The sequence below is a fragment of the Protopterus annectens genome, chromosome 4.part0, assembly GCF_019279795.1.
Source record: "Protopterus annectens isolate FY-2018-M chromosome 4.part0, PAN1.0, whole genome shotgun sequence".
Lineage (NCBI taxonomy): Eukaryota > Metazoa > Chordata > Ceratodontiformes > Protopteridae > Protopterus > Protopterus annectens.
In genome coordinates this window covers 1,187,060,531-1,187,204,709 of record NC_056733.1, presented here as the reverse complement: position 1 = coordinate 1,187,204,709, position 144,179 = coordinate 1,187,060,531, and positions in this window count along the sequence as shown.

The window sequence follows — 144,179 nt, the reverse complement described above, 5'->3', positions numbered from 1 at the left end:
ATATATATATATATATATATATATATATATATATATATATGGATCTACCTGACAACACCGACACACCACAACACTGACACCGCATAACCGACAGTTCACAAACACGAAACCTCACATGCCCGACACACCATAATCCCGACAATCAACAAACAAAACAAATCCCCTGTCCAAAAAGCACACACACAACACAAGCACACCTAAAACCTTACAAACCCACACTAAACCTCACATACACAACTACCTACAACCTTAACCCAAACCCTAACCCTAAGGTCCGCCACTATCGCACACTCACCTAACCCGTGCCCTAACCCTAACTCACTTAACCCGCCCCTAACCCAAAGACTATCACTATCACACACTTAACGAACCTGCGCCCTAACCCTAACTCACTTAACCCACCCCTAACCCAAAGACTGTCACTATCGCACACTCACCTAACACACGCCCTAACCCTAACTCACTTAACCCTCCCCTAACCCAAAGACTATCACTATCGCACACTTACCTAACCCGCGCCCTAACCCTAATTCACTTAACCCACCCCTATCCCTAGAGACCGTCAATATCGCACACTTACCTCACTCGCACCCTAATGTCCGTCACTATCGCATACTTACACAGCCTTTTCCCATGTCGGTGTTCTCAGCATCGGGGTTTTCATCCGTCGGTCTTCTCAGTTTTCGATCTTCTGGCGTCCGTGTTCTCATTGTCGGCATTCTAAGCTTTCGACGTTGTCAGGTAGACCCATATATATATATATATATATATATATACATATATATATATATATATATATATATATATATTGTACACATCATTTTTATTATTATTTAGTATATTTTAGTACATAAAAATATTCCTCAAAAAATTCTCTAAAAATACTTTTACAGATTGTGTAGCTGCTTACTTAAATTCAACATACTCTTAACAGAACAATAGTAAAGTCCTTGTTTTCTGATTGCATTTAATTTCAACTGCCAGCATGGTTCTTTTTTCTCCAACACACCACTGATGTGCCCTACATGCTCATCCATCTTTACGCCACCCACAATGATAAATTTAAAACCAGAATGTCTGGGGTATTCTAATAAGTGTTTGGATAAGGTGTTCCTCTGGCATTTACATCTGATGTCAGAAAGATGACCTGAAATCCTCTTTTTCAGTTTATTCATAGTCTTACCCACAGAAAATGCAGGTCAGCCATTACACTTGGCCCTATATACAACTTTTTCAGTATTACAGTTACCACCTGAGAAGATTTTACTATCTTTTTAAGATAGGGGCACTCAAATGAGTCGCATTTCATCAAGTATTCACCGAAAGTGCAATTAGGAGGCCTACAGATTTTAGTGATCATGTCATCCTGTTCCTTATTTTTCTTTTCTACATAGCTACGTATGCTTCTGCTCTTTTTATACACAAAAGTAGGGTGATTTCTGAAAACCCTTAGAAGCTGCTGATTTTCAGTGAAGATGGTCCAGTTCTCTTTAATAATGACTTTAATTGGGTTTACTATCAAAATGGAACTGTGAATATCATCAAGCCAACTGCTCAGAATGTTGATTTTTTTCAGAAGGAAAAAAAATCGACATTCGACACATAATGGACCACTCACCATCCAGAAAAAACACCGGGAAAAAACATGCACATGTCTACTGTTTTGCATGGGGCAAGCCTCATTGCAACCCCCATGTGAGGGGTTGCACCCCCCCCACCAAACCCCCTGCTAATTATATATTGTAACTACAAGATCACACTACAGTGAGGAAAAGGGTAATTTTCCAATACTGCACTGTAATGCGATCCAGTTCAAAACACTGATGCTCAAACTGAGAACGCAAGTTACATGTCAACGTTCTGGAGTTGACAAAATTTACATTCTCAGCTTTTGCCTTTTTGCATCCTGACCTTCGACCTTGTGACAACTGGTAAGGTGTGTTTCTTTATTTTGATAGTAAACCCTTTAATTGTATGGAAATCCTAGGTGTAAGTTAGAATGCAACTGCCCTTACTTTTTTCTTCTTTTGGGTTAGGGTGTCCTCATTGCATAATTCTGCCAAAAGGCCTATTCCACATAAGGCCATTGTTAGTTTTAGAATCTCTAATGGGATCCAGGATCACATGGAACATGTTTGATTCATATCTTCTTGTTAAGAATCATTTTCAAGATCATTCATATTTTTGAGAAAAGGGGACATTAAAAAATAATTTTCTCAATCATTCATATTTTTAAGGAAAGGGGCCAAATCTGTGGTAATGAATGCTAATCTGTAGCTTTGTGATTTTATTACATTGTGCCCAGTTTTTACTGGATGCATTCTATCTCTGTGAAGTAAGTAGTACACTTTAATTTTGTTTCCTGTATAAACTGCTAAATAATTTTCCTCTGCCATTGTCAATACTGACAGCCATATCAAAGAATTGCACTGACTCTGTCCATTTAGTGTTCATGCCATGAAACTAGATGTGGAAACACAAACAAAATGAAGGCACTGTCTAAGAAAAGGACCCCCCCACATTGCACTGCAATATTGGTCTCTCAGTTCTTGTAGACAAACATATTAACTACATTACATAAATAAATAACAAATGTCTTATATATCATGCACATCTTTAGAATGACAATGCACATTCAGAGTTTCCAGTACTTGTATTAATGTGGACACCTATTTGCATATAGTTTGTAAATCTATCTCTTAAAGTACACCTGCACATTGGAAACATAACCACCAAATACTACACATTGCACACTCACCAATCTGGTAACATGCAGAACGTTAATATCTTTACAGTTGTACGTGGCTAGGTATCCATTTAATGCAAGTCTCCTCCCAACATCCACTACTGATGTCATCCACTATAAGTTGTCCTGCAGCCTTATAAAAGTCAGACATCTGCTGTGGTGCTTGTGTAAAGTACTGAGTTCTGTAGCCTGTGTATTTTGATAGGTAAGGGTTCTGTTTTTACTGCAATCAACTGGGAGGTGTGTGTATGTACCTATGTATTCAGAGGAGCATTAGAGTGTATCCTACAGTTACCACTCCAATTCCATGGTTTTCCAATATTTTGGAAAAATCAGCAATTTCATGGAGGCCTACCAACATCCACTGCTAATATCATCCACTTTAAGTTGACCTGCAGCCTTGTAAACGTCATAGTTGTGCCATGGTGAATGCATAAAATATAGATTTCTGTAGTGTGTGTATTTAGATAGGCAGGGTTTCTGTTCTTACTGCAGTCAGCTGGGGTGTGTGCACGTGTGTGTGTGTGTGTGTGTGTGTGTGTGTGTGTGTGTGTGTGTGTGTGTGTGTGTGTGTGTGTGTGTGTGTGTGTGTGTGTGTGTGCTTGTGTGTGTGTGTGTTTGTGCACTTGCTTGACAGTAGAGTGATCATTTTACAGCAGCATGTGGATCCTTCCTATTACCATTTTCTCCTCAGCAGACACTGCTGATGTCACCAACTATAAATATTGTCTGACACTATCCAAGTTAGACTTGAGCTGTGGCACTTTCCTTAAATTCAGAGTTCTGTAGCCTGTGTACTTAGGCAAAGCTTTTGTTCTGACTGCAGTCAGCTGGGGTATGTGTGTGTTTGTGCACTTGATAGACATTAGAGAGAGCATTTTACACCAGTATGTGGGACACTGCTATTACCATTTTCCTGTCACTAGACTCTGCTGATGTCATCAGCTATAGCTGATTTACAGATGTGTAGTATTCCCATAAGGGCAGGGTTAGAGAGTGGCCTGTAGGCCAGGGACAAGTCACCTTTTCCAATACTATACAGATTACAGTGGCAGAGCTTTTAATCTATCCACATATGTCATGGTATGGTCTGTAGGCCCTGTATTTTCTTGGTGAAAAACCTTTGTTGTCTATCCAGCTGCTGCATGTGTTTGGTGAGATACATGCAAAAGGGAGTATTATACTCTATTAATGATCTGATGCAGTTCATGTACAGTGCTGTTATACCATCCTCAGATCCAGATATGATGGGCTGACATATGAAGTGCACAAGATAGCCTTTCCATACCTCTGTAGATGTTTGGCAAAGTTCAGATTCCTATCTATGTGTGTTCTCAGGTCTTGCACCATTGGGTTACAGCATAGTGGGAGTGTTGTCAATGCTGCTATCAGCAGGGAATTCCACTTTGTAGAAAGCAACAATAATGACAATTTTTTGTGTTTATTTGTTAACCGCTTGGCTTTGGCACCAATCATTTGTTTATGTTAGCCCTGCCTGTAGTATGTTAACAACATTTATGGACTCAATGATCACACCCAATAGGCAAGAATAAACAAACTTGCCAAACTAAAGGCCATATACTTTAGTTAGGATTGCTGAAAAATAGATTCCAAACAGTAAAGGGCTGAGCACAGATGCTTGGGGTATGCCAATGGTGACAGCTCTACTGGTAGAGGTTGCTTCATCAACTTTCATAGTATGTGCTCTGTCAGTGAGCCAGTTGGTTAACTATCTAGTGATGTAAGGGTTAATCCTCAGCTGGGAGAATTTCTCAATAATATCTGAGTGGGGGATTGTGTCCAAACCCTAGGCAGATGAAACTAGGCTGTGTGCACTGCCTTACCTTCATCCAAGCCTGTCACACAGAATCAATGGGCTGTGACAACATCACCGATCTCCTATAGCATGACTCAGAACATACACCTACCTGACACAGTTGGATACACACTTCAATACACCCGCCAGATGGACTATATTCCTGTAGAAGGGTGTACATCAACATCCATACATCTGAGTTTGGGGGTAACAACATCTAATGCATGCATGTATAGACACCTTCTGACTCTCCTCATCTGTGAGGCAGACCCAAATATCATCATGGACCTTTTCTAAATAGACACTAGTAATATCCTGGCTGTGTGCAACAGACATGTGTCACTTGTTAATGTTACATCCATGTCTGTTACATCTGTTAGATGTCCTCAAAGAGGTCATCAAGGGCATGCACGATGACAACACTATCATCCTGTGGAATGTGACCAGACCAAGTGATTTGACACAAATCCACACTGAGGTATTCACTCAACACTGTTAGATGTGGCAATAAACACCTAGATTACCAAGTGAGTAGACCACTGCATCACATATGTGGCATCTAAATATATGTTGAAATGTGTGAAGTGACCTATATCTTGGGTTCAGTGATCAGGTCTATACATCAGGGCTGTCTACTAGGCCTTCTCTGTGCAGACTTTAGGTCACAGACATCAAGAATGGCACACACATCATGTGTCCAAACAGCTTTTTGGATGATTACAGACTGTGGGCAATCACTTACTCCAAGTGTGATATTAGTAGAGTGCAGACAATATCAACACAGACTAAAGATTGTTGTCACAGCCATGATAACAAAAGCATAGAGGGGTTAATTACATTATGAAAACAAATGCACATCTCAGGGATAATATAGACATTGCACCCTATAAGCAGACCAATCGGTATGTGACCTGTGTCCTGGGGTAGATAGAATGTGGAACATCCACTAGTATGTGGCCACAGTGGTGACTACTCCCTTGTATGTAATTCAACTACTGAGCATCTGCAGGACATCCACATCAAAGGGCATAATACCTCCATAGGTCACAGTCTTCATCACACCAATAATTGAGTACAATGCATCCTTCTTCATGTACCTCCATACACATCTTCCAGTGATGTGTAACTGAAGTGTACCACCTCTGCCACAGGAAGCTGCCACACATCTTATTGGCCATACTTTGGTATTCTTTTTGTTGAATAGATGTTACTGTCTGATGGTGTGGAGCCCCCATCAAGGTGATATACCAGATGCATGTTTGATACCTGTTCTGGTAATGTGCACAGTACATACATATCTGTTTGACAAAATTGATGGCATGGGTTATATTTGTGACAATGTGGATTGTGCCACATATATATGTGCCATGCAGACCAGCCAACTAGCCTGTATTGTTCATAATGTCACATACAGGTATAGCAGTGTCCTTCCTAACACCTCCAGCTGATGTTATAGTGTCAGGAGGGTGTGCTTGATTACCCTCATAGATTTCTGACATGTCATAATAGTTATACAACCGTGTTCATCAAGAACCATCTATGATCACTCAGAATCACATATGTTATGCCAGAGATATAGGATTACTTGTTGTATAATTCTGATATCCATGATTGTGCATGCTTCTTTTACTGTTGTCTACGAGCTTGTAGCTGTATCCCACTTGTTGGAGATCTCTGTCGATGTTACAGTCATATTCAGGCAAATCAGTTTGCACAGCTATACGATATACACCCAAACCAACTGTATATAACATCCTGATAGCTGTCCTCTCTATTGTTCATGTTAGGATGCTTATATCACAAAGATATCTTTTTAATTTTTTGTCACCTTGACTGACAATCACACAATATACATTTTCACTGTGCACTCTGTACTGTACCAGGTTGATATGTGATTAGTGTTCCTGCTACAGCTGTCCTACAGCTGTCTTTCATTTACATGCCCTCATCTGCTGTATATTGTGATTTTCATCTGTTCTCTTTCTCTGTGTTCATTCCTATAGTTCATGTGTGTGTGTCCCTATTCAATACTCACACTTCCCCTGGCTGTTTATTTTAAATGGCAGTCCATGTACCCTTAGAGTTCATTTACACAACTTTTGTACAGAATGCCTGGAACAGGATTCCACAATACTCCGTATTGTATACACTGTCCTGTAATGTGTTTTGACCATATTCATTGCTATATGATAAACCCTGGTAACCATTGTGGCATTCCGTGCAATTCTGCTAACCTTGAATGCTCTACAGTGCACAAGTTTGCTATCTGTGTTGCTTTACACAGTTTCCTGGCTGGCAAAGCTGTTGCCAGCCACAAAACCATTCTTGTTTATGTTTAAAAATGTGCATAGCATGAATGTGCAATCACCACTGCTGATCACTTTGCAAAATTGTAAACTCCATGTAGGCTTTGCGTGAAGCCTACACAGAGATTATTGAATCCTACTGCCACTGTTAGATTTAGTAACATGTCAAGCTCATATATTTTTTTTCTTTTTATATTTTTCTTTCTTCAGTATTTTCCAATCAACATTAGAAAATGTCCGACCTCTACTTCAGTGCCCTAATTGGAGCATGAATGCTCTCCAGCAGGACATTAATATACAGGTAATGCCTGCTGAAACACATGTCTGCCTCTTCATGACAGCATATTAAACTACAGTGGAGCTTGAACAGAAAAAAGCTAATGGCTGCCATTATTTTATGCTCACTAAGCCGCTCTTTTGCTGTTTAGCAAGTGTAAAATTAAAAGAAACATAAGCAAGAAAAAAATGTGCATGAGAGTGTGTGTGTGTGTGTGTGTGTGTGTGTGTGTGTGTGTGTGTGTGTGTGTGTGTGTGTGTGTGTGTGTGTGTGTGTGTGTGTCTTTATGTCTGTATGTATGTATACGTGTGTTTATGTTTTTGTCTGCATGTATGAGTGTCTGTGCTTGCGTGTGTGAATGTGGAAGTGTGTTTCTGTGGGTGTGTGTGAAGAGTGAGAGCAATCGACCACTGACAACAGCAGCAGTGAAGAGGTTTGCACCTCTTGACCTTCAAGATATCTTCATAAAGCCTAAAATAAAGGGGAAAGAAAGGCTCAATAATAGAAACAATTTTTAAATATTGCTTTTATAAAATTAGAAAATTGCTTGAATAACAGGATTCATGTTAGCATGCATTTTCTGAAGGAAATAAAGTCTGAAACTCAAACGTATGTCATTATTTAATGACTTCAGTCTCCAATGATTGCCAACAAATTACATATTTTATAAGTAAGGGACAAAAAAATGAAGTCAATTATCTGAATTTGTTTTGAAAATGTTATATTTTGGATCTAAAATACTTCCTCCATATATATGCACATGTAGTATATACATATACTACAACAAGTTTGAAACATTAGGTGGAGGTACTAGTTTACATCACAAATATATAAAAAAGTATAGTAATTAAAAAATTGTTTGTTTGTGTCTTTTGGCTTTTCCTGGTTAGGGGTCACCACAGCGGAACTCCGGTCCGCTAATGATTGGCAGTTGATTTTTTACATACCGGCTTGCCAGGCCTGACGCACAACCTTCAACGAAGGTACGCCCATTCACGCATGTCTCCACACAGAAGACGCTCTAGCTGAGAGTTGGACCGGTCACCGTCTTACTGTGAGGCGACAACACTACCGCAGCACCACCACCGTGGATAGTAATTAAAAAATAAAAAGGTAAAATAAAATTTTACAGACAGCCCATTCTGTAACCACAACAATGCCTTTAAGGGTGAGCATTATTTACACAGCAACATACACCTTATCAGCATTATTGTTTATGTTATGCTGTGACCAAATTGTCAGAGTGTCTTCTGCAAAGACCCTGTCCCAGGAGTCTAATCTAAGCAACCCTTAGTCTTTTTTATTTACCCTAAATTTGCCATACTCATGCCAGTCTGAAAATTTCACCCCCACCTATAATAACAACCTGATGCTGGATGCATTTTAGTGGATGGAGAGATCCAAGCTAAAGCTTGTAGTTTTGCTTAGTGAGGTGTGTGCCCATGGCTCTTAATGTTGTTTGTTGTTTCTGTGAGTCTTATTGTGAAATACTGTTTGGTGATCTAAGCTGCCTTTTCACACCATGATCAACAATTTGTTGTCAGCCCCTCAATTTCTTTGTTTCCAGATTGACCCTCCAGACATTGTTTGCTAATGCATCAAATATTTTCTGGTCACAGTCAGGAATTTGTCCATATGCATTCTAGAGCTTGTCCTTGAAAGGAAGTTTTTTTATAATCAGTGCTAAATGATCACTTTAGCTTTTTCAATAAATAGAAGGAAATGCTTGCAAACAATAAGTACTTAGCAAACAGAGTAAAACTCAATATACTAATTATCCACAATATTCAAATGTTGAAAACTCATCAGTTAAGGCACTATATATATAAATATCTAATCATTTCAACATTGTGTTATGGCAACAGACAAAAAATAACTATACCAAACAGCATAGCCTAAACAGTAAAAGAAACTACATTAAACAGCATAGCTTAAACATTAACAAAAAATACACCAAACAGCATAGCTTAAACATTAAATAATCAACTCAAATATCTGGCTCTTCATTAGTCAGAAGCTAATTTGCATAATAAAACTACTTATATTAAAGACATGCTTTCAAGTAAACATTTCAAAAAGAACATATAGTAATTCCAACAATAGAAATATAACTCCATTGTCCCAAACAGCCAATGAGTTGTCAGATCATAACTGTTATTTGCAAACAATTAAAACAGCATAGATATGAATACTCTACTTATATATTTTTGGTGGTAACCATCTTATAGTTTCATAGGTGATTACTAGGCTAATGACCTCTAGGAGCCTTTTGTTAAGCCTAGTCATGATTCCCAACTGTATGTTGTAGGTTGATAACATAGGATTGTTTTATGTGGTATATGTAGGCTTGGGCATGGGTGGTCAAGCATTTACAGGCTACCTCTATTTATTAGAGACATAAGTGCCACACAAGGTACATTTACGATTCCCCATTCACTAGTCCAATTCATGCTTGAATTGGTTTAGGGATGAGCTCTGATTGACATGGATGGGAAGTCTGTCCAGAGAAGTGGTAGTCTCTGAGATACATACCTGTCCTTCCAGCATGACCTTTTAATGTGAGGCTTAGGTTCCTAGATTGGGTAATTCTGATGCTATTTGCTTTGTGAATATGTAAAAAGTCCATCAGTGTAGCATCAGAGGATGCTTTCTAGGCAAGGCATAAATCACCTCTAAGCAGCCTGCAAGATATTGAGTACAGGTACAGGACTTTGAGGTGGTCTGTGTAGATAGGTGATTTATTCCCTGTATTCTTCTTGAAATGAACCTCTGTGTACACTCCAGTCTTTGCATATGCCTGGTCAGGTACATACAAAAGGTGGCATTTGACTCAATGACTGTCCTGATGAGGACAAAGTACGGTGAAAAATGACATCCTTTGACCCACATGCCATACCTTGCTTATAAGTTGTGCAACATAGAATGACTTCCTTACCACCTTAGACATATTATGATCAAAGGTCAGGTACTGTCTATACAGGTTCATAGGTTAGTACTAGGCTATCTGCCTAAGGGCATTTATAAGCCTAGCCAGAATGTGTTGGCTTTTGCCACTCCCTTAGATTAGTTCCCTGTGCCTCTGTCCAGCAGCGCCATAAGTTCCCTGTGTCTCTGTCCAGCAGAGCCATCAGTTCCCTGTGCCACTGTTCAGCAGAGCCATTAGTTCCCTGCGCCACTGTCCAGCAGAGCCAGTGCAGTGATCCCCGAGGTAAATTTTCTGTTTTCCATCCACCTGTCAGGGTTTCACTTGAAGCGTGTTAGTGAGAGGCTCTGCCTGATGTATATGGAATCCTGTTCCAAAGCATGGGGAGTCTCTGGGATAGGAATCTATCCCTCCAGCATGTCCTATTTATCATTGTGGTGAGGTTTATATCTCTAGAGTGTGTGGCTCTCTGGGATTTGTTTTTTTTAGGTGAAGCATGTCCATCAATTTTGGGTTGGCCATGGCCTTGTATGTCAGGCAGAGATCACCTCTGAGTAAGCAGTATGCAACTGAGTACAGCTGGAGTTTTTTGAGTCGGGCTGCATAGGGCATCTGTTTGAGGCCTGTAATCCTCTTGGTGAGGTACTTTTGTGGCCTTTCCAGCTGTTGCAGGTGTCTTGTAAGGTACATCCCAAATGAGGTGTTGTATTCTATGATGGGTCTAATGAGTGATGAGTAGAGAGGCACAATAACCTCTTTTGTTCTAGATGCGAACCCTTTTGTGATTAGGTGGGCCATATAGAAGGATTTTCTGACCACCTTGGCAATATGATTATCAAAGGAGAGATTACTATCTACTTGGGTCCCCAGATCCCTTATTACATTTCTGTATTTAGGGGACTACCACCTGTGTGGTAGTTCACAGGTATTTTGTTTTTTCCAAGGGGGATGACTATGCACTTTTTGGCATTTAGCTTGAGGCCATGATTTTGACACCAGGTATCCGTCTCAGTGAGACCCATCTGAAGGGTGTCTGTATCAGCCGGAGAATCATTTATGGCCCCTAGTTTGCAGTCATCTGTGAACTTGGTCAGCCATAGTCCTCCTATGCTTGCCTGTACCTGTGAGAAGTATATACCAAACAGGAGGGGTCCTGGGATTGAGCCCTGGGGAACGCCACTTTTAACCGATTTAGAGTCAGACATAGAGCCTGCAACTCTCACCATGTGGATTCTATCCATGAGTCAGTTGGCAACCCATCTCGTGACATAGGGGTTTATGTTCAAGCTGGTGAGCTTGTCTATAATACTAGAATGGGGAATGGTGTCGAAAGCATTTGCGAGGTCTAGATAGGCTGTGTGGACCTCCTTTCCCTCATCTAATGCCTTGGCAACCATCTCAATGAAGTCCACCAGGTTTAGAAGGCATGATCTACCCTTAACAAAACCAAATTGGGTAGAGTCCAAGGTTTGGAGGTTCCCAGTGTGTCTGTTAATGAGTTCCATGATGATGCATTCCATAGCCTTGCAGACCAGGCTAGTCAGGCTTATAGGGTGATAGTTCCTGGGGTCCGTTGTGGCTCCACCTTTGTGGAGCATGATAACTGTTGCTATGCACCACTCTATGGGTATGTAACCTGTAGAGAGGCTGAGTTTGAACAGTGTGTTTAGGTGAGGGGTTAGTTCATTTTGGAGCTCATGTAAGACACAGCCTGGGACCCCGTCCGGTCCCATTGAAGCTGTGTTTTTGGCTTTGGATAGGGCTTTTTTAACCTGTGCATCGGTGATTGATGGGGCCCTGCATTCTTCTGGTATGCTTATGGGCCCTTTAGGGGGTGAGAGGGGGGTGAAGTCTGCACTAAACATGTCTGCCAGAATGTTTGCAATATCAGTCGGTTCAGTGTATTTTGTGCCATTCTGCACTAACTCGGAGCAGATCTGAGAGTTTCCACTTAGGTTCTTGACATAGCTAAACAATGCTTTGTGGTTATCTTTGGAGTCATTGGCAATTTTTCTTTCGAAACTAGCCTTGGATGATTTAATGAGGGATTGTAGTTTCTTGCTGATACTGATCAGGGATGTCTTTCCTTCTTGGAAATTTACTCTTTTCTGTACTAGTTTCCTCCTTCTGTTGTATAGCTTGTTTATGGCAGGGGTCCACCAGACTGGTTTCCTTTTCTTGGAGGAGTGAGTCTTGGTTTTACTTGGGATAGCACGATCCATGCATTCCTGCAGATGCTCATAGAGTGCCTTTGTAAAGGTTTCAGCAGCTTGGACAGCATTGTCCTTTAGCATGGGGGCTGTGAACCTTTCCACCTTGGTCTTAAGTAACGTGAAGTTTGCTTTTGAAAAGTTTTTCATGGTGGTTTCCTTGATTGGGGGTGGGGGCGGAATGTGGATATCCAGAGTGATTAGTCTATGATCTGATCTAACCAGCGAGGGGTTGACCTCCAGTGTGGAACACCGGTCGCCCATGTTGGTGATGACCAAGTCCAATATGTTGTTCCCTCTGGTGGGGGTGTTGACCAGTTGATCCAGGGTGTTCGAGTTTATAAATTCTAGGAAGCATTGGGCAAGGGAATTAGTACTTGAGTAGTTCTCCCAGTTTATGTTTGGATAATTGAAATCACCCAGTATTAAGGTGTTTGGTAGGACCTTCATATTTCCCAGTGTCGCCAGAAATGCAGAATGGGGGTCCTGGGCCATGGTGGGTGATCTGTAGCAAGCTACAATTTGGATTGCAGTTTTGCCCATTGTTAGTTGCACATGGATGATCTCTGATGCATTGAGCTGTGCCACTAACCTGGAGGTGTGGGTATCCTTGATGAATATGGATACACCCCCGCCTTTTGTGCTTCGGTCCTGGTTCTGTGGCCGAAAGGTATGGTATGAGTTATAGCCTAGTAGTGCTGGGGTGCTCTCAGGACCCTTAAACTAGGTTTCTGTTACTGCACAGATGTCAATGTCGATGTTCTCCACACTGAGGAGTGCCTCGAGTGCGTGCATTTTGAGGTTTAGACTTCTGGCGTTGAGTAGCATTACCCTCAGTTTTTGATTACTTGTGCTATTTATGGTGGTGGGTTTGGCTTTTGAGCCTTGCCTAAAAAAGGCAATATGGGGGCGGCAAGAGTCTTGGCCAGTATTCGAAAGCCTAAGGGTGACATGTGCAAGCCATCTCTTGAGAAGCAACGTGGCTTGTTGAGCATGTCATCCTAGGCGGATAGATACTGAATCCCCTTTGAATGACACCAGAAACTTAGCCAATTGTTGAAATGTATCATTTTTTCTTTATACTGTGGCATCATTCTTGGTGAGGGCAGGATGCTACTCAGGGTCAGGGTCATACCAGCCTGGGCTACATGGTCAGAGAGCTCTTCCATGTCTCTTTTCATGTAGTCCAGGGAGGTACATCTCAGGTCATTTGCACCAACATGGATAATGACAGAGTTGTATTTGTACTTGTTCTGGAATGACCTGAGTGCTTGTGTTATGTGCCGGATTCTGGCACCTGAAAGGCAGTTAACTGTAACCTTCTCCTTGTCCAGCCTAGTTATTGGGACATCAGTATGCCTGACTATAGAGTCACCTATTAATAGTGTGTTGGGTATGGTATTTTGCGTTAAAGGCTGTGATTGCATGGCACACTGATTATGTGAAGTATGTGTTTCATGGTTGGTGATGGGGTGTGGTGGTTGCTTGGATGTCTGCTTTGGAGGTCTCTGTTGCTTTTGCAGATTTTTATTTAGAGCCTCCGAGTATGTTTTCATGTATTCATGTGTGTTATTTGCCGGTGTTGGTTTATTAGGTCTATGTGAGACTGGTGGTGTGCTGCAAGTATTACCCTTCTCCTTTTAACTATCAGTTCCAGTCTTGGGTTGAGAGAGCTTTGCTTCCAGTTTGGCTGTATAATTGCATCTCTCGCATATATTAGTGTTTGGTGGTAGGAGGAGAGGGTTGTCTGTTTTCATGAGGCAGTTGCAACATTGCCTCAAAATGCCCAGATTCACCAGTTGGACTGGAGAGTACACCGGAAACTGCCCTTTGGACATGCCTGAATAGGTAGAGTAAGCTGTTTTTCTGATTGGCTGGTGGGGACTAATAGAGAGAGAGCCTTGTCCTTCTGGACAGTATAGGGGGGTCTAGTGCTAGGGTTAATTAGTGCTTGCTATGAGTTTTAAGCAAGTGCTTGACTGTGAAATGAATGGTTTGAGTGCTAAAGTTGAAGGTTTGTCTAGTTCCAAGGGAAAAATTGAAGAGTAGACTTCGTGGAGACGAGAATAGTTTAACTTTAGCTAAATGGTGCTGCTCGGTGCACAAAACTGCACAAATGTGGTTTTTATAGCAGGGAAGTGAAAGAGAGAGAGAGAGATTAGCTCAAAATGGCTGATAAACTACTAACTTCTGGGCTGAAACCACTCTTCCAGGGACAGATAGGCTGCTCAAAGCTCACCTCTCTCACAGGTGAACAGAGAAACTTTCTTCTATCCAAGTAAGATATGGGCAACACAGAAACTTGTAACTCAGCCCTTGCTGAGTGGAATACAAGTGTAAAAACTGTGCAAATGAGGTTTTTATAGCAGGTGACCCAGGTCCCTGACTACTGGATCTACTCTTAGAGGTGTATTGTCAGTGTGGTAATTTCAAGGCGTAGGCATATTACCAAACATTACTATTATGCATTTTTTTGGCAATGAGTTGTAGACTGTGGCTATAGCAGCTTTTATTTGTCTGTGTCTGGCTTTCTTGGAGGGTATGAACCTATCTGTGCCATCAGGGATTCTATAACTGCACCCAGATTGTAATAATTTGCAAGCCTGGTCAGTAAGAGGCCCTTAACATTTGCCTTGACCTTAGAGAAATAGATGCCAAGAAAGACTGGCATCAAATCAGAATCCCTGAGTGACTCTTCTAGTAACTGGCCTTTTTTGTGGACTTACCAGTCTTGACTTCTTTTGCCCTAAATGTGAACTAGCTGGCTGTCTAAAGGGTGACATAGGAGATTATACTTAATTTCCTGAACTTGACAAAGAAGCCGGAGTGAGATATTTGTTTGAATGCTTTGGTTAGGTCAAGGTAGGCAGTATGCAATGTTTTTCTCTTGCCCATTACTTTGGTAACCTTCTTGAAGATGTCCATCATGTTGAGAAGGCATGACCTGCACTTGATGAAACCAAACTAGGTTGGATCCAATGACTGAAGGTTTCCTTTGCCATTGTTTATTATTACATAATAATTATTTCCACAGGCTTGCATATGAAACTAGTCAGACGTATGGATCTGTAGTTACCCAGATCTGTAGATGCCCTGAACTTATGCATAACTGCCATCCCTCTGCATAAGTTCAGGGCATCTACAGATCTGTAGTTACCCAGATCTGTAGATGCCCTGAACTTATGCAGAGGGATGGCAGTTATGATTCTATATTTACCTAGCATGAAGCATGTCTGGAGGCTAAATAGTGATTCTACTAGTCATGATTGGATGTGTGTCATGCCATTAAGCATGCAACCTTGGATATTATTGGTGCTCACTGACATAGTGTTTTTGACCTTGGAGAGGGCATTGAAATCCTGATCCCTAGTATTAGTTGTGGTTGTTATGGGTAAAGGCTATTTCTCGAGGGGTATCTTTGGGTGCAGAGTTGGGTAAAATTGGAGCTGAATTTGTTGGCCAGTAGACTTGCTATATCTTCCAGCTCAGTATAGTTGGCTCCATTTACAACTAGTTGGGTACACTGTTGTGTATTGCCTTCGAGGTTGTGGACATAGCTAAAGAAAGCTTTGTGATTTTCCTTGGCTTAAAAAGCTATTTTCACTTCAAATTTAGCATTGAAAGTCTTGATTAGTCCACTAAGTTGCTTGCTTAGATTGAAGAGGGATATTTTACCTTGCTTGGCATTGATTTTTGCCATGACTTTTTTTATTTGATTATTCAGACTATTGATGCTAGGATTCCACCGGGGTGGATTTTTTTGTTTGTCATGCGGTTTTTCCATGTAGGTACATCTGATTTAATGCCGCTGGTAATGAGATTGTACATGGTCTGTGAGAACAATTCTTTATAGGCAGCAGTGTTCTCTGGGTTTAGGATGTTTGGAATTTTGCCAGCATGTCACTTAATTAATTAATTAATTTATTTATTTATTTATTTTATTTTATATTTGTTGACTGGGATAGTCCGACTGGATACATGTCCATTTTCAGCAAGGCTGGGGAGAAAAGCTCCAAACACAACATACAGAAAAAATAATACAGGAAAAATAATAATGTCAATACATGTTGCAAACAGTTTACAGTCTCTGTTCAGTCAAGCAAGTTATACATTCGATCATTATTAAACTTATATGATTATCTAAACTAACAATTATGTCACAGCTTGTATGTAGTATAAAGTACTGTTTGGCACACAATTATAGAAAAAAAGCTAGTCAGGATTAGAACAAGGACATAACCAGTGTGTCTTAAAATGTTGTCTGAGACCTTTTTTGAATTGAGTTAGTGAAGATACTAGAGTAAGGTCAGCTGGAAGGGAATTCCAAGTTTTGCCAACAGAGTTGGCAAACAGGGAGTCCCCAGCTGAATTATTGGTTTTGAATGTTTGAACCAGAAGTCTGTTAGATGAGCAAAGTGGGCTGAGGTTACTGTAGGGGCTAATAATGTTTTTAAGCACAGTCGTATTTTCAGATTGGTTGAGTACTTTATATGCCACTATAAGCTGGGTGTGTTGAAGTAGGCTATGTATTTCAAGCCACCCTGGAAGATTTCAGTTATGACAGTGGTGTGCTGTGCCTGTGGCAAATCTAGCAATGTGGTTATAATAATTAGAGAGCTTGTTAAGGTTGGATTTGTTCAGATTGGTGAATAAAGAGGAGGCATAGAGAAAGGTAGAGAGCAGATGGGAATGGCCAATAGCAGTTCTAGCAAGTGGAATAAGAAAAGGTTTAATCTTATAAAGGGAGTCAAGTTTTTTATTAATGGATATGATAGTTTGGTTGACATGCATATCAAATTAATAAAAGGAAGTTTTCTGTAGAACAATTCCCAAATGAGCTAGAGTATTTTTATTTCAAAGGAGACAGATTTTAGGTCTGACCTGACCAGTGAGGACATTACACTGGGGTCTTGCATATCTATGGTTGTGTATGACTTCCAGTTTATAGTGGGGTGGTTAAGGTTACTTATAAATATGGTGTTGGGTTGAACTGGAAGTGTCTCCATTGCATATAAGCAAAAGCCATGTTTTTTTTCTGGGGTCATAGAGGGGGACCTTTAGCTTACAAAGATATGGCATGGGACTTTGCCTACACTAATTTAGACACAGAGAAACTCATGCACATCACGCTGTTTGATGATTACTGAGGAGAGCTTGTTTCATGAAAATTGAAGCACCTCCACCTTTTTCTTCCTGCATAGAAAATGGTCATATGGAAGGCATTATAGCCCTGCACTGCCAGTGCATTCTCTGTGGCTCTAAATCATGTCTAAGTAACATTCTCCATGGTAGGAAAGCCTTCAGGGAGTAGAGTTTCTTGTTTAGACTCCTGGTAATGAGCAGTAACATCTTCAGATATTCTTGGGTTGGTTTCACAATGTTGGAACATCTAACAGTTTGGCAGTGCCTAAAAAAGGCATTATGGGGTAGATGAGGTTTTAGCCAACATTTGAAAGCCCAGAGGGAGATGTGCAGAATATCCATGGCAAAGTAGCATGATACATTGATATATTCCCAAGCTAACAAATATTATATCCCCTTCAAATGACACCCATGTCTAAGCCAGTTATTAAAGACAATTATTTTCTGTTCATATTGTGGTATCTTCCACAAAGAAGGTAGAATGCTGTTCAATGCTAGGCCCATACTGGCTTGGGACACATAGTCTGAGAGCTCCACCATGTTTCTCTCTCTCTATATAGTCTAAGGGAGGTATATTTCAGGTAATTTACACCCACGTGAAACAAGTCTGACTCATACTGGTATTGTGGTTCAATAACCTAAGTGTTTGCATGACCTGGAAAATCACAGCCGCTGATAGGCAATGGTCCATGACTCTTTTCTTACTCAGCTTGGTGAGTATGACATCTATGATTCTCACAATGGATTCTCTTATGAACAAAACAGTGGGTTATGTGGTGGCATGCCTTATGGACTTAGAAGTTGAGACAATGTGAGATGTGGCCATATGTGTCATGGTGGGTATTATTTTGTTAGAGAGCTTTTGAGATTGCTGAGGATACTCCTTCTGAGTGTGTAGTGTCTGGGAGGTGTTTGTGGTTCAGAAAAATTACATTTAAGAGCATCAGCATATGCAGGTCTATTTGTCTGATGCATAGTGTGTGTGGGGGATGTTGAGTGTTTGACATACTGTTCACTATAATAAGTGATAAGTGCTTGCATTTGAGAACCTTGAATCCAGTGACACTTTATTAAGAATTAGGTGCGCCACAGTAAACATGAGATAATTGCTACAGTACGTAAGGATGCCTATATACAGCAAGCTGGCTACAGAGCGAGTGGGAGACAAGATATCCATTGTTACAGATCCTTATTATGTGATCTACAAGAGGATGGTACAAGAGGGCAGATGGCTTTAGATGCACTAAAGTGCAACAATGGGAAACACATACGAACACTAACATGCAGGCACAGAAATTCCTGGAATTTATCAATGCAAATGCTCTGGAATAGCTGGTTTACAGTCCCACTAGGGGCTCAAATATCCTTGACATAGTACTCAAAAACATGGCAAAACATTGCCAGCATAATGTCTTCATTGGCAAGATTGGATCAAAAATCAGTTTCTTTTGAAATAAATGTAATAGTAGTACCCCCCACAAACCCTAAAGCCCTAAACAAATTTCCAAAGGCAAATTACCTTCTATTAAGTGATAGCATAGGTAATTTCAAAGCTCCCCCTAACCCAGAGAAATGCAGAAGTTTACACGAAGGCCCTGTACAACCACTTAAACAACTGCATAGAAACAGCAGCACCTAACCAAACTAAACCCAGGGCTAACCAGGAAAACAAACCACCCTGGTAGTTTCCTGGCATAAATAGACTATACAAGAGAAGGAAGAAATTCCTGTCTAGAAGTAAGTGGAGACGTGCACAACAGAGAAAAAAAAAGTCCTCTTTCATCTAAACAGGCAAATAAGAGAACTAGTCAAGTCTTCAAAGCTAAATACAAGACTAAAATAGTCTCACAAGAAAAGTATAAACACAAAGCCTTTTTAGTTATGTCAAAAATCTTAAAGTAAACACTCAATAATGTGCTAAGTTGGCTGTAGATGGTAGTACCTTTACTCAGCCAGAAGAAATAGCAAACCTGTTAGTGGATAAATGCAGTTCAATATCCCCTCCGCATCACTTTCTGTCAATTCCCTTAAAATACCCCTACCATTCCTTTGCCTGTTATCACAAAAGAACAGATCTTCACTGCACTCTCTAAATCTAGAAACATGGCATCAGGTCCCTGACAGAAACTGTGCCTATTAAATAGCTTGAAACTCTATTTAACCCATCTCCAGAGTAGCTTTACCCCACTAGACTGGAAGACAGCAACAGTCATTCCTCTGCACAAGGGGGACCATCAGCTGACCCAGGAAACTTCTAACCCATAAGTCTGACTTGTCTCATATGAAATGCTATGGAAAAGATAATCATGGACATGATTAACTATGACATAGGAAATCCCCAGAATCTAGGCCAACCCAGTTTGGCTTTGTCAAGTGAAAGTCCAGCCTGCTCAGATTTTTAGCTTTAGCTTTATTTAGATTTAGCTTTAGTGCTAAGCTAACTGCCCTTGCGAGCCATTTTAAGCATAGTCAATTATCCCTTGTGAGACTCAGACCTTGCACCTTGTGTTTGTAAGGCAAACACCTTAACCATTGGGCCACCCTCCCAACCAAGTCTGGTGGAATTCTTTGAGAAGGGCACCAAGGCCATGGATGAGGGTAAGACAGTGCATACCTCCTACCTTGCCCTAACCAAGGCATTTGACACAATAGCCCACTCAGGTATTACAGATAAGCTCACAACATCAGGTATAAACCTCTATGTCACTAGATTAATACCCAAATGGCTCATGGATAGGACATGTGTTGTTAGAGAGGGGGAATACACATCCAGCAAGAGGCCAGTCACCAGTGGAGGACCACAGGGCTCAGTGCTGGGCCCACTCCTGTTTGTGAAATACTGCTCAGATTTCAAGGCAAAGGTAGAAGACCAAGTTTGCTGATGACTGCAAGTTGGGAGCAACACTGACTCCCCAAATAATGCTCATATCCCACAGAAAAGTCTGATGAAGACTAATGATTGGTGTGAATGCCATGGCCTCAAATTAAATGTAGAAAAGTGCATAATAATACCCTTTGGAAATCAAATACCCCTGCAAATGACAGCATTGATAGCACACCTAAGAATGAACTGAGTGGTGAAAGATCTGGGAACCTAGAGAGATAGTAATCTGAACTTTGACCACCTTGTGTCCACGTTGGTAGGGAAATCCTTCTATGTGTCTCAGCTTATAAGTAAGGGCATGGCATCCAGATCTAAGAATGTCATAGTACCACTGTACTCAACCCTCATCAGACCAAAAATTGAGTACAGTGCACCTTTTGGTATGTACCTTACCAGGCACCTAAAAAGGAGTGTCCTCAGAGGTTTCTCCCCAAAAAATACAGGGTATAACCATGTCATATGTGGACCGATTAAAAGCCCTATAATTGCATTCAGTTGGGTTATCTGTGCATGACCTGCAAGGCAGTGTCTGACTCAGCCCTGATGGAAATGTTGTATATTAGCAAAACTAACTGCATGAGGGCTACCTGCTCCAAAGATCTAAACCTGATTTGTGACATGGATATATCATGCTGTAGAGACAGATGTGTATCCCAGAGATTGCCCCTCCTCTGAAATAGGCTTTCCATTCACATGAAGCAGAGCCCTTCCCCTGACCATCTTCAAGTGCAATCTGGACCGCTGGATGAGAAATTGCACATTCATGCCTGGGATGGTGCCCATGTCCTTTATGGACAGAGGAAGTCTGTAAAAATAGTGAAAACCCTGCTTGTGACCTTTGTTATCTTACCCCTAGGGATAGAAAATTGGGTAAAATCTGGCTAAGCTTGTAAGGGCTCTTGAGCCATTAGCTTAGATATCTCCTATGAACCTATGAGGGGTTTACAACTGGCTAGCTTGGTTGTTGTAAGAGTAAAGACTATAATGAGGTCTATCTAAGACTAAACTTTGGCAGTGCTCCTCAATTTGCAAACTAGTTACTCTTTGCACAATGGATTACTGAGGAAATATCAGGGATAGTTTTATATGGAATATTTAAATTTTTGGTGGCTGTGTATATACCGAGGACTGCTAACCACCGCAAAGACATTATACAGGCAGAAAAAAAACAACAAAAAAAAAACAGATAGCCTTCTGGCCACTAGAAAACACACAGTCTGAGAGCTCAGACAGTGATCCCCAGATCAGAAGAGACCTAGCTACCTTCAGGTGCTACTAGAGGGCAGAACAAAGACTTCTTAATATAAAAAACACTCTCAGTGGAACAAAAAATAACCAAGTTATAACTGAAAAAACAAACTAAAATGCAGGAACACATAGTAAACAACTGTGGCAATAATCCAAGGCATTAAAAGTTAGAACATAGAGCAAGAGAGCAAGACCACAGCAAACAATGCACCGATAGTAAAGCCACACTAGTAATTTTCAAGATGAAGTGAAATTTACTAATCTAGTTTAAATATTCAGAATCTGGAAAAATTTGGATTCAGCATAACAATCAAATGCAGTGGTAAAAACAATTCATTAGTTTGGTTTAAAAGTGCAAAATATGTTTTAAAAGCACAGATATAATGGCATCAGTGGTGCATAAAAGCATATTTATCTAAAAGGGAACAGCTTAGGATTCAGAACAAAACATCTTCAGTCAATGGTGAGATTGACATTTGACTGGAAGCTCTCAAATAATAAGCCAAGCACCAGGCAAATGCCACAACTTTGTATGGGCAGTGAAAAACAACAAACTCACAAGCTAGCCCTCTGTCCATTAGAAAACATATTTTTTTTAGATATCAGACAGTGCAGACCAAAGACTTTTTAATGTGAAAACTCAGTCTAGGGTGTCCAAATGCAGAAAGTGACCAAGTTACAACTAAAAAAAAACAAAAAAGAGGAGCACAAACACATATTAAACAGCTAATAATCCAAAGCACTAAAACATAGAGCAGAAAACAATTCCACAGCAAATAATGCACAGGTAGTAAAATAGCTCTAGCAATTTACACATTAAAGTGCAATTCAGCAATGTGGATGAAATATTTAGATCTGGAGGCATCTGGATTCAGCACCTTTGTCAAATGCAGTGATAAAAGCAATAATTCTTAAATGCAGTTTAGAAATTCAAAAGCCCTCTAAAACGCACAGTTCTAACAGGAGCTCTAGTTGATAGGGAATACTCTGTATGGCAATACAGAGTGTGAATCAGCACTTTAAAATACTTGAATAGCAGTGAATGGGTCAGGATTTGTCAAAAAGGCTCTGTAATCAATGTTATGGTCACTGAGCAAGTGATAGCTCTGAGAAGTTTATTCCATGAGGTTTCTTTTGCAATGTGAATTTCCCTGCTATCCAGTTAATTTGCTGTCATGACACCCCATGTTATAATGATGTTTGTCTTCCACATTTATACTGTAGATCCCGTGGCAAGCAATAACAATGAAACAACTGAGTTTCATTGAATTTAGTTCATCCTAAATTTTTTTTCATATCCCAAAACATGAACATTCTGGAAGCAATTTTAATTAGTTTATGCAATACCATTAGTCTATTTATATACATGTTCAGACTTTAATCTAATTCCTCCCTAAAAGAAGTTAAACTGCTGCATGACTAATGACTCCATTACCCAGTCTCTATATCTCCAGCAGTTGATATCTACAATCAAAAATATCCTTTTCAGACTTTCAAGGCTACAAAAATGTTTATAAGAACACTTTCATACAAATATTCTGAAATATCCTCTACTCTGTATCATGTTTATGTAACAAATCCTGTTCCAAGTCATCTCACTGCCTCTTCTTCTTGGAATGTACACCTTTCTGGCATAAGCTTCCCCAGCTTCCTTATTTAACATTTCCAAGCACTCACGCACCATCCTTACCAATCCTTTTATTGATGGGCTACCTCCCCCATTGCACTGATAATAAAGACACTAAGTTAGCTCCATTTCTATAGAGGAATAAAGTAGTGACTATGACTTTGATTTATATGAACTAAGTTTATGTGATAGCTTGAGTGTATGTCAAAGATATCAGGGAGACAAAGGAATACCAGGCCTTTGCCTACTAATCTTTTTCAGGTAAAGGAAGAAGGATGATAAGCTGGTAGATATAGGACACTTCTACATAGCTCCAGTAGAGAATAGAGCTTTAAAGGTCAGAGGTCAATGGACTGGGTAAGTTGATGGTCCAGGGATGGCTGCTAACCTGGCGCCTATTGTAAGGTTGATCTGAAGGCCATGTTATATTACTAGCCTAGCCTATCTAAGGCAATGTTAGCATATACAGAGAGAGACTGCACTTGTACAAACCAGCATCAGGGAGTTGTGATGATGGCTTTCCATGCTCACTCACCTCCTATGTGTGAGTCATGTGACTGAAATGGGATCTGCTATTGTGTCAAGCTCAGAGAGGTGCCTGAATGAGCAAACAACACAGGGCCCTCATATTAAAGGACTATAGGGTCAGGGGAGCTATGCTATAGCAGACTACCCCACAAAGTAGAGATGATTAAACTTTTTGGGAAAATGCACTAACAGTGATATGGTATCCACCATCAGTTGTGTTACTGAATATGTCATACAATAGCAGGTAAACTTTCATCCTCAACTGTAGTATATTTTTAGCCGATACCTTTTTGGACCTAAACCTAAGTATCTCACAACTACTGCCAAACTGCGACTGGCCCTATTAATTTATTCCTGTCCTCCTTTTTCTATGGTTTCTTAAACCAACTTCTGCAGAGATTCCCAATTTACTCTCATCAGTAATTATTAAACAAAGGTTGACCAGGGGTGTATTGTCTGCCTTACTAATAAATTATGTAACGTTATCAGAATCTGTTTCAGGACATAAGAAACATCTGCCCTTAATGCCAAATGCATCTAGGGTTGCCACCTTTTCAAATGTCCAAAGTGGGACATTTTTTATAGAATCATAAAATATTGCAGTACAAATCATACCCATAGCCGGTGCAAAGGACGGAACTTCACTTTTTTGCCAAAATAAAAGATTATTCTTGTAGCATTTGAGTTGCTTATGCTAGTTTATATAACATTTACGTGTTTCAGATCCAAGATAACTGTTTTATGAAACTATTACAGAAAGCTTGGGAAATATTTTTGTGCTAAAATCTCAGAACATTTGCCATTTTTTAATTTTTTTTCACAGGACACAACTGCCCAAAGAGAGGCTGTCCCTCACAAAGAGGGACAGGTGGTAACCCTAGATGCATCCAGAAAGAATATCAGTCAAACCTCACATTTCTTGTACTACAACACAATAACATTTTCCACTATTATCGGAGTGCCTTCTATGTGGAGTCTGCATGTCCTCCATGCGGTCGAGTGGCGTTCGAAAGACATGCGTGAATGGGCGTACCTTCGTTAAAGGTTGGGCATCGGGCTGGTGCCTCGGCAGCATAAAAATCGACTGCCAATCATTAGCAGACTGGAGTTTCACTGTGGCGACCCCTAACCGGGAAAAGCCAAAAGAAGAATCGTAGACTTTAATACACAACAGATATATTTAGTTATGTAGCCTCATAATATATTTTGTTATACAGCCTTATAATTCAAATTTTAATTTCAGACATTCCAGCTTCCATCTTTCCTTGGAAGTGTCAGTTTAGCCCATGACACTTTACGTTTTTCCCATACTAGGTATAATCTTGCATCATATGTTTGACCAATTTCAAAACTTTGTACAATATAGGTTCACAGTGTCATAAGTAAGTACTAGGCTAGTTGCCCTTGTGGGCCATTTTAAGCCTAGACAGTTTCCCTTTTAGTGCTCATAATAACCTATTACATTTAGGTATAGACTGGCCTTACCCATCCCATGGTCAATAATTATATATTACCCCTAATGAGAATAATTACTCCTAATGTGAATAACTGGGATCATACTACAGATAATTACGGGAGACCCAAGCATGGGATACGGCATTTAGGAGTGGCCTCTGTCCATTAGTAGTACAGGGGGCAATCCAGGGATAACTTTTCTGTTTCCCATCCATCTATCTCAGTTGTGCTTGAATATGGACAGGGATGATTTTTTTTTAAAATATGGATGGGGAGTCTGTTCCACAGCAGCTGGAAAGGCTTTTCCTATTTCAAGAATAGTACAAAAACATACAATGTTTCCATTCAGTAATCCAACTCCATACCTGTCATTTTCCATTTGTGGAAAGTTGCATTTCAACCACATTTTTAACTCATATGCCGTTCAGAATGATTATTCTAATGCGTTCCTTGAACAAATTCCTACACAGTTTATAGATGTAGTCATCATTACTCCTCTAGTTTTGTGATTGTTTACTTTACAGCATTAAAATATACTAGAAGTATACATCATCTAGAATAAGCCCACTCTTTCATGTTTGGGCCCATCATATACATTAGCATATCATCTGACAATAATGAAATTATTTCCTCTTGACTTATGATATGCCTTTCAGATCACCTGTGATCTGTGGTTTCAAATATAGCTCAGATAAGACAGGATATCTTTGCAGAGTATATTTATACAAATTAGAAGGCTGATATTGGCTATGAATTTAGCATCTAGATGCTATACTGATATCTAGTATTACAATAACAGATTATTTTGGAAATCTGCATTACAGAAGCACATGATATAAATAATACTACTTCCCCTGTCAAAAGAACTGCACCAAAGCTCAAAATCATCTGCAGTGCTGTCTATGGTCTACTATTGTGCAATATTCACCCAAAATGTAGTTATCAAAATATTATCAAATGTCTGCCTTCCTTTCATTGATCCACACTGATTATTGCCAGCTAAACGTGGAATATATATCCCCCTCACACACATATACACTATATACAGTATGTATCTGATGGAATACAGACAAATTTTATCAAAAACTGCATTCCTCTGTGCAGATATATAGCGAAGTAATACCCTCCGTTGTGTGTGCAACATGGGGTCCCCTTCAGCTTTCCTGCCTATATGGTTACCAACCATGTGGATTCAGGGCTGTCGGTATGGTGAAGATGCAAATGAGGTCAAAAATCATTAGAATTGTTGAATCCAAAAAAACTGTAACCATGAAGGGATGTTCACTTTGTATAAGTACTTCCACAGTGTTCGTGTTCAATGGATAGCAACAATGAATGATGACATCAGGGGTGTGCGTCAAGTTACATTTACAGAGGTGTACATGTAGCTCTGTGAAGTGTAAAAGTGCATGTAAGCAGTGCACCTTTTTCCAAGTTCTGTTTCATCCTTTTATTTGTTTGTTAAAATGTGTCATCTTTGTCTGCTTTAACTTAAAATTAAGTTTTTTAATTTTTGTCATTGTTTGCACAATACAGGCTTAACATGACCATGGGAAACAGAGGAATGAATGGCAGGTTTCTCAGTGTTTTTCATATAATTATTCCTGTGGCAGCACATGTAAGTGTAGGGCTAGAGTATAGAAGATCCCGAGTTGTAGTATAGGGTCTGCAAACTTTCCATCACTTTTTGAGCCACATGTATGCACAATATCACAGGAATGAAGAAAAGTAATAACAAGATTGCATGTCTTTACATATTTAAGCATTGGTGCATACATGGCACATAGGTGCACATTATGCAATATATTCAGTAAAGCAGCAGATGTTTTTCATAGGTACTAATTACAGCATAAGCAGGTGATTTTCAGTACAGTGGGGCTATTCAACAAGCTATAAAGCATCAATGTAGCCTCCATTCTGTTTTATCCTGAATACGTCAATACCATGGTAGTAGAAACAAGGACATTTTATCCCTGAAATAAAATTGTGTCAACTGCTGCATTTGCAAGGTAAGTCCTGAACCTAGAATGTATTCTGTAATAAATTTATGGCATATCCTTGTATTTCTTAACTTGGTGTAGTTATCAAATAGTGATGGATTTGTACAGAAAGTAAATGAACATGTGATAGCAGACACTTATTTTACTTATATGTGTCCATTACTAAGTTTTTTTATGTCTTATTCTTCCCATTTTTAATTGCACTTATTGTATGATGCACCACATAGAGCAAACAGTGAAAACAGGGAATAAATTTCAGGTCTGGCTGTGTTTATCTGGTTTGCACAAAGTGTGGTGGACCACCTAGGAAGCAGACAGCCCAAAGAAGAAACTGGATGGATTTAATAAATGCCATTAGCCATTGTGTAAAACTGGCCTGGAGTACAAATGGTACTGAGTTCTAGTACGGAGTGTCAAACATTTGTTTTACTGCTGTGACATTGCAGTTTACAGCAGTGAAGTGCAACATATACAACTGTTTCCTCAGCGTTCTTGTGGCAACAGATGTAAGTATGGGACTGCCATACACATGATTCTGGTTTTGCATAAAGTATATCCCATACAATACTACTTTTACTGATGGCGTCATCTATGTATTATCATATTTATCATCTACTGTACGACTGTAAATATACTGTGTACTGTAGTCCTATAAATGTATTCATGCTATCTAGACCAGCATGTTCATAGGTTCAAAGGTTCATAGGTAGGTACTAGGCTATTGGCCCTAGGGCCTATATAAGCCTAGCCAAATGGTACCCTGGCTTTTGCCACCGAAGAAAATTATTTTCCTGTGCCCCTGTCAAGCAGAGCCACAGAAGTGATCCCAAGGGTGAATTTCTTATCTCCCATCCAATCATCGAGATTTTTCTTGAAGAGTGCTAATGAGGAGCTTTGCTTGATATAGATAGGTAGTTTGTTCCAGAGTATGGGAAATCTCTGGGACAGGAATCTATCCCTCCAGCATGTTCTGTTTATTGTGGTGACAAGGTTTAGGTCCCTATGGCGTGTAGCTCGGAGGGATTGAGTTTTCTTTAGGTGGAGCATGTCCAACAGCTCTGGGTGTGACATAGCTTTGTATGAAAAAACAAATACCACGGCCGGACTGCAGAGAAACGTTTTAAGATACTTTAATTTAAATGCTTGAAAATAAGAATAACGTTTTTCGTCCTGTTTACATACAGGACTTCTTCAGAAAAATCACACAGTTAAAAATTTTTTAAAGTGTAGTATTTATACAATGTTTATAAAAAGCGCGCAAAATTTTTTATTGACGCCTATCTTCTTAAAGGAATATATATGCATACATAATGACAAAAAGAAAGAGAGACTGGACAACTTCAATTTACGCTGACAACTTTACAAATCCCTTAATATGTATATATATATATATATATATATATATATATATATATATATATATATGCATGTGTATATATATATATATATATATATATATATATATATATATATATATATATATATATATATATATATATATATATATATATATAAAACATAACCAAAATTCAAATGCCTATGATTTAATGTTTCCAATATTCTAAGAGTGTGAAATACACGAAAAATTAATTAAATATTTAGATAAATGTATGTGCAAATATATGTATAGATCTGTATGTGTTATGCATATCGAAAAATGTACTAGATCTATTAAAATTTATTAAAATTTATATATGTGTTGTATATGAACATACTACATATGTTTTGTGTTATATATACACATATACACACACCTCCACACACACACACTCACACAAACACACCCACACACACGCACACACACACACACACACACACACACAAAACGCACACACCCACACAAGCGCGACCTCCACCTCACTTTATACACAATATATGAAAATATGTGAATATATCATCTATTTTATAAAATGTGAGATGTAAATTATTAAATAATAAATTGTAAATAATATACAATAATTATAATATGCAATAAAAATATATACTGATTGTGCCTTTGAATGTTTGTATGTGCACAATCTAAACTTGCATTTCAAGAAACTTATAGAATGCTTAAAAGTTCTGTATTGACAATTCATCAAATATTTAACATTCAATGTTTGATAACACATTAAAATAAAAAACGTTATATTTATATATATATTAATAAATTAAATAAAAATACATAAATTTGATAAATTTAATAAATATAATATTGATATTGATATTAATATCCATAATTTAATGAATTAATAATTCAATGATTCCATAACTTTTATATTTTATAAAATTTTATATTTTATAAAATATTTATGTAAAGAACTATTTATATGAACAATTATTAATTATTATATGAAAAATTATGTTTTATTATTATTAAAAATCTCTTTATATGTTATGACCTATCTTTCTAAACTTCTCAACCTCAACAGACACATTATTGAACATTTATCATTTAAACCTGGGTTCACAAAGGCATTCAATCTAAGTTGCCAAATCAGTTCCATTTTCTCCAATAATAGGGTAGATGGCCCTCCTCTATCATCTTGTTGGATTTGCTGAATTATCTTGAATTTGAATTTATGTTGTGGATGTATTATAATATGCATTGCCAAAGCATTGTCCTCCCTTTTATGTGTTATGCTTCTTAGGTGTTCAGATATTCTGTCCCTTAATCTTCTATCTGTTTTACCTATATAAAAGGAGGGACATGCTAAACTACTTCTCTGGTATTACAATTGAAACTGTCCTTTAGGAATTGATGACTATGTTGATACCTTCATCTGTTATATAACAATAGGGACAGCAACCACATTGTTTCATACCTATATTTCTATTAATACATTTTCTTTTTCTTTGAAAAATTTCCTTATAACTAATACCCTTTCTCCAAATCACCTTTGGTGTAAAATTGAAAATGATGCTTAAATCCATTTCATCATTTAATAAGGACCAATTTTTGAAAATGATTTCTTTTATATCCAGATAGTTGGATGAAAAACTCATAATACATGCTAAGTTGAATTCAGTTTGAAAACCTGGTCAACATCCAACTCGCTTATATTCACTTCTTTATTGAAGGAATCTACCTTGGTATTAAGTATTGGTTCATAAATACCATTCTTTCTTTTTAATGTTACTTCTTGAATTAAATCATCTATCAATTGGATAGGATAAGCTCTATTGAGAAACATTTCCTTTAAGACCATGCATTCTTTTTGAAAATTCTCATCAATGGATATCATTCTTGCAGCCCTTACTAACTGACCTTTTAAAACCGAACGTTTTTGGTGAAATGGGTGGGCACTAGAAAAATGTAAAAATTTATTTGAATATGTTGGCTTCCTATATAATCAGCATTATTTTTTGATACCTCAACATCCAGAAAGACCATAACATTATCATTGGACGAATGGGATAATTCTAAAAATTCAGTTGTATTATTCATCATATGAATCAATTCTATTGCTTCACTTGACGACCCTTCTATGATCATAAAAATGTCGTCAATAAACCTACCAAAATTTAACAATATCTTTGAACAATCTATTTATAAAGATATATGTGGTCTCCCAATGCCAAACACCATGTTGGCATAACTAGAACCCATTTCTGTTTATAATATTGTTTGTTGAATGATATGAAGTTATAAGACAAAATTATATCCAACAACTCCTGAACCAGGGTTGTCTCTGCCTGGGGTGCATTCAGTTTACCCATTCTAGAGATTACCCATTCAATACCTGTTTGTTGGGGGATACAAGTATATAAGTCCTTTATGTCCATTGTTATAAAACTATACTGTTGTGAATAAGAAAATTTATTCAAACTGGCCTTTAAAATCCATGATTCTTGTATTACATATTTCTTTAAGATTGAATCTACAAGTTTTGCACATGAATAAGTTGACGAATTTCTACCATCGACTATAGGTCTAAATGGTGGATTATGAAGACTCTTATGTATTTTTAGGCACTCCAAATATGTATGGTGTTCGAGGGACCAGAATAGTTAAATAATTGAAAGTGTGCAAGTCTGTTCTAGCCTCTATGAACAACTCATTGAGAAATCCTTTTATGAACTGGTTCACCTTATTATATTCATTAAGTGATGCTTTTACATACGCTTCACTTTCCAATATGTTCATAATGCGACTTTCATAATCTGGTAAATCCATGAAGAATCAGGATTCATAATCCTGATATTAGTTATTGATGCCATTAAGCTTACCCTTACCTAACCTCCTTAAATCCAATTCACAAACCTTCTCAAAAATAAAGAGAGCATTTTGTAAGGGAGGATTATAAACACTAGGTACTCTAAACCCAGAATTTTGTGGTACTTGATTTCCCAATAACATTTTCAAATTTAATTTTCTAACAAATAGTTTCAAATCACAAATTGTTTTAGCTAAATCCATCTTAGATGATGGAACAAAGGTTAGACCCTTTGATAGGGTTTCTGCCATATGATTTGAGACCTGAAAAGAAGAATAATTATATATAGTGAAATCCCCTTTTCGATTTTTTACCAATATGGGGACCAAGCATTGGTTTGATTCTTTGGTCATCTTCTGTTGTTTCGGTTCTTCCTCTTGTTCCATTGTTTTTTCTGATTGGGTTTCTGAAAACCCTGATTATTGTTCAATTTAGCTATATTGCTTGAAGGCCCTGCTTCTAAATTGTTCCGTTCCTTTAGTCTTTCACTTCGTCTTACTTGATCATTAACCAATTGGTCCTTATTTGCTTGTTGTTGACAAAAGTCAGAAGATTGATCTTGATTACTAGCTGACACAATATTGTGCCTAGCATTTATCTCCTGATTATTGGAATTGGTCTGATTTACCATAGGCCTCAATCTTGTCTGTGATGTTGGAGGTGAAGGATATGCTCTACCTTCATTATATTGTAGCCTATCCCTGTCCAATTTTTTAATTTTTGTGTACCTCATCTTCTCAATGTGCTTTTCAATGCTTTGAAAACACCTTAGATAGTCATATTTGTATTGAGTAAAATCATTATGTTGTCTTATGGTGCCATCTATATGTTCGATATTTTCTCCCAGTTCTTTGGCTTGTATGGTATAATGTTTCATCATAATTTCCATCAACTGTATGCCTTGTTGATTGAAGGCCTTTATAAGGTCTTTATGAAATTCAGAACCAGTGACCAAACCAGTAGGATATTAAGCCTTTAGGAACTATATTTGCTTTAATACATTCTTGAAAGTACTCTATCTCAAGATTAAGTTTCTTGTATTTTAGCATGCTACTATCCAAATTATCCAATAGATTAGGCTATCATTTTGTTCCATTCCTGCTTCACTATTTGAATGTCCCGATGTATTTAAGCCCACTGGTGTTATTAACCAATCTTTTAAGTTTGGAATTTGTGTTCCTATAGGTGATATGTTAGTAATCATTTGATTTTGTGTACCCATTCTCTCTGTCACTGGTATATTATTCCCCACATTTATATTTGCCTCATTTCGTGGAGCGGTCATACTGTTGTTATTATCATTAGCATTTGATGTTAAAGATGTCGCCACACATGGTATCTGTAGCCCTTGCCCTATATTAGGCGTATTGAGAACATTCAAAAAAGCATTAGATGCATTGAGAGCATTAGCCCCCATTACAGTACCTGTTTGTATTATGTGTCCTTGATTTCCAAACAAGTTCCCCTCGTGTGTTAGTTTTGTTGTCTCTCAACACATCTACATCCCTCGCTGTCCATTTGGAATGTAAGAAATTGCGTCCAGTCTCTATGCGTCATTGTCTCTACCTTCTGAGATAATAGAGCTATGAGTTTAATTTGTTCATTCCGTCATTTTCGGCTTCCATTTTAGTAGCTAAAAAATTTTTTGCGTCCTGCAAAGTGTCCTCAGCCATGTTCACCCAAACAAACTTCAAAAAACGATATTATGTCCAAACAGATGAAAAAACAAATACCACGGCCAGACTGCAGAGAAACGTTTTAAGATACTTTAATTTAAACGCTTGAAAATAAGAATAACGTTTTTCATCCTGTTTACATACAGGACTTCTTCAATGATGAAATGGATTTAAGCACCATTTTCAATTTTACACCAAAGGTGATTTGGAGAAAGGGTATTAGTTATAAGGAAATTTTTCAAAGAAAAAGAAAATGTATTAATAGAAATATAGGTATGAAACAATGTGGTTGCTGTCCCTATTGTTATATAATAGATGAAGGTATCAACATAGTCATCAATTCCTATACGATTCGGTTAAAGGACAGTTTCAATTGTAATACCAGAGGAGTAGTTTATGTTACAAAGTGCCAAGCATGTCCCTCCTTTTATATAGGTAAAACAGATAGAAGATTAAGGGACAGAATATCTGAACACCTAAGAAGCATAACACATAAAAGGGAGGACAATGCTTTGCAATCCATATTATAATGCATCCACAACATAAATTCAAATTCAAGATAATTCAGCAAATCCAACAAGATGATAGAGGAGGGCCATCTACCCTATTATTGGAGAAAATGGAACTGATTTGGCAACTTAGATTGAATGCCTTTGTGAACCCAGGTTTAAATGCTAAATGTTCAATAATGTGGCTGTTGAGGTTGAGAAGTTTAGAAAGATAGGTCATAACATATAAAGAGCTTTTTAATAATAATAAAACATAATTTTTCATATAATAATTAATAATTATTCATATAAATAGTTCTTTACATAAATATTTTATAAAATATAAAATTTTATAAAATATAAAAGTTATGGAATCATTGAATTATTAATTCATTAAATTATGGATATTAATATCAATATTAATATTATATTTATTAAATTTATCAAATTTATGTATTTTTATTTAATTTATTAATATATATATATAAATATAAAGTTTTTTATTTTAATGTGTTATCAAACATTGAATGTTAAATATTTGATGAATTGTCAATACAGAACTTTTAAGCATTCTGTAAGTTTCTTGAAATGCAAGTTTAGATTGTGCACATACAAACATTCAAAGGCACAATCAGTATATATTTTTATTGCATATTATAATTATTTTATATTATTTACAATTTATTATTTAATAATTTACATCTCACATTTTATAAAATACATGATATATTCACATATTTTCATATATTGTGTATAAAGTGAGGTGGATGGGTGTGTGTGTGTGTGTGTGTTTGTGTGTGTGTACGTGTGTGTGGTTGTGTTTGTGTGAGTGTGAGTGTGTGTGTGGGGGTGTGGGTGTGTGTGTATATGTGTATATATAACACAAAACATATGTAGCATGTTCATATACAACACATATATAAATTTTAATACATTTTAATAGATCTAGTACATTTTTCGATATGCATGACACATACAGATCTATACATATATTTGCACATAAATTTATCTAAATATTTAATTTTTCATGTATTTCACACTCTTAGAATATTGGAAACATTAAATCATAGGCATTTGAATGTTGGTTATGTTATATATATATATTTTCCCCTATCTAAATAGAATATATATGTATGTGTGTATATATATACACATGCATATATATATATATATATATATATATACATATTAAGGGATTTGTAAAGTTGTCAGCGTAAATTGAAGTTGTCCAGTCTCTCTTTCTTTTTGTCATTATGTATGCATATATATTCCTTTAAGAAGATAAGCATCAATAAAAAATTTTGCACGCTTTTTATAAACATTGTATAAATACTACACTTTAAAAATTTTTAACTGTGATTTTTCTGAAGAAGTCCTGTATGTAAACAGGACGAAAAACGTTATTCTTATTTTCAAGCGTTTAAATTAAAGTATCTTAAAACGTTTCTCTGCAGTCCGGCCGTGGTATTTGTTTTTTCATCTGTTTGGACATAATATCGTTTTTTGAAACATAGCTTTGTATGTTAGGCAGAGATCACCTCTGAGTAGGTGATATGTGACAGAGTAAAGCTAGAGATTTTTGAGACAGTCTGCATAGGGCATCTGTTTGAAGCTGGTAATCCTCTTTGTGAGGTATTTCTGTGGCCTTTCCAGTTGTTGTAGATGTCTTGTGAGGTATATACCAAAATAATGGGTCTAATGAGTGATGAATAGAGGGGAACAATGACCTCTTTTTTCCTGGATGAGAAACCTTTTGTGATGAGGTGTGCCACATGGAAGTTTTGACTACTGTGGCAATGTGATTATCAAAGGAGAGACTACTGTCCACCTGTGTCCCAAGGTCTCTTATCACACTTTCGGTGTTAAGTAGACTACCGCCTATGTTGTAGTTCATGAGTACAGAGTTTTTACCAAAAGGGATGACAATGCCCTTTTTTGCATTAAGCTTGAAGCCATGGCTTTGACACCAGGTATCTGTCTCAATGAGGCCCTTTTGTAGGATGTCCACATCATTAGGAGTTTTGATTATGGAACCTAGTTTGCAGTCATCTGCGAACTTTGTTAGCCAATGACCTTCTGTGTTAGCCTGTACTTCAGAGAAGTAGATATCAAAAAGGAGAGGACCTAGGACTGAACCCTGTGGTAGTCCACTTGTCACTGGTCTGAAGTTGGATTTAGAGTCTGCTACTTTCACAGTGTGGGTTCTGTCAGTGAGCCAGTTGGCAACCCATCTTGTGACATAGGTATTTATACCTAGTTTAGTGAGTTTATCTATAATTCCAGAGTGGGGGATGGTGTCAAAAGCCTTGGCAAGATCTAGATAGGCTGTGTGAACCACCTTACCCTCATCTATGGGTTTGGTGACCACTTCAAAGAAGTATATCAGGTTTAGGAGACATGATCTGCCTTTTACAAACTCCAACTGGGTAGGGTCCAGAGTTTGGAGATTATCAATGTCATTGTTTAGAAGTGCCATGATGACATGTTCCATAGCCTTGCAGACCAGGCTTGTCAGGCTAATGGGGCAGTAGTTCCTGGGTTCCATGGTGGCTCCCCCTTTGTGGAGTGGAATAACTGTTGCTGTGCTCCATTCAGTTGGCACAAAGCCTGAGGTGAGTCTATGATTGAACTTCTTTAACTTTTGCAAAAAACACATACATAACTGCGTATACATCCAATTGTTTGCCACTGCTGCATTCTGCTTGTCAGCCATTAGCAATGTGGCTCACAACTGTGCACTGCTTACCTATGCGCAAACAGGTGTAACTTGCATGCATGCATACTTTGTTAACCATCAAGCAAATCAGCTACTCAGCACTATGGAACTGTATATATAAAATGCTTTCTTATTCGTGTCTACTGTCCATTTCCTTTGTATGGCATAAAACTACATGTGGAGACATTGCAAACTAAGGGCATATTCTAAGTATACATCAAATATTCAAAGTACATCCATGTCTTGCACCCCCCCCCCCAACAATCAGTGCAACCCTGAGGTCTCAGTATTTTTTTGCACACATATCTACACTACAAAGTGTAATATATAATGTTGTGAGCTCCCGCATGGACAGGGCCAGTCAGTTTTGATGAAAACCTTGCTCTGATAAACTCAAACATCCAACTATGTTCAATAATGGTACTTGTGTTTTTAAACAGCTAAGCTTCTACACACCCTAGTGCTGTTAGGCTACTGGGTTCATATGAACCTATGAATCTATGTGCCTATGCAGACCTCCCAAATGGTTGGCCTTTACATGACCTGCTGATGTCATCTACTATAAGTTCACCTATAGCATTTGTGTATCCTGCTGTTACAGCCCCAATCCCATAAACTTACAGTATTTTGATACTTGCACCTGCTTATAGATCCATTTAAGGCAGACCTCCCAACTTCTTCTCTTCAATATGCACTGCTGATTTCATCCACTATAACTTGACCTGCAGCCATGTAGTACTGTGTGCAGTACTTGGTGTACTTAGACCAGTAGGGGTTTTGTTCTCACTGCAGTCAACTTGTTTTGTGTGTGTGTGTGTGTGTGTGTGTGTGTGTGTGTGTGTGTGTGTGTGTGTGTGTGTGTGTGTGTGTGTGTGTGTGCACTCAGCAGAGTAGACATGCTATCCTACAATTACTTCTCCAGTGGCATTGCTTGTCAGTATTTTGATACTTGTACCTGATCCATTTCACGCAGGCTTCCCAATCTCTTCTCTCCAACATTCACTGCTGATGTCATCCACTGTAAGTTGACCTGCAGCCATGTAAAAATCAGACTTATGCCATGGCGCTTGCTTAAAGTTCTGTATTCTGTAGTCTGTGCACTTAGGGAGGGGTTCTGTTCTCACTGCCATCAACTGTGTGTGTGAGCTGTTACTTGACATTACAAAAATATAAAAAACATTTTACATCAGTGCGTTGGATACTGTTATTACCATATGCTCAATAGACAATGCTGATTTCATTAGCTATATCAGATTATTGCATATGCAGTCATCCCACCAGGGCATGATCAGACAGTGGCCTGGAGCCCAGGCAGATGTCACCTCATCCAATACCAGACAGATTACAGTGACATGTCTTTTAATCTATCCACATAATTCATAACATGGTTGGTAGCACCTGTGTTATCTTGATGAAAAAGTCCTATGGTCTGTACAGCTGCTGCATGTGTCTGGTGAGGTTCATGCAAAAGAGAGCATTATACAGTATTACATTTCTGATGAGATTTGACTACAGTGCTATCATACAATCCTGAGATCTGAATGTGATGGTGTGACTTGTGATGTGCACCATATGTATATACTAGAAAATCATTAAAGAGAAAAGTTAGAAAGTAATGAGATAAATTGCAGTTTTTGACTTCACAACCCTTACAAGAGAATATACTAGAAAGTAGTGACATGATGATGGTATCCACTGTATAACTTGGCAAGGCAAATATAAGTAACAGGTACAATTATCAGTTCAACAACACAAATGCAGATATACTAAGCACTAATGTAGCTATGTACCCTGTGCATCAGACAGAAAGCTTTTGTATCCGTGAATCCAAAAGAGTGAAAACAGGGATATGGCACAGTTATTATCACTTGCACATGATGTTGTGTGGGGGAACAGGAGGCCTAGGCTGACACAAAAGGTCAGTGAGTGTGTGTGAGTAAGAAAGGGAAGCAGGCAGGCTGAACGATGTAACTGTCGTGTCTATGTCTGTAGAGGTCCTCCATGTGAAAGTGGTGCATGAGAGTTTGCATGCACACAGCCAAGCTAAGTGCTAGCTCTATGTCTTGGTATGTTGGACAGGTGTAATCCCTGCATGGTAGAGTTAGCAGTTCATTGTTATCACCTCTGATAATAAAAACTGGCTTTGCCAGGAGTTGCAATGGTACCTCCACACCTAAGATCAGATGCAGTGCTGCTACCTGAACATGACTGAGGCCTGCTGGACATGCTCCCTTCATGGGAATGCCCCGGACCACAGCCCCATAGCTTGCCACATTTGGGTGTGGACAGCACACTTACTGATAGACCAGTGGATATTCTGTCACTACGGGAGCATGATCGGGCATGGTCACACTGGCTATCAACAGATGTTGTGGCTGACCTACGCCCATAAGGACACCATTACTCTCCCAGTAGACATTCCATCACAGACACTGCTTGTTCCACAACAGACACCCCTCAGTCCATCACAGACACCCCTTGTTCTAAAGTGTCATTCATCTGATCCAGTGAATTGGCAACACAATGGAGACAGTCATGCATGTCAGCCTGTGCTACATTTACAACTCTGAGCATTTGTCTGGAGTGTCTTTATGAACATACCTGTGTCTCCATGATGGTCCTAAACATATGCTGAGTGACATGGGATGAGACACCTGCACAAGATGGAGGAGGGACAGCAAGCCCTCTCTGAGCAACCCTGTCAACGCTTCTGCATGGCACCTCACCCAGATTTTCGCTATAGCCATAGTCAACAGGCACTGAAGCCACAGTAGGCACACTTCCCTGATCAATGTTCTTGCCCTCTACCTATTCAATATATGTGGGCTCAGTGGACTGGGTGGGCCAAGGCCTACTGGCTGTGTCTGGGGAAAATGAAAGGGTGGCTAGATGTCAACCTCTGTGACAGATTTTCCCTTTGCACCCCCTGGCTCTGCCTTAGTTTCACCACCACCATCATCAGTGTCTGCTGAGACACTGACATTAGGTGGCATAGGGTCCACACTCCCACTGTTATGATCACATGTGATAAAAAGGAAGAAACACAGGCATACATTAATACCTGCACTACTATGTTGCAATATATTCTAAATAACTAACAGTGCTGACTATTACAGACAGTACAGCAATGCACACAACAGGCCTAAAATGACACATTATGATATTTCTTTAAATTGATCTGCAGTACTGATATACATTTATTTGACTTTCCATCTGCAGGAGCCATATACTAATGAATTTCAGATAGTCCTGAAATAAGTTAAGCAAGAGATAAGGGCAACATCATCACATATAACAGTAAGACAAGGGGTAATATATGTACTCCTCTATATCTCCATTAACTGTACATTCAACAAGAAAGTGGCTGACAATTCCAAACTAAACTTATAACTGTAGCAATCTTCAATCCCCCCAAAAAACAGACCTGACACAGGAGTAACTTTTATTTCAATTGTTTTACTATACAACAGTATTGAACTGGTCCTATAACAAACTTGGGACTCAGAAGGAGTGGTGCCCACATCAAGGACATGCTGTGGTCCCCTCTGCTGTGAGTTCTCATGTTGGAGGATATTCATCAGGAACTGTTCATTGGCGATAAGAGGTGGTTCTGTAACAGGCCCTTCCCCTGTTACCCTTTGGTCTCAGACAACTGCAGCTGCTCACCTCCTTGCAGTGGTAATCATGTCAGTGGCCCTGTGGTGAACCTGTTGGCTGCCCACAGAACTGATGTTGTCAACAACGTGCTGACATACTGTTTGCCTGTATTGCATATTGGGCCGCCCCCTTCCCAACAGAAATGCCCTATGTTGATGGACAGTGTCAACAATGATATTGTTTTCCACTTCACTGAATGGGAGTCTCTGCCTCACTGACATTGATTGTGTCCTAAAACACAACAGAATGATAATAAACATAAGTATCACACAACTAGAAAGTAACTGTTTCCAGATAAAAGAGTAAAGGTAGGCAGTCAGTAGTACCCACTGGAAAAACATAAAACATACTACAGATGTAAAATACTAGCAACAAGCAGGATGCAAAACAGTGAGAATGGCAAGAGCAACATATCCTTGTATGTGCCATAGCAGTAACTTAACTTTGCTGCCCCAAAAGAACAGTCCATTCTAGTTTGTGACATAGCAGTAACTCTTCTTTGCTCCCCTTAGCCACAAAAGGACTGGTAAATTAACCAATTTGTTAATAAAACATCTTTGAAATGCTAAAAGGGCTTTCAAAGGACCTGTCCCTGAAACATCTGTGCATATTTATCACACAGCATTCTATTGTCATGTATTGTCAATCATGTGCACCTTTGAAATGGCTTGACAAACATAGTCCTGCCATCAGTACACTTCTAATTAATGTATACAGATAAACGTGTAAAAGCTTTTGCTTCACATTATTCATTAATATATTCCAGCATACGCTTTATGTAGGTAACAAAATGGGGCTTTATGTAGGTAATAAAACTCCTGAAGTTCAATGCTCCTCTATAAAGATAACTTTGGAAGAAATTTGCTTTTGTAAAGTCACACCGACATGTAGCAAGTGTCCTTACCATCAGTTTGGCTAGCTACCATTTGCCTTTTTATAATGGATTGCATTATTAATGGATTGCATTGGTCTAACCCAGTGTTTCAGAGATGTTAATTGCAACATAAGTAGCTGAATTGCAAGCTAATCAATCAATCTGTTGGAGCTATTCAATAAGTTATAAAGCAGCCATGTAGACTCCATGCTGTTTTTTCTGGTGGATTTCAAAAGTAGTGGAGTACAGACACAGAAAGTCTACACAGACAGAATGTTAGGAGCTGTTGCTACTTAATTCAATTTTTATGTTCTACAGGCTTCAGGTAATGCTGCTACTGCTGCCAATAGGCCTAGGCCAAGATGGAGAAGAGTTTTCAGGCCACATTTCATTTATCACAACATACACGACATGGACTTTGCAGAGTGCTACAGGGTGGATAAGGGCCCATTACAGGAACTCTGCGACCTCTGCCAACCTCAACTAACAGACAAGGCGTTTATCTCCCCATGTATTGGCTGTGTACTGTTTGCATCAAAATCAGCCGTGAACTAATATTGTGGCAACTGCTGCATTTACAAGGTAAGTCTTGAACATGTACTGCATTGTATAATAATAATAATATTATGACTTGCATTTCATCACTTGGTACAGTAAGTAAAAGGTTGGAAATTTGAACAGAAATTAATGTAACATGTGACAGCAGAGAGTTATTTGACGTGTATATCTCCATTAGCAAGTAGTAGGCCTCAAGCATCAAAGATTCACACATTGATACCTCTTCAAAGTACTTATGATCACTGCATGCCCTCAGTCTAGCACCATACATTTGTATTGGAAAATTGTAACAGAGAGAAGTTAGAAAGTAATGAGACACATTGCAGTTTCGGACTTCACAACCCTCACAAGATCAAACAGACAGGATCCAAAACAAAGAAAGTAACAAGAGCAACATATCATTTTTTGTGCCATACAGTAGCTCAGCCTGGGTCCACCATCCTCTCAAAAGAACAGTGTACCCTTGCATGTGCCATAACAGGGAGTCACATTTGCTCCCCCAGAAGAGCAGTTTATGCTTTTTTGTGCCATCCAACCTGCCCTTCATTTGATGGCAACTGCATATCATAGTATTCCCAGTTAATATTCTAACACATTTTAAGGTAAATGATATAGACTGGCTTACACATTGCATGTCTCTGAGTACTGGTTAGATAACTGATGAATGTCCAGGAAACACAGAAAGGTAAGACAGAGCTGTATATTTGCAAGGAATAATCATAATAGGTTGTGTGATCACTAAGTGTACTATATCCAAATATATTAAACATAATAAATTTACAGATAGTTGATAGTGTATATTCAGTTGAATTTGGTTGTGTAAGGGGTTACTTCATTTCTTTGCTGCAAAGCTGTTTGTCAGACAAAGATGGATAAGGTACCCATCCTCATTTCTGAATCTGCATTGTAGTGATGGTTGAGATCCACACCTATGTAGACATATCTCATGTGTACTAACATTTTCTACTGTGTATGTCATAGATTGATTTTCCTCATTTCAAGTCTTTCTTAAATTTTTTTTATGGGCCACTGTTTGTAAGATATACAGCTTAGCACATACATGTTTGGTTAGGCTCATCTGGTTTCCATGTAGAGAGACAGTTCTCAAACTGGTTGAATGGGGCCCCAGGTAGCAGACAGGACACAAACAGCCACAAACATAAACTGGATGCATTGAATTAAGACTGTTCACCATCACACACATATGTTGCCTCACAGTGCACACCCTCAAGCACCATGTTTGCATGATGATAAGCAATGCACAGCACTTTGAAATGCTGCAAAACCACAGTGTGCACTCTCAGTAAGCGTGAATCCTGAAAATGGTGGTAAAACATCATTCTACATTGGTCTCGATCTCTGGTATGCATGTCAGGTGTTTGTGGTGAGGTTTTGAGAGTCTATGCTGAAAGATGGGGTGTCCAGAAGTCCAAAGTTTTTGTTGGACTCCTAGTGAATGAACATGGGCTCAAGCTTTTGCAGAGGGGCTATAGTGGCTCGGATTACAAGTCAGAGACATGGAATAGTCATGCTCGGGCTTTGACCAGTGCTACCGGTATCCCACTCACTGGTGAACAGTGTAAGAATCACTACAGAAACCTCCAGATGAGAAATAGGGATACTTTAGAACATTGGATTGAGGAATGTAGGACTAGGGGCACCCCACAGTTGACAAAGTATCACTTACAGAGACTACTTGTAAGAGTTAAAATCTGGATATAGCCAGGATTGGTATTTATAACAGTATTATGTTCTGTTTTTTCCACAGCTGTGGCAGACTGAGAACTGAATGCATGAACCCATACTGCTAGATTGACATGGATGTCAGAAACATGTGGTATATATGCATCCAAAAAGTACTGTTATTTTTTTGCATTAAAAGTAAAGACACCTTTTATGGGTTTATTATACAGTTGTATCAAACTGAGCATTCATCTCTGAACTGTAACAGGAACGTATGCATGTATTAGTCTGTAAGCCAAAGCAACTGTTCAGTATTACAGAATAGTCAGACATTGTGGGTTCAAAAACCACACTTCCCAAATATACAATACTGTTGAGGTTTCATCAATATTGCAATGTAACATCTTAGCTCTAAAGCAGTTGCACCAGTGGTCTTCTATAAACTGTAATCAGCATAATTGGAACAAACATATGTGCAATATATATATATATATATATATATATATATATATATATATATATACAAACATCAAGGATTGCTTGTTGAAATCTGTAGTATAGTGTGCATCTGTTATGAACTGGGTAGTCTTAGCAGTGAAGAAGTTATTGATTAGGAGTTTGGAGTGTTAAAAGTAAAGGTAATGGAATAGAGTCAAATAATTATATCAAAGCATTGTATGTCACATGTGACATTGCTAATGTTCTCCCTTGTTTTTCTGTCACACCAACCCTTATCTTCTCTTTTTTTTTGTTTGTTTTAATTTTTCTATTTTTTTTTTTTGCTTTTTTTCCCATAGCACGGTGAGGTAGGTGTGCATCAAAGGATCGACCTGCCCCCACCCCACTGACTACGGCACCAAAGTCCAGCACATCTGGGACACAACCTGGTACCACCCCCTCTGCTGCCCCTCTGCACTGCCTGGCTCCTAAGGTAGTTCTGCCCCAGAATGGGCCAGAGGTTCCCTCCAGGAGCAGTGGCAGAGATAGTGATTTTATTACCTGCATTGAACTGCCAGGGTTGGTGCATAGGTTTGTGTGCCACACAGTTGGTACACTCTTATGCAGGATGGAGACACTGCTATCCATTATTGTACTGAATAACATGAGGAGACACAGATATCAGACACTGCAGCCATTGGTGTAGTGAGGTGACAGTGATGACACTCCACTGGGTGATGACTTGATTCTCACTGTCACCCAGCTTGACGTCCATGGGTTTGGAATGTCCCCATCCTCACCCCAACCATGGTGTTCACCCACCTCTTGTGTCCTTCACCATCCCTTTGTCTTATCATATGTGCCCAGTCTGTCTGTGATTGCTTCCTCAGCTACCCAACCTACCTGACCCAGACATACCTACGTCTCTTCACCAGCATTCCTCACTCTCTCTCAAAAAAAGGGGGGCACGTGTCCCAAAAAAAAAATGTCCCATACATACCTTTACATTTTGCACACATGTCATCTTGACACACTTGATTTGGTCCAATCTGATATACTACATGGTTGTGTTGTGGCCAGCCCTCCCTCTGGGGTTGAAACTGCTAATTCAGCTAATATCCTACATATCTGAACATTTTTTATTGTTGAAGAAATGGATAGCTATGGGTCTTTCCTGCACATTCCTGTCCTCCTTTCACTTTATACTTCCCCCTACTTGCTACCCATTTCACCACTTTGCTATCTTTCTATTTCCATTACGCGATGGTGTGCATCATGCACTAATGTGAGGCTATGGAAAAAAGCAGTTATAAGTGTTATATACAGCTGTATTGGGCACCAGTACTATCTAGCCATATTTTAGAGACTCCATACCAACTATCACACTTTAAAATTTGGATTTGCATGTAAAAGTATTTGAAAGTGTTACATACACCTGGATTTGAACCTAGTAGAGCGTCTTCTGCGTGGAGACATGTGTGAATGGGCGTACCTTCGTTGAAGGTTGTGCGTCAGGCCTGGCAAGCCGGTACATAAAAATCAACTGCCAATCATTAGTGGACCAGAGTTCCGCTGTGGTGACCCCTAACTGGGAAAAGCCGAAAGACACAAACAAACCATATGACCCAAAAAATGAATGGATCAGTGAATTAACATATGGTGCTACAGACTCTTGCATAGAAAGTGTATTTTACAGATTGAATATCAAATGGCAGACTTAACTGCTGTTGCAAACACCTAGTACTTAACTGACTCTCTGGCTGCAGGTATTAATTCACTTAATACAGTAAAACATTCCTTTTGGGGCCAGATTGTACTGGTTCTCAATACAGATGTAGCTAATACATTTAACTACTTTTGTATTAGCATTGCTTAATGATGTTGCGCATTGTGCACCATCCCTCACTAATGCTTTATAAAACTTAATTGGTATCATGCAATAATGCTTTATAAATCATTACTGGGGATTATGCAATAATGCTTCATACAAAATTAATGGGGACATTGGTGATACAGGGAGCAAGCAGGGGAGAGTAAAAAGGGAAATCCTTTCTAAACTGTGTCAGTTAGTATTGATTGTATAACATGCATCTCCTACCTAACTGATCTGTGGCAGCTCATGTTAATACATAGTTGTTGGTGGAAGAGGTTACTGGGTTTGAATATAGGTGTAAGTAGTAATTTTAAAAGTATGTATGATACTTTGAATGTATTTACTTATATCACTGAAATTCACCATTGCTTTACATAGAAAAGAACTGGGAAAGACAGGAAAGTGATGAAATGGGAAGCAAGCAGGGGGAAATGCAAAGTAAAGGAGGGCAGGAATGTGCAGGCGGGATATAGGAAAAAAACATAGCTATCCATTTCTTCAACAATAAAACATGGTAATATATGCAAAATATTAGTTGAATTTAGGCTGTCACACCTAGAGATGGGTGACCACAACACAATCATGTAGTATAGCAAATTGGACCAAATGACGGGTGTCAAGAAGACATGTGTGAAATGGAGAGCTATGTATGGGACAATTTTTTTATTTTGTTTATTGGGAAGAGGTGCCCTTTTTTATGCAGTGAGAGAGGAATGTTGGAGAAGCGACACAGGTATGTCTGTGTCAGGTAAGTTGAAGACAAGACACATGGAGTGCAAATGACAGACAAGGTGGGTGAACACCATAGTAGGGGAGAGGGTGGAGAAATTAACATCCCATGCACGTAAACCTGGGTGACAGCGAGAATCGAGTCCTTACACAGTGGCTGTCATCACTGTCACCTCACTGTACCACTGCCTGCAGTGCCTGATGTCTGCATTTCTTATGAGTATTCTAAACCAGGATGGAGAGCATAAGCTCCATCTGGCATAGGAGTGCACATAAAATGCTGCACGCAATCCTACACACCATCCCTGGAAGTTCTTCTCGGGTGATAAAGTCACCACCTCTGCCACTGCTCCCAGAGGTAGTCACAGGTCTGTCCTCTGGGGTAGAACATCCTGAGGGGCTAGTTAGTACAGGGGCAGCAGAGGGAGTTCTGCCAGGTCATGTACCAGACATGCTGTTCAGAAGAGATGTATCTGGTGGAGTGCAGGCAGGAAGATCCCATGGGATAGGCCTACCCTGCTGTGCTGTGGAGGTAAAAAAAGAGAGAGAAGATAAGGGTTAGGGTAAGAGAGAAAAAAAAAGAGCATTAGTGACTTCATATTTGACATACAAAGCACTGGTACAATTATTTGACTCTATTCTATTACCTTTACTTTTAACACTACAAACTCCTAAAAAAATTCTGTATTGCTTTTAAGACTACCCAGCTCATAACAGAGGTATACTATAGTACATATTGCATCCAACAATCCTTGATGTGATATTGCACATATATGTGTTCCAATTATACTGATTACATTTTACAGCAGGACATTTGTGCCACTGGTATAGAGGTCTGAAATTACATTTAATAATGATGAAAACCAAACAGTATTGTATATTTGGGAAGTGTGATTTTTGAACCCACAACCACTGACTACTTTCTAATACTGTACTGTACTGTTATTTTTTCCTAAAGACTACTGCATGCATACTTTCTTTTTTCAGTTTAGAGATGCATGTGCAATGTTATTTGTGAATATGGAACAGTTGCTTTGTACTACAGACTAAGGCATGCATACTTTCCTTTACCCTTGAAATATGCATGCTCAATTTGATAGAACTGTATTAAATACCAACTAACTTGTTCTTAACATTTAATGATACTAAATTACTATTAAAAGTATTATTATTATGAATATTATTATTGAATTCCTATTTAGAATAGTTCTGTTCTGATGCATACATACCACATGCTTCTTGCATCCTTAACAAATGAGCAAGATGGGACCTCACAATAGAGGCTTGCTCCGTGGCAGCTGTGAAAAAACAGAACAGGACAGACTACCATTATGAATACCAGTCTTGACTATATTCTGCTCTTAACTCTTATGATTAGTCACTGTAATTGATACATACACATCTGTGGGGTGTCTCCCATACTAAATTCCCCATTCCAATGGTCAAGGATGTCCCACTTTCTCCTCCAGAGGTCATCAAAATTATGTTGGCATTGCTTAGCCATACAGGGATAACTGTAGCACTGGTCAAAGCCCTGGTAATACTATTCCAGGCTTCAGACTTGTATTCTGAGCCTGAATAGTCCCACTGCAGCAACTAGGGCCCATGTTCCTTAACAAGGAGTCCAATAAAGACTCTGGACTGCTGAACACCCACCTCTGTGCTCAGAAGTGCACTTCTTCACCAGCAACACCAGAACATGTCTACCATACCTCAAGCTCAATGTAGAATGAACATTTCCCACCAATTGCATTTTGTATCCTGATGTTTTCCCATCAGCTGTATGTATCACACTTACTGAGAGTGTGCAGATTTGGACTTTTCAACATTTGAAAAAGTTGTGCATCACTTAGCATCACTCAGACACAGTAGTCGACAGTGAGCACTGGCAGGCAACATGTTTACTCGATGGAAAGTGATGTGCAACAGTGGCAAGCAATGCAGTTTCAAAGTTATTTAGTATACAGGCATTTGAGTAAATGTACTGGTCAAATGGACCATGTCTATAGTTGTCCTACACTTACACCTCTTGCCACAAGAAGGTTGAGAAAACAGTTGTGTATGTTGCAGTTCATTGCTATAATCTGCAATATCACAACAGTAAAACATTTGCACACATCATACTAGAACCCCAGACCATCTGCACTCCACACCTACACTTAACACTTGCTGCCACAGGATTAGTGACATGATATTCCCTATCTTAATATTCATTGTAAAATTCTCAATGTTAATTGCAGCACAACACCGCTTACTATCTTTTTGCAAAGATCAATAGTATTAACTGAATGCATCCGGTTTATGCTTGTGGCTATCTCGGTCCTGTCTGCAACATGAGTAGTCCATTTGTGCAGTTTGTGTGCTGCCACCATTCACTCAAACCAGGTGAGCACAGGCAAAGACGTTTGTGCTAAGTGGCGCATTGCACAAACACTGGCCCCAAAAATTTTTTTTAAAAAATGGAGATGTAGTTGAAATGAGGTAAACATTTATGGCAGTGCCCCAAACAAATTTTAATGAAGAAAACTCAGGTAAGGGAAAAACACTTTTCATGCTGTCCAACAACCTGCTTTCATGGTCAGCAACCTTACAAGGAAATGCTATCTGCATCATGCCTCCCAACTGTCCATATTTTTGCAGAATGTCCAGATGTTTGCATGATATTTTTGGACTGTTCCTTGTAAAATTTGTGGTTTTCTGTTAAATCACTGAAGATTGAAGTCTATACATAAAGACATAGATTTGAGTTTAGTACGTTATATCTTTCAGGAAATGCATGCGAACACAAGTCCTATTATTCTAGCTATTTTCTAAGTTTATAAGAACAATATTGTAAATCTGATCCTATTTTTGGGCCTTTGTCCCACCATTATTTTCATCTTTGTCCAGATTTCTTGCACTAAATGGTTGGGAGGTATGATCCACATTCATATTTGAGGTTTTGCAGCCAGCAACACTGATGCGAGCTGCAAAACCTTGCTTATGCACACTGTGCTTCATTAATAGGCATGGCACGATGCCAAGTGATGAGCAACATTGCGTACTCAAAAACAACAATCATTGTGCAAAACTTACACAGAGTTTCTTGAATCCTGGGGATAGTTAACTTGACTGATATAATTCTAAAGTAAGTGCATCAGTTACATTTTGCTTAATATTGTTTTTTTTTCCTTCACTTGCTATTTCTTGCTATATTTGCAGCATACTAGTTTTCATTGAGTTTATTAATAATTATTCCAGCTCTGATAAGCTTGTAATTTAACAAGGTTTTGTGAACAATGCCAGTTAGGATAATGCACATTTAGACAAGATTACTTTGAAAAGAGAATTTCTGATTGGTAGGTGGTTGGTCTAATGCAAGTTTACTGAATGGTTTCAGTAGCTGCAAATTAATTCAAATGTTCATTCTGAAAATGTTATTCTGTGAAGTGTCTCACTTGACATTCTTTCCTTGCATCTCTATTATTTACTGCAGTTCGTACTGGAGTTCCTGTACTTAAGTGTATGAAGATCCCCTTCACATACACCCACAGTGATGCATACTTTCAGTTGAAGCTAATCACTAATCAAATATTTAGTTGATTTGTCAGATATAGAATTTGTCCAAATTCATATTGTCTGGTGATCTCCTATTCCTGGCTATTACACTTGGTTTTCCTTGAATGGGCATGTGGCGCCCCTGCACTGACCCAGTAATCAAGAGGCCTCACCACTGGTAACAGTGAGGGATGTACACAATGAGAGGATGACAAGTACACACACAATAAAGTACAATTTCCCTTAAGAGCACACGGAGATCACAGTCAGTCTGGTGGCTGGTTTCTCCCTCTTTCTCCAGATCCCCAGTAAGACTCCCCATTGGCACAGCTATAGAGTTGAGTCCTTAGTCAGGGTTCCAAGCCAAGTCCTCACAACACTCTCTCTGTCCAACCAGTGCTTCATGTCCCTGCCCAAGTAGCTGACACACACAAACACTTTGAGATCTGATTTATATGCAAACACTGCTGGGAAAGGCTGGCACAGGTTTACTATCTATGCCCTCTTCTGCCCAGACCATAAAGTAGTTATCACTGCCACCAGAACCCCTTATCAGCTACTTTAAGGCCTTTCCCAAAGGGTGACCAATCCTACTGTAATATTACTATTATCCAAATGGTAAGTGCGACCAAGAGCAAGGCTATTTAGGAGTGGCCTGTACAGTGTCACAAATACATATGCAAATACTCTAAGAGCTTAAATATGTCTCACAAATATCAGCCACAAAGACAGGCTTAAATATATTTAATAATCAATAATAAAAAGATCCGACAAAACTCAATCAACACAGTAACTGCAGAGTTCAGAATCACAGGAAATGTTTTAAAATAACATTGTAGGACAGTCTGAAATAAATACAGAAAACATCTGAACTAATCTTTACTATATTTCTATCTATATCTAAAAGAGATACTATAGCCTAAGTCTTACTTACAGACAACACACAAGCAGAAGTGCTGATGATAGAGGTTTCCATGTCAAAGACAAAATACAAAATGCCCAGTCTTGCTCTGAGAGAGTTCTTAAATCAATGTTAAATATTTACTGCTGGGTCAGCCTGGATGACATCACTCTTTGTCACCTGCCTTCAGTTCACAGGCTAACAGAAACTAACATATCTGTGTTAAAAATACATATCTCTAAGATGTTTGCCCAGAACTGGAAGTTGTACAACAATTAAACACTCTTACATTTTAAACCTAGTAATTACTTATCTCCAGTACAATAGAAAAACCTCTAGTTCTAGACATCCTGTATCTGTGCTGCATTGAAACTAACTTTTATAGCACATTGTAAAGAACTTAATTTCAACTTATTTTCTTGAAGTTCTGTAAGTTAATCTTCTATGTTCTGGCAGTGTAGGCTGTGGTTACATTCCTGAAGTTCAGTATATAACATATAGTTCTGTATAAATCATATCAATATTCACAAATGACATGCAATTATTTATAAAATTCCAGATAGCTGGGTTGGCAGCGCCACAGGCCAGTCTTATTTAAGCATGTTAGTTTAAAATATTTCAGTTTTATATTATTATTTACTATTTAATGTTTTAATTTTGTATTACTACTTATTATTTATTATTTATTATGGTGCACACATGTTGTTCACACTATGTTAGGGACATGGCACAGCATGCTTTTCTAACACTCGGTTGGAAAACGTATATATTTTTAAGTTTATTTTCTTTATTTACCTTAACTCTTATATAAGGCAACAACAGTGGACCATCATTTGATGTCAAGACATGTTTGTGGACAGACTTTGGTTTTGGTCACTTGCTCTTATTTTTTTTCATTTGTTTATGTATTTCTCATCCAGGAAGAAAGAAGTCATAATCCATCTGTACTCATCCCTCATTAGACCCATTATAGAGTACAATGGCGCATTTGGCATGTACATCACTAGACATCTGCAACAACTGGAGAGGCCACAAAAATTCCTCACAAAGAGGATCCTAGGGCTCAGACACATGCCCTACACAGACAGACTCAAAAATCCCCAGCTATACTCTGTCTCATATCACCTACTTAGAGGTGATCTCTTCTTGGCATACAAAGCCATGTCTGACCCAATGCTGCTAGACATGCTTCATCTGAAAAAGGCTCTATCCCTCCACCCCACACACTCCAATCACTTCAACCTCATCACCACAATAAACAGAACCTGCTGGAGGGACAGGTTCCTAACCCAGAGATTTCCCATACTCTTGAATAAACTCCCCATGCATGTGAAGCAAAGCACTTCACTAGCCCTCTTCAAGAAAAATCTTGATGAATGGATGGGTAACAGGAAATTCAACTGGGGGATCATTTCAACAGCCTTGCTCAATAGGGGCACAAGGAACTAACATCTGGCAACAGGACAACTGGGAATATTCTTAGGCTAGGCTTGTGCTGGCTCCAGGGTCATTAGCCTAATACTCACCTATGACCCTATGAACCTATTACACTGCAGCTATAAGGAGGCCTGTATGTAAGAAAGAGCTGTACTCAGCCCTTTTATGTTCTGATAAAATTCCTGGTAGGAATGAAAGTGGTAAATCCTGAATAAAACATCTGTCTTTAACTTGTTTTGTTTTTTCATACTTGGTGGATTTATTTGTAGTCATTCTGGTCTCCCTCAGAGGTTGATGGCGTTTTGCATTGGTTATTAGTTTAAACTTGGTCACTGGCAGGAAGTTGATTTTCATTGCAGCTTAATGATGTGTAGTTATAGTTGCTGGTACAATAAAATATATCTCTCTTTTTTAAACCAGATAATCCCACCGAATGGAGAATAACCATGGAGGCCCTATTGTAGATTACTGTAAAGTGGAAGATAATGCTATCAAACAAATGTAAAATTATGATCTTGGAATGATGTAAAAGGTACCTAAATTATTTCGCAAAGATGGACAATATCCTATACACCAACTCCACAATGTAATGTCAGTGCATCACACAGTGGTAATTATACCTTCTTACTCTAGGGTCACGCCATCTCAGGGACAGGGAACACCCCATTATGTTATTCCCATTTTTGCAGTTGCACATTAGCAGCATTATAGTTATGTAAAATCCAAAACTGGGATAATCTAGAACAATAGAAACTCGGTCAGAGTCATAAAGTTTCTCTATGGAGGCAAAAGGAATCAAAACCAGAACACATGATGAGGGTTATTATCAACTCATAGCCTTAGTACTGTGTAATAACTACAGAACACAATAGTTTTCTATTGGTCAACATTCACTGTTATATCTGCTTAGCAGATTAAATAATTCTTAAAATAAAACAGTATAGTAGGAAAATGGGAAACTACATGATTTTTTCTGGGTGGTCTATTTTTCTACCACATCCCAAATATGGTATGTAGGTGATTCCAAATTTGTGTGTAGGTATGAATGTAGTCTATGTGTATATGATATAGAAGGTCCTGTGGTCTATACCCATTTCTTGCCTTGGCAACTATTTGGATGGCAAATGCAGTTCATGGTTCATTATAGGAAACTTTGCATCTCAAAAGCATTGTATGGATGGAACTGAAAAATGCAAGAATGCAGCATATGCCAGTGCCCTAAAACATTATTTAACCATATTAAATAATAAAGTACTTTTATTTCTCCTTGACTAGCTAAATCAAAGGCAACTCTGGAGTGTGCTACAACACCTCAAGTACTATTTACTGTGCAGACTGAATTTTCCCTAAATGAAACCTTTTACTACATAAAGTAATTAGTCAAAGTAATGGTGAGATTAACTGCTGGCACTGTACAAATGTGTTCCTCATGCGTACACACTCTCTGGCAATATTCAACATAATTTTAAGGTGCAAAGTTATGACTACCTTATAAGAAGATTATACACAGATTATTTTCATGTGATCTAGTATTCTTATGTTTTGACTATCTCTTAGCCTCCTGGGTGTTTCTGCAGAATTCAAATCAGAATAGTGCACATATTTCCTTTAGTGATTTCTTTTTGTTATTATAGAGAAAGTCCTTTGTGAGATCAAGTGCTCAGTCATCAATATTCTTTTGATTGCAATAACATAATAAAGGAGTGCAAGATTAGGCATCAATGCAAGGAAATAACATAAAACAATCCAAATAAAAGCATAGGCTATAAACTAGAGTAAAACAACACATTAATAAGCTGGTGTATGTCTGTAAAAGAATGTACCAAGGACTAGCCAATATCTGTTATTAGGAAGCTAACTATAACAACTGTTACCTTATCAAGGAATTATATGCACATTTGTTTGATATTTCATATTAACATACAATAAATACTTAACTTCTATTTCTGTCTCAGGAAAAAAATATCCTTTTTATTCCGCAGACCCTAAATAATCCGGTTCCTATTATTTTGATGTTCCATTGCATGCATAAAATTTCATTTACTTTTTGATGAATGTACCTGATTTATTATTAGGACATTTGTAGTCACAGTCAGTTTAATTTAATATGCATCAAATAAATCACTCTGTTGTCAATTATTGTTTTTATTTTTGCTTTTAGAGGAAACAATACTAAAAATAAAAGAGAAACAACAGCAGAATGTTATATACTTCATGTTATCATAATTTCATATCATTCTTTAATCCTGCTGTTTGCATGTCCATTCTAGTACATATCATGCTGTCAGCTGCAATCTTTAATGATAAAAGGATTAAAGCTAGCCCTTATGCTTGAGACACCCTACTGCCCTCCTCATATTTATGGACTGAGCGCCATCTGTTATATTGTCACTTTTCTCATCTTACCTATCTTTTGTGACATTTAAGCACCATGTGTATATGTGTCAGACTGCTTGCTTTATTATTTCTATGTTTGGTACACCATTGAAGATCGTTCTAAAGCCAAGTCGAATACTATCCTTCAATAGAAGAAAGAGATCTTGTTCACTACTGCCAGATGTTCTTGCACTGCAACAATGCACTTCCACTGTTTTACTCTATACTCGATTTGAGTAATTTCATGATTCTTCCCAGTTTAAGTGATACTTCAGTTATTTTCTAGCCATTAGTATTAGCTGAAGTGTCCTGTGGAACTCACCTGTTTTTGTTTATCCAGTAGGAATATGAAATGACAGCTTCCATTTTTTTAAATGCAGTTATGCTACTCTAAAACAACTTGATAGGGAAGACGTAGGTCATGATTTCTAATGTTTTCTCAATTCTTAGTGCATCAGACATATTGAGGCCTGTTCAATAAGTCTTAAGCTGCTATTTTTTAGCTATTAATAGATTGCTGTTTGCTATTTTCTGAAAGGCTATCTATATTCCAACATGTATTTATTCACATCTTAGGGAAAATGAGACAGCATGATAGCCTTTAGTATTGCCCATTTGAGTTCCAACTCCTTTTATTTACTTCATCATTTTTCTATGAATTTCTACTTGAATGTAAAGCCATTTCTCTCACGTATTTATGATAACACAGGTCATTAGGAAAGTTATAGATGATCTTTAAAGTATCATTAAGATTTGTTAAAAAAAAGAGATGGGCAGCTTTATACATTTTCTACATTGCAATGGCATGTACTATACTATCTGAACACAAAATGTATTTAAATGCTTTTTAACAAATAGCAAATAAATAAATGAATTAATAATTAATTATTTATTTACTCATTTAGTATCCTTGTAATGTTAACTGCTTTTTTCCTTTTGCACAGTCTGAAATAAGTCAAATATAAAATAATACTGCACTGGTGTGACGTTATATAAAAACATTACTATCAATGAAGTATATCCTACAGTATGAATTCTTGGTAGTTCTCTTATAATGTATTGGTTAGGAACTACTAACTGCTGTGTAAAATGAATACAAGAGATGAGTGAAAAGAAATCAACTGACAAATAAGGTAGCTCATTACCACTGGCACTATTTTCAGGATCTTGAAGCACATGAAAACTAGCTCCAGCCTCAGCTACCAGCTTGTTTGCGTACTTAGTTGGTCTTCATCACATCCTGCCCTGTTCTATTCCTTCTTGTCTAGAACAGCTACAATATTTACATGTTGTCATGACAATGAACCATAAAACATTTTGAACATCTGGGAATTCTATTTTCATTTGACCAGTCAGCTAAAATACCAATTAAATTACCCAGTCTGTTATTCAAGTACCGTCATCCATTACAAAATAATGATAATAGAAAAAAATACTAAACACCTAAACACACAAGTATGTGCACTTAAAAGTACATTTTAAATATGTTTTCAGTATTAATTAAATATCTGGCAATTGTCTGATTAAGTCATGGGATAACCATGTGACCAAGCTGTTGTCAAAGCCTAATTCATTAAAACATAGTATGAAAGAACTTTCTAAATAGAAATGCATCTCATATTCAGAAACTTTAGTTACATCATTGCAGTCAAAGAAAGCTTCAGCACAAAGCATCTTTTATCTAACTTCTTAGAAAGTAAAATAATCCGAAAAATATGAATGTAATGTACCTTTGCAAGACACTGTCAATTAGTTCTATTTAAAATGTGTCATTTTGTTATATTGAAGAGACAGACAAAAGCAATTGTTTTTATTTTAACTGAAATAATTGAGTTAACAATGTAAATGACCAGATACTGCCATGAAAAGCTTAAAATGCAAGAAATTTCATTTCTTATGTAATGCTGCTGTCTGCAGATGCACGCAATGTTTTCATTCATGTTTTTGTGATTATGGACTCCAGGAACCTGTTAATTTGCAGTAAATCATTCAAGTCAGCCTGAAATGGGGTAATTTGGTTGAGTCATGCACTGACTGGAGTCCTGTTGTGAATTTGTCTACAGACACCTTGGTGAGCTGCCTGTATGATTTCCTGAGCATAACAAGATGTAGTTTGAGAAGGCAGAAATCCTGCACCATGGGGCTGCACATAAGATGTCTTTAATAATCCCTTCAGAACTTGCACTGGGTCATTTCTTTGGAAAATGGACAAGTTCATTCAAAGTGTATACTGGGTGAAATGTTTCATCCTTTAATAAAGTAGTAGATTTTACAGCAATTAAAGGTATGCCACTTTTTTTGCAAGTATCTCTGTTTTTCAATTATTTCACATTCTCAGCTTTTATACTTTTTATATTTCTATGTGCATAACTAATGGAATATAATTTCTGTTATCACTTAGGGGAATTTTATTTATTTTAAAATTAATTTCCCTCAAAGGTTTCATCAATCTTGACTAATTTCTGACATTCAAGCAGTGAATTTTATAAATGATTTATAAATTATTATTTTTTGAAAATTGCTGTATGTATGAATATACAGTATCTCTAACCCACGTGCTGCTGTTCTTTGGAAATAAGAATGATTTGCATTTCACATGCAGAATTTGTCACATTGCTTTACAGAACAGCATTGATACAGAAACACCATGCATTGGATATTTTGCTCATGTTCAGAGGCATTGACAAAGCCATGAAGCAACTTAACAGTGATAACAAATGTACTCTTTTGCACTTAGGCCATTTATGAATTGGACTCCATCAGTCCTGGCTGGAACTTTATATGACAGAGAGTTGCTTGTTAAGTTTTCAGAGAGTACAGTGAAATGATTATAAACATGTTGTTATATACTGTAGCATTGATATGAATCTCTGTATGTTGTGATATTTGCTGCTCTCTGAGCTTGGGCCATTGCTGTAGAATGCCATTGGGCAAGCCTACGTACCCAGTTAACAAATAAATAAGTAAAATAAAGAAAAAATAAATACTGGTCAGAATGGTTAACATTGTTTTATTTTTATACTTGTTAAATTAGCCCATGTAACAGCATGGCTGTCTCAGCCCAACAGTGCAGAGAACAGAAAATCTCACCCAGAGCATTGAGGCTGTCTGAATCAGTAGTTATGTTTTACTATAATGTAATGCTGTTTTCACATTTGTGCTGGAAGTGTGTGCATCTAAAATTATCCACCTGGGTTTAATGAGTGCAGATAGTGATAGTGGGACTGGAGAGGAAAGATATCTATAAAATACTCACTGTCCTATTAAATTATGCAATATTGGAAGAATACAATGAAGCCTGCAGGGGAAATGGACATTACATTTTTTTTGCAAGACTTAACTGTTAATTTTCACATTATAGCTGCACTTAAGAAGGAACAGTCTTACACCATACTTAAAAAGGCCAATGAATCCAATGAAACTGCAAAATATTTTTTCTTCTTTTGTCTTTAATAAAAACACAAGTAACTTCACACAGTAAAAGACAAGTCAGATTCTCTAGCGCCTCGGCTTCCACAGCCTTTCCAATAATACAAGCAAAACCCTTTTTTATAGAAAAAAAAATTCCTACCCACACAATTATTCAATTAAACAAAAAAACATTTAAATGCATATTATAAAAAACATTTCCAATTACACTATTTGTTCAAGGCTCTAGGGCACAATGTATTATATTTAAAAATAAAAATATACTTTTTTTCTTAAATTATATTTTACCCCTTGTGGTATCAAATAATCATTCTTACACTGTTCCATTATTGTTGCCTGTAACCCCACAGGGTCCCCATTATGATAATTAAAAAAAGGTTCTGCTCCTGGGTTAAGTAACCTGTTTTTTCTTATATCTCTCACATGTTCTTTAAGTCTTACAGAAACATTTCTCTTACTCTTACCTATATAATATTTATCAGAAGGGCATTTAAGCCCATATATTATTCTTTCACTATTACAGGTGACATAACCCTGTTCTTGAAACCTTTTACTATTAATGTTAGAAAAAGTTCTAACAATAAACTAGCAAATGGTAAACAAGGAAAAGTTCCCTTTAACAATAAATTTTGAGTATTCACAATCATGGGTCTCTTAAAAGTCCCATGTACTAACATATCCCTAATACTTCTTCCTTTCCAATATGAACATTTTAGTTTTAGATTTTTCACAACCTGTTCTTCCCTTCTTAAGATATCCCAATAATATTTCACTATATCCTCCAATTTCTTAGAAAAAGGGGTGTATTTTGATGTAAAATATATTTCGCCATCTTTACTACTTCTACAATAACTTTTCCCTCTAGTAATAACATTTTTTAATCTTTCCATAATTAGTTTCTCCTTATATCCTCTCTTAAAGAACATATTCGCTGCCTTTTCTATTTCAAAATATCCATTCTGTGTATCACTACATAATCTTTTCTCTCTCAGAAACTTACCATATGGAATTGACCTTATAGTATGTGGAGGATGGCAACTATTGCCACATAACAGGTGTTCTTGTTGCTCAAATTTCCTATAGATTTTTGTCTTGACCATTTCTTCATTGCCACCTTCCAAGCAATATCCAAACAAATTACTATTGGACCTTTCTGTAGCCCATCAAACCTAATACCAAACTTATTCTTTTCAAGATTAACTTTAAATTCCTCCACTTTATCAAAAGCCCCTCTACAAACAAAAATAAGGTTATCTATAAATTTATAGTGTTTAACTATATGATTTCTATAAAAATAATTTTGATAAGCATACAAGTTTTCAAAATAACCCATGAAGACATTAGCATACATTGTGGCAAACCCTGTCCCCATAGCAGTACCCTGCATTTGTTTATATAATGCACCATCAAATTCAAAAATATTATTTTCCAAACAAAACGAGGTAAGTTCTTTCATCTATTCAGTTTTTGGGCTATTACTGAGGAAGTATTATAGGGTCTCCATCCCAAATGTGTGTTTGATATTTGTATAAAGACTGACTACATCTATCACAATAAAATACATATTATTCTCCCATTTAATCATCTTTAATTTTTCCAAAAAGTCAAATGAGTCTCTAATATAAGATGGTAATTTCATTACCACCTTAACAAAATAACTATGCAAAAAATATGCTAAATTATTAGTAAAATAACCACAGGCTGTCACTATCGGCCTACCAAGAGGAACCTTGGGCAAACAAAAAAATGTGGCCATTGTACAGTTCTTATTACATTTTCTTTCCACATCCATAGATGTAAAATATTTGAGTCTAACCTCATTATACAAGAGTTCATTATAATCACACAGAGCTTTATTATAAGTCTCTATCTGTATTTTTCTGTATATATTATCATCACTCAAATGCTGATTACACATTGTTTATATCTGTATTTTCCTGTATATATTATTATCACTCAAAGGTTGATTACACATTTCCCAATATTGTTTAAAATGCATTACAACTAATTTTCCCCTTTATCAGCTGTTTTAAACACCAGCTCATGATTATCACAAAATTTCTTTAAACTCAGCCATTCCTGCTTGCTTATATTGTACTCAATTTCCTTTTTATAAAAAAACACAATATTCTTTTTCAACAACATGATTTAACATAAAATAATATAGTTGTATATTTTTATTCCTAAACGGTGGCATAAATTACTATCTGCTTCAATATCAGGTGAATCAAAAGCACAATATGCATTCATTTCCATTTCTATTTCAGAATGACACAAAATAAACTGTCTTCACTAGATAATGAGTCATCACCATCCAATACATTTTCAAGTTTAACTTTTTCATTTCTAAAAAAAATCACGTAAATGTAATTTCCTAACTAACTTAAAGATGTCGCCCTTTATCTCATATAATCTAGGTAATGAAGTAGGGATGAACTTCAAACCACTATCTAACACAAGCTTTTCAATTTCATTAAATTCAACATGAGACAGATTAATAATATAATCATTAATTTAAACAACATTATTCACAGTTACAGGATTATTATGTCCATTTATCTCTCTAGCTGGAATGAGGGCCATGCCCTTGTTCCTTCTGATAGTCCTGTCCATACCATGTTCTTTTTTTACCTCCATAATAGGTACCCCTGTTGTTCACAATTTTTTTTTAAATACTCTCCATTATTCAGTCTAGGTAAAGCTGAATATTCCATATTCTCCTTGTATTCTCCTTCAGTAGATGATGCTGCACTCTCTGCTGAAGTATTGCATTGTTGAGTCATTTTGGCTTCCTGTTCTCCACTAAATCTAATGTGATGATGTGGCATTTGTTGATTAGTGGAGACTATGAATGCCTTCTTACGTTCATAATCCCTAAGGTCTCTATTAAGTTTTTATTTTTTTCTTTTAACTAGTTCTTTCTCATAAGAAGCCAGATTATTCTTCAAACCATGAAGAAAGGAGTCAAGTGACTTGTTATTACTTTCTTTCAGGATAACAGTACATATTTTTTTAGCCTCTTCCTTTAATCTGTTTCTTTTTAGTGAATCCCTTTCAATATGGATATTCATCCATTCTGAACTACATTTATGTGCTGCTTTCACCCAGTGGTCATAGAAAGCCTTTTCTTCCTCCAAACTAAGATTGAACAGAGTAGAGGGATTTTGCTGTTTTCACATTTGTGCTGGAAGTGTGTGCATCTAAAAATATCCACCTGGGTTTAATGAATGCAGATATTGATAGTGGGACTTTGCAGAGGGAAGATATCTATAAAATGCTCACTGTCCAAATAAATTATGTGATATTGGAAATGATACAATGAAGCCTGCAGGGGAAAATGGGCATTCCATTTTTTTGGAAGACTTAACTGTTAAATTTTCACAGTTCAGATAAGATGGACAAAGACATACACAAAACATGTGAGTTTAGTCAGTCTACTTTTTTAGTTTACCAATGAAAAAACTCCAACAGCAATAGTGTATAGTTCTAAACCAGATATTCTTATTTCCTATGGTTACTGCTCTACTTAAATGTACACTAAAATTTATGGACAATACTTCCAAAATATGTAAGTTGGCTTTCTTTACTTATGCCAACAACATCTAAAAAACATAAATATTCAGCTGTAAGATATCTCAGATGCTCTGAAGTCAGGGGATAAATGTACCATTGCTCTTGCAGATTCAAGAAAAGATTGAACAAAAAAATCAATTAAGATATTTACATGTGAAATTAATGCTCTGTTGCTGAAACATTATTGCTCTGAAACATTATTTAAACTGCAGTTTTCCATTTGGCATGCTCCTTGAAAATTGTTACATTATCTCCAACAGATAGGTTTTGCTGTTTGGCATTTGAAGAATAAGATGCTGAGATTGGCTGCCTAGCTCACCTATTCCATCTCCAACAACCTATCTCTTTCTAGATGTTTTTTTTATTTCTCTGTCATACTGTGTCCCTTTGGCTTTGTGGGATTTGCTGTTTTACCTCATCAACTAGCTGTCATGATCTTATTCTAATGTTAGACTAATCTGTACATTGCTGGTCTTAGGATTGATAGGTTGTCAGTGACAGTCCTGTCAGTTTTCTATTGAGTCTGAGCTATCAGTGTGACTATCCTTAAATCTTGGTAGGGGTTTGCCATTTACTCTGCCTGAAACTACAGGGATTTTTTTTTTTTTTTTTTTTAGAAAACAGAATCAAACTGAGCAGGTAAAAGCTGGTTCAATAACAAATTCAAAATCAGCATGTAAAACAAAAGAACCAGCTAACACAGTACTGTATAAAACACTTATTTAATCCAAAAAATAAAAAGTTAAAAGATATATACATATAGATATATATATATATATATATATATATATATATATATATATATATATATATATATATATATATATATATATATATATATATATATATATATATATGTATATATATATATATATATATATATATATATAAAACAGATGAGTGGGTTCACATCAAAAGTGCTTCATTAGATCAAAAACAAACTAACAAACAGTGCTTAAATACAGTCAGAAAAGTTCAAAATCACATGGTCAAGTCATGTGATCTCAACAAGGGTTTTAAAGGTATATGCTCATTTAATCCTTTCCCTTTGTCAGATTATAAAATTAACCTCCATTTAATTTTTAAGCATTTTGTTTTTGCTTTAATATCACCTCTTCTGGCTCCTACATTCAGTAATTCCAAAATTAAAGACTTAAACAAGTGTTCAATACCAGTGTTACAAATATGCTTACATAAAGCATTCCTACTGTCACATCTGCTCATTTCATATAGGTGTTCCCTGACATGATTCTTCAACATTCGATTTGTCTTACCAACATAGTAACACCCACATTGATCACAAACAGCCAAATAGACCAGGCTGCTGCTAGAAGTTGAATTTAAAAGTACATCCAGTAACAGGATATAAAAAGGTATCATCAGTTTGACTCTGCTTACACATTACATAATCTGCATGGAAATGTCCCTTTCCTAACTGAAATACAGGGTCTGTTGCTAACTAGAGGTTTGGAGCAAAGCAGTTTCTTAAGAACACCTTTATGAAGCACCTTTGGTGTGAAAGCACTCATCTGTTATATATATTTTTTACTGTTTTCATTTTTTGGATTAAATAGTGTTTTATACAGTGCTGTGTTAGCTGGTTCTTTTGTTTTACTTGCTATTTGTTTTTCTGAATAAATTTGTATTGATTTTCAGAAACATAAACATATATATATATATATTATGTATATCAATGAAATATTTACATAGTCAAAGCTTAAAGTGGAAAAACAATTCCAAAAGCAAACATTAGAAAACCAACTATTTGCATAGGGTATTTCTAGTTGAAAAACTTTGTTTTCTTGAATGTATCTTTGAATAAGATTATAATTTATTACAGTTTTCTGTTTCTAGTCCTTGATTTACTTCCTGCCAGGCAATGCTTAAGGAAGTAGGTTGTTCTGTTCTTTCCTTGATTGTTTTCAATTTCAACAGCAAGACTGATAAAACCATGTTCTTGAAATGTTTAAAATTAGGAGGAGTTACAGTTTTCTAGTTCTGTGTAATATTTTTCCTTGCAATAGCAAGGAGAGTCCACAAAATTACATATGTTTGCCTTGGAACACAAGATGGCACAGGTGTTTTCAACAAAACTAGAGATTTTGTAAGTTGAAAATTATCAGTGAACAGTGCCTATAACAAATAGTTAATGCTTTTCCAATATTGTTTAAGTAAATGGCATTCACAGAACATGTGTTGCCAATTGGCTATTGAATGTGATTTGCACCTCCATCTGTTTTCTTTATTATATATTAGTTCTCATTTGTGTGCTGTTAAGTATATTCTATGTACAAATTGCCATGTGAAAAGTTGCCAATATAGTGATAAAGATATTAGTTTTGGGGATGTAAGATTTAGTTTATTATCTTTATCATCTAGCTTTTTACAATGAACTGTTTCGTAGTATTTCCATATAATTTGTTTATTATGAACTCTTGCTTCTTTAAGTAATTTGTACAATACTGATAGAATTCCTTTCCCATTTGTGGAAAATTCAGTCAGCATTATTAACTGCTCTATGAACTTAGGAACCTTTTTCCTAACAGACTTCTGCATTATTGCCTGTTGGTTTAAAACTGTTTTTCTTAATCCCTGCAGTGTTAACCACATATTATTTTCAAGGTTGAACTCACTAATAATTTGCTGTATCATTAGTACTTTATTAATGTTTATCAGCTGATGCCAATAAATTCAACCATTCTTGCAAAGTGTTTTAACTGCTACCAAGTCCTGAGTTATAATATTATTTTGTGCATATGCTATTAGGAATATGAAAAAGACCATACTTTTATATCTGGATTTTTATTTACAAAGTGCATAAAAGACTTTAGGATATTGATAATGTATTTAGAATTTATATTTGTGTGTTTCCCTGTTGCCATATATTCATTTAATAACAAAAGTAAGCTATTCAGTACTATTTCCATATGTTTATTTATTGTACCATGAGTGGCTTTTAACCAGATTTTTTCATGTACTAGTTTCCATTTGGAAGTATATGCTTTGTTTAACCATGGAGAAACTGTTTTTAAAGCTGATGATTGTATATATCCTTCTAAATCTGATAAGCCTATTCCACCTTCTTCCCAATCATGAAAATGATGTCTTAGAGCAAGTCTAGGTTTTTTTTAGGGTACCCTAAGAATTTTGTTATTAACCCTTCAAATTGTTTTAAATATGATTTAGGTGGAGCAAACTTGTATAAAATACAGAATGTTTAGGAATGTAATCATTTTAATTATATATAGTCTTTCCTCCATGGTAGAAAATAGCTTATTCCATTTTTGTAGGAGTTCTTTGATATTATCCAAAATATCTTTATAGTTTAGTTGCACTGTTGTATCTATGTCATTTGTAATTTTAACTCCTAAGTATTTTATCGTATCATTTCTAGACAGATATTTATGATATTTGTTATTTAATGCTTCTTTGTTCATATTTATTAGTAACATATTAGTTTTATTTTCTTTAAATGATAGTCCAGAAATCTTCTTCAACTGTTTTGTTGCTTTCCATAGTTCTTTTGGTGTGTTGTTATCTTCTTTTAAAAATAAAATGTCATCTGCAAATAGTTGAATCTTTAACTCAAGGTCAGTATCTAGTTGAATTCCATGAATGTTTGGGTTTGCACAAATGAAATTTCCTAATGGTTGTATTACTAATGCAAATAACAAATGAGAAAATGGACAACCATGTTTTGTACGTTTTGTAATGGTAATAGGCTTCCACAAACAGGATCCTATTTTTATGTATGCTGAAGATTTATCATAAAGAGACCTTACTAGTGAGGTAAAATTTTTCGAGAATCCATGCTCCACCACTGGAAGCCAAAGGTAATCCTAATTCATGAATCAAATGCACTGTTAATATCAAAGCAAATGACATTCATTTTATTTTATTTTTTTTATTTTGTTTATAAAATTCATAAGGCACAAAATTCTCTTTATATTGTAATATGTATTTCTGTTTTTAATGACTCCTGTTTAATTGTTCTCTATCAATAATGGCAATATTTGTTTTATTTTGTTTGCATGAACTATAGTAAATATTTTATAATCTATATTTAATAATCTTTTGGGTGTATATGAGGTGCACTCATCAGGTTTTTTATCTTGTTTCAAAATTGGTGATATTTGAGTGAATTTCTAAGAAGGAGGGCATTTATTACCTTTTTTAACTGATGGGAACATTATTTATTTATTTATTTATTTATTTATTAATTTATTTATTTATTTATTTATATTTGTTGACCGGGAGTGTCCGACTGGACGTAGGTCTATTTTCAGCGGAGGCCCGGGGAGAAAAGCTTCACAGTTAAAATAAACAGACAGTAGTTACATTGGATTACATAGCGATTAACAATTTAACATAGCAATTACTTACAACATATTTACAGATGAAGAACATAGTACATCAGTAGACAACTAGAATCTTTATCGTTGAAGTATATAACAGACATTAACAAATGTTACAATAAGAAGTTCCTGCTGTATAATAAGTACTAGGCTTATGAGCATCTGAGCTTGCTATAATCCAGGTAGTTAGTGAAGTGGAATGAAAGGTAGTTATTGGATGGGGTGGGTGATATTACAGTGGGAGTTGCAAGGGCATAGCCAGCATGTTTTTAGGTGCACTTTTAGTAACGTTTTGAAGTGGGTGCATCGTGGTATGGAGGTAATTGTAGGTGGGAGGGAGTTCCATAATTTGGCTATGGTGAAAGATAATAGTGCTTCACCAGTAGCGTTATTGTCTTTAGTGATCTGCAAGTGATTTTTGTTGCTGGATCTTAGTGTTCTGGTGGTGCGATAGGATTGGAGTAGATTCTGAAGGAATGGGACATTTAGTGGATTGTTTACTAGTTTGTGGGCGAGTAAGAGTTGATACCATTGAAGGAGGTGAGGGAGTTCAAGCCAGCCCAGTTCAGCAAGTGAGAGACAGTGGTGACTACGGTAGGATGCCACTGGGGTGAATTTGGCGATTTTCTTGTAGCAGATCTCTAGCTTGTTTAGATCGCATTGCCTTAGGTTGGTATATATTGTAGAGGCATAAAGTAGGGTGGAGATAAGAAGGAAATTTGCTATTGAAATCTTTGCTTCTTTGGTGAGAAGTTGCTTATTTCTATATAATGCTCCTAGTTTTTTGTGGACTTTTTTTATGGTCACGGATATGTGAATGTCAAATTTTAGTTTATTGTCTATTTCCACTCCTAGCATTTTGGTGTGTTCAGTTGGGTATATAGTGGTGTTGTCTTTTGCTGTGATGTTAAAGTGAGAGTTGTTTTGAGTATGTTTTGTGGGTTGGAAGATGAGTAGTTTAGTTTTGTTTGGGTTGAGTATTAGTTGGGCATTGGATAACCAAGTTTCAACAGAGGAAAAGGCTTCCTGTGTGACTTTTTGCAGTTTGGGTAGGATCTGGGCTGAGCAGATGATGGTTGAGTCATCTGCGTATTGTATGTGTGCCATGTTTGGTGGCAGAGGCTAGATTATTGATGAAAACAGAGAAGAGTAGGGGTCCAAGGATGGATCCTTGGGGAACCCCTATGCAGAGAGGTAGTTGGGAAGATATGTCATTCTGCCATACAACAGATTGTTGGCAGTCAGACAGGTAACTCTGAAACCAGTTGGTGACTGATTGAGAGAAGGATAGGTTATTGAGGACAGAAATAAGTTGTTTGTGTGGGACCATGTCAAATGCTTTAGATAGGTCTAGGAAAGTAGCAGAGGAGAGATAGCCATTGTTTTTATGCTGAAGGATAGTGCTAGTAAAGGAGAGCAAGGCAGTGGTGGTGCTATGGTTTGGTCAGAAACCATGCTGAGTATTGGAAAGGAGGTTGTTAGTAAGGAGGTAGTCTGAGACCTGAGAGTGTATGCATCTCTCTAGTATTTTGGAGAGTGGAGAGAGAATAGCTATGGGGATGTAATTGGTTACTTCTCTGGAGGGTCCGCCTTTGTGGAGGGGAATTATATGTGATACTTTCCACAGTGTGGGAACGTAACTTTCTGACAGAGATCAGTTAATTAAGATGGATACTGAGTAGGCCAGAGCATCAGCTGCGATTTGTAGGTATTCACTTGGGAGGTTGTCTGCTGCTAATTTGGTGAGCTTAAGTTTAGTTAAGAGTTTTTTTTTAAGTTGGAGGTAGGCACAGGAACAAAAGAGAAGGCAGTGGGGAGATTACTAGTTGAAGGTGTGGGTTGGAGGGGAGGGTATTTGTGTTCTTTAGCTAGTGATAGTATGGTTTGTGTGAAGTGTGTGTTGAATAAGGTAGCACTATTTTCTGAGGAGTGAGGGATGTTAGGAGGAGGGGTACTGACTTTACCTGGGTGGAGGATGGAGTTTATGGAGGACCAGAATTGTTTGGGGCTATATTGGAATTTGTCCTGTTTTATTAGCTTTTTGACTCTATTGCGTAGTTGTAGGAATTTCTATCTAGTTGAGGGGATTTTGGTTTTGCACCAGTGCTCCCAGGCTTTATCCCTGTTTTTTTTATTTTTGACTTAGTGGTTTTCTGTAGCCATGGGGAGGCTTGTGCTTTGCATATTTAGTAATAGATTTAATACATTATTAGATAGTAGTTTAAACATCTCTGGTGTCATATTATCATTAATTGGGGCTTTATTTAATTTTAGTTCCTTGATTTGCACTTTAATTTCTGTCATAGTTATATCTTTATCTATTATTTTTCTGAGTTCTTCTGATAGTCTTAGTCTTATATTTTCCTTAAGAAATGTTTTAAGTGTTTCACTTGATTCTACTTTATTTTCTTGACTACTTAGTTTATTAAAATACACTCTAAAGACGTCTAGAATTCTTTCTAAATCTAATACTTTTCATTTTTGCCTATATTGTATATTTCTTTTATTTGATTTGCCTTTATCATTTTTTTGTCCTGTTAGCTATTCTCCTTAGATTTTTTTGGATTCATAGCGTAAGCACATAGTTTGACCTTCTCTAGATTAGTCATTGTTTTATGGTTCAATATCTCTAACCATTTTTGTTGAGGTCTTCTAATTCTTTTTGTGAAGCTAAGTTGCCTTTATGAATATCTAATTTAATTTTATCTATTTTAGTTTGCAATTCTGCCAGTTCGTTACTCCAATGCTTTTGTTTGTTTTTATACCAGGCTAGCGCTTTCCCATATAAATATGCTTTCATTGCATCCTATACACACACACACATATATATATATATATATATATATATATATATATATATATATATATATATATGAGAGAGAGAGAGAGAGAGAGATATGTCTGCTACCTCTATCTGTGAGGTTTAAATCTCAAATTATTTGCATCTCTGCAGTATTGTATTTAAATTCTTTAAGGTTTGCTATATAGGCTGGAATTCCTATGATTGTAAGTTTTCTTTTAAAGTTAAAATCTATTTCAAAAGTTATTGCATTATAGTCTGAGAAGAGGCAGGTGTTTATTTTGACTTTGCTTATTTTTGTGGTAAGACCTTTTGTTATATACACTCATCTATTCTGGAAAAGCTGTTATATCTATGTAAGTAATGTGTGAAGATCAATGAATCTTGATCAGCATATGTGTTAATGTCCATTAAGTTGTATCAGTCAGTAAACTCTGTAAGTGATTTTAATAGTGAAGATTTATTGCATGTGTTTTTAGCATTTGTGCCCTCTTTTTTCAATATACAATTAAAATCTCCTTCAATTATTCTATTACCTTTGGAATGTTGTATTATGTTCTCTAAATGTTGTTTGGCTGCCCTGACACACAGTCCTGGTATCCAATAGTTGTTTACCAGGGTATAAGCCAAACTATTTATAAATACTGACACCAAACAAAACATTCATGAGTTATCATTGACTGTATTTATGATCTTGGGCATCAAGATAGTCTTTCTCCATAATATTGCTATACCTCTTTGCTTTTTATTGTATTCTGAACTTGCTAGTAATGTGCAGTTATACATATTAATCTTATTAATGTCTTGGATATGCCACGGTGGTACAGTGGTAGCATTGTTACTTCACAGCAAGAGGTTCTCCCATTTGATTCTCGGCTTGGCTTGGGAGTGCCTTCTGTGTGGAGTCTGCATGTCCTCCCCTTGGTTGGGTAGCGTTCGAAAGACATGCGTGCGTAAATGGGCGTGCCTTCGTTGAAGGTTGGGCGTCAAGCTGGAACCTCGGCGTTTCGTAAAAATCTACTGCCAATCATTAGTGGACAGGAGTTCCGCTGTGGCGACCCCTTACCTGGAAAAAGCCAAAAGACAGAGAACAACAACAACAGTCTTATTAATGTCTTGTTGTATAATATGCGTTTGTTGTAAAAATACTACTTTTGCTTTATATAGCTTAAGATATGTTTGTAAGCTTCCTCTTTTACAGCTATTTAAGCCATTGACATTGATAGAAATGCATTTCACACTTGGACTAACTATACCTTTATATTTAACCATTGTCCTGTTTTTGTGTTACTACATAACCTTGTATGTATTGTGTGCTGAAAACATTTTAGCATTCATTTCATATATGTTATAAATGCATTGCATAGACATCCATTTAAAAGGCACTAACAAAAACTGTCTGTGTAAAAAGTGGTTTTCAAAATATAAACAACCAATCATTCACTTCATGGAAGAAAACATCCCATCCTTGAATAGGTTTACCTTTCAAGTGACCCCTTTTATCCCTATATAATATCTTCCTTCAGCTTTCCCAACAACAAATATAACTAAAAACATCAAATTCTTATTGCTTGTGTGCTATCAAACTTCAGCTATTGAACTGTATAATATTCAATTAAGCACTATTACACAGATTGTTATACGATATTACTGTCCATAGTTAAATAAAATAGTGCAACCAACTTTAAATACAACATTGTTCTAGTATAAAGAGCTTATATTTTTATCTCACTGTATTATTTAATTTTCTTCAACCAGCATCTGTTTTCAGTGTAACAGTATTTACATTATAGTGTCAACATTTTATTTAGACAACACTTTATAATCAATGTATTTCTTGCTTCATTTATCACCATTATATACATATATATCCTTTCATGCATATGTATATTTCTAAGTAACCATTTTATTTTTAGTGTTTCTTTATGCCAGATTTAATATACAACTAAGATGACTGTTAGTATTTGTTGCAAACCTTATGTGTACACAGTCCAAGTAGGCTCATATTTCCTACTGTTAAGACAACAGAGCCTTATGAAACTTCATTTCTTTCAATATCCAGTCAGGTTAATGAAAACATTGTTATTGATGTTATAAACTGTTTATTTTAATATATAATAACATTTTGGCTTCTAATGTAATCTATATGTATAAAATAAACAACACTTTTATATACTACATTCATCTATTAAGGTGAATTCTTTACATTTTTAGATTTAGGTCTGTTTGTATTAATATTATAGGCTTTCATAATGTCCTTGTTTAATAGAAAAGCTATATGCAATTTTTGTGATATTTTATACTTTACATAGTATCAGCAAATAAATAATTAAAGGCTTCACCTGATTCATGTAATCACTTACTTTTAACATTTTTTGTACCTTGTTTTTCTCAATGAAGCACAAGAGAATCCTAAGAATTTCATAAATAATATCTGAGCTCCTCTTAAACATATCAGTATTGCTGTATGTCTTGTTTAACAATTGAACTTAATCTATTCATCGTCATAGTTAATGACTAACTGTGGACTGACATCAAGTCTTGTTCATGTTTATCACATATGAGTGTCATTTCTTATTTACCAGTCTTGTTAAGTATGCTGATTCTTATAATGCTTTCATGACATTTATATCATACCATACTAGTTCTTTATTACATTTGGTTCAGCTTCTTACTGAATAAATTTGGGTATATATATATATATATATATATATATATATATATATATATATATATATATATATTTATTTATTGGTTTCTTAGCTGTTAAATTATTATTACTTTTATTGTTATATGTAGTCATACTTTCTTTTATAGCTATGTGTCCTAGTATGCATACATATGAGTTTGCATTAACTGTTTACATTAGTTGCTTCTGTCTTGTTCATGATGTCATTTTCTTGCATATATTATAGTACTTTTGTGGCAATTTCTCTTATTTCCTTTTAGAATTATTAAATATATGCTATGTATATGTACATATCCAATAATGCTTTGAAGCACTTGCATTTTGGTGAAAATATGTACTTGTCACTTTAAGAGCCTTTTGGTTTAAGTTAAGCCCAATACTGCTTTGCTTCAAGTGCTAGTCACTCTGTAATCAAGTACTTTTGTTTTTGGCTGTTTATGAATATGCAAATGACTCTAATGGATTCTAACAGCTTTTTTTTATTGTAATACCTCAAGATGGATTAAAAACATATTTTGCCAGCTCATGGCTTCAGTGGGAAAGCAAGGAACTGTAAGTGAAGCTTTTAGAGTTCTAGATTAGGCCATGAGTTTAGAGAGCAGTTTTTTTTTACTTTCAGTTTCTTCTAATTCATTTAAAATGACTACCAGCACCCACTCTACCACAGAAAAGTGCCTTAAACAACAGTTTAATATTAATAGTACTCTTTTAACTATTAGCATATAGTTTACAAAGGAACAAATCATAAACATTTTTTTTTTTAAGTTATAGCATTGTGCAATCAAACTACTAAAGCCTGAAAGCATGTATGGTAATTCCATATTTCATATAAGACATGGCAAGTTAGTACTACTTGTTCTAGATATTAAAGCAGTTCTTTAATATTTGTCTTATTTTAGATGTTTAATACTGCATTAGTATAAATAATAAAAGGCATTTACCTTGTAAATGAGATTGTTTCCAAACAGTATATGTTACCCAGTTCATTTTTGTATTTCATGGTGGTTTTGTTGTAAAATCTGGCTCTATCTAACTAGTTAAACATTTGAATGAGTACTTCTACTCTAATATTTGTATAAACATCTTTAGATTTTCATCTTTATTTGTCTCTCTCAGCTTCTTCTTGTCATTTGTTTTCCATTTATTTTTCTCAGCATGGTGTTTCAAAGCAAAATAACTCCAATCCATTTCTTCTGTCATGTTTAAGACTTTATTAGTTGATAGATGAGTCACTGCTTTTTCAATTGAGTCAAATATTTTTGCCATCACAGAAGAGGATTTTAATTCCTGCTGGAAAAAGCAGATGTACTTTGAGTTGCCTTTTTTAAGTTATTTTATTAGTGGTAAACACTATTTTCTTTTGGCCATCACCTCAGATTAATAATCATTATCAAACCAGATTATGTGCTCTCCAAATCTGATTGAGGAATTAGACCAGACAGTTTTTTTTAATATAAGTTCTTTATTTTGAGATGAAAAGAGCTTGACTATGACTGACCTGGGATGGTTTGCTGTTTTGTTTGATGCTGAGACTGGCTGGAAGGATCTGTGAGCTCTCTCAATCCCATAGGACAGAGCCTCTGGAAGCTTTAAAATGTCTGGAAGCAATGTATTAAGAAAACTCACCATATTACTACCCTCTGTTCCTTCTGGCATTCCATACATCTGGACATTGTTGGGTGTGATCTATTCTTTAGATCTTCAGTTTTGTCCATTAGTGAAATATGTTGTCTATTTAGTGTGTTAATATGTTTTTCATAGTCAGAAGTTCTGTTTTCTACATCAGTTAATGTTTCATCCATATTTTCTATCTTCAAGTTCTGTTGCTTTGTTAATTCCTGTACTTCTTGGATTTTCTTTTTACTATTCACTTCAAAAGTATCCAGTTTCTTGTTCATTTTATCAAATTTCAGTGACAAGTCCTGCATTGTTGTTAATAATGATTTTAAATCCTTCTTCATTGTCTAGTCATAGTATTTCTTGTGAACCTCATAGTTTCTCTGGTCCTGATGCTTTCTCTTCAGGTTTTTGACAGGAATATTTGCAGAAAATGTCTCATTTTTATGTAGGCTTCTTATACCATTAGTTGTGTTATTCCAGCAAAGTTGAACTGTCCACATTCAATATTTTTTTTAATTTTTTCCTGTCAGAAATAGATTTTAAGGGCAGAGCTGAAGAAACATGCTGCCACTCAGTTCACATACTGGCCACACCCCTGATTTTTTTTTTATGGCTAAAGTAATGTCAGAGGTACATGTAAATATTTGCATGGAAAGTAAGATTCATTTCTGCCTTCAGCTGAATGAACATTGAAGAGGGTTTCAGACTGAGAGAAAAAAATTATTTCAGTGACATTTTGGTATATATATTTCATATGATTAACACCAGGGTCATGCCTGAGATGTATCTTTCAAATTGGAAGGGTAAGACAAGAGGATGAATTTAGTCAGCAGCACAAGGATCTGAGGGTTGTCATATCAGTGACCAGGATGTAGAAGCTTCAGCTTTTGACCTGATCTACTATATCAGATTTTGGAACTGTGACATTCCATGTTTCTAAGTATATTTGCCACCACACTGTCCTTTATGTTCAGTGCCCCCAACCCTTCCTACAGTCTTGGCTTAACTACAGTGCCCCATTATATTCTCAGAATATTCTTCTCTCAAATGTACTCACTAAACATTTATAAATACTGACACCAAACAAAACATTCCTGAGTTATCATTGACTGTATGTATGATCTTGGGCATCAAGTAGTCTTTCTCCATAATATTGCTATACCTCTTTGCTTTTTATTGTATTCTGAACTTGCTAGTAATGTGCAGTTATACATATTAATCTTATTAATGTCTTGGATATGCCACGGTGGTACAGCGGTAGCATTGTTACCTCACAGCAAGAGGTTCTCCCGTTCAATTTTCGGCTTGGCTTGGGAGTGCCTTCTGTGTGGAGTCTGCATGTCCTCCCCTTGGTTGGGTAGCGTTCGAAAGACATGCGTGCGTAAATGGGCCGTGTTTGAAGGTTGGGCGTCAAGCTGGAACCTCGGCGTTTCGTAAAAATCTACTGCCAATCGTTAGCGGACAGGAGTTCCGCTGTGGCGACCCCTTACTGGGAAAAAGCCGAAAGACAGAGAACAACAACAACAGTCTTATTAATGTCTTGTTGTATAATATGCGTTTGTTGTAAAAATACTACTTTTGCTTTATATAGCTTAAGATATGTTTGTAAGCTTCCTCTTTTACAGCTGTTATTTAAGCCACTGACATTGATAGAAATGCATTTCACACTTGGACTAACTATACCTTTATATTTAACCATTGTCCTGTTTTTGTGTTACTACATAACCTTGTATGTATTGTGTGCAGAAAACATTTTAGCATTCATTTCATATATGTTATAAATGCATTGCATAGACATCCATTTAAAAAGCACTAACAAAAACTGTCTGTGTAAAAAGTGGTTTTCAAAATATAAACAACCAATCATTCACTTCATGGAAGAAAACATCCCATCCTTGAATAGGTTTACCTTTCAAGTGACCCCTTTTATCCCTATATAATATCTTCCCTCAGCTTTCCCAACAACAAATATAACTAAAAACATCAAATTCTTATTGCTTGTGTGCTATCAAACTTCAGCTATTGAACTGTATAATATTCAATTAAGCACTATTACACAGATTGTTATATGATATTACTGTCCATAGTTAAATAAAATAGTGCAACCAACTTTAAATACAACATTGTTCTAGTATTAACAGCTTATATTTTTATCTCACTGTATTATTTAATTTTCTTCAACCAGCATCTGTTTTCAGTGTAACAGTATCTACATTATAGTGTCAACATTTTATTTAGACAACGTTTTATCAATGCTTTTCATGCTTCATTCATCACCATTATATACATATATATCCTTTCTCCCATATGTATATCTCTAAGTAACCATTTTATTTTTAGTGTTTCTTTGCACCAGATTTAATATACAACTAAGATGACTGTTAGTATTTGTTGCAAACCTTATGTGTACACAGTCCAGGTAGGCTCATATTTCCTACTGTTAAGACAACAGAGCCTTATGAAACTTCATTTCTTTCAATATCCTGTCAGGTTCATGAAAACATTGTTATTGATGTTATAAACTGTTTATTTTAATATATAATAACATTTTGGCTTCTAATGTAATCTATATGTATAAAATAAACAAAACTTTTATATACTACATTCATCTATTAAGGTGAATTCTTTACATTTTTAGATTTAGGTCTGTTTGTATTAATATTATAGGCTTTCATAATGTCCTTGTTTAATAGAAAAGCTATATGCAATTTTTGTGATATTTTATACTTTAGATAGTATCAGCAAATAAATAATTAAAGGCTTCACCTGATTCATGTAATCACTTACTTTTAACATTTTTTGTACCTTGTTTTTCTCAATGAAGCACAAGAGAATCCTAAGAATTTCATAAATAATATCTGAGCTCCTCTTAAACATATCAGTATTGCTGTATGTTTTGTTTAACAATTGAACTTAATCTATTTGTCATAGTTAATGACTAACTGTGGACTGACATCAAGTCTTGTTCATGTTTATCACATATGAGTGTCATTTCTTATTTACCAGTCTTGTTAAGTATGCTGATTCTTATAATGCTTTCATGACATTTATATCATACCATACTAGTTCTTTATTACATTTGGTTCAGCTTCTTACTGAATAAATTTGGGTATATATATATATATATATATATATATATATATATATATATATATATATATATATATTGGTTTCTTAGCTGTTAAATTATTATTACTTTTATTGTTATAGGTAGTCATACTTTCTTTTATAGCTATGTGTCCTAGTATGCATACATATGAGTTTGCATTAACTGTTTACATTAGTTGTTTCTGTCTTGTTCATGATGTCATTTTCTTGCATATATTATAGTACTTTTGTGGCAATTTCTCTTATTTCCTTTTAGAATTATTAAATATATGCTATGTATATGTACATATCCAATAATGCTTTGAAGCACTTGCATTTTGGTGAAAATATGCACTTGTCACTTTAAGAGCCTTTTGGTTTAAGTTAAGCCCAGTACTGCTTTGCTTCAAGTGCTAGTCACTCTGTAATCAAGTAATTTTGATTTTGGCTGTTTATGAATATGCAAATGACTCTAATGGACTCTAACAGGTTTTTTTTATTGTAATACCTCAAGATGGATTAAAAACATATTTTACCAGCTCATGGCTTCAGTGGGAAAGCAAGGAACTGTAAGTGAAGCTTTTAGAGTTCTAGATTAGGCCATGAGTTTAGAGAGCAGTTTTTTTTTACTTTCAGTTTCTTCTAATTCATTTAAAATGACTACTAGCACCCACTGTACCACAGAAAAGTGCCCTAAACAACATTTTAATATTAATAGTAGTCTTTTAACTATTAGCACATAGTTTACAAAGGAACAAATCATAAACATTTGTTTTTTTAAGTTATAGCATTGTGCAATCAAACTACTAAAGCCTGAAAGCATGTATGGTAATTCCATATTTCATATAAGACATGGCAAGTTAGTACTACTTGTTCTAGATATTAAAGCAGTTCTTTAATATTTGTCTTATTTTAGATGTTTAATACTGCATTAGTATAAATAATAAAAGGCATTTACCTTGTAAATGAGATTGTTTCCAAACAGTATATGTCACCCAGTTCATTTTTGTATTTCATGGTGGTTTTGTTGTAAAATCTGGCTCTATCTAACTAGTTAAACATTTGAATGAGTACTTCTACTCTAATATTTGTATAACCATCTTTAGATTTTCATCTTTATTTGTCTCTCTCAGGTTCTTCTTGTCATTTGTTTTCCATTTATTTTTCTCAGCATGGTGTTTCAAAGCAAAATAACTCCAATCCATTTCTTCTGTCATGTTTAAGACTTTATTAGTTGATAGATGAGTCACTGCTTTTTCAATTGAGTCAAATATTTTTGCCATCACAGAAGAGGATTTTAATACCTGCTGGAAAAAGCAGATGTACTTTGAGTTGCCTTTTTTAAGTTATTTTATTAGTGGCAAACACTATTTTCTTTTGGCCATCACCTCAGATTAATAATCGTTATCAAACCAGATTATGTGCTCTCCAAATCTGATTGAGAAATTAGACCAGACAGTTTTTTTAATATAAGTTCTTTATTTTGAGATGAAAAGAGCTTGACTATGACTGACCTGGGATGGTTTGCTGTTTTGTTTGATGCTGAGACTGGCTGGAAGGATCTGTGAGCTCTCTCAATCCCATAGGACAGAGCCTCTGGAAGCTTTAAAATGTCTGGAAGCCATGTATTAAGAAAACTCACCATATTACTACCCTCTGTTCCTTCTGGCATTCCATACATCTGGACATTGTTGTGTGTGATCTATTCTTTAGATCTTCAGTTTTGTCCATTAGTGAAATATGTTGTCTATTTAGTGTGTTAATATGTTTTTCATAGTCAGAAGTTCTGTTTTCTACATCAGTTAATGTTTCATCCATATTTTCTATCTTCAAGTTCTGTTGCTTTGTTAATTCCTGTAGTTCTTGGATTTTCTTTTTACTATTCACTTCAAAAGTATCCAGTTTCTTGTTCATTTTATCAAATTTCAGTGACAAGTCCTGCATTGTTGTTAATAATGATTGTAAATCCTTCTTCATTGTCTAGTCATAGTATTTCTTGTGAACCTCATAGTTTCTCTGGTCCTGATGCTTTCTCTTCAGGTTTGTGACAGGAATATTTGCAGAAAATGTCTCATTTTTATGTAGGCTTCTTATACCATTAGTTGTGTTATTCCAGCAAAGTTGAACTGTCCACATTCAATATTTTTTTTAATTTTTTCCTGTCAGAAATAGATTTTAAGGACAGAGCTGAAGAAACATGCTGCCACTCAGTTCACATACTGGCCACACCCCTGATTTTTTTTTATGGCTAAAGTAATGTCAGAGGTATATGTAAATATTTGCATGGAAGGTGAGATTCATTTCTGCCTTCAGCTGAATGAACATTGAAGAGGGTTTCAGACTGAGAGAAAAAAATTATTTCAGTGACATTTTGGTATATATATTTCATATGATTAACACCAGGGTCATGCCTGAGATGTACCTTTCAAATTGGAAGGGTAAGACAAGAGGATGAATTTAGTCAGCAGCACAAGGATCTGAGGGTTGTCATATCAGTGACCAGGATGTAGAAGCTTCAGCTTTTGACCTGATCTACTATATCAGATTTTGGAACGGTGACATTCCATGTTTCTAAGTATATTTGTTACCACACAGTCCTTTATGTTCAGTGCCCCCAACCCTTCCTACAGTCTTGGCTTAACTACAGTGCCCCATTATATTCTCAGAATATTCTTCTCTCAAATGTACTCACTAAACATTTTTCAAAACGTATCCCTCTGGTAATTCCCAAAACACTTGCCCTGGATATAAGAACTATGGTATGATACATACTTTTATTACTTGAGCAATTTACTCTAATTCTATTTTTATATCAGTGCATTTCTGCAACTGTTACTTTACATTAGAGAATGTTCTAGTGTATGCTGCATTTATTGTTTCTTTAACTGTTTTGTAGAGCCATACTCCAAAGTATCTTATTTCCTCTTTCTAGTTGTCCATCTCCTCTTCGCTAATTCTCATTCTCATCTACTTATCATAGGATCATAGAAGGTTACAAGGCTAATGGTCCTGGGGCCCTTACAAGCCTAGCCAAGAGTTTATCCCTAAAAAGAAACCTCAGTCAGTACCTGTTTCCCCTATCAATGAGGGACACAGATGGAACCCCTGGGACAAATTTGTGGTTTTCCATCCACTCATCATGGTTGCACTTGAAGAGGGTCAGTGATGTACTTTGTTTAACATGTATGAAAAGTCTATTCCAGTGATGAGGAAGCCTGTGGGAGACAAATCTGTTTCTCCAGCAGGTTTTGTTGATGTCGCATATTAAATTTAGGCCTTTTGAGTGGGTAATGCATTAGGAGTTAGACTTAAAGATATGGAGTATCTCTAGTAGGGCAGGGTCCAAGGTTGCCTTGTAGGCAAGACACAGATCACATCTTTGCAATCTGTATGATACCGAGTAAAGTGATAGTGATTTGAACCTGTCCACATAGGACAGGTGGGGGAGACCATGGATTCTCTTTGTGAGGTATTTTTGTGGCCTTTCCAGTTGGTGCAGATGTTTGGAGAGGTACTTACCAAATGGGGCATTATACTCAATTGTTGGTCTAATGAGAGAGGAGTATAGAGTGGTAATAGCCTCTGTTTTTCTGGATGCAATCCATTTACTTGTGAGATGAGCCAAGTAAAAGGCTTTTCTGACCACTGTCACTACATGATGGTTGAATGTGAGATTGTTGCCAACCTGACTGCCTAGGTCTCTCACCACAGGATGTGTACTTAGGGAGATGCCATTGATGTGGTAATCAGTAGGGGCCATGTTTTTGCCAACTGATATGATGATACTTGAATTTAACTTGAGACCATGACTTTGGCACCAGTTATTAGTTGCTGTGAGACCCTCTTGCAGTATGTCAACATCATATGGGGAGTCAGTGACAATATCCCATTTACAGTCATCTTCAAACTTGATCAGCCACAGACCTTTTGTCTTTGCCTGGACCTCAGAGAAGTGGATGCCAAATGGTAGGGGTCCCAGGACAGATCCCTGGGGAACTCCACTAGTGATAGGTCTGCTATTAGAGGAAGAGGCACCTATTTTGACCTTGAGGGTCCTGTCAGTGAGCCAGTTGTCCACCCACCTGATGAGATAGGGATTTATGCCAAGTTGTGTTTACTTTTCGATGATGTCAGAGTGGGAGATTGTGTCAAAGGCCTTGGCCAAGTCAAGGTAAGTTGTATGTACTGATTATTCCTCATCCAAGGCCTTGGTGACAGTCTCAAAGAAGTCAACCAGATTCAACAGGCAAGATCTGCCCTTGATGAATCCGAACTCAATGGGATCAAGTACTTGGAGATTGCCTATGTCCTTATTTATGAGATCCATAATAATATACTCCATGGCTTTGCAGATCAGACTGGTCAAGCTAATGGGGTGATAGTTTCCAGGGTCAGTAGTGGCACCACCTTTGTGCAAGGGGATGACAGTGGCAGTTCTCCATTCTGCTGGAATGAAGCCTGTACTTAAGTTGTGGTTGAATATGATGCTCATTTGTGAAGCTAGTTCTTGCTGGAGATTGTGCAGAATATGGCCCGGGATACTATCGGGTCCCATGGAAGCAGTGTTCTTTGCCTTGGATAGGGCCTTTAACACTTGCTCTATGGAGATGTGAGGTGCAGGGCAAGTATTGGGAATGTTGAAAGGGTCTTCAATCTGACCCCAGGAATATGGTCACCAACCACTTTCAGGATGACACTGACCTATCAAGCTGCAAGACTCCAAAAAAGTCATATTGAAAGTAAAGCAAGTACAGTAAATTATCCTTAATCTGTCCCAGGAAAGTCAGTCAACAGTCACTTCTACCTTTCCCGAATGGCCCAAAACAACACAGTAACCTATATCTCTCCCCTGACACATTATAAAGTATAATGAGTTGATTGTCAGATTTCTCCAACCAAGGAGTAGCAATGTACTGGTTGTGCCTCAATGAAAGTTATGTGTCGCTGTTGCAAAGCTCCTGTGCATTAATCCACAGACATTAGGTTGTACTTGTATGTCAAGCACACTCACAGTGCAAACAGGTTAACAGCTGATATTTGTTTGTTGAATTATCTTACTGCTCCAGCAGAGGAATGCAGGAGTGGCTACTTATCCTACCCTTTTGTAATAAATACACACACATGGTATTTTAGAAGCAGCCCTCTGCACCAAGTAGTTTCTCTTAAGAACACACAGGGAATGCACACTCCAGTAATGGGGCTAGGCTTTCCCTTCAGGCCCCACATAAGACTCCTCACTAACCACTGTAGAGTTGAGTGCTTAGCCAGGTGTTCAAAGTCAAGTCCTCCACCACCCTCTCTGTGTAATCAGTACTCTCAGTGTCCCTGTTTAAAGTAGCTGTCATATACACTGTCTTTAAGATTTGATTTCCATACATACAAACATACACACATGGGAAAAGGCTGGCATAATTTCCTGCTGTGCCACCTCCACCCAGACTATAAGGTAGATTTCCTGCCACAAGAACACCCAAAGCCAGCTACTTTAAGCCTCTTACCAGGGTACCCAATTAAACTTACTTAAATTAATGCCTGCACAAATGATAGTGTTTAACCAAGCAGCAAAATTTTCAGAAATGTGGAGCCACAGTGCCACTAAATAAATGCAAGTACTATCAGAGGTTAAGTATTTCTTAAAGGACCAGCCACAATGAAAAGTTTAGATATATTTAATAATAAATAGTAAAAAAAAATGAAAATACTGAATATCTATTTACAATAAACACCAGAGTTTTAATCACAGGAAGTATAAAAAAATACACATCGAAAGACTCAGACAGATATAGGAAAAACAACATTTAGCTATTCTCACTATATTGTTCTTAACTGACTTAAAAAAATTACTGTTCCCTAGTTACTTAGTAAAGCAAGGCAAGATGAAAGTGTATGAGTGTCTTTTAGGTCTAAAAACAGAGTGCACACCTCAAATCTCCCACTAGTATTCCAATATAATTTAAGTGCTGGCTACAGAATGACATCACATCTGGTCCCCTGACTCTATGGTTCCCATACTATCCTCTCACTAGAAATTGAGCCAGAATCTGGCACTGATGTGTCACAATACACAAAGAACTTTAACTAAGAATTATTACAGCATCTGGAAACTGTAAAACAATTCTAACACTACCACCCTTCCTGCAGAAACTAAAAAAAAAACATTCTAGTCCACCACTAAGTACAACAGAGTATGAAGTACAACACCACAAGATCCCAGCCCAGGCTTTTCACAGACCTTGCATCTCTAGCTGCATTCAGACTTGTGAGATGAAATCTTTATGGCCTAAACCAAATCATTTAAATTCAGGCTATTTTTTTAAGGTTAACTGTGCTGAGATTAACCCTCTTCCCTTACAGTATCCTCTGTTAAAATATATACATTTCATCAGTTACAGCAATACAGTCTGACAAACATGTATGTTTTTTTCTGTCCAGCAGGACCCACTGTTGATACATTTTTAACACAAGCAATGTTACAAATACATCTTAACACAAGCATCCATGCAAATCAGTTTAATATTCAAATGACATATAATTCTTTACAAAACTCCAGCTAGCCATGCTGGCATATGTTAAACATGCACTTCCCTACTTCCCCTGGCACAGCTGGCACTTTTTCACATCATCACAGGTAGTATGCTGTAGATTGTTATTAAATCGATAGTAAAATTGTGTGATGTTGAATGCTCACAAATAGGGTCATAGGATCATAGGAGTTAGTAGGTCAGTAGTCTTAGGGGACTTACAAGCCTAGCCAAGTACAACCCCTGTTCTCAAAATTTCAATGTATTAAGCGGAACTAAGTCAACTCCTGCCCCTATCCAAGAGGGACACAGGTGAATCTCCCATGGTGAATTTGTGGTTTCCCATCCAATCATCCAAATTACACTTAAATAGTGTTAGAGAGGGACTCTGTTTCACCTGAATTGGAAGCTTGTTCCAGAGGAGAGGTAACCTCTGTAAGACATATCTGTCTTTCCAACAAGTCCGGTTGATGTCACATACTAGACTGAGTTCCCTAGAGTGAGTGTATCATATAACATTTGATTTATAAATGTGCAGCATTTCCATTAGAGCAGGATCTGAGATTGCTTTATACACAAGGCAGAGGTCACCTCTGAGTAGTCTGTAAGACATGGAGTATAGTGACAGTGATTTCAGTTTGCCAACTTATAACATATGCTGAAGACCCTGAATTTTCTTTGTAAAAAACCTTTGAGGTCTTTTTGGTTGGTGCAGGTGCCTGGTAAGGTATATACTAAAGGTAGCATTGTACTCTATTATTGGCTGATGAGTGAGGAGTACAGGGTGGTTATAACCTCTTTTGTTCTGGATGCAATGCCCTTACTTATGATGTGGGTAATGTTGAAAGCCTTTCTTGCGACTTTGGAGATGTGGTGGCCCAAAGGAAGCTTGCTATTAATCTCTGTGCCGAAATCTCTCACCACTGATTGCATGCTTAGGGTGTTATTAATGTGGTAATCGGCAGGGATTTCACCCTTACCAAAAGTGATGATAATGCATTTTTTTATTGAGTTTTAGCCTATGACTCTAGCACCAGTCATTTGTCTGTATAAGTCCCTCTTGTAGGATGTACACATCATCAGCAAACTTTGTCAGCCATAGACCTTTTGTTTTAGCCTGTACATCCAAGAAGTAGATTCCAAACACTAGGGGCCCCAACACCAATCCCTGTGGAACACCACTAGTTATGGGTCTGCTGGTGGAGGTTGAGTCACTAATTGTGGCTGTGTGCATTATATCAATCAGCCAGTTTGCAACCCACCAGACAATATACGGGTTGATCTCTGGTTGGTTGAGTTTTTCAATGATGTCTGAGTGAGAAATAGTGTCAAACACCTTGGTCAGGTCCGGGTAGACCTTGTGGATGGATTTGACTTCATCCAGGGCTTTGATGACTGTTTCAAAGAAGTCCACTAAGTTCAAGAGGCAGGATCACCCTTAAAATAGCCAAACTGGGTCAGACTAAGTGTTTGGAGATCTCCTATATCTTTGCTGATAAGCTCCATGATTATTCTTTTCATAGTCTTTGCAGATTAGGCTGGCCAGGATTATGGCTCTATACTTCCCAGCATCTGTGGAAGCACCTCCTTTATGTAATGGGATGACAGTTGCTGTTTTCCATTCAGTAGGTACAAACCAGTGCTTAGACTGTGATTAAAAAGAGTACCCAGTGGTGCAGCTAGTTCCTGTTTTAATCCATTTCGAATGCAGCCTGGGATATTATCATGTCCCATAGAGGTTGTGTTTTTGGCTTTGGAGAGAGTGCTTATGACCTGCTCCTTTGAGATACTAGATGGAAGGCAGATGGTAGGGATGCTTTGGAGGATATGTGGCGAGGACAGGGGGGAGAAGTTTTCACTGAACCTGTCAGCTAGCATGTTGGCTATTTCTGTGGGTTCAGTATATGTGGTGCCATGAACCAGTTCAACACAGGTCTGGGTTTTTCCTTTAAGATTTTTGATGTAGATAAATAAGGCCTTATGGTTATCCTTAGTGAAAAAGGCTAATTTGGATTCATAGTTAGCTTTAGAATGCTTACAAGGTGCCTTATTTGCTTGTTTAAGCCAAGGAGGGAATGTTTCCAATTTAGAGACTCTTCCTTCCTGCTCTTGGACAGCAATTTCTTTCTCTTACTTTATAACCTGTTAATGGCAGATGTCCCATTTGTATAGTTTCTTATACAAGGCACAATCACAATATAGGTGTTCATGCCATCAGTGAGGGCAGGGTCTATGGAGCTATTAATGCCATCACGTATTAAGTTGTAATTGGCTTTGGAGAAGTTGTTTAGTCTAGTTGCTACTAATGGGGGAGCGGTCAGATGTTATTGTTCCTTCTAATGAGACTGAGTTATGATCAGACCTCACTAGGGAGGGCCACACACATAGGGTGGTGCCACAATCATCCATGTTAGTGAGCACCAGATCCAGAATGTTTTGGCCCCTTGTGTGGGTCCCAATCAACTGGTCTAGGGCATTGGAGTTGATGAAGTCTAAGAACCTTTGGGCAAGTGTGTTAGTACATGTATAATTTATGCAATCTATGGATGGGTAGTTAAAGTCACCTAAAGCCAGGGTGTTTGGTTGTATCTTGGGTGATTCAAGTAGATTCAAGTATGCAGTGTGGGTATCCTGGCTCATGGAGATGGTCCTATAACTGTCAATAACTTGGAGAGGGGTCTTACCTACAGTCAGTTGGACATGGATTAGTTCAAGGGAATCATATTGTTTAACCAATCTATAGGTGTATTTATCATTGATGGATATTGATAGTCCACCTCCTTTAGCTCTCAAACTTTGTTTGTGGTCTGAATGTGTGGAAGGCATTATAACTCAGTATAGCTGGGGTGCTTTCCCCTGCACTTAAACAAAGTCTATGTTACTGCACAGATGTCAACAACTTTTAAGGTGAAGGCCGCTGAGTGCAGTTTTAGGTTTAGACTCCTAATGTTTAGCACCATAACTCTGAGGTTGCTTTTTGAAGATATTTTTGCATCAGGAATTTTGTTGTGACATTGCCTAAAAAAGGCATGATGGGGGATGCAAAAGCCTTGGCCAGTAACAGAAATTCCAGAGGTGACAGATGAAGACCATCTCTGGCAAAGCAGGGTGGTCTATCTACTATGTCATCCCAGGCTGACAGGTACTGGATGCCCTTAGAATGTAAATTATTACTTAACTGATGTATACTTGCAAGCCACATCCTTAATCTTCTGAGGCTACCATCCATTTTCTGTCTATTCAATAACATGTATTCAGTTTCCCTAACACTCTGCCATGACTATGTATAAGACCATTGAACTTTTGTAATAACTGTTTATCTGTCCTAATCACAATAACTTGACTCTTGCCATATGGCTTGTAATATGCAGAGTGTTATGTGTCTACTTTAAGAAAGTAAATGGAAAAGGATTATACTCTAAAGTGGTTTTATCAGTGAACTATTTGTGTGAATTGCAAATTGCTAGGCCAACAACCCTGCATGCTAGCTGTACTATAACAGAGTATGTCTGAAAATAGCTTATTTTTGTGATAGAATGCTTATTATAGTCTGCTGTGTACCACAGATATCTGCTTAAACTCATCTCATCTCAGTTTGCTTCAAGAAAATGTGATTATTTAGCCACTGAGAAGCTAATTTAGCAGTACAGCAATCGTTCTATACTGTATGCAAGCTCTGTATATGAGGGCAGCATTCTTACTCCACTACATAGCAAGCACTTTCTGCTTAGTAATATACATCAGGAATTATACTAGCTATCATAGTTGTCTCTTCAAAATGTACTAATGGTCATAGCAGGATAGTTATGCTGCATCATCATTCATCTCCAGCTCCCCAACTAACTCATGTATTTTTTATAGAATTTTATCTCTTATGCTATTTCACACAGACAGTAAATTGTCCTCAGTTTGCCTCCAAGAAGTCAACCACCAGTCATTGCAAGGACTGTATGGACCTGATAAACTGTAAAATCCCCCAAAAAGTCATATTGAAAATATAGCAAGTGTAGGTCAAATAAAAGTGAAACTAAACTTTATAAACAGAAGTTACCTACAGCTGAAAAGACCTTAAGCCCCTCTCCAAATGACCCAAATCAACACAGCAACCTATACCCCTACCCTTGCACACTGTGAAATTACCAAGTAAAGTGGAAAAATTACTTTTTTTTGAGAACAACAAAAGTTTAGAAAACTGAGAATGGACGACTGTGGAAATTAGAAGATAGAACTAGCTGTATATTTTGAACGGGGATTGCAGTACAGTCAGGATCAGGAAATCTACCCTTATCCTCACTGTAGTGTGATCTCGTAGTTGGTATATATAATATGCGGGTATAAGAAATTATGTTTTACATTTTTACAGGGGAAACAAGTCCCCTGCAGCCCCCAAGTGGGGGTCTGTGCCACCCCCACTCCCTGCAAATTATATATACCAACTCAGAGATTACACTGCAGTGAGCATAAGGGTAGATTTCCTGATCCTAACTGCACCTCAATCTCCTTTCAAAATGCACAGCTAGTTCAATCTTCTAATTTCCGATGTTGTTAGATCCAGTTATACATATATATATATATATATATATATATATATCTATATATATATATATATATATATATATATATATATATATATATATATATATATATATGGGTCTGCCTCAACCCAACAAAATTATGTTTCAGTGAGCTCTATTTCATGAAGGTGTACTCTTGCCGAAATGCACTTTCACAAAAAACAAATTAAACAAAAACAAAACAAAAAAAAAAACACAACACTAACCATATTTATGCAGGGGGACAAGCTCCCCCCCCCAACACCCTCACACCCCCGCTACTTTTATATTCTCACTCCAGGATCACACTACAGTGGGGAAAAGGGAATATTCCCTTATCCCAACTGTGCTGTGATTTAAGCAATAGCTCCCATTGCTGTTCGCTTAGGTGCCTTTTCGCAAAAGTGCATTTCAGCAAAAATGCACTTTCATGAAATAGAGCTCACCTAATTACATTTCACTGAAATCTATATATACGTATATATATATATATATATATATATATATATATATATATATATATATATATTTTTTTTTTACATTGTCAAATTACCATAACACTGAAATAGAAATTGCCGAGATGAAAAACAAAAGTTTAAAAAACTGAGAGTGGATGACTGTGGAAATTAGAAGATAGAACTAGCTGTATATTTTGAATGGAGTTTGCAGTACAGACAGGATCAGGAAATCTACCCTTTAAACCTATGAACCTATGAACCTATGAAATGTAATTTCGTTGGGTGGAGGTAGTCCCATATATATATATATATATATATATATATATATATATATATATATATATTTATATACATATGTATATTTATAAATTTATCTACTTTAGATTAGCGAATTACCACAACACTGAAACAGAAATCACTGAGACAAGAACAACTAAAGTTTGTAAAACTGAGAGTGCACAACACCGGGAATTAGAAGATTGAACTAGCTGTGTATTTTGAAAGGAGATCATGGTACAGTTAGGATCATGAAATCTACCCTTATCCTCACTGTAGTGTAATCTTTGAGTTGGTATATATAATTTGCAAGGAGGGTGGGTGGCACAGACCCCCACTTGTGTGGGCTGCAAGGGACTTATTCTCCCTGCAAAAATATAAAACATAATTTCTTATACCTGGATATTATATATACCAACTACGAGATCACACTACAGTGAGAATAAGGGTAGATTTCCTGATCCTGTCTGTGCTGCAAACTCCATTCAAAATATACAGCTAGTTCTATCTTCTAATTTCCACAGCCATCCACTCTCAGTTTTCTAAACTTTTGTTTTTCATCTCGGCAATTTCTATTTCAGTGTTATGGTAATTTGACAATGTAAAATATATATATATATATATATATATATATATATATATATATATATATACGTATATATAGACTTCTGTTTAGAGAACATTCTGTGTATGTATTGGTCAAATCCAGGAATCTGAAACTATTGTTCCATTTTTTATTACAGATTCACTATTTTTATTTTCTGCATTAAATTAAACAGTTAGCCCTTCACATCAAAAGTTTTTATGTTTTCCTTGCATACTCTGTATTTACAGCCTGCATTTCTGAAAAAATTGCACTGACTGAATGCTGCAATTGTAGTGCTGTCAAGCTTAGATTCATTTCATATGATTACATTCCTTTTTTGTGATGTACATCACCAGCTTTAGAGATTACTATGGTAGGTAATAGGGTGCAGGAGGAAATGCCATCTGTGTTGGGGTTGTGAGCACTATCCTCTCATGAAAAAGATTTGAGCTTAATTCTGCTTCTAGTTCATTTTTTGTTCATACTCAGTCTGAATTCAAATGTGTGTCTTTTGTAGCTGTAGTATGAAAGCCCATGTCTTCCCATTTGTTACTTCACAACATCAACTAAAACCTTAACCATCAGGAAGAGAATTACTCTTTATACATTTATGTGACATGGACGACAAGTACCAATGTTATTTGAGTACAAAAATAGAAAACTTTTTCATCAGTTTACAAGTTTATAGTGGTTTTTACACAAACATAAAGAGGCAGTGATCCAGGATTTCAAAACAGTACAGGCAGAGGACTCATTGCCAGGAGAAGTATGGAAAGCAGCCTAAACCAAGACGCCACCTCTCTAGCATCTGAGTGTGTTTTTAATACCTTTTATGTTTTTTTTTAATTTTGACATATCAAAGGTAAAATGTAAATCCAGACTTCATACCGCAAGTCAAATGCATTGCCAAATGATAACACAGATTTTAACCAGTTTTCCATTGAAAATCAGTGTCATATCACTTCTTTAGCTTTCAAATTGTATGGAACATATACATGGTCTTGTGTCTTTCTTTCCAATTTATATGTTTGATAGTTATTATCTTTTAATGAACTTCCACTGTGATAATTTCCAAATAACATAAAATACCTCTACCAACATATTTCTCACTGGATTAGATTATCCCATTTTTTAACTTTTTTATTGATTAACAGTTTAGATTATACAAAATTAAATCCAATAATCTGAGAGCAAACACACTTCAATACATTGCTTCACATAAATAAAAGTGCCCATTAATAGTAAGTCTCAGTTAATAAAAATGTAAACATTTCTAATAGTACTTACCTTCTTAAATTACTTATGAAAAATGTCAGAGTTAAAATATATCAGTTTACTGAGTCCACAGTTAAAGTGTCCAATCTTACTTCAGGTTTTGTGTGATCTTCAGTTAGACATAAAGAATGGCGTTTTTTTCTGAAAATAATGCTAGTTTCGGCCAGCATTTGTAACTGGCTATGGAAGATTTAACTTTCACATACATACATGATGTTTATTTATTTGGCATATAATACAATGATTTTAACCTTTTTCCTGTTTCCTGTTATTTTTCTATTGGCAGAAGTCACCAAAGAAGTGTTTTCTGCTATATATTTTTACATAGGGAATAGGAACACTAAATATTTTCCATAATTATTCAAATTTTCATTTTATTCCAAAATTCAGAGACTAAGTAACAGTTATAAAAATATCCTTCCCGTTATCTTTAATCATTTTATTACATATGCAGTAAGTGTTAGTTTCAGTTATTTTACTAATCCAATCTGATGTGTATATGTGCAATGTAAAAAATTCTAACTGAATATTTTCCAAAACAGCAATGTAATTGTTTCACTTACTCATATCAATATCAGTGTTTTACCACTGTGGGATAGATTTGAGTTAACATACTGTTTTACATAATTCCAGTAAGATTCTTGAATTATAGTTTTATGTTTCAAAATGTTTGTACAGAGAGCAGACTACAATCATTTACTGGATAATAATAGAAATCATTTTTTTTTTATTAAATATCGGTAATTTTCTGTTTTATCTTTAGTCACACCCTATATTTTAGAAGATCATGGGGATTCAATAAAGCCTACATGATAATTTTGACTATGTGAGCATTGTAGTGCAATGTGCACATGGCTGCAAAAAGTTTTAGATCCAATAAACTCTGCACAGCAGCGCTCACTGACCTGCAAACACAGAAACTTTTTTGGTATGCAAATGAAAGCATAAGTAGCTGAATTTTTTGCTAATGAACAAAGCAACACTGTGGAGTAATTCAACAACTTCTAATACAACCATGTGTACTCTGTGTTCATTTTGGATGTGTATTCCAAAACTTTCCAAATTTAGCCACAGAAAGGAGCCTACATAGAAACAAGTGCAAGTAGAAGCTCTTACATTTGTGCAGAATTGACCTTATAACATAGCACCACACATATTATTACCTAATTACACATTGTGGATTCTAGAAAATCAGAGTAAGAAATATAAACATACCTTTATAAGTGCCATGATATAAGTGCAGCTTTGCTCCACCACCCCAAAATGAAGAATATACTCGTAAGTAATGCAGGCTGCTAAAATGTTTAAATATCATAAAACAGACTACTATACTATAATGTAAGCACATGCTTTACATAGCTGATGGATTACAGTCTCATTTTATTAAAACATGCATTCCTCTGTGCAGATATATAGGCAAAGTAATACACTCCCTTGTGTTTACAACATTGGGCTCCTGTGCAGTTCCCCTGCCGACACAGTTACTAGTCATGTAGATTCTGGGCTGTCAGCATGGTGAAGATGCAAATGAGGTCCAAACTCATTAGAATTGTTGAATCTCAAAAAACAGTAACCGTTTTGGGAGTTCACATTGTGTAGGCACTTCCACAGTGTTCGTGTTGAATGCATGGCAACAGTGAATGCTGACATCAAGGGGGTGTGTCAGGTTACATTTCTAGAGGTGAACACATAGGGCTGTGAAGGGTGAAAGTGCATGTAAGCAGTGCACAATTTCCAAGTTCTGTGTCATCCTCATTGTTTGGTTATTAAAATGTGTGCTCTCTGTCTGGTTTACTTACTTTTTTCTTTGCCATTGTTTGCATGATACAGTGCTTAGCACAACCACAAGAAACAGAGGAATGAAAGGTAGGTTTCTCTGTGTTGTTGTGTAACTATTCCTGTGGCAGACATGTACAGTATGTGTTAGGGCTGGAATATACATTGGTCCTGGGTTTGACTACAGGGTGTTCAACCTTTCCTTCACTTTTTATGGTCTATGTTTGTGCGATACCATGAGAACAGAGGAAACAAATATCAGTTTTGCCTATGATAATCTTATTTATGCAAAGGTGCACAGAGGTGTGCGGAAGTGCACATATCTCACTAATGAGCAAGCAACAGGCATATTTAATAGATGTTAATTATAGCATAAGCAGCTGAATTGCATGTTAATCAACAAATCCAACATTGTGGAGCTATTCAACAATGTATAAAGCATCCATGTAGCCTCCATTCTGTTTTTTCCTCAACCCTTCAATACCATTGAAATAGAGGCAAGGCAATTTTAACTGACACAGTGCTAGGGGCTGCAGCAGCTATTCTACATGTGTATGTGCTAGAGGCTGAAGTCAATGCTGCTGATGCTACTGACAATAGGCGAAGCCAAGAAGGAGAAGAGTGTTCAGGTGCTGGGTAACTTTCCTAACTTTCCAGGTGCTACATAAGGTTGTAGAGCACTGCAGAGTGACAGGGACACATTATAAGAACTCTGTGAGCTCTGCCACCCTCAACTAAGAGCCAGAGCCAACTGAGGAGAACCCACCCCAGTGGAAACTAAGCTATGTGTTGACCTTAGAATATTTGCTACTAGTAGATGCCGCAGTGGTGCAGCGGTAGCGTGGTTGCCTCACAGCAAGAGGTTCTCCCATTCAATTCTCAGCTGGAGTGCGGGGAGTGCCTTTGGTGTGGAGTCTGCATGTCCTCCCCGCAGTTGGGTGGCATTCGAAAGACATGCATAAATGGGCATGCCTTTGTTGAAGGTTGGACATCGAGCTTGCACCTCGGCGTTTGTGAAAATCTGCTGCCAATCATTAGCGGACTGGAGTTCCGCTTTGGGGACCCCTAACTGGGAAAAGCCGAAAGACCAACTGGGAACATGATGGGTATGTCACAGGCATCAGCCTACAGGATCCTCCACCAATTTCTGGATACTATGCTCACACATGTTAATGAGCACATATTTTCCCCAGTAGTTCTCAACAGATAACCTGTGATATGGAACTGTTTTACAGTATAGTGCACTACCCTGAAGTACTGGGTGCCACAGATTGCTCTCATGTACACATTAACACACCACCTGATGAGCTGGGTAGAATCTACATTAACCACAAGGGATACCGCTCCATCCACTACCAAGTCATGTGTAATGCCCAGAGAGTTATCTTGAATGTGTGTGCTGACAACCTTGGCAGTTATCATGACTCCCATATCTGACACACATGACAGCTGTACCAGTTGTTTACTAGGGGTACATCCCACAAGGTCATTTACTGGGGCATGCTGGTTATGCCCTGGAACTGTGGCTGATGACACCCATCAGAGGTATACACACCCATGAAAGAATGCCATAAGAAGGCACATGCACAAACTAAAAACATCATAGAGTATGTTTTTGAGCTTCTGAGATCATGGTTCTGGAAGCTAGATATATACAGTGGAGAACTGCACTATAATCCATGCACATGTACACAATTATTCACAGTATGTGCTATGCTACACAATCTGATCCTGCAGAAGTAGCTGCAGCAGGATCAGCAAGGGAAAGGGACACACATTCCCGCACCGATGTCTAGGTTACCACAGCCACAGTCAGAGGAGGACTTAGAGGAGGAACCCCCAGATGCTGTCCCTGTAGGCAGATGTAGGTGTGCTCAGTATGTCCTTGCTTTGGCTAAGAGAAAACACATACATTCACTGACCACCTAAGGACCTAATACCTTTCTCCTACTCACATACATATAGTAAAATTGATGCTAGGTAACTCACACAACCTTTACCTCCACATCTATTATGTACTGCTTACATCAGACAGAGTCAGCCCTGAACTAAAGGTGTGTCAACTGCTGCACTTGCAAGGTAAGTCTTGAACTTAGAGTGCATTATTTAATAGTAATATGGTGTATCCTTGTATTTGTCAACTTGGTAGAGTAAGCAAATAAATAGTGGTTGATTTGTACAGAACGCACCTTAACATGTCACAACAGACACTTGTTTTACTTATATTTGTCCATTAGTAATTAACAGACCTCAGGGATGAAAGAGTCACACAGTCATACCTCTGAAGAATACTGATGTTCCATGCATGGCCTCAGTTTAGTACCATACATTTGTACTGGTAGATCATTAAAGACAGAAGTTAGAAGGTGATAATACACATTGCAGTTTCAGACTTCAGACTTGTTGGTGTCATAATAGTAACTGAGCTTTGCCCCCCCAAAAGAGGAGTGTTCCCTTGTTCCTGCCATAACAGTAACTCAGCTATGCTACCCCCAAAATAACAGTATATGATTGTTTGTGCCATCCAACCTGGACTTCATTTGTTGACAACTGCATGCCATATTATTCCCAGTTAATATCCTCTTACTTGTTACGGCCAATGATATGGAATGGCTTACAAAATGCATGTGTTAGATAACTGATGAATGGCCAAGAAACAAAGAAAGGTAAGACAGAGCTTGTTGATTTGTAAGCATAATAATGGCTAGCTGGGTAATCACTAATAACTCTGTGTCCAAATATAGTAAAGTGAATTAAATGTACAAATAACAGCTGATGGTTTGATAGCAGTGGACATTCTGATATAGTTGGTTGTGTGAAGAATGACTTCATTTTGTTGATTCAAAGCTGTTTGCATGGCAATGAGGACTAAGCCATCCCTCCTGTTTTCTGAAGCTGTTTTGGTATGAGGGTCAAATCCTGACATATGTAGAAATTTGTGACGTACACTATCAATTTTTACTGTGCTTTTACAGATTTTGCATATATGTTCCTTAGTTTAATTATCTTTTCCTCTTTTAATTCGCCACATCCCAAAAAAAACTGTTTGCTAAGCTAATCTTGTTTGGATGAAGTGCAATAATGTGGAAACAGGGAAAAAAACAGATTGCCTAGAAGACAAACACCTAAAAATAGAAAATGGATACATTCGATTAATAACTCATTACAGCCGAGTGTGCCTCCAGGTGTTTCTGCATTTACCTCCTACTGCACCTCTAGGTGTCAAATATTGATTGTTCATATTTGCATTAGCAATTCCAAAGCCATGCTACATGCAAGGTATCACAATACATACATGATGGCAAACACAATTTTATTGATATTTGACCTCAGTAAACGAGTATTACTTAGAATTGTAAGGTGATCACTTCATTTTTTAAAGGCTCAAGCCACACCCACAGGGAGTTAAAGGTACACAATCAAAAGAGCTGTACTGGAGGGAATGAGTTAATGCTCTTTGCCCTCACAAATAGCTGGCCTGGAGTACAGATGGGACTGGGGTATAGTAACACATATATATTACATAATAGTAACTGAAACATCAGCAATGTGGCTCACATTTGTATCCTGCTTCCCTATGCTCAAACAGGCCTTTCTTGCATGCTTGTACACTTTGTTAACCATCCCACAAATCCTATGCTCATTGGCCTATGGAATTGTATATATGATATTTTATTATTGGTAATTGTTTACTTCCTTTGTGCGACATAACACTACATGTGGGAACACTGCAAACTAAAGGCACAATATAACTATATGTCATATATTTACAATACATACATTTGTCCCATCAAACCACACCAAACAAGTACTAAACCCCTGAGGTTTTATTACTTTTTCCACATATATATCAATCACAATACAAAGAGTTATATATAATGTCGTGTGCTTACTTCATGAACAGGGCCACTTGTTGGTGTTCACAGCCTTGCTCTGCAAAACTCAAACAAACAAGTATGCTCAATAAGGGTACTTGTGTTGTTACACAGTTAGGCTTCTAAATAGCCTACTGCTATTAGGATGCCAGTCTCAGATGACACTATGAAGCAATGTGCCTCTCTAGGCCTCCCAATCTCTTGTCTCCCACATGGCTTGCCAATGTCATCTACCATAAGTTCACCCACAGTCCTGTGAAAAACAGATTTATGCAGTGGTTCATGCATTAAGTGCTGTGTTCTGTAGTCTTTTTCCTTAGATATGTAGTTCTATTCTCACTGCAGTCAAGTGTGTGTGTGTGTGTGTGTGTGTGTGTGTTTGTGTGTGTGTGTGTGTGTGTGTGTGTATCCTGCAGTTACATTTTCAATGGCATGGCTGGCTAGTGATTTGAGACTTGTACAAGCCTACACATACATTTCATGCAGGCCTCCCAACCTCTTGTCTCCCCCATGCATTGCTGATGTCATCTACTATAAGTTCACCTTCAGTCTTGTCAAAAATCAGAGTTGTGCCATGGTGTGTGCATTAAATATTGCGTTCTGTAATCATTGTATTTTGATAGGTAGGGGGTCTATTATTACTTCAGTTAAATGGGGACGGGAGATTGGTGTGTATGTATGTGCATCTGTGTGCATGTGTGTGTGTGTGTGTGTGTGCGTGTGTGTGTGTGCGTGTGTGCGTGTGTGTGTGTGTGTGTGTGTGTGTGTGTGTGTGTGTGTGTGTGTGTGTGTGTGTGTGTGTGTGTGTGAGAGAGCTTTTGCTGGGCTTTAAAGTGAGCCTTTTACAGCAGCCTGTGGGTCACTGATATTTTGTCCTCAACAGACACTGCTGATGTCATCATCTATAAAGTGTTGTCTGATGCTCTACGATTCAGACTTAAGCCATGGAGCTTGCATTAAGAACTGTGGTCTGTCATTTGTGCACTTAAGTAGGGGTTCTTTTCTCACTACAGCTAGATGGAGGGCTGGTGTGTGTGTGAGCTGTTGCTGGACATTACAGTGAGCCTTTAACAGCAGCCTGTGGGACACTGATATATTGTCCTGGACAGACACACATCTGTTATCACTATGTTATACAGTAACCAAAAGAAGCTGCTGTCTGCAAATACAAAACTGAGAACTTAGAAGTGAAAGACCACCCTTCTCAGCCTAAACAAGCAAATAAGACTTGTGCAATCTCTCACCCCAACCCTTATTTTCTCTTTTTTGGGGGGATTATTTTTATTTTGTTCCCCCACAGCACAGGCGGGTAAGCTTGGCCCACAAAATCCACCTTCCCCCACTTCACCAGCTGCAGCACCAAGGCACAGCATGTCTGAACCATAAACTGGTAGCATCACTTATAAGGCTCCTGCACTACCTTTACTCCTCAGAAACTATATATGGCATAAGTTAGGAGCTTATTCTTTGCTTTGGATAAATGTTTCATTCTTTCTGTTCTTGGGGAGGGGGTGTCAGGTATGACTGTGAATGTGAATGAGACTGAATTGTGATCTGACCTGACCGGGGGGGGGCAACACACATGGGTTAGTGCAGAGAACCACTATGTTGGTCAGTACTAATTCTGAGACATTCAAACCTCTTCTGTTTGTGCAGACTATCTGTTACACAGCATAAGTAAGTCCAGGAACCTTAATGTGAGTGTGTTTGTGCACAAATATGACTCCAAATTGATGGAAGGATAGTTAAAATCACACATGACCAAGGTGTTTGGCTGTATAGTGAGTGACTCAAATAAGTACAAGTAGGCAGAGTGGTACTCATGGCTCATGGTGGAGGACTTGTAGCTAACAATGATATGGAAGGGGGGTTTACATACAGTTAGTTGGACTTGGAGTAGCACTATTGAGTCATACTCTTTGACCAGTCTTGCTATGTATTTGTCTTTAATGAAGATGTGTACACCTCTGTATTTGGTTCTTTCATGCTTGTTTTGATATGTGAATGTGTGGAATGCATTGTACCCCTGCATGTCCAGGATGCTCTCTGCAACCTTGAACCCTTTCTGTGTGACTGCACAGACATGGGCATTTTCCAAGGTAAGGAGTATTTCCAGTGAGTGCAGTTTTTGATTTACACACCTTGCATTAAGCAGCATAGCATTTAATTTTTCTGTACTGGATTCCTTTATGTTTGGAGTTTACTTGTTCTGACTTTGCCTAAAAAGGCCACTATGGGGGAGCCAAGCACTTTCATGTAGTAGAGTGAGGTACATCTTCAGTCATTCACTGCAACATGGACTCTGACAGAGTCATAACGGTACTTGTTGTTAAGAGACTTTAGCACATGCGTAATCTAATGGACCCTGGCACCTGACAGGCAACTGACTGTGACCTTCTCCTTGTTCAGCCTGGCGAGGGGGACATCTGTGTCTCTCACTATGGAGTGGATTATGAGCAAGACATTTGGTTTTGATGTGTTTTGCCTGAGGGGTGTATTGGCTGAAACACTGGTGTTTGTATTATTATGTGTAGTGGATTCTGTTGAGTCTGCACTGGGTGAAGTAGGATTGCACTTGGGAGGACTCTGTCCTTTTGTTAGATTTCTAGCAAGTACCACCGCACATGTGGGTTTATGTGTTGTGAGCTTGTTACATGCAAGAGGTGAACTGTGTGTACTGACAACATGTTTGATATCTGATTTGTTGTTATGTGAGAGAATTGATTCCTAATTCATAGTATAGATACAACTCTCACATGTTACATTAGTTTTTTTTAGCAGTAACTGGTTGTGAGTATACAAGAGGCAATTGGTCTGTTGTCTCATGATACCCATACAAATCAGGCTGTTTGGAGAAATGGTGGAAAACTGTGCATCCATTATGGAAGGTATAGACTGTAGTAACTAGTGGAGAGTGGGCTAGATGGAACACGTTTTGGTGTAAGACTAAAACTGTGTCTATTCTATGGATGGCTAGGGTTACAGAAATGTGTCAATGTTTCACAATGCAAAACTGAGTTGCTCATAGGGCAACAGTGCAAGCTCAGAGAAGCTATGGTAAACTGAGTGTAACCCCCCAAAACACAATGCTGGAATACAAGCGAAGTTAAACTTTTTTAAAAAAGTAAACAAAGGGAAAAGCCAACAGTGAGCCTTATTCCAGCAATCCCCAACTCAGATGTGTTCTTGGCTGCACAATTCTGTCACAAGGGTTCAGGGGGCTTCTTAATGTAAGAGGGCTGGTTTTCATGCACCAATGATATCAAACAGTCTAGATTCTGCAAGCCTGAATTAGACCTATGCTATAAAATGCAGAAGTACAAGAAATTCAAACTGCAAAACATGTCAACTACAACAGAAGAACAAACAGTTTAAAGAAAGCAACAATTCAGTAGAATACTGCAACAAGAGTGCAGACAGCAAACCTCCCTAGTGAGAAATACATTGTCTGGAGGTGAAGTGCTTAAACCAGAACTAAGACATTTCAGAATAACAGACACCATAAGCCTTCAACCAGCAATTCCCAACTTAGAAGGGTGTAGATTATCCTCTGTTGCCACAAGATTCTACACCACAAACCTTCCTAATGTAAAATAATTAGTTTGGAGACCAAGTGCTTAAACTATAACAAAGACACATAGAACAACAGCCACACTAAGCATTCAACTAGCAATTCCCATCTCATAAGGGCAGAGCCTACCATATCCTTCCACAAGAGTGTAGGCTACAAACCTTCTTAATGTAAGACAACTGGCCTGAAGCCCAAGTTCTTAAACCAAAAGTAATAGGCTTATAATAACAGCTACAATTTAATGCAATACCAGACAGAAGACAGTGATATGTCTTTTAATCTACCCACATACATCATGTCATGGTTAGTAGGCCCTGTGTTATCTTAATGAGAAAGCCCTGTGGACTCTCCAGCTGCTGAAATTGTCTGATGAGGTTCATGCAAAAGAAAACATTATACTGTATTACTATTATGATGAGTTTGACTACAGTGCTGTCATACAGTCCTGAGATCTGATTGTGATGGCTTGTCTTATGATGTGCACCATACATATGTACTGGAAAAGGTTAACTATGACAATGTTGAAACAGACTCAGTCAAATGATGGTATCATCGACCCACACCCACGAAAGTGACAATGTCAAATTCTGACATTGTCAAGGTACTTCTCAAATTCAACCTTGTAGAAGGCTTTAACATGGGTCAAGATAGAGGCAATATTTGTTCAACAGTGTGGCCATTCTGCCTCCAGTCCGTCAAAATGGATTAGACCAAATCAACTTAAATGTTGTCATAGTAAACCCAGGAAAATATTAAAGAGAAAGGTTATAAAGTAATGATACACATATTTCAGTTCCTGGCTTCACAATCCTTACAAGAGAATACACTAAAAAGTAGTGACATGATGATGCTGTCCACCATATACTTTGGCAAGACAAATGCAATTATCATTTCACCAACACAAAAGCAAATATACTAGGCACTAATTTAGCTATGCATCCTGTGCATCAGACACACAGCTTTTGTATCCATGAATCCAAAAGGGTGAAAACGGGGATATGGCACAATTATCATCCATTGAACAGGGTGCCTGGGGAGCCAGGAGGCCTAGGTTGACACAAAAGCTTGGTGAGTGTGTGTGTGTGTGTGTGTGTGTGTGTGTGTGTGTGTGTGTGTGTGTGTGTGTGTGTGCGTGTGTGTGGAAAGCAAGCATGCTGTGTGTGTGTCTGTAGAGATCCTCCATCTGAAAGTGGTATGTGAGAGTCTAAATGAACACAGCCAAGCTCAGTGCTAAATCTACATCTTAGTAGGTTGGACAAGTGTGAGTTGTGCATGGTAGATATGGCAGTTCATTGTTGTCACCCCAAACCATGAGAACTGTCTCTGCCAGGAGTTGCACTGGCACTTCCATACCCAAGGTCAGATGGAGTGCTGCTACCTGAGCATGACCAATGTCTGCTTGATGTACTGTCTTCAATGAAATGCCTAGGACCATGACCCCATAGCCTGTCATGTCTGGGTGTGGACAGCACACTCACAGATAGATCATCGGAAGTACTGCCACTACAGGAACGTGATCAGGTATGGACAATTTGGCTATCAGCAGATGATGTGGCTGACCTACACCCACGAAGACTCAGTTCCACTGTCAACAGACATTCCATCACAGACACTTCTCATTCCATGACAGATACCCCTCAGTCCATCACAGACACCCTTGGGTCCATCACAGACACCCCTCATTCCAATGTGTCATTCAGCCGATCCAGGGTATTGGTGACATGTGGAGGCAGTCACACATGTCAGACTGTGCCACATCCACAACCTTGAGCATTTGTCCAGAGTGTCTTTCTGAATGTGCTTGTGCCTCCATGATGGCCCTAAACATACATTGTGTGACAAGGGAAGAGAACACATGCACCAGGTGGAGGAGTGACAGCAGGCCCCCTCCGAACACCCGTATCAACCCTCCTGCATTGCACCTCACCAAAACTTTGGCTACGGCCAGACTCAACAGGCATTATAGCTGCAGTAGCCATGCTTCCCTGCTCAAAGTCATCACCTTCTACCTGTCCTATATCTGTGGGCTCAGTGGATTGGATAGACGTAGGCCTACTGGCTGCATCCAGAGAAAAAGAAGGGGGTGGCTGGATGTCAACCTCTGTGTCAGATTTAACCTCTGCCCCCTTCCCAGCTGTGCCTCAGTTTCACCACCATCATCGTCTGATGAGACACTGACATCAGGTGCCACAGGGACCACACTCCCACTGTCAATTATCACCTGTGATAAAAAGGAAGAAACACAGGCATACATTAATACTTGCACTACTATAGTACAATATATGCTTAACAACTAACAGTGCTGCCACTATTATAGACAGTACAACAATACACACAACAGGCCTAAAATGACACATTATGATATTTCTCAAAATTGATCTGCAGTTCTGAAATAATTTTATTTGGCTTACCATCTGCAGGAGGCATACGTCAATGGATCTCTCATGGTCCTGAAATAAGTTAAGTAAGAGATAAGACCAGCATCATCACTTTTAATAGTAAGACAGGGGGTACTATATGTACTATTATCAATCTACATGAAGAGTTAGTTTGTCAAGAATGTGGTTGACAACTCCAAACTGAACTTATCACTGAACCAATCTTCACCCTCCCCAAAAAAGACATGTGACCCGAAGAAACTTTTATTTTAATTGTTTGACTATGCAACAGTATTCAGCTAGTCATATCACAAAGCCTAAGTGGAAGCTCTTCCTGGGACTGAGGAGTGGCACCTATGTTAGTCACATGTTGTGGATCATTCTGCTGTGAGTTGTCCTATTGTAGAAGATTTGCTAGGAATTCATAATTGGGGGTAAGAGATGGTTCTGCAGCAAGCCACGCCTGGTTACCCTGTGGTCTCAGGCAACAGCAGCTGCACACCTCTCTGTTGATGTTATCCTGTCAGTGACCCTGTGGTGCATTTGCGCATAAGTCTGGCCATGGCCCCCATGACATTTATGTTTGCAATGATCTGCTGCCATAGTCTCAGCCTCTTTGGCATAGTGGGATGACCCCATCCTAGAAGAAAAGCCCCATGTTGGCACAGTGCATCAACAATTATTTTATGGTTGGCCTCACTGAAGGGGATGGTCTGCACCTCAATGACATTTTCGGTCCTAAAAGACAACAAAATGATAATACACATAAGTATCACATAATTAGAAAGTAACTGTTACCAAATAAAATAGTTAAGGTAGGCAATCTGTAGTACCCACTGGAAAAAACATAAAACATGCTCCAGACATGAAATACTAACAATAGGCAGGATGAAAAATAAAGACTGTAACAAGATCAACATATCATTGTATGTGCCATAGCAGTAACTCAGCGGTGCTTCACCCCAAAAAGAACAATCCATTCTAGTTTGTGGCATAACAGTAACTTCTCTTTGCTCCCCACCTACAAAAGAACAGGCACTTGAACCATTTTGCTAATAAAACACATTTGAAATGGTAAACACGCATTCCAAGGACCTGTCCTTGAAATATTTATACATACGCATCACAGAGTTTACTATTTTCAAGTATTGTCTGTCATTTGCACCACTGAAATGGCTTGACAAACATGACCATGCCATCAGTAGACTTCTAATACATACAGATAACAATGTAAAATGCTTTGCTTCACATTATTCATTAACATATTCCAGCATATGCATTATGTAGGTAACAAAATGACATCATAAATGCTTGATTTCAATACTCCTCTGTAAAGATAACTTTGGAAATATTTTGCTTTGCTGAACATGTAGCAAGTATCTTCACCATCAGTTTGGCTAGCTACACATTTGCCTTTTTATAATGGAGTAGATTATTAATGGATTGCATCTGTCTAAGCTGTGTTTTAGAGATGCTAACTAAGCAGATGGATTGCATGCTAATCAACCAATTCGGTGGCTCTATTCAACAAGTTATAAAGTAACCATGTAGACTCCATGCTGGTTTTTCCTGTGTATTTCAAAAGTTGTTGAGTACAGACACAGAAAGTCTACACAGACAGAATGTTAGGAACTGCTGCTGCTTAACTCCATTTGTATGTGCTACAGACTGCAGGCAAGGCTGTTGCAGCTGCCAATAGACCTAGGCCTCGATGGAGAAGAGTTTTCATGCCCTATTTAGCTTATCGCAACATACACAACATGGACATTGTATAATGATTCAGGGTGGACAGGTATACAATACAGAACCCTGAAACCTCTGTTAGCCTCAACTCAGCCTTTACCTTTCCATGTATTGGCTGTGTACATCTTGCATCACATTCATCCCTGAAATAAGACTGTGGCAACTTAGGTTCATAGGTTTATAGGTGTTTACTAGGCTAACAACCACAAGGGTCTTTTTAAGCCTAGCCATGCATCCCAAATCTCTGACAAGTTCTGATATTCTTCATAAGTGTAATCAGGGGTTTGGGAGCTAAACCATTTACAGGTTACCTGTGTACATTAGAGACATAGGTGCCAAACCAGGGATGAAGTTGGAATTGCTGCATTTGCATGGTAAGTCCTGAACATCTACTGGATTGTATAATAATATTATGATGTGGCCTTGTATTTCATCACATGGTACAGTAAGCAACTACAAGGTGGGAGATTTGTACAGAAATTAATGTCACATGTGACAGCAGAGAGTTATTTGGCTTGTATGTGTCGATTAGCTAGTAGTAGGCCTCAAGCCTCAAAGATTCACACAGTGATTCCTCCCCAAAGTAATGGTGATCACTGCATGTCCTGAGTTTAGCACAATATGTTTATAATGAAAAATCATAACTGAGAAAAGTTTGAAAGTAATGAGACACATAGCAGTTTCTGGCTTCACCACCCTCACAAGACCAAACTGGCAGGATGCAAAACAAGGAGAGTAAAAAGAGCAACATGTCCTTGTTTGTGCCATAACAGTAGCTCAGCCTAGGTCCACCCACCTCAAAAGAAAATTATACACTTGCACGTGCCATGACAGGAAGCCACCTTTGCCTAACCCCAAAACAGCAGTCTATGCTTGTTTGTGCCCTCCAACCCTCCACTAATTAGTGTTCCCAGTTAATAACCTCACACATTTTAAGGTAAATGATGTAGAATGGCTTACATACTGCATGTCTCTGAGTACTGACCAGGTAACTATTGAATGACCAAGAAACACAGAAAGGTAGGGCACAGCTGTATATTTGCAAGGAATAATCATATGTTGTGTGATCACTAGGTGCACTACATCCAAATATGTTAAAATGGAATACATTTACAAATAACAGGTTATGCCTTGATATCAGTGTACATTCAGTTGCAGTTGGTTGTGTGAGGAATTGTCAAGTATTTGCTGCAAAGCTCTTTGTAGAGCAAAGACAGATAAGTCCCCCTCCTGTTTTCTGATTGTTCATTACAGTAAGAGTGGTTATGCAGACCTACATATTCATATCTCATGTGTACAAACATTTTCTTCTGTGTATGTCATAGACTGATTTCCTGCATTTCAACTAATTCTCCATTTTTTTATATATATATTTGTGGGGGGGCACTGTTTGGATGATGCACCACTTAACAGAAACAGCTTTGGCTATGCACATCTTGTTTGGCCATCATGCAAACACATTTCCCGGCAGCATGCACTCTCACGCAACATGTTTCTGAGATGGTAAGAGATTTACAACAATTTCAAATGTTGCAAAACAAGAAACTGTACACTCCCAGTAAGTGTGATACCTGCAATTGGTGGGAAAGCATTATTCTACATTGGTCTTGATCTGTGATAGGCATGGCAGGTATTCCTGGAGAGTTTTTGAGATTCTGTGCTCAAAGATGTGGTGTCCAGGACTTCTAGTGAATGAACATGAGCCCAGGCTTTTTGAAGAGGGACTATCATGGTTCAGATTAAAAGGCAAAGGCAAGGAATAGTCTGGCCCTAACTCTGACCAATGCTACCCGTATCCCCTGCACTGGTGAACAATGTAGGAATCACTAAAAGGACCTCAGAATGAGGAAGACAGATATCTTTGACCATTGAATCGAGGAATGTAGGACTGGGTGCACACCACAGATGTGTATGTATCACTTTCAGAGACTAGTTCTAAGAGTTAAAAGCTGGATATTGTCAGGCTTGGTATGCTTAATGGTATTCTGTTTTGTTCTGTTTTTTCCACAACCTTCACAGACCAAGAACCAAATGTGTGAACTAATGCTGCTAGATTGGCATGGATGAGAGATGCATGCATTATATATGCATCTCAACAGTAGGGTTAATTTACCATTAAAAGTTACAGTGCATTTACTGGTTAATTATACAGTTGTATCAAACTGAGCATTCATATCTCAACTGTAACAGGAAAGTATGCCTGGATTACTCTGGAGGCCCAAACAACAGTTCAGTATTACAGAGTAGTCATAGGTTGTGCCTTCAAAATCCACACTTCCCAAATATACAATACTGTTAAACTTTCATCAGTACTGCAATGTAACATCAGAACTCTAAAACAGTGTCTCCACTGGCTTGCTGTAAACTGTTAACAGTATAATTGGAACATGAATATGTGCAATGTATGCACACATCAAGGATTGCTTACTTTAATCTTTAATATACTGTACATCTGTTGGGAGCTTGGTAGTCTTAACAGTAAACAAAGGTATTTGTTAGGAGTTGGTACTATTAAAATTAAAGGTAACAGAATTGAGTCAAATAATTGTATCAATGTTTTCTATGTCACATATGAAGTTCCTTTTTTTTCTGTCACTGCAACCCTTCTCTCTCTCTCTCCCTCTTTCCATTTTTTTCTTTCTCCCCCACAGCACAGTGAGGTAGACCTGTCCCATGGGATCCACCTGCCCCCATTTCACTAGCTACAGCATCAGTCCAGCATGTCAAGTACAAAACCTGGTAGCACTTCCTCTGCTGCCCCTGCACTACCTGGCCCCTTAGGTATTTCTTCCCCATAGGATAGGCCAGTGGTTCCCTCTGGGAGCAGTGGCAGAGGTGTTAAGTTCATCACCTGCGATGAACTGCCAGGGTTCGTGCATAGGATTGTGCATCACACAGTTGGTGCATGCCTACACTGGATAGAGACACTACTCTACATCATTGTATTAAATAACATAAACAGATGCAGACATCAGACATTGTAGCCATCGGCACAGAGAGGTGACATTGATGGCAGTCCAGTAGGTGATGACTCAATTCTTAACGACACCCAACTCGACATCCATGGGTTTGCGATGTACCCACTCTCACCTCAACCATGGTGTTCACCAACCTCATGTGTCCATCACTGTCCGTGTCTCTTATCTTGTTTTTCTTGTCTGTCTGTAGTTGCTTCCTTACCTGCCCAACTTACCTCACCCAGCCATTCATACAGCCCTTCCCCAACATTCCTCTCTCTCAAAAAAAAAAAAAAATTGTCCCATACATACCTCTCCATGTTGCACACATGTCTTCATGACACACATGATTCAGTCTAATGCCCTATATAACAGATTGCGTTGTGGTCACCCCTCTATCTAGAGGTGACAGCCCAAATTCAGCTAAATCTGTGTATATATATTCATGATTTATTCTTAAAGAAATGGATAGCTACAGTTCTTTCCTACACCTTTCCTGTACATTCCCACCTTCCATTCACTTTGCTCTTTCCCCTGCTTGCTTCCCATTTCACCAGTTTCCTGTCTTTTTCATTTCTTTAAAGCATAATCACACGATGGTGAGCATCACGCACTATTGTGTGGCTATGCCAAAACCAGTTATAAGTATTATATACAGTTGTATTGGAAAGCAGTACTCTCTAGCCATATTTTAGAGACTCCATAGCAACTATCACAATTCAGAATTTGGAATTATGTGCAAAATTATTTGAAACTGTTACATATACCTGGATTTGAACCCAGTACCATCTTAACACAAAAAATAAATATCGCATTGCATGAATAGGTGGTACTGCAAACTCAGTTGTTTTGAAGGTGTATTTTAGAGAGTGTATAGCAAATGGCAGATTTAACTGTTGTTGTATACACGTGATAACTGAATCTCTGGCTGCAGGAATTAATGCACTTAATGCAGTGATAATTTCCTTTTTGGGGCAAATGGAATAGCTATAGGTAATACATTAAAGTATTTTGGTTGTAGCATGCTTATTGATGATGACATCGCACACTACTGCTGTGCAAAACTAAATGAGTATCATGCAGTAATGTTTTATAAAACATTACAGGGGATTGTGCGGTGTTGCTTCATACAAATTTAGTGAAGAAGATGTAACATTAGCGTGATATGGGGAGCAAGCACGGGGAAGTACAAAGGGAAATCTTTCCTAAACTGTGTCACTTACTATTGAATATATTAAATGCATCTGTTACCTCCCTGACTCTGTGGCAGCAAGGGTTAATGCATTATTGTTGGAGACAGATGGTACTGGGTTCAAATACAGGTAAATGTAGTAATTTTACAAGTGTGTATAATACTGTAAATATATCTACTAATGTTGCTGCCATTTACCACTGCTTCATGTTGGTGCACAGTGCACACCATTGTACAACAGTTCTTTAAAAAAAGAAGAAAAGAAATGGGGAAGACAGGAAAGTGGTGAAGCTTTGTGCAAACCAGATGGGCACAGCCAAACATGTTTATGCCAAGTGGAACACCATACAAACACTGGCCTAAACAAACAATAATAAACAAAAAATTAGCAATAAAAAATGGGAGAGTGTCCAGATTTTTGCAGAATGTCCAGATGATGCTTGCATCATATTTTTTGGCTGTTTCTTGTAAAATGTGTGGTTTACTGGGAAATCACCAAAGATTGACGTCAATACACAATGACATACATTTCAGTTTTGTACTTCATGCTAACACAAATCCTATTATTCTACCTATTTTCTATGGTTATCAGACCAATATAGTAAGTCTGTCTCTATTTTTGGCCCTTTGTCCCCCATTAGTTTAGGGCATGTCCAGATTTCTTGCACTGACAGGTTGGGTGGTATGATCCACATTGTCATCCTACAGGTTTTGCAGCCAGCAACACTGGTATGAGCCAGAAAACCTTGCTTATGCTCGCCACACATCATAAATATTCATGGCATGATGCTGCGTGATGCTGTGTAATGAGCAGTAATCACATATGTGAAAACACTCCATGTAGGCTCTGTGCAGAACCTTCACAGAGTTTCTTGAATCCCATGGATTATTTTAATTTATTAACTTATTAATTACCTATCTGTTTTTCTTTATATCTGTATTTCTTATATTAACTCAAATCAATACCTTTACTATGAGGTGAAATGCTATTATCTTCACTTATTTGCCCACCAAACCAACCTTACAGCTAGGTTAGTATAGGATATAGACCTCATATGGTTAATGTAATGCTCAAATCTTGATTAATCTATGTCTGATTTTTTGAACAAATACTATAACCCAGGAACCGAAACACTATTATATTATCTTACTGTTCCCTGATACCCCTTGCACCCTTGGTCATGATGGAAGGTCTGTAAATCAGTAATCCCTACTTTGCCATTCTCATAACACTTTATCTACTCAGGCAATGTAAGGATTGGCTGATGCTCACAAACAATGATCTTTTATTTAATTTGTCACTGTCTGTTTCTGAGAGATGCAAGTACCTATCCAAAATCTACAGTAAAACTTATCCTGTGAACAACCCACTTACACCACACACACACACACACACACACACACACACACACACACACACACACACACACACACACACACACACACACACACACACACACACAATTATCATATGCTGGGGCAGTAGAAAAATCCCTTCTTAAGTCAAAACAGAGTCCTAGGTACAAGGCCCAGAGTAATCTGAGCCCTGTAACATCAGTTTGTGATAATACAGCTGTGAATCACCAGGAAATAATGAATCTAAGACCAATTGCATCAAAGTAGGTCTTGAAACACAAATAGAAGTTCACTAGTGACTAGTGACCCCATAGTTAAGCACATGGATTCTGCACTCATGAGTCTAGACAAAAACAGAGTGACAGTTGTTTCTCAGAAACCAAGATGGCAGACACTACAAGGACTCTTAGGATTCTTAAAACAGATAAATAGGCATGATGGTGACCCATGTTAGACTAAATGACCTGACATGGAGAGGCCTGAATGATAAGCCGAGAAAATGAGAGAACTCTCCATGCACTTCACAAATGTAGGAAGAACCATAGTATTGAGTGGAATCCCTCCATCCCCAATAATGATGCTGAGGTATAAAGAAAATATGATTGCCTTTAACAATTATGCTAAACTCCTGGTGTTGTTCAAGGAGGATTCAGTGTGTGTCAGCATGGAATGAAATGCTGGACCATCAGCCTTACTTCACTAAGGATGGTTTGCATATTACATTCCAGGACTTCTCGATGCTGGTGAATGCTTTTGCAGCCACCGTTGTGTCTTTTTAGGCAACATCCAGCTGATAAACCTCCCAACCTAACTTCCAAAACAAATCAACCTTTGGATGATATCAAAGTGGTTCTACTTAATGTAACAAGTCTGAGCAACAAACTGCATGATGTTGAGTCCTTTATACATTTGCAACACATCCATATCTGTGTGCTGCTACAGAAACCTGATTTATATACCTGAAAAGCACTGGCTCATTACCTGGATTTTCTGCTTAGCACTTATTTAGACATGATAGAAACTGTGATGGTGTACTCATATATATTACAGACCATTTTGATTTGTGACACAAGCCTAGGAAATACCCTCAAACATAGCTACTCCTCTATCACCAGGGAACAAGTCTTTTTTTTAACTCAAATACATTTTTATTAAATTTTTTCCCATATCTTCAAATAGATTGAACCATAAATAGTGAAATATAAAATAATATAACATAATCAACTAGTGAACTATTTACAAAAGAAACTATATACAATTGCCTAAGTATACAATCTATAACATCACACTTCCATATACAATATGGAATTTGTATTAAGATGCTGTGCTGGCAAATCAGAATAATTTTTTCCAATATTTCATCAACTTTCTGCCCATAAATGATGTATGATGTCTTATCAGTTCTTTTCTTTATGGTTGCTACTTCCATTCAAGACATGAAGACTGTGATTTTCTGGAAATCTTGAAAAGTTGGTGGTGCTTTATTCTCCCAGTACATTAATATGGCTTTACGTGCAATGGCAAGCAATGTCCACAGTAAAGTATATTTTACTTTTGGGACACATTATGGTATGGGTACATTAAACAAAACTAATGACTTGGTTAACTGAAAAGTATAGTTACAAATTGTTTGAAAGAAATAACTAATTTCAAACCAATATTTATTCAGTGAATGACAATCAAAAACATGTGCTCCCAGTTTGCTTTTGTATGTGTTATACATCTCAAACAATCAATACCCCAGATTTACTAAACTTCCGTGCAGGACTAGTGTAGTCCTGCATGGAAGCACCCATTTAGGAGCAGGACAGCAGCGCACCATGCATATTAACAAGGCACGCTGTCCGAGCTCCTAAGCTTACACAGAGCATGTAAGGCGGTGTGCCTGAGAGCAGAGCTCTCAGAATAAACATGTCCTTGCAATGTAGAACAGGAGAAAGGGATAAGGAATGAGCAAGACTGCTCATAGGTGTCCTCATATCCCCACCAACAGTCCCCTATGTGTACAACAGCAACAGTACATAAAAATAAAATGAATAAACCCATTTTTTTTAAATAGGTTGATAGGTTCATAGGTTCATACTAGGCTATCTGCCCTAGGGCATTTACAAGCCTAGCCAGAGTGTGTTTGGCTTTCACCACCCATTTTAAAATGAATTTTGCTATGCCCTTTTCCGAGGTTAGTATACTGTGCATCTGTCTAACAGTGACACAGAAGTGATACCCAGAGTAAATCTACGATCTCCCATCCACTCATCAAGATTCCTCTTGAAGAGAGTCAATGAGGGACTCTGCCTAACCTGGACTGGGATTTTATTCCAGAGTGAAGGGAGCCTCTGGGTTATGAATCTGTCCCTCCAGCATGTCCTATTTATTTCAGTGCTGAGGTTCAAGTCTCTTGAGCGCGTAGCTTGATGGGATTTGGATTTTCTGAGGTGCAGCATGTCCATTAATTCTGGGTTGGACATGGCTTTATACGTCAGGCACAGACTGCCTCTGAGCAGGCGATATGCCACTGAGTAGAGCTGGAGTTTCTTTAACCGGGCAGCATATGGCATCTGTTTGAGCCCTTTGATCCTTTTGGTGAGGTACTTTTGGGGTCTTTCCAGTTGCTGCAGGTGTCTGGTAAGGTACATCCCAAAAGGGGCATTGTACTCTATTATGGGCCTGATGAGGGATGAGTAAAGAGGCACGATGACCTCCCCTGATCTAGATGTGAATCCCTTCATGATTAGGAGGGCTATATAAAATGATTTTCTAACCACTTTGGCCACGTGGTTGTCGAATGAGAGATTGCTATCAACTTGGGTCCCCAGGTCCCCAATTACTTCTTCCATACTTAATGGATTACCATCTATGTGGTAATTTGTGGGCACTTTGTTTTTGCTGAAGGGGATGACTATACAATTTTTGGCGTTTAGCTTGAGGCCATGGCTCTGGCACCAGTTGTCTGTTTCTATGATGCCCTTTAGTAGGATGCTTGTGTCGGCTGGAGAGTCGATTATGGCGCCCAGTTTGCAGTCATCTGCGAACTTGGTCAGCCACAGTCCTTCCATGTTGGCCTGTACCTCCGAGAAATATATACCGAACAAGAGAGGTCCCAGGACTGAGCCTTGTGGGACGCCACTTGTAACTGGTTTGGAGTCTGACATGGCTCCAGCAATTCTAATCATGTGGGTTCTATCCTTGAGCCAGTTTGCAACCCATCTAGTGACATAGGGGTTTATGTTTAAGCTGGTGAGCTTATCTATAATGTCAGAGTGGGGTATTGTATCGAAGGCTTTTGCGAGGTCCAGGTAGGCTGTGTGGACCACCTTCCCCTCGTCAATGGCCTTGGTGACTGTTTCAAAGAAATCAACCAGGTTTAAGAGGCAGGATCTGCCCTTAACAAAGCCGAACTGGGTAGGATCCAGTGTCTGTAGGTCCCCAATATCTTTATTTATGAGGTCCATGGTGATCCTTTCCATAGCTTTGCAGACCAAGCTAGTCAGGCTTATGGTGCAATAGTTTCCAGGATCCAGTGAGGCCTTTGTGGAGAGGAACCACTGTTGCTGTATGCCACTCTTTGGGTACATATCCTGTAGTAAGGCTGAGACTGAACAGTAGTTTTATGTTTGGGTTTAGTTCTTCTTGGAGTTCATGTAGGATGCAGCCCGGGACACCGTCTGGTCCCAATGATGCTGTGTTTTTTGCTTCTGAGAGGGTGGCTCTTACCTGAGCATTTGAGATGTCAGGGGGGCAGCACTCTGCTGGGATAGATATTTGCCCTTTTGGTGGGGAAGGGGAGGAGAAGTTTGCGCTGAACCTGTCAGCTAGGATGTTGGCAATGTCTGTGGGTTCAGTGAATTTTTTGTCATTTTGGACTAATTCTGAGCATATCTAGGAATTCCCACCCAGGTTTCTAAAGAAAGCCTTGTGATTATCCATAGTACCCTGTGCAATTTTTCTCTCGAAGTTGGCCTTAGACGATTTTATGAGTGCCCATAGTTTTTTGCTAATACTGATCAGAGATGCCTTCCCTTTTTGGGATTTTGCTCTATCATGTAGTAGCTTTCTCATTCTATTGTATAGTTTGTTTATGGCTGGGGTCCACCAGACAGGACGCCTGCCTTTGGAGGATTGGGTCTTGGTTTTGTTTTGGATTGCTTGATCCATGCATTCCTGAAGGTGTTCATAGAATGCGTTTATAAAGGATTCTGCAGTCTGGGCCGTATTTTCCACAGGCCCGGGGGCTTTGAAGGATTCCACCTCGGTTTTGAGGAGTGTGAAATTTGCTTTAGAGAAGTTTTTCACTGTGGTTTTCTGGGCAGGGGCTGGGGTTGGGATGTGAATATCTAGTGAGATTAGTTTATGGTCTGATCTTACCAGTGAGGGATACACTTCTGTTCTGGAGCATAGAGTCCCCATGTTGGTGATGATCAGGTCCAGTATGTTTTCCCCTCTTGTGGGAGTGGTAACAAGCTGTTCCATAGCATCTGAGTTTATAAATTCTAGGAACCTTTGGGCTAGGGTGTTGGAGCTAGAGTAATGTTCCCAGTCTATGTTTGGGTAGTTGAAGTCACCCAATATAATGGTGTTTGGAGAGACCTTCATATTTTCCAGTGTTCTCAGGAAGGCCGAGTGGGGTTCCTGGGTTTGGGAGGGTGGTCTGTAGCAGGCTATAAACTGGAAGGCAGTTTTACCCACTGTTAGTTGCACATGGATATTCTCTGATGCTTCGTGCTGTGCCACCAACCTGGAGGTGTGGGTATCTTTGACGAATATTGATACTCCCCCTCCTTTTGTGGTTCAGTCCAAGTTTTGGGGCTGAAAAACATGGTATGAGGTATAACCTGGTAGTGCTGGGGTGCTCTCAGGAGCCTTGAACCAGGTTTCTATTACTGCACAGATATCGATGTTCTCCGTGCTAAGGAGAGTTTCGAGTGCGTGCATCTTGAGGTTTAAACTTCTGGCATTGAGTAGCATTACTCTTAGTTTCTTATCCCTTGTGACACCTATGGAGGTGGGTTTGTCTTTTGAGCCTTGCCTAAAAAAGGCACTATGCGGGTGGCAAGAGCCTTTGCCAATATCCAAAAGCCCAGGGGTGACAGGTGCAAGCAGTCCCTAGTGAAGCATCGTGGCTTGTCGAGCATATCATCCCAGGCTGACAGGCATTGGATCCCCTTTGAATGACACCAATACTTAAGCCAATTGTTGAAATTGATCATCTTGTCTTCATATTGTCACATCATTCTTGGTGAGGGTAAGATGCTACTAAAGGTCAGGGTCATACCGGCCTGGGCTACATGCTCAGAGAGCTCCTCTATGTCTCTTTTTATGTAGTCCAGGGAGGTACATCTCAGGTCATTCACACCAACATGGACAATGATTGAGTCATATTTGTACTTGCCTTGGAGTGACCTGAGTGCTTGGGTTATGTGGCGGATCCTAGTGCCCCACAGGCAGCTCACCGTGACCTTCTCCTTGTTCAGCCTGGTGAGCGGGACGTCAGTGTACCTGATGATAGAGTTGCCTATTACAAGTGTATCAGGTGTGTTGTTTAGCCTTAAGGGCTGTGACTGTTCAGCAGACTGGCTTTGTGAGCTATGTGTTGCACGTGTTTTGTTTTGGGGTAGCGGTTGCTTGGGTGTCTGCTTTGGAGGTCTCTGTTGCTTAGGCAGATTTTTATTTAGAGCCTCCGAGTATGTTTTTGTGTGTTTATGTGTTTGGTTTGCTGTCGTGGTAGGTCTATGTGAGACTGGAATTGTAGTGAATGTGGTTTCCTTCTCCTCCTGACTGGTTACGCCAGTACTGAGTTGAGAGAGCTTAGCCTCCAGTTTGGCTATATGGTTGCATCTCTCACATGTGTTGGAATTTGTTGGGCGGAGGAGAGGGTTGTCTGTGTACATGAGGCAGTTGTAACATTGCCTCAAGATTCCCAGATTCACCAGCTGGACCGGAGAGGAGATTGACAGCTGACCTTTGGACATGCTAGAATAGTATTGGGAATTCCTTTATAATTGAAAAAAGAGCCAATGGGGAACAAGGTACTCAAGGGGAGTTTGTGAGGGTGTAGTGCTTTTAATTTTTTTAGTGCTGACTTATATAATTGCTTTAGTGAGCAAGTGCCAGGCTTTAGAGTAGTAATAGGGTGTTTATTATGAGAACTAGATCAGTTCTAAGGGAAAAAGTGAAGAGCACACTTTGTGGAGCCGAGAATGGTTTAAACCCAATTAAGTGGCATTGCCCGATGCTGCGCTATGCGCAAAATTGCGCAAAGCTGAGCTAAAGCGGGTTTTATACAGGGGGGACTTGAAAGAGCTCGAAATTGGCCCAAAACAGCCAATAGACTACCAGATTCTTGTGCTGGGAACACTCCTCCAGTGATAGATAGGCTGCTCTAAGCTCCCCACTGCCACTGGTGAACAAAGAAGCCTCCCTTTATCCAAGAAAGGAAATGGGCAACACAGGAACTTTCCAAAAGTCCAGAATACAGCAGAGCCTGTATTTGGACTACTCTAGGTCAGGAAAGACGGGAAACAAGAATATTCTTTTTTTCTTTTTTTACAACAAACAGCAGGAAAATGCAATAAATATGTAACACAGGCTAGTGCACTTGAGTGTGTAGCCTCAACAGGTAAATGCAACAAACAGGGCAAACTTTAAAAGTGCAGGTGCAAAAACAACTTTAAACAGTTTAAAACAGTTCAAGAAGCAAAAATACTTGCAGTTTAGCTAGATCGGACAGTTGCCCAGGTAGTATCAGGAAAACACTTTTATCAGGTTAGCAGTCACTCTTTTAGCCTCTCTGCTGATAGCACCACTCAGAAGGACCACTAGGAGCTTGGCTGAGTAGTAACAAGCGCAAAAAACGCGCCAAAGCTGGTTTTATACAGGGGGACTTGAAAGAGCTAGAAATTGGCCCAAAATGGCCAATAGACTACCAGATTCTTGTGCTGGTAACACTCCTCCAGGGATAGATAGGCTGCTCTAAGCTCCCCACTGCCACTGGTGAACAAAGAAGCCTCCCTTTATCCAAGAAAGGAAATGGGCAACACAGGAACTTTCCAAAAGTCCAGAATACAGCAAAGCCTGTTTTGGACTACTCTAGGTCAGGAAAGACGGGAAACAAGGATAATTTTTTTTCTTTTTTGCAACAAACAGCAGGAAAATGCAATAAATATGTAACACAGGCTAGCGCACTTAAGTGTGTAGCCTCAACAGGTAACTGCAACAAACAGGACAAACTTTAAATTACAAGCGCAAAAGCGCGCTAAAGCTGGCTTTAAATCAGGGGGTTAGAAAGAGATAGGAAATGGCCCAAAACAGCCAATAAGCTACAAGTTACTGGGCTGGAACCACTCCTCAAGGGACAGAGAGGCTACTCAGAGCTCCCCACTCTCACTGGTGAACAAAGAAGCTTCCTCCTATCCAAATAAGGATATGGGCAACACAGGAACTATGACACAGCCCAGAGATCAGCAATACCTGAAGACTGGACTATTCTAGTTCAGTAAAGGTGGAAAACAAGGATATATATTTTTTTTTTTGAAGTAGCAGAAATTAGGCACAGAAACACAGTAAATGCTTTAATTCGGCTAGTGCACTTGAGTGTGTAGCCTACCAGTTGCCTGTATCACTCTGCAGGACACCACGAGGAGCTGTGGGGAGTTGTATACAATAACAAACTTTTTAAATCACAGATTCGCTAAAAAAAAAAAAAAAAACTGGCGTTTTCGGCAGAATTAGTTAAGACAGCAAGAAAAGCAGAAAACTGATACTTAATCACTCCAAAGTCACTCTTTTGTCTCTCTGCTGCTGCTGTAGACTCTGCAGAACACCTGGAAGGCACTTGCTGAGCGGAATACAAGCGTAAAAACTGTGCAAATGAGGTTTTTATAGGAGGGAAGTGAAAGAGATAGAAATTATCCCAAAATGGCCAATAAACTACTAATTTCTGGGCTGAAGCCACTCCTCCAGGGACAGATAGGCTGCACAAAGCTCCCCTCTCTCACAGGTGAACAGAGAAACTTCCTTCTATCCAAGTAAGGTAATGGCAACACAGAAACTTGTAACACAGCCCTGGATTCAGCAATAACCTGAAAACTGGACTATAATAGTTCAGAAAGGTGGGAAACAAGTATATCACTTTTTTTTCAGAAAATAGAGCAGATACAATCAAAATTAGCCCAAAAAAGGCCAACAAACTACCAACTTCTGGGCTGAAACCACTCCTCCAGGGACAGATAGCCTGCTCCAAGCTCCCTTCTCTCATACGTGAACAGAGAAACTTCCTTCTATCCAAGTAAGCTATGGCAACACAGAAACTTGTAACACAACTCTGGATTCAGCAATAACATGAAAACTGGACTATACTAGTTCAGAAAGGCAAGAAAGATGTATGTATATATATATATATATATATATATATATATATATATATATATATATATATATATATATATATATATATATATATATATATATATATATATATATATATATATATATATATATGTATATATTTTTTTTTTCCAGAAAATAGAGCAGATACAAACACAACAACACTTTACCTAATTGACCAGTTAAAAAGCTTAAAACTGAGCTCTGTTCCAGCAGTCTTCAATCAGACAAGTTCTAACTGCACAGTCCTGCCACAAGGGTACAGGGAAACCTTCTCCATAAAAGACGGCCTGGGTCAGTGCACAATTCATACAAACAAAGCTAGATCCAGCCAGCCTAAATCTAGTCTATGCTACAGCAAAGAAGGCGTACCGATTTCAAAAAGAAACAGTTCAAGAGTTCAAGTAAGCATGCGCAATAAGCCTTTAACCAGAAATTCCCAGCTCAGAAGGGCAGAATCTAGCCTCTCCTCCCACAAGAGTGCAGACCACAAACCTTCTTAATGTAAAATGGCCTGAAGCCCAAGTCCTTAACCTAGAACTAATACACTTTTAGAATATCAGACACTGAGCCTTCAATCAGCAGTTCCCAACTTAGAAGGATGTACGCTACCTGTCCTGCCACAACAGTGCAGACCACAAACCTTCCTAATGTAAAACAACTGGTTTGAAGCCCAAGTGCTTAAACCAAGGGCCTTAGAATAACAGTTACAATTTAATCAGGCTACTAACAAGCAGTAATAAAGGCAGCAGAATAAATTTAATTGAGTACTTTTAAAAGGGCAAAAGCAAAATAAGGTAATAAAGTAGGAAGAAACACAAATACAGTAAGGCAGTTAAAGTGCACATTTTTTTTTTTTTTGAGATGGAGGAAACAGAGCAGATTAAGATACTATAGGGGAATGCCCTTCCCAAGTGCTGTCTCTGTACACTGCAGAGGAGATGGGACTGGTAAGAGTATCCAAAATCAAAATATGATCTCACTGTACTCAGTTGAGTGAGCGAATGAGATGGGTCCAGGAGGAGTGTGCAAAAAGAGATTTAGAGCAGGGGCAGGCAATTCCAAAGCCACCAAGATTAACACCACAACAAGAAACAGGGAGGGTGGGTGAGGAATTACTGCAGAGATTCAGAGACACACACAATATTTACTGAATCCAAGACACAGTATTTACTCACTCAAATCTTAAATAAGTGCAAAAAATATACTTAAATCAGCTCATGTCCAGTTGATATATGCAGACAAGTCTCAGTAGCCAGCAACTCGATTTAATATGATTACTAGAAATGTAACCAACACGGATTTTAATGCTAGCAGGAACCCCCAAGCTAATTAACACTAACAAAGGAATTTCAAAGCAGTCTAACAACTTTCAGTGAGCTCAGATGTCTAACTGCAGAGATTCAGAGACACACACAATATTTACTGAATCCAAGATACACACTATTTACTCACTGAAATCTTAAATAAGTGCAGAAAATATACTTAAATCAGCTTATGTCCAGTTGATATATGCAGACAAGTCTCAGTAGCCAGCAACTCGATTTTAAAATGATGTCTCAATAAAGCTAACCATAGGTGCATGGGTGTGCCCATCGATTAGCTACTGTTAAAGCAGCTTAAAAAGCTGAAGAGGATAACAAGGGAGATATATGCAAATTAAGCATCATAGCAATAGTGTAGTGGGCAGAGCATTTGCCTTACGAGCAGGTATTCCCGGTTCGAATCCCACTACAGCACATTCCATTTTCCATGGCAAAGCACGTTATGACCAATGCTTTTATTGCAAAACCCACTAAATAACATATATTTATGAACTGGTGTACTGCAGGAAATGTACATGTGAAGTCTCACTGTCATAATTAATAAGGCACTAGTAAGCAGGTTTAAGCAGAAATAAGCAGTAGTAAGCATATTTAAGGACTAGTAAGTGGGCTTAAGCACATTTGCGCAGCGGTAAACAATGTCCACGCTGGTTAAGCAATTCTAACGCTAACACTGTGTAAGAAGATGTAACCGCAGGTTAGCAGTGCTTACCGTTGCACAAACCCACTTACAACTGCTTTAAAGTGCCTTAATCACTCTGTATCCAACAGCCCGTGTTCTGCACAGCAACAAAATAAACAGCCTCTGGAAGCCAGGCCCCTGTACACTACAGTCATAGTAGTTAACCACTAAGCCATTGCAACAGTATATAAGGTTGAGGTTTCAACAAACAAATCCTCACCATAGGAAAATCAAACTGAACATGTGAAAGGAATCTATGTACAGTATGATGTTGTATAACCCGCTACATAACATAAATATGTGAACTGGAGTACTGCAGTAAAGCCAAATGTGAGGTGTTCTTGTAATAAAGTGTTGAATTCCCCAGGACCCCATACAGTGTACATACACATGAATCACGGAGACCAGACACATATATAATATGTAACGAATAATAAATCAATGCCAGAAGGAAAATATAATGCAAATTAAATATGAAGCAATGCTACACATTGCACAGCTCAGCTTAGTTGGTGTAAGTAATGTGTAGGCTGGCTAACTCAATCTGCCCAGTGGTATATCCCTTTAAGCAATGCCAACATTAGGTAAGCAGGTGTGTCCATAGCTTAGCCTTTTCAAAACCGTCCAATCACAGAAAAGTGTGGGAAATTGGGTGTATTTAAACCCCACAGGTTCAAATACTTCCTGTAGGCAGAATGGCTAGAGTTGGGGAAGGCACTCGATTTTGAGCGCAGTGCTGGGGCATTCAGGAGTCCAGATTTGTGGTATGGCACCTGGTAAAACACCATGAGCAGAGACTACTGCAGGGCTAGTACCAGGGCTCTTAGTATAAAGTGGAGGACTGTGACGGTCTCACACGTGACCTCACCAGTGCCACTGGTATTCCTCGGACTGGTGAGCAGGTCAGGCATCACCACGCTGACCTGAAGCAGTGGAGAGGTGATATCTTGGACCAGTGCATCCAAGAATTTAGACAGATGGCTGATGCCCCAGCACTGAGTAAGTACTTATTCTACTACATAGATAATGCTTGCCTAGCTTGTGTATATTATGGATAGGTAATGGCTAAATATCACTGTATTTCCCTGACATCTGCAGATGAGCAGGCTGCAAACCAACAAGCCCATGTTGCTAGGTTGCAAAGGCTGCATCGCGAGGCAGGTTAGTAATAATCTTGCATGCACTGTCATAACAAATAAATATAGCAGTTCTAGAAAGTGTTGTACCAGTATAACAATGTATTGTGTATGGGATGTACTGAATAAACTAGACTATATGGCAGGAAGACTGTCATATAGTTTGTGTGTAAATAAAGGTGTAATATCTTGTGAATAAAAGCATACCCCTGGAGTGCTTGCGTACATACTGCTTTCATATGTTGTTGTAGTGTCGCATTCTATAAATAGTACTGTTGTATTAAGCAGTGTTACCCACACTGTTGAACACAGATAAAATGTGTAGGAAGTTCAGTATAACAATGTTGGAAGTCCTAAGAGGTCAGTCATATTGTACAAATGAGGAAGAATTAGACAGAAAACATTGGAATGCTTCATACCAGTTCCCTGATAGCATAGTGTACTGTGATGTCAACTCTAATATTTTTACCACACATAGCAGGGGTTTGAATCACGGGAGTGGTAGTAAGTTGTAGCCATAATCATACCCCACAACTGTACAGAGTTTGTGAGAATGTTCAGACAGAAAGCTGTATGCATAATTAGACTCAAGAACTGTACAGAATTTGCTAGAATGTTCAGATAGTAAGCTGTAAGCATAATCACAACCATCAACTGTTCTGATCTGTCCAGCATGTCCAGATAAATAGCCAAAATCTGCTGCCAGTAACCTGTTTCCCTGACAAATCATTGTGATGATCGAAGAAATGTAGGCAGCTTTTACTGGCATATAACTGATAGACCTGTATATAGTCAGAGAATGTGTATGAAAACAAACCTGTCGTCGTAGCATCTCACCCAAAGCTTATGACAGCAATTCTCAAAATATGTCATATTAACACCTGCATCCTGTCAAGCCTTGACCAAATTGACCAGAGTGTGTGCAATAACAGATTGTTAGGTATGTGTATAACATCAACATGGACTCTGGGAGTATGTGTAGAAATTGTTAGGTAGTGTTAACAATGATTTTCACCACAGCTATATATGGTAAGAGGTGTAGATTGTAGTTAAAACACAGTACACTTATATACTTGTCTACAAGCATGGAGTCTGGGAGTATATGTAGAAATTGTCAGGTAGGGTTAACAATGATTTTCTCCACAGCTATACCAGGTAAGAGGTGTAGACTGTACCTACAATACAGTTCACTTATATACTTGTCTACAAGCATGGAATCTGGCAGTATGTGTAGAAATTGTCAGGTTGGGTTAACAATGATTTTCTCCACAGCTATACCAGGTAAGAGGTGTAGACTGTAGGCACAACACAGTTCACTTATATACTTGTCTGCAAGCATGGACTCTGGCAGTATATGTAGAAACTGCCAGGTAGTGTTAACAATGATTTACTCCACAGCTATACCAGATAAGAGGTGTAGACTATACTTAAGACACAGTCCACGTATATACTAATGTACAAACATACCACTGTACAAAGTAAGGCCATTGGGTAGTGTAATAATACATGTAAGGGACAGATTACTGCAGTTACGAAGAAAGATATGAAAACTACAGGGATATATTAGTTGTTAAGTGACCTCTCCCTCTCACCCCCACCATATGTGCAACAATAACCTAATTATACACCTCAATGGGTACATGCACACTCCAAACATTTTTTTGGAACATATGTCCTATTGGTTTATAAATATTCACATTTGGTTCAATGCATGGGCCATGTTAAAATGCTCCCATATCAGTGGCCTGTTGCCATCAATGAAACCTGCATGCTGTTGAAATGGCCACTGTTGCCCCATATATGCATGTTTTCTGCTCGCTCTGCAACTGTTGTAAATCTAGTGTCTTGTGTTAATGGGAATACCTATGCATGCTGCTATAACTAATCCTGAATGCTGTTGACTATTACTAACCGATATTTTTCATAAAACTGCAACACCGTAGCTTGTATGGGAAGGCCGGTCCCAGTGGACCCACCAATCCCACCTCAGCTAGCCATGGTACAGGGCACCAGCACATCTGTGGCCCAGCCTGGGACTTCCTCCTCCGTTGGCCCTGCACCACCTTTGGGGGGAACTGCCGGAGGGGATGGGGCTCAGCCCCCCCTGGGAGCGAGGGTGGATATGTACCTGTCACCCGCCATCAGGTCCTGGCCGTGGTGCATAGGGAGCTTGACAAGGAGATTCGAGACCAGCTACAACAACTTGAGGGCCGCGTGGTGCAATTAGAGGGTGAGACTGCCCCTCATGCCCAGCCCCCAGCACAGCCATCTTTGGGGCCGTGAAGTTGCAGTGGTGACTGCTCATGGGTGGGGACCTCAGTCCCACTGTTTCCATTTGTGGGCTCATGGGCTTGTGACATCCAAACACCCCTCCCCGTCCAAGGTGTTTACACCCCACATGTGTCATATACGACCCCTGTATGCATCTTGTTTGTCTTGTCTGTTAGCTTACCCAACCTACCTCCCCAAATATACCTACTACCCATCCCCAACATCCCACTCTCACCTGACAAAAAAAAGAAAAAGGGAAATCTGTTCCGGCAAAAAAATATCGCCCCATACATAGCTGTCCATTTCGCACATGTGTCCACTGGACACATGTAATCTGGTCTAATTGGCATCACAATTAATTATTGTTGTCCTCACCCCCACCCAGGAGTTTGAGTGTCCAAATCTACCTCCAAATTCAGTGTATATGCACAGCTGTTGCTGTAGAAGAAATGGGTAGCTATGGACCTTCCCTACACTCTTCCTGCACATCCCTGGCTATTTTCCCTATGGTCTTTCCCTCTTTGTGCCCCTTTTTTCTCCACTTTCCTATCAACCCCTTTTTCTTTGCTTTTAAAGAAATTAGTGCGGGGGTAAGCGGGAGTAAGCACTTTTAAGCAGCAGTAAGCGGGTTTAAGCTTGTTTGCATGGGGATAAGCAATGGCTACACACGTTAAGCAATTTACAAGCTAACTGAGTGTAAGAAACTGTAACTAGAAGTTAGCAGTGCTTACCTCCATGCAAACACATGCAAACCCTCTTACAACTGCTTAAAAGTGCCTTAATCACTCTATATCCAATGGCCTGTGTTCTGCCCAGCAACAAAATAAACAGCCTCTGCATGGCTCGAAATTAGGACCCTGCACATCATAGACAAAGTGATTTGCCACTAAGCCATGCCAGATATACACAAACCTGATGTTTTCAGAAGCATAACATCCAGTCCAGTCATGCAACAGTACAGAGAATGTATACCAACATCTAGATGTATGTGTGTGTGTGTAAATATATTAATATCTAAACAAATACAACATATATATATATATATATATATATATATATATATATATATATATATATAGTTCCCTATCAGAAGCCTGAAACACTATAAGCTTGAAAATCAAAATCCTGAAACCAAAAGCCTGAAAATTCAAAAATCCCGAAAACCCAAAATCCTGAAACTCAAAATCCTGAAAATACAAAATGGACATACTGAAGTCATTGTGGCTTTGCTATTGTTAGCCCTGTTGTGTTAGGTCATGCGTTGGGTTCAGGTAAGTGTGCAGTTGGTTTTATGTTAGGGTTAGGGGTGGTTTAAGTGAGTTAGGGTTAGGGCGCAGGTTAGGCATGTATGCAATAGTGACAAATATTGGGGTTAGGGGAGGTTTAAGTGAGTTAGGGTTAGGGCGCGGGTCAGGTGAGTGTGCGCGATAGTGACGGACCTTAGGGTTAGGGTCAGGGTCAGTCGGTAGATATTAGTGTCTTTATAGTGACATATTAGCATTATTTGTGTTTTCAGGATTTTGAGTTTCAGGATTTTGGGTTTTCGGGATTTTGAATTTTCAGGCTTTTGGTTTCAGGATTTTGATTTTCAAGCTTATAGTGTTTCAGGCTTCTGATAGGGAACCATGTATATATATATATATATATATATATATATATATATATATATATATATATATATATATATATATTTAGAAATATATACATATATACAAATATATATGAACATATATACATGCAAATGCCTACATCGACATATATGTCTACACCTATATGTCTACATATACACAGCAAGTTACATATATGTACGCAAATATATATCTATGTAGGTATATACGGACATAGTTATATATATGTAAGCAGATATATATATATATATATATATATATATATATATATATATATATATATATATATATATATATATATATATATATATATATATATATATATATATATATAGATATATATATAGATATATATATATATGGCCACACATGTGTAGATAGCAATGGTAGATTAAGAAAAACAAATATGTCCACATGCACCATGAATGGGCTTCAGATGCCCCAAACAATATACGTCTTGTACGAATAGGCATACCACCCCCACAGCCAAACATGTCCACCCTGCAATACACTACCAAGTGTTACAGATCCCTTAACCAGGACCTGACATGACATGGGCACAAGATGTTAACAGTACTACAACCCACCTGTATGATGTCAGGCTGGAATTGCTAACATAACATGCAGTACAGTCTGGCTCCCATAGAAAATGTAAAATGTGGAAGTTGTCAACATCCCTAGGATACATATACACAGACACATATATATGCAGATACAGATTTATATATATATATATATATATATATATATATATATATATATATATATATATATATATATATATATATATATATATACATATACATGTGACTACACATACACATGCAGAGATATGTACAGTAAGATACATATGTAGAAGATGCACACAATCTGGAACAGCCACTATGCCTACAGTGCACACCTGAACAAGTGGTCACTGTATGGGCCAACCATACAAATGACAGTCGTCGCCTGCAACATATACCCACAGAGAGGTCATAGGAAAAAACACCACACACAGGTTTGCAGAAATGGAAAACCTTTATTTGTGTACTATTACAGTTCTATATGCGATGTTATATAGCTGTTCAGACACTGACATCCATATAAACAGAGTAATGCAACTGTGAAACAGTTATACTAATAGAGTAGTCTGGAAAGGTTCACAACTGTTGCTGTCCAGTCCAAGGCCTTCAAATCGTACAACAGTAAAGACAGACTGGGCAGCAGGATAGCAAACAATCAACAGTATGTAATGCAGGTGTATAGTTTAGCAGCGTCTATCAACACTCTGTACAAAATCACTAGGTGGTAAAGACTTCAGTTAACCAAATGGGATGTAACTATTACAAAACAAGGCATAACTGGCACCATCACAAGCACACTGAAAAACACAACAGTCTGTATGGCAGGAGGCAATAGGCCTGCATTAACCCAATTTATGTGAGTAATGTAAATATAGGTGAAGTATACGGTACTGTACATCCAGATACCTTAAGGCAGCTCACCCCTGATACTCTCACAGTTTGTAACAGCCTAGGTAATTTATGGTGCATCCCCCTCCTAGACGCAATAATACAGGGCCATATACCACTGTTACATACACTGGCCTCTGGAGTGCATAAGGGCACACACGTATTGTGTAGGTGAAGCCCACACATATATGGCCCCAAACCCACCGTATGTGTGGGGGATACAACAGCAGTGGACTGATGGCAACAATGGCAGTGTGATATACACACAGCCCACTACAGAACAACCCCTGACAGCATGTCATATGTGCAAAGCTTGGTATGTAGGTGGAGGACAGAGGCTGAAACACAGGCCCATATGTGGAAAACTGTTGTCATACACTAAGCAAGTTGCAGGTGTTACAGGATAGTCTGCAACATACCCTTAGCCAGGGAATTGAGGTTAGAAACATAAATGGATGTAGCCATGTACTGATAGCACTCAACACACAGACTGCCAGTGTTTTGCTGGACAGACAAAACATGATAGGCACACCTCTTGCCACCAAAAGGAAAGGCCCACAGTTCAGAGCTTTGCAGACAGACCGCATTCCAAAGTAAACTAGTATGTACACACATACCCTGTAACACCAGTACTATACAAAGCATAACACAACTCTACTCAAACTCTGTCTGTAGTTCTGGAACCTCCTACAAATATGTAGCTGGCCTGAGTGTGCCGGTAACCCTGGAACAGATATTGCTACCTGCTGTCTGTAACATTGATGCCCACTCACAGGAAGGATGTCCATCATACAGGAAAGGTAAAGGGACCTCACCCACATGATGTAGGGATTTATAGTAATGGTTGCCATGACAGTGGTAATTGGAAGTGCTACACAGCAAGCTGCATGCAGTTAGCAATGGGTCTACTTCACCTTATCGCATGTTGAAAATACTGAATGGCAATAATGTCGTAAATGCCATACATCGAAAGTATTGTTGTGGGATCATGGTACAGTGGGGATGAGAAAATTTGCTCTTTCCTCACTGTAGTGTGATCTCAGAGATGGTATATATAATTAGAGGCGAGTGTGGGGGGTGCAGCCCCCCACAAGAACAGTTTAGATGTACGGCATTTTTGATGTTTATGCCGTTCCATATTGTCAACAAGCCCCCCACAAGAGCAGTTTCAATGTATGGCATTTTCGATGTTTATGCCATTCCATATTGTCAACAAGGTAATATAGACATGTTAGCAAGTATAGGACACTGAATGGTGCATAGGCCATCACCTAATCAAGTGCATCACATACTAAAGCCAGGCTGCAATCTACTTAAAGCAGCTCAATCCATTCACTGGAGAGAGAGAGAGAGAGAGAGAGAGACAAAAAGCTCAGCAAACTAATAGCTGAAAGCGGAGACATTTAGGCAACTGCCATTCATAAATACATCATTCCCACAACAGGAATGTGAAGTATATGTACATGCATTAGAATGTAGTACCTGCTCCATCATAATGGGATAGATGATGTGGAATTAGTTATATGTGCCACCGGGTGTTGTTGTGATGATGTTCAACTGAACAACTGCTGTCAACAATAGTGTTTGTCCCTGTGGGTAGTGGGCCATAGCTGTTAACTGTGCAGTTCAGCATTGACAGACAAGATGTAAGCCATCACACTGTGTGGTGTGTAATAGGAAGTATGTATATGACGTGGCCAATAGCTGGTGGTGGAAGTAATGCCAATATGATGGACATGTGGGAGCTATGGACAACCACTGGCAGGATACTCAGGTGAATCTGTAATGTAGCATGCCAGAATGTCATAGGTATATAATAGGGTTATCTGTAAGCAGGTCCCACATATACCCCACTAATATCAAGCCGTGCCCATATGTGGTACCTGTCTGTGTTGTAGCAAGGCAGAACAGTGCAGCTGTGCAGGAAGGTGTTGTGAGATTGTGGCGCTGATGTCTGAATGGACCCCCACATATAGGTATGCATATGTGTACATATGTCACATATATAATATATAAGGATAAATGTATATCAGGATGTATGTCCAGAAATATACATATACCCATGTGTAGACATATATATGTGCACATCTATATGAAATCACATATATAGATAAATACCTATATGCACATGTCTACATATATACAAACAAACACACAAACATATATGTATGTAAAGACATGCCCCGTATAGTACTACCACAGTGATGTGTACTATGTGCGAGGCAACAGCTCACATAGCAATACACACAGATATCTACAGCTGGCAGTGTGCACACCATGGACGGTTATGTCACATGTTAGTCCCTTGTTAGCACCACATTGTCCCCGTCTGTGAAGTATGCAATGGGGATATGGGGAACTATGGCAGATACCCACCTGGAGGTGGTCAGGATTGGTAGATATAGAGGACAGTCTACAGGGGTGGTATGTGACACATGTGGTGGGTAAACACCGTGGATGGTGTGTGTGGTCTGTGATGTGGACATCCCTTGGTCCCCAGTATGGGCACAATGGGAACAAGGCTCCCACCAACTGCCACTCACAACAGCAGTCCATGTCGTGAAGGTACCTGGTCTGGAGGCTGAGCAGGAGGAGCATGTTGGCCGTGTGAATGTGTACTGGGTGCCTCAAACCGATGTAGCACATCCCACGTGTGTCTGTGGAGCCCGGTATGGAACAGACCCTAGACCTGAGCTCAGGGGACAGGAACATGTTAGTGTGTGCCCTGAAGGGGGGCAACATCCCCTGGGTGGTTCCACCTGATGGTATTGCTGTACCAGTACATGAGGAGGCCCCAGGTTGGAACACAAATGTGATGTGGCCAGGTATCATGGTCAGATGGGTGTGGAGAGGTGGATCAGCTGGCCAATAGAACATATACATGTTATTATGTCACTGTTATAGAACATTTTTTGGTAGTAATATTCTAGACAATCCCAGTACATGTCCAACAGCATGCATAGATCTCCACAGTAGCACAGACTGTCAGATGTGCAGCAATCTCAGAACAGCCATACCACTGGCATATATGTAATCATAATGACCCTGACAATGGCATGCAAGTGAATAGTCTGTAACAGGCCAGCAATTATAGTGTCCACACAGGGAACATGGCTACAATCACATAGCAGAAGGTGTGGTACAATAAACAATCTGCCCAAATGGTAGTTAAGCTGTAGCCATACCTAATGAGTTGTGTGTACAGTCTGTTGAAGCTGATATGGTGGGGGGGGGTGACAGAGATGTGTATTACGTACTGTGACAATCTTGCCATATGAGTTGCTCAGGCCTGTTTCCATCTTTATATCTTTCAGGTGAGATGTCACACAGCAGGTTACCTATGTATTCAGCAGATGAAAATGAGGTCATCATCAGCCACCTGTTACAGCACTACCAGGTTCTCTTTGGCAGGACAGCACATGACCAGCAGGAGTGGACCATCCTGTGGAATGATCTAGTCCACAGAGTCAATGATGTCAGCCTGCATAACCACAGTTATGAGCAGGTCCAGCACCATTGCAGTGACCTGCTTTGCAATGTCCATTGGCATGCTGCTGCAGTCTGGGGGGATCACCTCACCACAGTGGGGGGGGGCATGCCATCCACCCCCCTCTGACATGTGTGGAGGAGTTCCTGGCCAGCCTCATGGCACCTGCCCGTCTGGAACACCAACGACCACTGGACCCCTTCATGGAGGTAGGTGTCACCCACACACCAGCCAAGGAGCATGCAGGTAATGACACAGGGCACATCAGTTAACCACTGTTGTGTAAATATCTGCAATGGTACAGGTAGATCATGCATATTCTGACATGTCATAGATATATTGTGTTGCTGCATTGTAGTGATAAACAGATGCCCAGATGTGGTAGTATTGTGGGAATTTACCGTTGATGTATGGTTGAACTGCACCCAGTCTGTAGCAGTGCCACAAGTGTGGCCACTGACATAGCATCTCTCACTCTTTTACGTAGGTTTCCCTGGGGTAAAAACAAGGCAGCAGCCTGTAGCTGGTGAGTATGTCTTATGTAGATGCATGCCAACACATTGGACATGTAATGGTGATGGTATACTCCATGCACACATTTAACACACTTATCCTAAATGCATGCTGTACATGTGCATGTATTGTTGCTGTGAAATGCACGGTCACACAGGGGTGACCATGATGGGGTATTGAAAGGGCATGTCACACACCTGCATGACAACTAACATCCTGTCATTGCAGAATGTGTCCACAGGGAGTAACATACTGTTGGAAGACATGGCCTACAGCAGTGACATTTTCTGAACAACACCCATATACATTGCAACACCAGTGTATATACCTGTAGGACAATGCCAACTGCTGCAGAGATACACTATGGCATAAGGTATTACAGTAGTCCACATTATCAGCTAGGTCTAGGCTGCAACATGTGGCGTTCAGTGTATGGGACACTGCAAGGTGACACAAATGTGTAGGGCTTACCTGTCATGCATCTGCATAAAAGCTGAGGGGGGGTTCTCAGCATGACACACCAGTGCACTGCAGTAAGGATCCTAAGGATAGTAGGAATGGCTCTATCTGCATATAGTCAGGTTCAGGAGCTGTGGCAACCATAACCCTACCCAAACTGCAATAGTGACAGCATTGTGTGAACACCATGGGATGTACACATGAGTAGACCTTGCAATCATGCAGAATAGGGTGACATGTAGGGCAGACTGAACAAACACTGATGACTGCTGTAGTACACACAAGAGGTGTGATAAACCGTCATGATAAGGGTGTGCACACATATGCCCACATGGTGTGTATGCATTGTGGTCAGCAGCCGCACACCTAACACAATCTGTAGACACTGCATGTAAAAGTACAGGACATATGTTACATACTGGGCTTGTGTACTGCTAAGATATGTGATGCTGTGGTCCCATAGCAGATCAAGGATGTGTGTGTAAAATCAATAAAGGTGTGTACACCCCCCATAGCCATGGTATGCTCTGATGGTTGTCAGTGTAAGCATTTCTGCAGTGGTCATACATGGTCTGTTGATGTTGACAGCTGTAAATCAGGCATCAGGCATTCACCAATGGCAGCAGTCCACATATCATCCCAGGTATGTGTTGCTGAAACACAAAGGGGCTGTGAGAAGTAAAGCTGACATAACTGACACAGTACTACACATTCCGCAATGGGTTGTACACCTGTGAGTTGTGGTGTACAGTACATGGCAGGGTGTAAAACATGTGCACATCAATACTGTGCAGATGTGTGCAGTGGTATCCAGGGGAAGGGGCATCACCTAGTCACAGCACATGCATCACACACATGTATACTGTTGCTAGCAAGGATTGACTATTGCTGAACTGCATGCTGTTCTGTACCATATGTTCTGCATGTTGGCAGATGGGTAATAGGAAGACTGTGTGCACAATTATGCAATCTCACCTGTATGTGTGTGTGTGTGTGTGTGTGTGTGTGTGTGTGTGTGTGTGTGTGTGTGTGTGTGTGCATGTCCTGGTGGTCAGTTAGTTTGCCTGCAGGGTCACTCTGGTTAAGTTGTGGGAGGTAGATGCATGTATGATACGTGTGTGCATGTGTGTTTGTGTGTGTGGCCATGTATACACATGTGTGATTGTGGGGTGTTCATATGGCTGTACCCCCCTTTGGGACTGTGCAGTACATAGACATGGACTGCCATATTACACACCAGGAATACCTGTCATGTAATCACAGGACAGCAAATAGTATAATATGGTCGGCAGCATGGAACAGGCATCCAGACGGAAGGTAGACTCCAGGTAACACAGTCAGCAGAGAGGTCACCAACAACCCATGTATGCAGCTCTACAGATGCCTTGGGGAAATAATAGTCAACACCAGGGAGTGTATCCAAATATTACAGCTGACACATGATGGGCTGACAGAGCAGCATATCTTGCATGTACTGAGCATTACTTACACTGACACATCAGTGGGAGCTATTATAGATACAACATAGTAGCCCACACATATAGGGGCCATGCACATCATTCTGGCCATACAGAGGGTGCATACCGAATGACAGCAGTGAGGCCATGTAAATCCACTACACATAGTTCAAGCAGGTAAACTAGCAACAGAACTTGTGTTGTGGCCACTTCTGTGGGCATTTAGAGGACTGTGATGTTAATGAGTGGTATCAATGTGTGTATGTTAACAAGTGTGATGCAGGATGGGGTAACACATGGATATATATGTGGGACTGTCTGTAAAGCCATGGACAGGTAGGTATTACAGAGATGTGCGTGTGTGTGTGTGTGTGTGTGTGTGGGTGTGTGTGGGTGTGTGTATGTGTGTACTGTTAGGCAATGCTGTACAGGTTTTAAAGTGCATTTACTGTTTTCCCCACAGGTGGTGAAGTGGGTCAGGGTTCCTCCTGCATGCAATCTGATATAGGTATCCATACAGACACTGATGATGATGATATTAATAATGTTGAGACACAGGTGGGGTTGTCAGGGGCCAACACTGCACCAACATTTGACATCCCCCTTTTAGCCACCTCACCCCCACACACAGTTACAGTGCCTATACACATCCCATCACCAGTGGCCATAGCAAAGGGAAAGATGGTGTTCAGTGGCAGTGCACATGAAAGTGTGGTAACCATGCCTACTGCATCCAGTTGCAGCAGGCATAGCTGGATGTCCAGCAGGCTGCCACATAGGTGGATGTCCCAGGGTGCTCGTGGTAGGGCCACTGGACATCATGCCCCAGCAGAGGTGACATAGCTGCAACCAGCAAAAGCATGTTTCAGTCTGCAATGGTGGCGCAGGAACATATTGAGTGTTACACCAGATGGAGCCTTAGGCTGCAGAGGGCTACCCTCGCATCTGTAAGTGACAACCTCCAAGAACAGTCTGGTGCCATCCGTGCTTCTACCAAGTAAGTGGATAGATGGCATGATGAGATGATGGCCCTCATCAGCTGTAGTGTATTCATGCTTCAACATGTGGTGGGGATGCGGTGACGCCCGTGTGGATGTGGGCCAGCAACACCAATAGCTGGCAGTCAACATGGGCGTGCTAGGACACCAAGGGGCTCTCATAGTGGAAGTAGCAGCCCCAGCAGTGCGGGGTGTGTGTTGTTCACACCACACCACAGCAGGCCATGTGCACGTGGTCCTGGCCAGTCCCAGGATGGACCTGGTACCAGCGGACAAATGTCATCAGCAGGTGAGAGTAGCACATCAACCCCTGTACCTGGATGTGCCCGCTGAACCCCTGGCAGGCAAAGTCCATGTGTCCATGGCCGGATGCAGTGAACTGCACACCTTGCCAGGTATGGTCTGCAGCTGCCCATAAACACGTGTGTAGGGAAGCCACATGGAAGAACTGCGTGCATGTATACCCACACACTATGCAAACACACCTAGGGCAACCTCATACCTACACACACCACATCATCTCAGCCAGCTCCCCAGAGTACACCCCTCAGCCACACACATGGTGTCAAATGTATGGCCCACCCTTGGCCTCTGGCAAACCAACACCACACCCTGTGCATATGATGATACCTGTGCCCCATCCCTGTCATCCATACCACTGATGCAGGGACAGGCTGATATGGTTCTGATGCACACAGTGACTGTACAATAGTGTACCACAGTTCTGCAGTGTAACATGTTGTAGGGAATAGAGTGTGAGGCATATTTAGCAGGTAGTGTAGCCATCCAGCAATGATGCCTTCTAGCTGTTAGTAACACTGGTTGGTTGTGGTCTGTAATATGTTATGCAATTGTGTTGTAGGTGTACATGTGTTATCACAAGGATGCCCTGTGCATATGATGATACCTGCACCCCATCCCTGTCATCCATACCATCAATGCAGGGACAGGCTGATATGGTTCTGATGCACATGGTGACTGTACAACAGTGTACCACAGTCCTGCAGTGTAACATGTTGAAGGGAGTAGAGTGTGAGGCATATTTGGCAGGTAGTGTAGCCATCCAGCAATGATGCCTTTTAGCTGTTAGTAACACTGTTTGGTTGTGGTCTCTAAAATGTTACCCATGTGTGTTGTAGGTGTGCATGTGTCAGCACGAGGATGGTCTGCAGTCATATTGCACAATGGGGTAGGTCACTTTTCTGACAGCATGGCAGTGACATATCTGGGGTACAGTCGAACACATTTCATAGGTTACTATACCGGGTATTGCCTGTGCCACATGGACAGGTGGCCTGCTGAGGCATGAATACCCTGCAGCCTGATGTAGACCCATACACATACACGCACACTGTTACTTGCCAACACTGGGACTAGACCCCTACCTAGCAATGTCATGATACTGGTGTGTGTGGCTTACATTGCACAAAAACTGCCTTAACCACTCTGTATCTGACAGCCCTTGTTCTGCCCAACAACAAAATAAACAGCCCTTGCAGGTCTTGAGCTCAGGACCCTTTACTCTGAAGTCACAACACTTAACCACTACCCCATAACCACTGTAGAGACAGCTGTTGTTTTACCAATATAACTGTCAGTACACATATTGAGTAGTATTGAACAATTGCCTTTAATTCCTAGATTGGGTAGTCCTTGTTATTAATATGATTGTTGCATCACATATGGTATTTTATCATAATGTACACATAGCAGATACATACGGTGGGAGGGTATACACAACCATGGCAATTACTCATGACAGGAATATGGTTGTATACAAATCATAGGTGTATATATATGTCTACATGTACATACACATGTATACTCATACATATGTCTGTATACACATCTGTATAGTGCTACATATATATGGCCATGTACATCTCTTCGTATGTACATATGTATACATATATACACATATATGTGTATATATATATATATATATATATGTGTGTGTGTGTGTATATATAGGTATAAGTATATGTACATATAGATATATATAGCTATATATGTATGCACATCCTATGTGCACAGATATGCCTAGTTATGTTGGTATATATATATATATATATATATATATATATATATATATATATATATAAAACTATATGTGCATACATATCTATTCTTATATACCTACTACTGTCAATATATCTGTAGATATCCATACATATATGTGCATATGTATCACTATCTGTATATGTGTAGACATGTATATATCTGGGTGTGTATATTGGGTGTGTATATGTATATCTATGTACATATACATACCCATCTATATATGTTGATATGTATATGTGTAATTATATATATATATATATATATATATCTGGATAATTATATGTACATATATTTTTACCATATGCCCTGGACATGGAGTGTAGCCCTACCCCAGCTCCTATATTCCCAACTTCATAGTGCAAGCGGATGTAAGGAATATATAGTAGGTATATTAGTAGACTAATGCTACTGTACTTGGAATTGTCTTCACAGACATGGTGTGTGTGGGAGGTTACATCTGCTTTCCACATGTGTGCCACTGGCCACCAACAGACATCCTAAGGACATCATATTCAAGTACCGCTGCTAGCACGTAATGCCCCTGTGGACTGCAGCAGCGATATTGGCCAATATATGTGGACATTCTGAAACATTCTGTACAGTCTAGTGGTATACACAGAACCCCTTAGTGTAAAACATGTGTACCATGCCTGACAATATGGATGTTAACAGCCATGTAGATGGGTATATAACACATAACGATTGGTATACATATGCCACCATAGGTTATGCATTCACGCACCCCTGTCTAGCCTGACACATAATAACTGCTGGTACAGGGGTGCCATGGCCACATACTACCCACTAGATATTGACATACATGTCTACAACATCCCACCCCTCTGTCTGATATACGTGACTGTTAAGGGAGGCCCGGTAGCAGTACATCTGGAAAGTATCTGCACATGACATCTCACTGGGTAAGTACACTAAGCTGCTAGGCATGTAACAATGCACTGTGCAGGCTACAGACAGACTGGCTCAACATTGGCCTACATCACCTATGGGGGAATGCACATGTATCTGTATATATAGCAGGCTCTGCAGGCATGTAACAGCACAGGGTAAGATACACCTGTGTGAAAGTGCATAACCACAAACAATGTGAACACAGCCACAGCCACATATGGTAAGCTAGAATAATATTACAGCATATGTACTATCAGTTCAACACCTTCCTCATATGTGCCACTCACAGACTAACCCTACATATACTGGGCTGCTACATGGTTTGGTCTGCTGGCTGTCTGTGGTATGGGACATGTGTGTGTATCGCCCTACAAACATGTAAGCCAATACAGTAACATACAGTGGAGCAGCATGTAACATCAGATAGGATGGGACCTATAACAATGACATCTACCACAGTCTATACACAGGCTAAAGTACATATTAACAATACACATACTGTTGACATTCACCATAGGTACACAGACCTCAGTACTGTACAAACAACAGCAGAATGTACAGGTTATGCCATCAAATATAACCCCTACTGTACATAACATGTGTAGCAGTCTGATATCTCACTGGCTTGTTATCAGATATGATGACACTAATGATGGTGTACAGCACATATGCACCTCTTAATGCATGACATATGTACAAAGGTTGACAGGGTTGTGGCTGGAAGCACAGACACAGGGCCGATATTGATATATTGCTGTGATAACCTCATACATTTACTGTTGTAACAGGGTTTGTTGCAACATATGTCCTATGAGGGATATGAAGTCAGTAACTGTCACAGCTTTCACCATCTTCAAACTGCAATCCTCACACTACCTTCTGCAGTTCACAGATACATGCTCTGTGGGTAACACATGAAACCAAGGGCACAACACACTGCCCAGTCTGCAGATGATTTCTCATAAACATAGAGCTGACATGGCAGGTATTAAAGCATGTAGGGCAGCCATATTCACACACACACTGTTAAATCAACATTACTCCACATGCAGTATAGCAGCACTTACAGACTGTAGTCAGGTCAGGCACATCCCCCTCCTGTGTGTTGCCCTGTTTCCACAGTGGATGTTGTTAGAGGTAAATCCCCAATCCACCTGAGATGCTGTTTGCCAAACAACAGATCTAGTTCCTGCACACAGTGAATGAAAATGGCCAACATCAACATGATGTTCCTAGATATTGGAATGTGTTTCCATGCAATTGGCTATAGGAATGTTACCACAGCTGTTCCACATGCAATCAGCTAGGGGAGGGCTGCAATATATGCAGTGGCCATCAGTTGATCATGAGCATCACTTGAAATACACATGCTGCTGCCTAAGCAAAGCAGGGATAGGTCTCCACATCCAGCAGAGAGGGAGGGGGAGAGGCAGACAGAGGCAAAGAAATGTCAGGAGGGGTGGGAGAGTAAAACCTAAGCATGTTTGTGTCACACACACCTACCAGCACAGGGTATCAAACCCCTGATGACTATGTAGTGCTATCACATTTCTATGCAGTTATTTGATGTGCTATATAGGTTATATGTTGTGGAGCCCTCAGAACGTATATGTGATTGTGAGTGACATCTGCAACAGGGATATGGTAACTATATGGTAGGTGTAGTACACACGCCTGTCTGCATGAACAGGTGCCAGCGTCAACACAGTCACATTCTCACAGGGATGCACACACTTTGACACACTTGGCAGGGCCAGGAATAAAACCCATCACTAGTGGGATTGCCACAACACATTACTATGCAGGTATCACATGCACCACAGGGATCATACAGAGGTGATATGGGCAAAGGGTATGCGGAGGTGTCTGACATCAGAAAGCATGCTTCAATATGCCAATAGGGGTTGTAGTGAGTGTTGATGTGATCATGTGCATCATACATCACACACACAAACACACAGGGTGCCAATACTGACATGCATGGGTGCATTTCTACATGGGTGTGTGGTGCTGGCTGTGCCAGACGGCTATCTAGGTGATGGGTATACCTTGGCATCAGGCCACATGACAATGGTCAGCATTGTGGCTCAGGGCTGTAGTCTCTGCATTTGCCCACACAGGTGGATATTGTATCCCCCATCCAGTCACCTGGGTGACCATTGTGTGTGGCCAATGCTGTGCATTACTTGTCATGTATGTGTTCCTTAGTCCAATGTGCACACTTTCCACATGCATGTACAGCGACATGTGTAATTGTACCTGGGGTGCCTGGCCCATGTTGTGTACACAGATTATCATCAGATGTGCCAGTCTTGGCCACCTGTGGTGTGAACTGGTAATGAACCGTAGGTTTACCCTGCACCTACATTGATAGCTTGCTAACAGCATTCCCTGGTGTCAGTGGCATGTGTCCATACAGGGCATGTTTTCAGGCATGATATGTTCTTTGTGGGTCACATGTGATGGCACCACAGGTGTTGCAGGTGTCCAGTGGGTAACATGGGGAAGGTGCACTGTCTGCATGTACATGCATATTGGACAGATGGGCAGGGTTCCATGCCTTCTGTAGCCCACTGCAATCACTCCATAGTTACTATCAGTGGCCAATATGCAGTGTACTACCCCCATATTGGCTGGTGCCTAGGCATGTGTGCGTATATGGGACATGAGTTGAAAGTGTGCTCTGGGTAATACTGGGGTTGCTAACTGTGATTGCCTGGCCTTGATGTTACTATGGGTATGGATCTGCACCCCAGTCTCTTGGCATTTTCACATCTGTTATCCCTGTATGGTGGACATTGTGATATATACTAGGGCCATCGTATAAGAAATTTGCAAAATCCGCTCCACATTGGGCCCACGTATTACACACTCACACCCACCTCCACACAGGATATGAGTTACTTACACACACGCACACACACACACACACACACACACACACACACACACACACACACACACACACACACACAAACAACTGTCATATTGTCATATCTGGGAGTAGAACCCCTATTTAACTATGTTATTACACTACACCATTATAGTATGCACCACAGAGATTACTGGAGTACTTCTTCCCAAAGGTGTATATCACATTGGATGACATCAGGAGGATTGGCAAAATAGGGCATTTGATTTGCAGTGAGTGTGGCTAGGCTAAAATGCATTGTTCCCTGCATAGACATTTATACACACACAAAACATCCACAACTAACATGTGTGGGTATAGATCCCCTAACAGAGCTCTATATCACACTACAGCATGGGGCTTTTATAGGATACACCATGGGGACTACTGGAAAACTTCTTCCCCAAAGGTGTATTTCACAATGAATGACAACAGCAAGATTGCCAAAGTAGGGCATTTGAAATGTACTGAGTGTGACTAACCTAAAATGCATTGCTCCCTACACAGACATTGAAACACACACAAAACATCCAGAACTGCCATGGGTGGGAATAGAATCCTACCACAGTTCTATATCACACTACAACAGTTACAGGACACACTGCGGAGATTACTAGGCTATATCCTTGCCAGAGGTGTATTTCTAGGTGGATGACATCAGCAGCCTTGCCAAAGATGAGCATTTGAATTGTAGGGAGTGTGATTACCCTAAAAAGCATTGCTCTCTACACAGACAGGCAGGTACACACACAAACACACTTGCTATGTTTGGGATTAGAACAGCTACCTAAATAATTTATCACACTATAGTAGTATGCTGTTACAGGACACCCTACGGAAATTACTGGGCTACAGCTTCCCAGAGGTGTATTTCTAGGTGGATGACATCAGCAGCCTTGCCAAAGATGAGCATTTGAATTGTAGGGAGTGTGACTACCCTAAAAAGCATTATTCTCCACACAGACAGTGTCAGACAGACACACTTGCCATGTCTGGGATTAGAACAGCTACCTGACTAATTTATTACACTACAGCAATACGCAGGTACAGGATGTGTAAAATGGAGATTACCTGGCGACAGTATCCCAGAGGTTTATTTTTAGGTGGATGACATCAGCAGCCTTGCCAAAGGTGAGCATTTGAATTGTAGGGAGTGTGACTACCCTAAAAAGCATTGCTCTCCACACAGACAGTGTCAGACAGTCACACACACAACTGCCAAGTCTGGGATTAAAACAACTACTGAACTAACTTATCATACTATAGCAGTACACACTTACAGGATGCACTATAGAAATTACTGAGCTACAGCTTCCCAGAGGTGTATTTCTAGGTGGATGACATCAGCAGCCTTGCCAAAGATGAGCAATTGAATTGTAGGGAGTGTGACTACCCTAAAAAGCATTGTTCTCTTCACAGACAGACACACACATACTTGCCAAGTCTAGGATTAGAACAGCTACTGCAGTATTTTATCACACTGTAACAGGACGCAGTTACAGGATGCGCTACGGAGATTACTTGGCTATAGCTTCAAAGAGGTGTATTTCTAGGTGGATGACATCAGCAGCCTTGCCAAAGATAAGCATTTGAATTGTAGGGAGTGTGACTACCCTAAAAAGTACTGCTCTCTACACAGACACACAAACAGTTGCCATGTCTGGGCTTTGAGCATCTACCTAACTATTTGATTACACTACAGCAGTATGAAGTTACAGTACATGCCACGGAGATTATTGGGGTACAGCTCACCCAGGGGTGTACTTTACAGTGGATGACCTCAGCAGGCTTGTCATAGTAGGGCTATGGGGAGGGCAGTGTGTGTGCATAGGCTATAACCCATTCATCTAGAGACTGACACCCCACATGCGGGCACACACAAGGTCATATTTCACAGGTATGTGTATACAGGTGCTAGATGACTACTTCCTTGTATAGTCATGTTTCACAGATGGCACATGCACCAATAGTCTGTAATGCTGACAGATACTGGTGGCTAGTATCTGCAGTGAGTGACATCTAAACCTCATGTGGTTGGGGCCCTTTGGCTGTGTGCTGAGTGGGACAGGCCTGGATGGCTCCTTATCACAGTCACCCTCTTCCACACATCTATGTACGTCTACCTTTGGCTTATTATAGTGTGTTGTCCTTACATATATGTCTGTATTCCTATCCACTGTGTGTGCAAGGCATGTGTGGTGCATACTGACGAGTGTCTGCACTAACAACTGCAACTGCCAGATATGTCTGGTCCACTGGTGTTTGCAGACATGGCCATCCTGTGTTTAAGTGTGTGAGCATGCCCAGTATGACTTTCTTTATTTAATGTGTGGATCAAGTCCAGGTAGTTTGTAATGTAGTGCTGACCTTGGTGGCATGCTGTTTCTGAAGGGTATCCATCACACATTTGGCATTGACTGTTCCTACATTTCTGCATAGGATGGGGGGCTCAGCTAACTATTTCTACATTACTACACAGGATGGGGGGCACACCTGACTGTTATTACATTCCTACGTAGGGTGGGGTGGGGTAGCTCACCTGACTATTTCTACATTTCTACACAGGGTTGGGGAGGGGCACACCTGATTGTTATTACATAACTATGTAGGGTGGGGGGCTCACCTGACTATTTCTACATTTCTACACAGGATGGAGGGGGCACACCTGACTATTACATTACTACATGGGGGGACACATCTGTCTATTTCAACAGTTCTGCACATGATTGGGAGGCACACCTGACTGTTATTACATTACTATGTAGGATGTGGAGGGCACACGTGACACTTGTACACATTTGCTTTGACTGTACTGGTATATAAGGTACTCCATTTCATTCTGTATTGTTAACTATCATGTTGACTAGAGGCATACCGGTGTACTACAGATCGTAGCTTTGGTTGCCCTAAATATTATTGTCTGACTTTCTTCCCTTCTGAACTAACATGCCACTGCCTGCCCTGCTGTAGTCTGTCTGTTTAAGCCTGGGGGGGGATTAACCATAGCCATCATTCAGGGGCCATGGCACAGGCTGTGCTTGAGTTTGTCTACATCTGTCCTGCTGGCTGAGACTGTTGTTGGGTATGTGAACCGCCCTGACTGGCATGTGTGGATCATATGGACACACATGTCGCTCAGCACATTTCCTGCAGTGGGTTTTGTCACCCTGTGTAGTACTGGCTACTATGGTGACTCCAGTATGTGTTACAGATGTCATGGTGCCACTATGGGTGTCTACTGTCTGCTGCCATAACATTCAGCCACCCATTTCCCTTGCATGCTCACATCCATACCATAGATACAGGTAACGACACATTCTACTCCGTTTGGCAATTGGTAGGTTGCTTGACTTACCTTGAGGGTGTGCCAGACTTGTGGATGGTGCTGAAGGGCTACCTATGTCAGATGCACATAATACACTCCATATACATGGTCGAGCACAGGTAGTGTCATATTTGGCATCCCTTTTACTGTATGTGCAAGTCAGAGAGAGGTGTCATTCCCTGGGTCCTTACTGTGTCAGTGTATGTGTTATGCGTTACCTCTTTGCTGCAGCCTCGGCATACTGGTCATGCCTCCATCTGCCTACTGGGGCAGGCTCAGGTTGTTTCACCTACGAGTCACTCTGTACCTGTGCAGGCATTGGCATTGGTGGGGGGCTGTGTGGCCCTGCCCCATGCATTTCCTGCTGCAGCTGTTTCCACAGGATCATATTGTGTAGCATAGTACATACCATAACAGTTTGGGTACATGTAGCTGGTGAATACTGCAAGGCTCCACCGGATGTTTCCAGACACTGGAAATGTGACCTGAGCATCCCAAACACATGCTATATTATAAGTCTGGTCTGTGCGTGTGCCTCATTATGACGTTCTTGTTCAGGTGTGTGTGCATTTCTGATGGGTGTCAGCAGCCATGGCTCCAGTGTGTAACCAGCATCCCCCACTAGGTGACCGAAGGGGGATGTCCCCATTGGCAAATCTCTGGTACAGCTGCATCAGATGCCATATGTGGAAATTGTCATAGCTTCCAGGCCAGCCAGCAAACACATTCATTATAATGCCCTGGGCATCACATACGACCTAACAGTTGATGGAGGGTATGCCCCTGTGGTTGATGTAGGCCCTACCCTGATCACTGGGTGGTGCTTTGATGCATATGTGCATACAGCGTATAGCACCCACTACCTCAGGGTATTCTGCTATTTGGTGGAAGAGATGCATATTGCTGCCCAACACCTCACAGGTGTTGAAGAAATATATGTGCTCAGTGGCATGTGCTGATATGGCATCCAGAAACTGGTGGAATACTCTGGATGCTGATGCCTGTGAGATACCCATGATATCCCCAGTTGAGCTTTGGGAGGTACCTGTGGCTAGTATTCCTAGGCCTACACATACCTTGGTATCAACTGGGATGGGTTCCCCTCGGTCAGTTTGGTGTGTCAGCTGTGGCCGGCACAGCTCAACAATTTGCTGTAGGAGGTCTCTGTCTCTGTCCACCCTATAGCGCTCCACTATCTCCAGCTCATGTAGCCCCTGGTAGGTTACCCTGGGTCTGTACACTCTTCTCCGTCTCCTCACTATGGGTTGATCGGCAGCATTCACATCCTCAACACCCTCAGCCTCTTGCACATGTTGTTCTATGTTGCCTGCTGCAGCCCTTCTCATTTTGTAGGTTTGTTTGTTAAAATGTCCCTGCTTGTATACACTGGTGGTATAGAGCATGGGAAAAAACAGAGTGGAAGGTGTTTGCTTAGTTTATAGTAGTGTTCTGGGCTGGACTAGTCTGCTGCCTGTGTAATTGGCTGATTCTGATACATTTCACCTGCCAGCTAAGCTAGTTCTCCTTGATTACCTTCCGACTGCTGTTTTCCTTTCCCATTACCTTCCAGTTTAAGCTCATGTGCACACCACACAGAGTGCTCAAATGTGCACACTGCTGCTATTTCCTGGTTTGACTTATTTTTTCTCCTTGTAAAACCAAGTGCGCAGTGCACACACCCGCTTAGGCAATGTAAAGAGTGCTAGACAGAGTCAGACACTCCCCCTTGCTTAGCTGTGCTTAGCAAGGAGCAAACCTGAGCCATAGGGCTCCAATCCACTTACAGTATGCCTGACACCCCCCCCCCCATGATGTCACCTAATGCCTAGGCTTGCACCAAGCTATTCCTACTCTTACACTGTTGGGACCTGACTCACATGTTGGGGAAAACTGGGATTCACTATCCTTCCCCTCATTTGCATAGGATTGTCTGCTAATGCATAGTTACATGTCTCACACTGAGCCTCCCCCTATAACAACCACTACTCACTGGCCAGGTTGTCTTCTGCCTGCCATTGACTTGCATGGCAGAATAGTGATTTTAGTTAGACTGCTTATTTTAGGTTAATTTTATTATTTTCCCTTGATCCCATTTGCACGCCGCTGTCCTATGCTTAAACAGCCGAGATCAGCTAAAAAAAAGTTGATTTTTGGGGTTTATATTGCATAATCAAACTTCCAAAATATTGAGCACCATAAACTCGAACTTGGAAGTTCGAAATGTGATAACATCGAACGCTTAGAACAGCAAATTTTTTCTCAGGGAAAAGAATTTGCTGTTCTGAGAAACACACACACAACACAAGCACACCAAAACTTAAATAATCCACACACATATACTTTACAAAACCCTACTTCTAACCCTACACTAAACCATACATACAGTATTACCTATCCACTTACCTTAACCCGCTCCATAACCCTAAGGTCTGTAACTATCGCACACTTTCCCTAAGGAGCTATACCTAAACAAACTAAATAATATACACACATACACTTTACAAAACCCTACCTGTAACCCTACACTAAACCATACATACAGTACTACCTATCCACTTAACTTAACCTGCTCTCTAACCCTAAAATCTGTAACTATTGCACCACAGTGGAGGAAATAGCGAAGCCGCGGAATGGCTCACTGAAATCTTGCCCTAGGCTTTCGATGTTCTGCGGCTTCGCTGTTTTCTGCTTTCGATGTAGTGGTTTCGATATTGTAGCATTCAAAGTTTTGAGACTTCGATGTTACAATATAAACACGATTTTTGTATTTTTTTTTTTTTTTGTTGTTTGTAATGCCAATGGCCGTATAC